Source organism: Macaca nemestrina, chromosome 20 (genome assembly GCF_043159975.1).
Source record: "Macaca nemestrina isolate mMacNem1 chromosome 20, mMacNem.hap1, whole genome shotgun sequence".
NCBI lineage: Eukaryota > Metazoa > Chordata > Mammalia > Primates > Cercopithecidae > Macaca > Macaca nemestrina.
In genome coordinates this window covers 8,108,966-8,230,997 of record NC_092144.1, presented here as the reverse complement: position 1 = coordinate 8,230,997, position 122,032 = coordinate 8,108,966, and the positions used below count along the sequence as shown (strand labels likewise).

The 122,032-nt window shown below is 52.5% G+C and overlaps 2 protein-coding genes across 4 annotated transcripts; both read left to right on the top strand.

Moving 5' to 3' along the window:
• The first annotated feature begins 22,983 nt into the window (after positions 1 to 22,983).
• Positions 22,984 to 54,739, top strand: LOC105481955 (ADAM metallopeptidase with thrombospondin type 1 motif 10). Of its 3 annotated transcripts, XM_011741773.2 has the most exons (26): positions 22,984 to 23,055; positions 25,444 to 25,554; positions 27,866 to 28,052; positions 28,317 to 28,663; positions 29,835 to 29,991; positions 33,119 to 33,336; positions 36,967 to 37,050; positions 37,164 to 37,309; positions 37,692 to 37,735; positions 37,865 to 37,970; positions 38,058 to 38,204; positions 38,374 to 38,515; positions 41,973 to 42,080; positions 42,751 to 42,896; positions 42,991 to 43,054; positions 45,041 to 45,143; positions 45,447 to 45,580; positions 45,663 to 45,786; positions 48,120 to 48,200; positions 48,295 to 48,458; positions 48,545 to 48,671; positions 48,761 to 48,890; positions 49,352 to 49,556; positions 49,729 to 49,905; positions 49,983 to 50,142; positions 53,989 to 54,739. In XM_011741773.2, the coding sequence occupies exons 3-26, from the start codon at positions 27,965 to 27,967 to the stop codon at positions 54,096 to 54,098; spliced, it is 3,312 nt and encodes a 1,103-aa protein (XP_011740075.1). In that variant the 5' UTR covers positions 22,984 to 23,055; positions 25,444 to 25,554; positions 27,866 to 27,964; the 3' UTR covers positions 54,099 to 54,739. The 3 variants fall into 3 exon arrangements, with proteins under 3 accessions (XP_011740075.1, XP_011740145.1, XP_070944119.1); XM_011741843.2 differs by lacking the exon at positions 25,444 to 25,554 and having other exon boundaries at positions 23,032 to 23,055; XM_071088018.1 differs by lacking the exons at positions 22,984 to 23,055; positions 49,729 to 49,905; positions 49,983 to 50,142; positions 53,989 to 54,739 and having other exon boundaries at positions 25,438 to 25,554; positions 48,765 to 48,890; positions 49,352 to 49,494.
• Positions 54,740 to 57,377: 2,638 nt separating this feature from the next.
• Positions 57,378 to 117,344, top strand: LOC105482094 (myosin IF). Its single transcript, XM_071088017.1, has 28 exons — positions 57,378 to 57,511; positions 80,112 to 80,249; positions 81,433 to 81,522; positions 81,629 to 81,723; positions 82,788 to 82,875; positions 82,998 to 83,087; positions 84,055 to 84,186; positions 84,346 to 84,480; positions 85,524 to 85,656; positions 85,858 to 86,054; positions 87,966 to 88,046; positions 88,161 to 88,247; positions 90,573 to 90,659; positions 91,869 to 92,036; positions 93,561 to 93,646; positions 96,752 to 96,833; positions 100,238 to 100,344; positions 100,696 to 100,794; positions 100,898 to 101,042; positions 107,160 to 107,274; positions 107,368 to 107,537; positions 110,061 to 110,206; positions 110,609 to 110,755; positions 110,938 to 111,086; positions 112,313 to 112,411; positions 115,364 to 115,559; positions 115,647 to 115,816; positions 116,264 to 117,344. Exons 1-28 carry the CDS (start codon positions 57,509 to 57,511, stop codon positions 116,338 to 116,340), a joined length of 3,312 nt encoding a protein of 1,103 aa, XP_070944118.1. The 5' UTR covers positions 57,378 to 57,508; the 3' UTR covers positions 116,341 to 117,344.
• Positions 117,345 to 122,032: the final 4,688 nt, after the last annotated feature.

The window sequence follows — 122,032 nt, the reverse complement described above, 5'->3', positions numbered from 1 at the left end:
AGTATGGTCTCGATCTCCTGACCTCGTGATCCGCCCGCCTCAGCCTCCCAAAGTGCTGGGATTACAGGCGTGAGCCACCACGCCTGGCCTTTATCTTTTCTTTCTTTCTTTCTTTCTTTTGTTTTTGAGACGGAGTTTTGCTCTTTTTGCCCAGGCTGGAGTGCAATGGTGTGATCTCCGCTCACTGCAACCTCCACCTCCTGGGTTCAAGCAATCCTCCTGTCTCAGTCTCCCAAGTAGCTGGGATTACAGGCATGCGCCACCACGCTTGGCTAATTTTGTATTTTTAGTAGAGACGGGGTTTTACTATGTTGGTCAGGCTGGTCTCTAACTCTTGAGCTCAGGTGATCCACCAGACTCGGCCTCCCAAAGTGCTGGGATTACAGGCATGAGCCACTGCACCAGGCCTATCCTTTCTTTCTTTTTATTTATTTTTATCTTTTCTTTCATTTTGTGTATTTTTATCTGGGTGAGAGAAAGTGTTCAACACCAGGAGATTGTAGGGATTCTGTGAGATACTGAACCCAGACCCTGGCCTGCCCTTGTGTGCTATCTTGTCCTTCCCTGGGGTCTCACGTCTCTCCTCTATCCACAGTCCTCCAGGGCTCCCACCTCCCTCAGGGTAAAAGACCAAGGCCTCCCTGCAGCCCACAAGGCCCTTCATGACCTGTCCCTGTCACCTTCCTGTCCTCACCTCTCCGCCATCAACTCACTTCCTTCCAGCTATACACACAGACCCTGTTATGATGCCAGAACAGATAACAAAACAGGCACAGCCCAACATCAGGACCTTTGTGCATGCTGTTCCCTCCATTTAGAATGCTTCTGCCCCAGATCCCCTTGACTTCAGTCAGGCCTCTGGTCATATATTGCCTCCTCCAAGAAGCCTTCCATGCTTCCATGAACTCCCTCTCTAAAAAGCCCCCGGGACTGGGTTGAATAGTCCCCTAAATTCATGCCCACCTAGAACTTGTGAATGAGGCTTTATTTGGAAATACAGTCTTTGCAGATGAAATCAACTTAAGATGAGGTCCTCCTGCATTAGGGTGGGTCCTAATCCAGTGTGACTCGTGTCCTTATAAGAAGAGGGAAATGGCCAGGCACAGTGGCTCATACCTGTAATTCCAGCACTTTGGGAAGCCAAGGTGGGCAGATAACCTGAGATCAGGAGTTCAAGACCAGCCTAACCAACATGGAGAAACCCCGTCTCTACTAAAAAGACAAAATTAGCCTGGCGTGGTGGTGGATGCCTGTAATCCCAGTTACTTGGGAGTGCTGTGATTACACAGACATGAGCCACCAAGCCTGCCATTTCCCTCTTTTTTTTTTTTTTTTTTTTGAGACCGAGTTTGGCTTTTGTTGCCCAGGCTGGAGTGCAGTGGCGCGATCTCGGCTCACTGCAACCACCGCCTCCCGGGTTCAAGTGATTCTCCTGCCTCAGCCTCCCAAGTAGCTGGGATTACAGGTGTGCGCCATCACGCCTGGCTAATTTTTGTATTTTTAGTAGAAACAGGGTTTTGCCATATTGACCAGGCTGGTTTCCAACTCCTGACCTCAGGTGATCCGCCAGCCTCGGCCTCCCAAAGTGCTGGGATTACAGGCATGAGCCACCGCATCCAGCCTGTTTTTATCTTTTTAGAGACAGGGTCTTACTCTGTCACCCAGGCTGGAGTGCAGTGATGCAATCATAGCTCACTGCAGCCTCAAACTCCTGGACTCAAGCGATTCTCCTGCTTCAGCCTCTCAAGTAGATGGGATTACAGTCACATGCCACCACACCCAGCTATTTTTCTAAGAGCATTATTTTGGCAGAGACAGGGTCTTGCTATGTTGCCTAGGCTGGTCTCAAACCCCTAGCCTCAAACTATCCTCCCCCTCAGCCTCCCAAAGCAACGGGATTAAAGGCGTGTCTGTTTTCAACCCAGCCTTTTATTTCCCGCACAACACTCATTTCCACCTGTAAAATGATACAGTTGATGCTCATTATCCATGGATTCTGGCATCACAAATTGACCTGCTTGGCTGGGTGTGGTGGCTCATGCTTGTAATGCCAACAATTTGGAAGGCCGAGGCGGGCAGGTCGCCCGAGGTCAGAGTTCAAGACCAGCCTGGCCAACATGGTGAAACCCCATCTCTACTAAAAATACAAAAATTAGCTGGACATGGTGGCAGGTGCCTGTAATCCCAGCTGCTTGGGAGGCTGAGACAGGAGAATCGCTTGAACTCGGGAGGTGGAGGTTGCAGTGAGCCGAGATCACACCATTGCACTCCAACCCGGGCAACAGAGCATCTCAAAAAAAAAAAACAATTGGCCTGCTCACTAAAATGTATTTAACCCCAAAATCAGTACTGGTGGAGCTCTCAAAGCCATTCTCAGTCATGTGCAGACACAGCAGCAAAAACTTTGAGTGGCGCTACACACCCGTCCCCAGCTGAGGTCACACAAGGCGACACTCTGCCTTCCTGTCTCAGCTCTCATCATATAAACAAGTGCTCTTTTGGAGTCCATTGAGTTGTGCTGGGGTTTTTTGGGTTTTTGTGGGGTTTTTTTTTTTTCTCATTTTTGTGCTTTTTGTTGGTGATTTTGCTGTTGACATTGGCCCCAAGCACAATGCTGGTGTGGAGTCCTGTGTTCCTGCACACAATGTCTTATTTCATTTTGTGCTGCCATCACAGAATTCCATAGACTGGGTAGTTTATGAAGAACAGAGATTTATTTCTTACAGTTGGAGGCTGGGATGTCCAAGGTCAAGAGGCCTGTACCTGGCAAGGGCCTTCTTGTCCCATCATCCCATGGCTAAGTTTCTTAGAAAAATTACTTTTCCAAACCAGGCACAGTGGCTCATGCCTGCAATCCCAGCACTTTGGGAGGCCGAGGTGGGTGGATCACCTGAGGTCAAGAGTTCGAGACCAGCCTGGCCAACATGGTAAAACCTTGTCTCTACTAAAAATACAAAAATTAGCCAGGCATGATGGTGGATGCTTGTAATCCCAGCTACTCAAGAGGCTGAGGCAGGAGAATCTCTTGAACCCAGGAGGCAGGGTTTGCAGTGAGCTGAGATCGCACCATTGTACCCCAGCTGGGGCAATAGAACAAAAACTCTGTCTCAAAAAAATAAAAAAGAAAAGAAACAAAAAGAAAAATCACACTTTTCCATTTTGTTTTATTGTGTTTTGTTTCAGAGACAGGGTCTCCCTCTGTCATCCAGGCTGGAGTGCAGTGGCGAAATCATGGCTCACTGCAGCCTCGACCTCCCTGGCTCCAGTGATCCTCCCACCTCAGCCTCCCAAGTAGCTGGGACTACAGGCATGTGCCACCCTGCCTGGCTAATTTTTCTGGTTTTTTGTAGAGACGGGGCCTCGCTATGTTGCCCAGGCTAATCTCAAACTCCTGGCCCCAAACAACCCTCCTGCCTCAGCCTCCCAAAGCACTGGGATTACAAGCATGAGCCACCTCGCCTGGCCAGAATTATGTATTTAATCTAGTCCTTACCACAACTCCATTAGATGGTGCCATGGTTTGAATGTGTCCCCCAAAATTCATGTGTTGGAAGAGCAAAGAGAGAGTGTGAGAGAACAAGAAAAATCAGACTCACAGCCTCAATCCTCCCCTTTTTTCTTTGAGACGGAGTTTTGCTCTTGTTGCCCAGGCTGGAGTACAATGGTGCAATCTCGACTCACTGCAACTTCCACCTCCCAGCAATTCTCCTGCCTCAGCCTCCCGAGTAGCTGGGATTACAGGCATGCGTCACCACGCCCAGCTAATTTTGTATTTTTTTAGTAGAAATGGGATTTCCCCATATTGGTCAGGCTGGTCTCGAACTCCCGACCTCAGGTGATCCGCCAGCCTCGGCCACCCAAAATGCTGGGATTACAGGCGTGAGCCACCGCGCCCGGCCTAATCCTCCCCTTTATTGGAGATGGAGTCTTCCTCTGTTGCCCAGGCTGGAATGCAGTGATGTAATAACAGCTCCCGCAGCCTCAACCTCCCTGGGCTCAGGTGATCCTCCTGCCTCAGCCTCCCAAATAGCTGGGACTACAGACTCATGCCTACCACACCCAGTTAATTTTTTTTTTTTTGGTAGAGACAGGGTCTTGCTATGTTGCCCAGACCAGTCTCAAACCCCTGGCCTCAAAGGATCCTCCTGCCTCAGCCTCCCAAAGTGCTGGGGTTACAGGCATTAACCACTGCACCCAGCCCGCAACCCCTTTTCAAACTGGTCCTAATCTATTCAGGAGGGTGGAACCTTCATGACCTAAACACCTCCCTTTATGCCCCACTTCCCAACACTGTCACATTGGGGACTGAGTTTCCAACACACGTCTTCTGTGGGGACACATTCAAACCACAGTACACAGAAGACTGTGATGAGTCTCATAGAGAAAATCTGTGTGTTAGAGAAGCTTCATCCAGGCGCGAGTGGTCTTGCTGTTAGCCATGAGTTCAATGTGAATGAAGCAACTATATATATTTAATAAGGTGTCTTTAAAAATAAACACATATAGGCCGGATGCTGTGGCTCATGCCTGTAATCCCAGCACTTTGGGAGGCCAAGGCAAGGCAGATTATGAGGTCAGGAGTTCGAGACCAGCCTGACCAACATGGAGAAACCCCGTCTCTACTAAAAATACAAAATTAGCTGGGCGCGGTGGCAGGCGCCTGTAATCCCAGCTACTCGGGAGGCTGAGGCAGGAGAATCACTTGAACCCAGGAGGCAGAGGTTGCGGTGAGCTGAGATTGCACCATTGCACTTCAGCCTGGGTAACAAGAGCGAAACTCTGTCTCAAAAACTAAAAAATAAATAAACACATATAAGGCCGGGTGCAATGGCTTACACGCCTGTAATCCCAGCACTTTGGGAGGCCAAGGTGGGCAGATCACTTGAGGCCAGGAGTGCAAGACTAGCCTGGCCAACATGGCAAAATGCCATCTCTACTAAAAAAACAAAAATTAGCCAGACATGGTGGTGTGCACCTGTGGCCCCAGCTATTGTGGTGGCTGAGGCATGAGAATCACTTGAGCCTGGGAGACAGAGGTTGCAGTGAGCCAAGACTCCACCACTGCACTCTAGCCTGGGCAACAGAGCGAGACTCTGTCTCAATAAAATAAAATAAAATAACACATATAAAGCAAGGTTATGTATTGATCAGTTGATTAAAATGCTGTGACCGGAGGCTCATAGGAACCTAACCTTGTATTTCCCCAGGAACAACAGTTTAGTGTTCCCTAATTCAGTGTCCATGGCGACATTAAAGAACAGAACTACCACAAATAAAGAGAATCGACTCTGTGTGTATTCATTTATTGGTTCTTTTGTCTTTTTCTCCTGCTATAAGAGTGCAGATGTTGTTCTCTTCTTCTGCCTGAACAAGGCACACAGTAGGTGCCCAATAAATGTTTGTTGAATCAATCAACTAATGAATAATATCAGAGTGGCTGGGCACCATGGCTTACGCCTGTAATCCCAACACTCTGGGAGGCGAAGGCAGGTGAATCACCTGAGGTCAAGAGTTTAAGACCAGCCTGGCCAACATGATGAAACCCCATCTCTACTAAAAATGCAAAAATTAGCTGGGCATGGTGGCGGGGACCTGTAATCTCAGCTACTTGGGAGGCTGAGGTTGGAGGACCCCTTGAGCCTAGGAGTGTGAGGTTGCAGTGAGTTATGATGGCACCACTGCACTCTAGCCTCTGGGTGGCAGAGTGGGACCCTGTCTCAAAAAATAATAGTAAATAAAAGGCTAGGCATGGTGGCTTATGCCTGTAATCCCAGCACTTTGAGAGACTGAGGCAGGTGGATCACCTGAGGTCAGCAGTTCAAAACCAGGCTGGCCAAAATGGTGAAACCCGGTCTCTACTAAAAATACAAAAATGAGCTGGACGTGGTGGCAGGCACCCGTGATTCCAGCTGCATGAGAGGCTGAGGCAGGAGAATTGCTTGAATCTGGGAGACAGAGGTTGCAGTGAGTCAAGATCATATAACTGCACTCCAGCCTGGGAGACAGAGAGACTCTGTCTCACACACACACACACACACACAAAAATAATAATAATAGCTTCTGTGCCAGGCACCATTCTAAGTCTCTTATAAGAACTACATATTTAATCTAACTCTCACCACAAGGAGCTTCCAATCTGGGTCTCGGATTCTGTGGCTGAAAAGTGGAGATAGGAAAAGGCGGCCGGGCGCGGTGGCTCACGCCTGTAATCCCAGCACTTTGGGAGGCCGAGGTGGGCGGATCACAAGGTCAGGAGATCGAGACCACGGTGAAACCCCGTCTCTACTAAAAATACAAAAAATTAGCCGGGCGCGGTGGCGGGCGCCTGTAGTCCCAGCTACTCAGGAGGCTGAGGCAAGAGAATGGTAAACCCAGGAGGCGGAGCTTGCAGTGAGCCGAGATCGCGCCACTGCACTCCAGCCTGGGCGACAGAGCGAGACTCCGTCTCAAAAAACAAAAAAAAAAAAAAGAAAGGAAAAGGCTTAGGGGCTGAGGAAGGGGGGATGGGTCTGGAGGTCAGAGCCTTTTGGAGACGGGGGTTCCGGGGAGACAGTTGCAGCTAAGCCCAGGTCCCAACCCAGCCCAGACACAGCAGGAGACAGGAGGGAGACGGCTCCAGGGGACACTGGCGTGGAAGCAAGAGGAGGCAGATCATGGTCTATATGTACAACTGAATATCATTCAAACTTAAAACATTTATGAGCAGCCGGGCACGGTGGCTCGTGCCTGTAATCCCCAGCATTTTGGGAGGCCGAGGCAGGTGGATCACCTGAGGTCAGGAGTTCGAGACCAGCCTGACCAATATGGTGAAACTCCGTCTCCACTAAAATACAAAAATTAGCCAGGCGTCATGTCAGGTATCTGTAATCTCAGCTACTCAGGAGGCTGAGGCAGGAGAATTGCTTGAACCCAGGAGGTGGAGGTTGCAGTGAGCGGAGATCACAACATTGCACTCCAGCCTGGGCAATAAGAGCAAAACTCCGTTTAAAAAAAAAAAAAAAAAAGTATATGAGCTTGCTAGGGCTGCCAAAAAAATGCACCACAGACCTAGCTAAAACAACAGAAATTCGTTATCTCACAGTTCTGGAGGCTGGAGGTCCAAGTTCAAGGTGTCAGCAGGGTTGGTTTCCTCTGAGGCCTCTCTCCTTGACTTGTAGATGGCCACCTTCTCTCTGTGTCTTCACATGGTCATTGTCGGAGGGTTGGTGGGGCAGAGCTTTAAATGCTCACAGAGGCCAGACTTAGTGGCTCACGTCTGTAATCCCAGCACTTTTGGGAGGCTGAGGCAAGATGATTGCTTAAGGTCAGGGGCTTGAGACCAGCCCTGGCAACATAGTGAGACCCCATCTCTATAAAAAATTTTTAAATTAGCTCAGCCTATAGTCCCAGCTATTCAGGAGGTTGAGGTGAGACGTGGGAGAGGATCACTTGAACCCAGGAATTCAAGGTTGCAGTGAGCTATGATTGTGCCACTGCACTCCAGTCTGGGTGACAGAACAAGACCCTTCCTCTTAAATAAAACTAATTATTTTTTAAAAAGTTCACTGAGAGGCCGGGCGTGGTGGCTCACGCCTGTATTCTCAGTACTTTGGGAGGCCGAGGCGGGTGGATCACGAGGTCAGGAGATCGAGACCATCCTGGCTAACATGGTGAAACCCCGTCTTTACTAAAAATACAAAAAAAAAAAAAAAAAAACTAGCCGGGCGTGGTGGCAGGCGCCTGTAGTCCCAGCTACTCGGAGGCTGAGGCGGGAGAATGGCGTGAACCCGGGAGGCAGAGCTTGCAGTGAGCCGAGATCATGCCACTGCACTCCAGCCTGGGTGACACAGCCAGACTCCGTCTCAAAAAAAAAAAAAAAAAAAAAAATAAGTTCACTGAGAGGCCGGGCATAGTGGCTCACTCCTGTAATCTCAGTACTTTGGGAGGCCAAGGCGGGTGGATCATGAGGTCAGGAGTACAAGACCAGCCTGGCCAAGATGGTGAAACTCCATCTCTACTAAAAACACAAAAAATTAGCAGGGTGCAGTGGCAGAAGCCTGTAATCCCAGCTACTTGGGAGGCCGAGGCGGGTGGATCATGAGGTCAGGAGTTCAAGACCAGCCTGGCCAAGATGGTGAAACTCCATCTCTACTAAAAACACAAAAAATTAGCTGGGTGCAGTGGCAGAAGCCTGTAATCCCAGCTACTTGGGAGGCCAAGGTGGGTGGATCATGAGGTCAGGAGTTCAAGACCAGCCTGGCCAAGATGATGAAACCCCCATCTCTACTAAAAACACAAAATATTAGCTGGGCGTGGTGGCAGAGGCCTGTAATCCCAGCTACTTGGGAGGCTGAGGCAGGAGAATCTCTTGAACTCGGAGGGCAGAGGTTGCAGTGAGCCGAGATCGTGCCACTGCGCTCCAGTCTGGCGACAGAGTAAGACTCTGTCTCAAAAAAAAAAAAAAAAAAAACCTCACTGAGTCTTGTCTCATCCTGGGTCCCATTCCTTCATCTGAGTAACAGCCAATGGTTAGCTTCTACTCTCTTAGAGAGAGACTGCCTTAGCAAGACAAAAAGCAACAACAAAATGTCTTGTGAATGTTAAAGTAGGGATACTGGCCGGCCACGGTGGCTCATGCCTGTAATTCCAGCATTTTGGGAGGCTGAGGCAGTTGGATCACTTGAGGTCAGGAGTTCGAGACCAGCCTGGTCAACATGGTGAAACCCCACCTCTACTAAAAATACAAAAATAAAAAATTAGCCAGGCGTGGTGGTGGGTGTCTGTAATCCCAGCTACTCAGGAGGCTGTGGCAACAGATTCACTGGAAAGCAGAAGTTGCAGTCAGCTGAGATCATGCTACTACACTCCAGCCTGGGCAATACAGCAAGACTCCATCTCAAAAAATAAAATAATAAAATAAAATAGGGATACTGAAATAATTAACAACCCTGGGCTGAGAGGAAATCTACTCTTCCTAGTGGATGGCAGCATAGGCAGAAGATGACCCAGGATCAGAGTGGTTGTTCTCACTCCCACTCCCACACCTGCAGGGAACATTGGACAGTGTTTGGAAATGTTTTTCATTGTCACATTTGCAGGTGCTACTGGCATCTGGTAGGTAGAGACCAGGGATGCTGCTGAACACCATACAATGCATAGGACAGCCCTCCACAGCCAGGAACTATCTGGCCCAAAACATCAGCAGTGCTAAGGGTGAGAAACCACATGCTGGAAATCGCGTGGCCCACCACAGGCATAAACATCATCACCATCATCATCATTATCATTATCACCAACATCATTATCATCATCACCATCATCACCATCATTATTATTATGATCACCATCATCACCGTCACTGTCATCATCAGCATCATCACCATTGTCACCATCTTCATCACAGCCACCATCACCATCATTATCCCCACCATCATCACAATCATCACCATCCTCCTCACTATGATCACCATCATTATCATAATGATCATCACTGTCATCATCAGCACCATCAACACCATCATCACCATTACCATCATCATCACCATTACTATCATCGTCATCATCACCACCATCACCCTCACCATCGCCATCACCATTATGATCATCACCATCATCATCATCGCCATCACCATCATCACCATTATCATCACCATCATCGTTATCATCACCACCAGCAGCAGCAGCACCATTAACACCATGATCATCATCATCACTGCCATCACCATCATCATCAGCACCATCATCATCATCATCGTCGTCACCACCACCACCATCACCATCACATCATCATAATTACCATCACCATCATCATTATAATGATCACCATCATCACCATCAGCAGCAGCACCATCAACACCATCATCACCATCATCACCATTATCACCATTACCATCATCAGCATCATCCTCACCATCATCACTATGATCACCATCATCATCATAATGATTACCATCATCACTGTCATCACCAGCACCATCAACACCATCATCATCACCATTACCATCATCATCACCATCACTACCATCACCGTCTTCATTACAACCATCACCATCATAATCACCATCACCATCATCATCACCATCATCATCCCCACCATCATCATCACCATCATCACTGCCATCACCATCTTCATCACAACCATCACCATCATAATCACCATCACCATCATCATCACCATCATCACCATCATCATTCCCACCATCATCACCATCATCACTATCATCACCGTCATCACCATCATCAGCACCATCATCATCAGCACCACCATCATCAGCACCACCATCACCATCACCATCACATCATCACTATCACCATTATCATTATAATAATCACCATCATCACCATCAGCAGAAGCACCATTAACACCATCATCATCACCATCATCACCATCATCATGACCATTACCATCATCAGTATCATCAACATCATCACGGCCATGACCATTATCACCATCAGTAGCAGCAGCACCACCATCATCAGCACCATCAGCACCACCATCATCATCACCATCATCATCATCATCATCATCATCACCATCACCATCATCATTATATTGATGAGATTTACTGTGCACTTACTGGATATCAAGTCCAGTTCTAAGTGCTTTACATACATTGACCCTTTTACCCTCATAACAACACTATAAGGTGGGTACTATTACAGTCCTCATTTTCAGAGAGGATAAGTAACTGGCTGCAATGGACTGAATGTTTATGTACTCCCAAAATTTGTATGTTGATATCCTAACCCCCAAGGTGATATTACTGGGAAGCAGGGCCTTTGAGAGGTAATTACGTCATGAGGGTGGAGCCCTCATGAATGGGATTAGTGCTCTTATAAAAGATACCTCAGAGAGATCACTCACCCCTTTCACCACGCGGGGCTACAAGAAGAAGATGGTGCTGACCTATGAACCAGGAAGTGGGCCCTAACCAGATATGAAGTTTCTGGCACCTTGATCTTGGGCTTCTCATCCTCCAGAACAATGAGAAATAAATCTCTGTTGTTTATAAGCCACCCAGTTTATGGTAGTTTGTTACAGTAAGCAAAAGTCACTCAACTGGTAAATAGCAAAGACAGATTCCAACTCAGATGCCTGGCCACCCCCAGGTAGGGATGGGAGAATACCCCAAAACAATTCGATCAATTGGACTTACATTTTTTTCTCCTGTAGCTGAACGAGGACCTGGAACAGGAGTTAAGAGGGATTATAAAATATTCATTCTGCCAGACGCAGTAGCTCACACCTGTAACCCCTACATTTTGAGAGGCCAAGGCAGGAAGATTGCTTCAGCCCAGGAGTTCGAGAACAGCCTGGGCAACATAATGAGACCCCCATCTCTACAAAAAATTAAAAATTAGCCAAGAGTGGTGACACATGCCTGTAGTCCCAGCTACTTAGGAGGCCGAGGTAGGAGGATCTCATGAACCCAGGAGGTTGAGGCTACAGTGAGCCACGTTTGCACCACTGCACTCCAGCCTGGGTGACAGAACAAGACCCTGTCTCAAAAGCATAAAATAGCAGGGCTGGGTGCAATGGTTCATGCCTTTGGGACGCCAAGGTGGGCATTTGGGGAAGCCAAGGTGGGTGGATCACCTGAGGTTAGGAGTTCGAGACCAGCCTGGCTAACACAGTGAAACCTCATTTCTACTAAAAATACAAATATTAGCTGGGCGTGGTGGTGGGCGCCTGTAATCCCAGCTACTCAGGAGGCTGAGGCAGGAGAATCGCTTGAACCCGGGAGGCGGAGCTTGCAGTGAGCCAAGAGCGCGCCACTGCACTCCAGCCTGGGTGACAGAGCAAGACTTCATCTCAAAAAAAATTAATAATACTTGGCCTCTTCTACCAGACCCAGGCCACCCCAGAAAAGGTGGCTGAGACGGGGAAGCCAGGGATGCCCAGAGGAGACCAGATGCAGCCAGGAGGGTGTCTAGGAAGGATCAGGGTAAATCAACATTGAGTGAAGTCACAGAGACAGGGCGTCCCCCCCAGTGCCCAGCACTCGGACCTCCTCAACACAGCTGCGCCCAATCAAACACCCCCTCCTGCCTCATCCTCATCCTCCTGCTATCCCATGCAGCCCGGACACCTGGGCAGTTTGGGGCACCCCCGCCCCCAAACTGTGACAACATCCACCCCACACTTGGGCCAGGCACACAAACCTCACATCCGCTCACAACCTGTTTCCACCCTTTCTATCCACTTCACCCCTACTGCTCCCTCCATGTGGCCTCAGGGACCTGCACAGAGCTGTCCAGCCCACCTATTGTGACCTGGTCCTCAGCCTGCCTGAGCTTTTCTCCACACCCCTACTCCGGCCTCCCATCCAGAGATCTCCTCTCCAAGTCTCTATTCTTCTCCTATCCCCAGTTCACCTCTCCCCACCCAGAAAATCTCTTTCCTAGGCTCCAGGCTGGGATACTTGTTTCTTTTCTTTATTTTATTTTATTATTTTTTTTAATTTTTTATGTTTTGAGACGGAGCCTGGCTCTATTGTCTAGGCTGGAGTGCAGTGGCACGATCTCGGCTCGCCACAACCTCCACCTCCCGAGTTCAAGTGATTCTCCTGCCTCAGCCTCCTAAGTAAGCTGGGACTACAGGCGCGCCACTATACCCAGCTAATTTTTTATTTTTAGTAGAGACAGGGTGTCACCATGTTAGCCAGGCTGGTCTCGAACTCCTGACCTAGTGATCCGCCCACCTTGGCCTCCCAGTGTTGGGATTACAGGCATGAGCCAGCACACTCGGCCTACTTGTTTCCTATACAAGATTCTCTCTGGCTCACGTCTATAATCCCAGCAATTTGGGAGGCCAACGCAGGCAGATCACCTGAGGTCAGCAGTTCGAGACCAGCCCAGCCAAGATGGTGAACCCCTGTCTCTACTAAAAATACAAAAATTAGCCAGGCACGGTGATGCATGCCTGTAATTCCAGCTACTCAGAAGGCTGAGGCGTGAGAATCGCTTGAACCTGGGTGGTGGAGCTTGCAGCAAGCCGAGATTACACCACTGCACTCCAGCCTGGGCGACAGAGGGAGACTCCATCCCCAAAAAAATAAAAATAAAAATATTCTCTCAAAGCTGTTTTTGCTGGAAGCCTTCCCTATCCCCGTAGGCATTGTGGAACTCCGGGTCCAGAAAATGCCTCTTTTTTTCCAAGGTGGACACTCCTTTCTTGGGGATATGAGACCAGCGCCCTTGCTCAGGGAAAGAACAGAGGAGAATAATAATAACCACAAAGATTTAAAAACAAACCAAAAAAAAAAAATTAAACAGATTAAAACAAAAAAAGAAAGATTAATAAACAGAAACATTTCTAAAAATCAAAAGCAAATGTTAATAAGGCATTTTAAAAATCAAAACAAAAAAAAGTAAGGTTAATAAACAAAAAAATCAAAACAAAAACAGATTGGGTGTGGTGGCTCATGCCGGCTATCCCAGCACTTTGGGAAGCTGAGGTGGGAGGATCACTTGAGGCCAGGAGTTTGAGACCAGCCTGGGTAGGTGAGATCTTGTCACTACAAAAAAATTTTTTTAATTAGACAGTTGTGGTGGTGAATGCCTGTAATCCCAGCTACCCAAGAGGCTGAGGCAGGAGGATTAATTGTACCCAGGAGTTGGAGTCTGCCGTGAACTGTGATGGTGCCACTGCACTCCAGCCTGAGTGACAGCAAAAGACCTTGTCTCTTCAAAAACAAAACAAAAACAAAAACAAAAACAAAAGGCCAGGTGCGGTGGCTCATGCCAGTAATCCTAGCACTTTGGGAGCCTGAGGCAGGCAGATCATGAGGTCAGGAGATCGAGACCATCCTGGCTAACATGGTGAAACCCTGTCTCTACTAAAAATACAAAAAAAAAAAAAAAATTAGCCGGGCATGGTTGGGGGCACCTGTAGTCCCAACCAGCTACTTGGGAGGCTGAGGCAGGAGAATGGCATGAACCGAGAGGCGGAGCTTGCAGTGAACCGAGATCACGTCACAGCACTCCAGCCTGGGTGACAGAGCGAGACTGTCTCAAAACAAAAAAACAAAACAAAAAAAGGCCTGTAATCCTAGTACTTTGGGAGACCAAGGCTGGTGGATCACCTGAGGTCAGGAGTCCAAGACCAGCCTGGCCCCAATATGGTAAAACCCCTTCTCTACTAAAAATACAAAAATTAGCCTGACGTGGTGGCGGGTGCCTATAATCCCAGCTACCCGGGAGGCTGAGGCAGGAGAATCTACTTGAACCCGGCAGGCAGAGCTTGCAGTGAGCCGAGATCGTGCCTCTGCACTCCAGCCTGGGCGACAGAGCGAAACTCCATCTCAAAAAAAAAAAGAAAAAGAAAAAGAAAAAAATTGTTTTAACTTTAAAAAATTAAAAATCCAAACAAAATAATAAATAGTAACAACAACAAAAACAGAAATAATCATAATAGCTACCACTTACTTTGTGCCCGGCACTATGGTAATAAGCACTCTCCCATCGATAGTGTTGAATCTTCACAGCCACCTGATTAAGCCCATTTTCCAGATGAGAAAACTGAGACGTGGAGAAGTTTAAATAATGGGCAAAGATCGGCAAGGTGGGATTTGAACTCCCAGCCCCCGGTATTAAAAGATGAAGGAGGATGAAACATTAGTTGTGAAATATCACCCTACACAGAGACCAGCCTTACACAGCTGTAAAGGTTTAGGTCTAGAGGGGCTTGAGCCCAGCATGTTGCACGTGGAGCATTTAGGGGTTGTATGGGTTGAGAAACCTCCAGATAGCTGGGGGCTTTCAGCCATGGGGACTTTCAACTGTTGTAGGACACTGACCGGGCAACCACCGAACCCTTTTGGGCCCCAAAACTGCACGAGGCAGGGGTGAAGCGGGTGCACCCAGCCCTCAGATCATTCTGGGCTCAACTTGCAAGATAAGATTATCTGTGATATCCAAGTGAAGGCAGATGAATGTGTGTTTTGTTTTGGTTTGGTTTGGTTTGGTTTTTTTGAGATGAAGTCTCGCTCTTGTCCCCCAGGCTTGAGTGCCATGGCGCAGTCTCGGCTTGGTGCAACCTCTGCCTCCCGGGTTCAAGCGATTCTCCTGCCTCGGCCCCGCAGATTAGCTGGGATTACAGGCGCACACCACCACACCCGGCTAATTTTTGTATTTTTAGTAGAGACAGGACTTCACCATATTGGCCACGCTGGTCTAGAACTCCTGACCTCAGGTGATCCGCCCGCCTGGGCCTCCCAAAGTGCTGGGATTACAGGCGTGAGCCACCGCACCTGGCCAAATGTGTGTGTTGAATTTCAAGAGGAAGCGGGGTGGGGGTGGGAGAGTTGCGTTTCCTCTGCCAGGAGGGGTTTGAGTAAATATTCACTCCAAAAGAATCCTGTAGGAAGCTGACACCTGCCCTTCCCTGTCTCCCACGTCCAGGATTTTGGGCAGGACGTGGCCCCAGCTTGAAACTCCCTCCCTCCCCGTCTTTAACTGCCTAAGCCTTCCCTGCCCCTGAAACTTGGAGGTGAATTTTGATTTCAACTGACCTAGAGAAGGCGTGATTTATCTCCACATTTAAGGGGATATCAAGCCACAAAGCTGGGGAAAAACGCCCAGCAGATGGACTAAGGGTTAGGCGCTCCATTGTCAGGTGTAGTGACTTATGCCTGTGATCCCAGGACTTTGGGAGACCAAGGCGGGAGGATCACTTGAGCCTAGGAGTTCAAGACAAGCCTGGGCAACACAGCAAGACCCCATCTCTACAAAAAAATTAAAAAATTAAGCGAGCATGGTGGCGCGTGCTGTAGTCCCAGCTACTTGGGAGACTGAGGTGGGGGGATTGCATGAGCCCAGGGGTTTGAGACCAGCCTAGGCAACATAGCAAGACCCCATCTCTACAAGAAAAAAATTTTTAAATAGCCAGACAAAATAGTGCATGCCTGGCCGGGCGCGGTGGCTCAAGCCTGTAATCCCAGCACTTTGGGAGGCCGAGACGGGCGGATCACGAGGTCAGGAGATCGAGACCATCCTGGCTGACACGGTGAAACCCTGTCTCTACTAAAAAAAAATACAAAAACTTAGCCGGGCGAGGTGGCGGGCGCCTGTAGTCCCAGCTACTCGGGAGGCTGAGGCAGGAGAATGGCGTAAACCCGGGAGGCGGAGCTTGCAGTGAGCTGAGATCCGGCCAGTGCACTCCAGCCTGGGCGACACAGCGAGACTCCGTCTCAAAAAAAAAAAAAAAAAAAAAAAAAATTAGTGCATGCCTGTAGTCCCCGTTTCTTGGGAGGCTGAGGTAGGAGAATTGCTTGAGCCTGGGAAATTGAGGCTGCAGTGAGTCATGAGTGCGCCACTGCACCTGGGCCATAGAGCAACACCCTGTCTCAAAAAAAAAAAAAAAAAAAGAGAGAGAGAGAGATGGGAGCTCTACCCACTGGGAAAAAGGTCAGCCCTCAGCACAATGATCCCAGGGCACCCCCAGGACTCCCTCCTCCCCCCATCCCAGGGGAAGGTCTTCAACCTCAAAGTTCACCTGCCTTCCCCTTAAGTGATCAAATTATGGGTGACTTTTACCTTGGTTGTTCTATTCTGGTTCTACCACTGCTAGCTGAGAGACCTTGAGCAAGTTACTCAACCTCTCTGGGCTTGTTTCCTCAGTTGCAAAATGGGCACCTACCTCGTAAGGCTGTCGTGAAGTTAAGACAGACCTCACGGCCCATGCTCCATCACCATCACCATCATTATCACGATTATCATTGCTACTTCTTTTTTTTTTTTTTTTTTTTTTTTTTTTTTTTTTTTTTGAGACGGAGTCTTGCTCTGTCGCCCAGGCTGGGGTGCAGTGGCCGGATCTCAGCTCACTGCAAGCTCCATCTCCCGGGTTTACGCCATTCTCCTGCCTCAGCCTCCTGAGTAGCTGGGACTACAGGCGCCCGCCACCTCGCCCGGCTAGTTTTTTGTATTTTTTAGTAGAGATGGGGTTTCACCGTGTTAGCCAGGATGGTCTCGATCTCCTGACCTCGTGATCCACCCGTCTCGGCCTCCCAAAGTGCTGGGATTACAGGCTTGAGCCACCGCGCCCGGCCTTTTTTTTTTTTTTTTTTTTTTTTTTTTTTTTTGAGATGGAATCTCAATCTATCACCCAGACTGCAGTGCAGGGGCGCGATCTTGGCTTACTGCAACCTCCGCCTCCCGGGTTCAAGCGATTCTTTCGCCTCAGCCTCCTGAGTAGCTGGGATTACCCAACAGCTGGGATTACAGGTGTGCACCACCGCACCCGGCTAATTTTTGTCCTTTTGGTAGACACGTGGTTTCACCATGTTGGGCAGGCTGGCCTCAAACTCCTGACCTCGTGATTCGCTCGCCTCGGCCTTCCAAAGTGCTGGGATCACAGATTACAGGCGTGAGCCACCGCGCCCCGCCGATTATCATTACTTCTATTTTCCTAGTTCCTACCGTCCAAGGGCAACAATGGCGTTCCATTCCGCCCTCCTGTGGCAGAGCGGCAGTACTGCATCCCTAGGCACACCATCACTCAGGGTTCTAAATGTTGCAAAGAATCCAAGAAACAATTTTTTTTTTTAAAGTCAGTCCAGACTGGCTTACATAAAAAGAGAATGGGCACAGGAACCTTGCAGTTACTATGCACTCCTCCTAGAACGCCTTCACACTCACACTGCTTTTTTTTTTTTTTTTTTTTTTTGAGACAGGGTCTCACTCTGTCGCCCAGGCTGGAGTACAATGGCACGTTCACAGCTCACTGCAACCTCGAATTCCCTGGCTCAAGTGATCCTCCCGCCTCAGCCTCCCAAGTAGCTGGGACTACAGGTACGCACCACCATGCCCAGCTAATATTTTTTTTTTTCCAGTAACAGGCTTTCTTAACATTCAAACGACAACGTCATTGTCACCTCTTCTGAGAGCCCTTTTATTTGCAGTGAGCCTATTTATTCAACAGTGGCCACTAACTGTGGGTGAGACCCTGCTAGGCACCAAGGATACTGCTGTGGACCACACAGACAAAAACCCCCTTCCCTCACGGAGCTGGCATTCCAGTGGGAAACACAAGAAGTCAGCAGATGTAAGTATTTCATAGAGTACGCCCAGTAGTGACTCATGTTAAGAGTAAAAGACATTGGGGAGTGCGAAAGGAAGCCCATTGGGGCGTCATGTTGAAGTGAGGGGATCAGTGCAGGCCTCCGTAAGGAAATGATGTTTGAGTCAAAACTTGAAAGATGGCCAGGTGCAGTGGCTCACGCCTATAATCCCAGCACATTGGGAGGCCGAGGCAGGCAGATCACTTGAGGTCAGAAGTTCGAGACCAGCCTGGCCAACGTGGCAAAATCCCATCTCTACTAAAAATACAAAAATTAGCCAGTCGTGGTGGCACGTGCCTGTAATCCCAGCTACTTGAGAGGGCTGAGGCAGGAGAATCGCTTGAACCCAGAAGGCAAAGGTTGCAGTGAGCTGAGATCGTGCCACTGCACTCCAGCTTGGGTGACATCGAGACTCTGTTTCAAAGAGGAAAAAAAAAAAAATCAAAGACAAAACAGACCTGGCCATGGAATATGGGGGGTGGGGAGGCAAGGTGTTCCAGGCAGAGGGAACAGCAAGTGCGAAGGCCTTGAGGCAAGACGGTGACCTTTGTGGGATGGAGATTGTTGTTTCTGGCCATGTCCCCAGTACCTGGATCAGCACCTGACACAATATAGTGTTCAATAAAGAGTGTGACTGGATTAAAGCCCATCTATGGGCTTCAGGAACAGCTTGCTCAGGGCTCAAATAATGATGGCCCCAGGGCCATTACTCTCCTCCATCTGGTGACTTCATTCATTTTTTATTTTTATTATTATTATTTTTTTTTTTTTTTTTTTTGAGACGGAGTCTTGCTCTGTAGCCCGGGCTGGAGTGCAGTGGCCGGATCTCAGCTCACTGCAAGCTCCGCCTCCCGGGTTTAGGCCATTCTCCTGCCTCAGCCTCCGGAGTAGCTGGGACTACAGGCGCCCGCCACCTCGCCCGGCTAGTTTTTTGTATTTTTAGTAGAGACGGGGTTTCACGGTGTTAGCCAGGATGGTCTCGATCTCCTGACCTCGTGATCCGCCCGTCTCGGCCTCCCAAAGTGCTGGGATTACAGGCTTGAGCCACCGTGCCCGGCCCATTTTTTATTTTTATTTATTTACTTAACTTTTTTTTTTTTTTTTTTTTTATAGACAGTCTCACTCCGTCGCCCAGGCTGAAGTGCAGTGGCCCAATCTCAGCTCACTGCAACCTCCACCTCCGTGACTCAAGCCATCCTTCCACCTCAGCCTCCCAAGTAGCTGGGACCACAGGCATACACCACCACGCCCTGGCTATTTCTCTGTATTTGTTAACAGTGATGGGGTCTTGTCATGTTGTCCAGACTGGTCTCGAACTCCTGAGCTCAAGTGATCCACCCAAGTGATCCACCCGCCTTGGCCTCCCAAAGTGCTGGGATTACAGGCATGATCCCACATTTCCAGCTGGCTTCATTCTTATAAGAGGCCTCCCCCTGTTGTCTAAGATAGGGATTCAGCTTCAAATCCATCCCACTCAAGACACAAAAGTCAGGCCAGACTTGGCTCACAGCTGTAAATCCCAGCACTTTGGGAAGCTGGGGCAGGGAGACTGCTTGAGGTCAGGAGTTCAAGACCAACCTGGGCAACGGAGAGAGACCCTGTCTCTACAATTTGAGGCCAGGCACAGTGACTTACACCTGTAATCCCAACATTTTAGGAGGCTGAGGTGGGAGGACTACTTAAGGCCAGGAGTTCAAGACCAACCTGGCCAACAGGGCAAAGCCCCATCTCTACTAAAAGTACAAAAATTAGCCGGGCGTGGTGGCTTGTGCCTGTAATCCCAGCTACTTGGGAGGCTGAGGCAGGAGAATCACTTAAATCCGGGAGGTGGAAGTTGTAGTGAACCGAGATCACACCACTGCACTCCAGCCTGGGTGACAGAGAGAGACTCCGTCTCAAAAAAAAAAAGAATTTAATTGGGCATGGTGGCTCACATGTGTGGTCCCAGATACTCAGGAAGCTGAGGCAGAAGGATCACCTGAGCTCAGGGGTTCGAGGCTGCAGTGTGCTGTCATCACACCACCTCACTCTAGCCAGGGCAACAGAGCCAAGATCTTGTCTCAGAAGAAAAAGACACAAAAGGGCTGGGCGTGGTGGCTCACGCCTGTAATCCCAACACTTTGGGAGGCCGAGGCAGGCAGATCACCAGGTCAGGAGTTTGACACCAGCCTGGCCAAGGATAGTGAAATACAAAAATTAGCCAGGCGTGGTGGCATGTGCCTGTAGTCCCAGCTACTCGGGAGGCTGAGGCAGGAGAATTGCTTAAACCCAGGAGGCAGAGGTTGTGGTCAGCCGAGATCGCGCCATTGCACTCCAGCCTGGGCAACAGAGCGAGACTGCATCTCAAAAAAAAAGAAAAGAAAAAAAGAAAAGAAAAGAAAAAGGAAAAGACATAAGTCTGTTTCCCAAGACTCACCGCAAAAGCCCCAACACAGCCCCCTGGGGCTTCAGGTGGGGACCCCAACACAGCTCCCTGGGGATTCAGGTGGGGACAGTGCTTCCCCTAAACAATCTGCCAGGCCCTAGAGGGCCACACGCCCTCGAGAAAAAAAAGAGACACCCCCCCCGCCCCGCAGGGAGGTCTGGGGCTGTGGTGGGAAGTAGTGAGTGTAGAACTGTCAAAGTTTCACAGAGTAATTATAATGAGAGGTTTCACAGCCAGGAGTGCCAGAACCTGGGAGCGCCTGGCTCAAAGCAGCCCTGAAATTCCCAGTGCGGTCTGGAAGCCACCCATCCTTAAGAGGAGGGACAGGTGGGCTGGGCGCAGTGGCTCACGCCTGTAATCCAAGCACTTTGGGAGGTAGAGGCGGTTGGATCACTTAAGGTCAGGAGTTCGAGACTGGCCTGGCCAACATGGTAAAACCCCATCTCTACTAAAAATATAATTAGCCGGGCATGGTGGTGGGCGCCTGTAATCCCAGCTACTCGGGAGGCTGGGGCAGGAGAATTGCTCGAACCCAGGAGGCGGAGGTTGCAGTGAGCTGGGATCACGCCACCGCACTCCAGCCTTGGCAACACAGCAAGACTCCATCTCAAAAAAAAAAAAAAAAGTAGGGACAGGTGGCTGGACCAGTCACTAGGCTAACAGTAGAAGCCTTTAGCAGTACGGCAAAGAAAGGAAGCCACCACCCCTCTTTCATGGAGAAAGAGGGCCCATAGGTAGCAGAAGAACAGCTAACAGAGGCCAGAAATGGCTGACTTAGACTCGTTCCTCAAATGGGGGCCCCAGAGGCCCTGGTGGGAAGGAGTGAGTGTGGGGAGCAAACAGGAGGATGGGGGCTGTCCCTCTGGTCTAGCCTGGAGTCCCAGGAGGTTGGGGTAAGGTAGTGTGGTAGGAACTCCAGGAGTCTGGTATTTATGCAGCGCCTGCTGTATGCGTGAGTAATGACATGTCATTCCAGGTTCAAAAGGAAAAATTCCGAGTTGGGAAGCTGCCCTCCTGGTCTCAGCTGTGTCCCTGGAACCCAGCACGTAACAACAAATCTTTGCTGCAGAATGAAACCCCTCCTCCACCCCCTCCTCCACCCCCTCCTCCACCCCCTACTCCAGCCCTGGAAAGGCTGTTATTACCCCCACTGTGTGGATGAGTAAACCCAGACTCAGAGAAAGCCAAGGCCAAGGCTCTGCCCAGCTCCCCGGGGGGCGTTCCTGGGAAATGCCTGGAATTGTGAGGCCTGGGGGTCACCACCCTTCCCTGGAACCAGGCAGTGTACCAGGCGCCTGGGGTTCAAATCCCAGCCCTGCCCCAACCATCCAGGTCCTCCTCATTCACACATTCGTTCATTTTATGGAGCCAGACCCAGAGTGACGAAGACCCAGAGGGCTCCGGTTCCAACAGAATTTTCACTCTCCCCCTCTCTGTGGCCTCAGTTTCCTCATCTGTGAAATGGGACCAGCTGGGCCTACATCACCACGGAGTTAAGGTACAGAGACCAAGGCCAGGCCCCTGACCGATCAGACCCCCTGAGAACTCAGAGAGGGCGGGGCCGAGCTGGGACTTATTTCCCGCCCCGGGCACCGTGCCTGGCACACGGGAGGCGCCCAATAAATGCTTGTTTGAGCCAGGCCCAGCCCTCAATAAATAACAGCTGTTGTTGATGCCGCAGAGGCTGGCGAGGAAGTGGGCTCTCCCCTCCCCGACCCCACCATATCATGCTCCCATCCCCCCTCCCGCCCCATTCCTTACCCCCCTCCACTCCTTCCCGTTGCCCCCAACCCAACTCAGCCCGTTCCTCCAGGGCCCTACCTCCTCCCACCCCACTCAGCCCCTTCCTCCAGGCCCCCACCTCCCCCCACTCCACCCAGCGCCTCCGCCAGGCCCCCACCTCCCCCCACCCCACTCAGCCCCTTCCTACAGGCCCCCAACTCCCCCCACCCCACTCAGCCCCTCCTCCAGGCCCTCACCTCCCCCCACCCCACTCAGCCTCTCCTCCAGGCCCCCACCTCCCCCCACCCCACTCAGCCCCTCCTCCAGGCCTCCACCTCCCCGCACCCCACTCAGCCCCTTCCTTCAGGTCTCCATCTCCCCCTGCCCCTTTCATTCAAACTCCCCCCTCCCCCAACCTCTCCCTTCTCTTCCTCCCTTTCCCCGAACCCCCACCCACCCAGTTCTACCTCCATCCCCATCCCCCACCTGATTCTTTCTCCCCTCTCCCGTCCATTCTCCCCGCCGCCACTCGATTTCCCCCGCTTCGTCCCCTCCCCACCCCCCGCGGTTCCCCAGCCCCCTCCCCCGCAGCGGGGGCGCTGGTCCCGGGCGGGGCGGCCCGAGTTCCCGGGTCCCTGGCTGGGGTCCAGCCCGCGGCCGAGGCCGGGCGGCGGCGGGCGGGCGGGCGGGGTTTCTGGCCGCGCGCGGTTTGGGGGTTTTTTTATAACCCTGGCAGGCGGCTCAGGAAGTGCCTTCCCCGCGCCCCCTCCCCCGGCCACGCCGCCGCGCTCGCTCGCTCCCTCCCTTCCTGCGCGCGCGGGGCGGCGAGACGGCGGCGGCGACGGCGCGGAGGCCCCGGGCGCGGCGCAGGTAGCGGCGCGGGCGGGGGACCCGGGGTGCGTGACTCGGTGGGACTTTGTGTGTCCTCATCGAGCGGTGAGGGCGTGGGGCTGTGGTGCCCTGGATGGGGGAGGGCGTCCCGCTGTGCGACTCGCGTCTGTGCCTGAGTTCTTCAAGTGCGCGCGCCACTGATCGCGCCCGGGATTGCCGTGGGTTTGTTTGCTGTGTGTGTGTGTGTGTGTCCGTCCACGTAGGGGCGGAGTGGTTGTGCTTTACATGTGTGTGTCAGTGCCTGGGGATGAGTCTCTTGTGTGTCTGCCTGTGTGTGTGGACAGTGTGTGCGCATAGGGGTTTGCTGTGTGCGTGCAGATTTGGAGATGAGTGTATGTGTGTCTGGGTTTGTGTGTGTGTCCCCAAGCATGTGTGCGTTTGTCTCTGAGTGTGATGAGTGTGTAAATGCCTGTGTATGTGTGTCTGGTGGGGGGGTGTCTAGGTCTGTGGGACTTGTGAGTTTGTCTGTGGTTTGGTGTGAGCATGCAAATAAGTGTGTATGTGTCAGCGTGTAGGCCTGTGTGTCTGTCTCCTTGGGTTGTCTGTGTATGTGTGTGAGTGTGTCTGTGTGTGTAGGCCCCAGGTGCCTGTATTTGTGTGGCAGCGTGTTTCTCTGGCTTGTCCCGTGTGTGCGCGTGTAAATGAGTGTGTGTTTACACATGTCTGGGAGTGTGTGGTTGTGTGTTTCCATGTGTTTATCTCTGGGTGTGTTGAGTGTGCACTGAGCCTGTCGGCGCGTATGTCTGCGGTGGAGGCGTCCTGGCGTCTTTTGTGGGTCTGCAGTGCCCGAGCGCCTGTCTCTGGTTGCGCGGGATATGTGTCGCTGCCAGTGTGTGTTTGTGTGTCTGGGTGTGGGAGTGGCGCCGCCCACTTCCCCTGAGTTGGTCACTGAGGCCACAGCCGTCTGTCTCAGGGTGTCTCCAGCGGTCGGGCTCAGGGCCTTTAATTAGCGGCCGGTTGTGGGGGACCAGCCCGGGCGCCGGCCCCCTCCTCCCGCAGGCCCCGGCTGGGCCTTTGTCTGCTCTCCGGCAGGGGCTGCGTCCTGCCGGCCCGGCCAGATGTGCAGCCGGGAGGAGGCCGGCAAACTGGGGCCTCTGCCTGGGCAGACGCGGCCTTGGCCTCCACGTGGGACCGTCCCTGGGCCCTGTCCCCGCAGCCTGGCCGGAGAGGTCTGGGTGTGGAGCTGAGGGTCCCTTCAGGATCCCCGGGATGGGATGGGATGGGACAGAGCCTCTGTTTCTAAGCCACTTCCATTTCCCGGAGGCATTTCCTTCTCCAGGCCTGGCACCCTCCCCCACGCTGGCCACCTCCCTCCTGCCTTGGGGGAGGAGGGGCTGGAGGAATGGCCAGGCCTGGGTATACACACACACACACACACACACACACACACACACAGGGTCACACACACATACCATAATGCACATGGAGTCACACGCTCATAGTCACGTACAGGATCACACACTCACATACATGCTATAACGTACATGCAGTCACACACATGCGCCACAGTGCACATGCCTCACTGACATCCTGTTGTCCACCACCATCTCTGTCCCTGAGCCTCTTTCAAGCTTCATCTTCTGCCCCAGACCCACTGCCTTGTTAATGTCCCCCCACCACCCGCTGCCCTGGGCTGTGTCACACCTCTCCACCACCCTGTGGGCTGGACCCAGCTCAGACACCTGTGAGCCTTCTGCAGATCCCCTTCCTCCCCCCACCCCACACACTGTGCGTAGGTGAGTCCCCTTCCCCTGTCCTCACCCCCCATGCTGGGTCCTTCCATGATGTCCCAAGCCTTGTCCCTCACACCCCACCTGAGCCCAAAGCACAGAATGCGGGATGAGGGTTTTGGGAGGAGCACCTCACTTCAGAGGACAGTGATGAGGACTGTGAGGGTCTTAGGGGGACCGGGACAGACCCAAAGACACTCTAGACCAGACCAGAGAGAGCCCCTGAAGGAGGAGGACGAGGCACCAGGCCTGGCAGTGCAAGAACAGGAGAGGAGGGAGGGAGCCAATGGGAGAAAGGGGTGAGGTCCCTGCTTTACTTGCAATGAGAATGTTGCTACCTTTCCGGGGTGGCTTAGAGCAGGAGCAGGGGTCAGAGGTGCCCAACCAGGAAGGGCTTTGATCTGGGAGTTGGTTGACACCTCCAAAAAAGAATAGGAGAGAAGAAGAAGAAGAGAGGGAGAGGAAGTGGGTTTTTGTTGGAGGGGGTTCATTAGGAACAGAAGAAAGAAAAAGTCTAAGAGGAGGTTCTCCAGGGGCAGAGAGAGGGTCCAGATTTCCTCAGCGATCCCTCAACTACAGACTCAGCTCAGTGCTGAAGACCAGCCCAGCTCCTCCTCTTTGACCCCTCCCTGCCCAGGCTCCAAAGAAGAAGAAACAAAGGCCCAGAGAGGTCCAGGTGCAGGGAGCAGGCGAGGGAAGGATCCGTACAGGGGCCCAACACCACTCCACCAACTGAAGCCCCCAAAAGGTAAAAAAAAAAGAGAGAAAAGAGAAAAAGAGAGAGGCCGGGTGCTGTGGCTCACGCCTGTAATCCCATCACTTTGGGAGGCCAAGGCGGGCAGATCATGAGGTCAAGAGATCGAGACCATCCTGGCCAACACGGTGAAACCTCGTCTCTCCTAAAAATACAAAAATTAGCTTGTCATGGTGGCGCACACCTGTAGTCCCAGCTACTCAGGAGGTTGAAGCAGGAGAATCGCTTGAACCCAGGAGACAGAGGTTACAGTGAGCGGGGATCGCACCGCTGCACTCCAGCCTGATGCCAGAGCGAGATTCTGTCTAAAAAAAAAAAAAAAAGAGAACAACAACAAAAGGAATGGACATTAGCCCAGCTGAAGAGTGCAGTGGGGTCACAGAATATCTGTGAGTGAGCTCCCCGTCACTAGAGGGATCCAAGCAGAAGTGGGGAATGTGGGCTTCTCGGTCCATCAGCAACTTGGCAAAAACCTGGCTCCCTCCCTCGGGGCTGAACTGCCCTGTTTGGGGATTGACTGTCAGACTTGGCTGGGCTGCAAAGAAAACAAGACTCTGTGATTAAGGGATTTTGCACAGAGGAGGAGGAGGGTGGAGACAGGAGGGTGGGGGAAGAGGGTTTGGCACAGGTTGGTGGCCCAAAGTGTTGTCTGCGGCAGGCTGGCCTGGGGCAGATGCTGGAGAGACTGAGACCTGCGGGGCAGGTTGGCTTGGAGCCTTGAGAAGGAAGAATCTGAAAAGAGGACGGAAACATAGGGTGGAGGAGAGGCTTGGGAGGGTGAGGGTGCTACCCGGTGTGGAGAATCCAAAGACAGGGCCCAAGACAGTGGGTACGTGGGTGGGCATATGAAAGGCTGGAGGCTAGCTTTAATCTGGCTTGAATGGTGCTACCCCTTTTGGAGAATCCAAAGACAGGGCCCGGGACAGTGGGTGCGTGGGTGGGAATATGAGAGGTTGGGGGAATGGAGTACTAGCCTTAGCTTTCATCTGGCTTGAAAATTCAAACTGACCACCCCAGCCTTCAAGTGCCTCTGATGCCAGCCTCCCCTTGCTCTCCTGCACCCACCCTGCCTGGGTGCATGCCAGGCTCTACCCCACCTCCAGGCCTTTGACCTTGCTGTTTCCTCTCCTGGTGCACTTTCTCCTGTCTCTTCACACCATTGATTTCTTATGCTTTGAACCTCTGCTTCCCAGTCTCCCTATGGATACTTTCTAGAGAACATGTCACAATCTGAACCCTTCTCCATTCACTTGACTGTCATCTGTCACTCCTAAGAGATGGAACCCCACAGGGCTAGGGCAAGTAAGGGTTGCTATCCTCAGCATGCATGGCTGTTATGCCCCCATCCACCCTCCACCAGACGCTATAACCCAATGAATGAACCCAGGTTCCACCTCTTTCTAGCAGTGTGACCCAGGGCAAACTTTATCACTCCTGAGTCTGTTTTCTCATCTATAAAAAGATGAGCGATTGCGAGTATGATGCGAGTTCAGGAGTTCAAGACCAGCCTGGCCAACATGGTAAAACCCCATCTCTACTAAAAATACAAAAAAATTATCCGGTGTGTTGGCGCGTGCCTGTAATGCCGGCTACTCAGGAGGCTGAGGCGGGAGAATCACATGAACCCAGGAGGCAGAGGTTGCAGTGAGCCAAGATTGCGCCATTGCACTCCAGCCTGGGCCACAGAGTGAGACTCCATCTCAAAAAAAAAAGATGATCGTGACTTCTCAAGTTATTTTGGAAATGAAATGCAATGGTAGGCTAGGTGCAGTGGCTCATGCCTGTAATCCCAGTGCTTTGGGAGGCTGAGGTGGAAGGATCGCTTGAGGCCAGGAGTTCAAGATCAGCCTGGGCAACAAAGTGAGACCCCCATCTCTCCAAAAAAACAAAAACATTAAGCAGAGGTGGTGGCATGCACCTGCAATCTCAGCTACTTGGGAGGCTGAGGCAGGAGGATTGTTTGAGCCCAGGAGGTGGAAGCTGCAGTGAGCTATGATCACACCACTGCACTCCATCCTAGGTGACAGAGTAATGCCCCGTCTCAAAAAAACAGAAATGCAGTGGTGTGGAAACTAGGGCCAGTAGCTGGTACATAGGAGGTACTCCCAGCATCCCAGTCCCTGCCTGTCCTCTTGTAAGAGTGTAGGAAGGATTGGAAGGGGAGGTGGGGAGAGGGGAGCGACTGAGTGAGAAAATGCATTCAGAATCTTCAGTCAGGTGAAAAGCTTTGGCCATGGTTGGCCTTGGCATTGGTTGTGCTGGACAGCGGGACCAGGCGCCCCCTTACCTGGCTCCCCCCTCCCAGGAGCCCGGTGATGCTGCGCAGGCTGTGAACAGGGGAGGCGGCACTGTGGGGGCTGCCGGCAGCCGGGGCTGGGGAGAGACATGTGGACACGTGGCCTCTATGGCTCCCGCCTGCCAGATCCTCCGCTGGGCCCTCGCCCTGGGGCTGGGCCTCATGTTCGAGGTCACGCACGCCTTCCGGTCTCAAGGTAGGGGAAGTCTGGTGGTGGCGGTGGGGAGGGAGCGAAAAATTTAAGAGACCAGTTGGGCTCCAACAGAAAGAGGTATCAGGGGGCTGGGATGGGGGTCAATGGGGGAAGGCCCTGGGGTCAATAGGCGGGAGCCTTGCAGCCAACTCCCTGGATTTCGGGGGTCAGTGAGGCCAGCATCACTTGCTCCAGCAGCCTAACAACTAGGACACAGGGGTCCACTAAAACCAGGGCCCACCCCAGGCCTCTGACCCTCACCCACAGATGAGTTCCTGTCCAGTCTGGAGAGCTATGAGATCGCCTTCCCCACCCGCGTGGACCACAACGGGGCACTGCTGGCCTTCTCGCCACCTCCTCCCCGGAGGCAGCGCCGGGGCACCGGGGCCACAGCCGAGTCCCGCCTCTTCTACAAGGTGGCCTCACCCAGCACCCACTTCCTGCTGAACCTGACCCGCAGCTCCCGTCTACTGGCAGGGCACGTCTCTGTGGAGTACTGGACACGGGAGGGCCTGGCCTGGCAGAGGGCCGCCCGGCCCCACTGCCTCTATGCTGGTCACCTGCAGGGCCAGGCCAGCAGCTCCCATGTGGCCATCAGCACCTGTGGAGGCCTGGTGAGCAGAGGATTCTGGAAAGTGGCAGGGGGCGGGGAATGCCTACTAGTTTGGAAGTTAAGAAAAACACTTCTACATAAAGGTCAGAGAAGGAATGATAGCGGGACATTTTTAAAGTGTTTTGAGTGAATCAGTACTTTGGGGATGCAGCTAAAGCAGTACTTAGAGGAAAATGTATAGCCTTAGGTAAGGCCGAAAATTAATGAGCTGAACATCTATCTCAAAAAATTAGAGGCTGGGCACGGTGGCTTATGCCTGTAGTTCTAGCATTTTGGGAGGCTGAGGTGGGTGCATCCCTTGAGGTCAGGAGTTCAAGTTCAGCCTGGCCAACATGGTGAAACCCCATCTCTACTAAAACTACAAATAAAAATTAGCCAGGCATGGTGGTGTGCATATGTAATCCTAGCTACTCAGGAGGCTAAGGTGGGAGAATCGGTTGAACTCAGGAGGGGGAGGTCACAGTGATCTGAGATCACACCACTGCACTGCAGCCTGGGGGCCTGTCTCTGTAAATATATAGTGTCTCTTTAAATATATATATATCTCTTACATATATTTATATATATTATATATGCTTAAATACATATTTATATTTTATATATATAATTATGTGTATGTGTATCTATACACATACATTCATAATATACACATACACATATATATAATTAAAAAAACAAATTACAGGCTGAGCATAGTGGCTCATGCTTGTAATCTTAGCACTTTCGGAGGCCAAGGCAGGAGGATCATTTGAGGCCAGGAATTCAAGACCAGCCTGGGCAATATATGAAAAAATAAATCTCTATGAAAAATAAATTAAAAATTTAAAAAGTTAGCCAAACATGTTGGTGTGCTCCTATAGTCCCAGCTCCTTGGGAGGCTGAGGCAGGAGGATCACTTGAGCCCAGGAAGTTGAGGATGCAGTGATCTACGATTGCACCACTGCACTCCAGTCTGGATGACAAATTGAGACCTTGTCTCCAAAAAAAGAAAAAAGAAAAAGAAAGAAATAGCATGGATACTAATTACCTATGCTAAAAAAAAAAAAAAAAAAAAAAGCAAAATAAACCTGATGAGATAAGAACGAAATCATAAAGACAGAGAGAAGGTCCCAGGGGTCCTAAGCTCCAGAGCCTGATCCTGAGAACTTTCTGTCCCACTTCTCAAAACCCAGCACGGCCTGATTGTGGCAGACGAGGAAGAGTACCTGATTGAGCCCCTACACGGTGGGCCCAAGGGTTCTCGGGGCCCAGAGGAAAGTGGACCACATGTGGTGTACAAGCGTTCCTCTCTGCGTCACCCCCACCTGGACACGGCCTGTGGAGTGAGAGGTACATCGGTCTTTCTGGGGATGGGGAGAGGGCTACACGGTATCTTTCCCTTGAGGCAGCAGTGTCTTTTTATCCAGAAAGTCAGCAGGCAGTTATGTGAGGGGAAGAATGGAGCTGCTGAGAAGGGGACACAGTGATATAATTACAGAATTCCGGCCGGGTGCAGTGGCTCACGCCTATAATCCCAGCACTTTGGGAGGCCGAGGTGGGTGGATCACCTTGAGGTCAGGAGTTCGAGACCAGCTTGGCCAACATGAAGAAACCCCGTCTCTACTAAAAATACAAAAATTAGCCCGCCATGGTGGTAAGCACCTGTAGTCCCAGCTACTCGGAGGCTGAGGCTGGAGAATCGCTTGAACCCGGGAAGCGGACGTTGTAGTGAGCCAAGATCATACCACTGCACTCCAAGCTGGGTGACAGCAAGACTCCCGTCTCAAAAAAAAATCAGGCCAGGCATGGTGGCTCACACCTGTAATCACAGCACTTTGGGAGGCCAAGGCGGGCAGATCACCTGAGGTCAGGAGTTCGAGACCAGCCTGACCAACATGGCGAAACCCCATCTCTACTAAAAATACAAAATTAGCCAGGCATGGTGGCGCATGCCTGTCATCCCAGCTACTCGGGAGACTGAGGCAGGAAAATCACTTGAACCCGGGAGGCAGAGGTTGCAGCGAGTGGAGATCGTGCCGTTGCACCCCAGCCTGGGCATCAGAGCAAGACTCCATCTCAAAAAAAAAAAAAAACTAGGCAGTTCTATCCAGGGGACAGCAGAGACATATCCTCACACAGTGAACCAGTGGAGCTATGGAATAATCTTATCCCTGCTGTAGTCACCTGGCCCAGCAGTGAGTAAAACAGCCAGACAGGTGTTCAGGTATAAAACCATTCCTTCTCTAGGATTATCATCTGATCAGACAGTTAGACAGTGTGGTGATTATATCAGATACTCCAGCAGTTATACAGCCAAAAGGCCAGATTTATGATCAGACTGGTAGGAGGATGGTTGTACAATCAGGCATTTAGGAAATGAGAGAGAAGGAAAGCTATATACCAACAAAATATTTACCAGCACAGTCATACTGCCAGAAAATCAGGTCCGATCGGGCATGGTGGCTCACACCTGTAATTCTAGCACTTTGGGAGGCTGAGGTGGGGGGATCGCTTGAGCCCAGGAGTTTGACAACAGCGTGGGCAACAGAGGGAGACACCATCTCGACCAAAGATAGAAAAAGTAAGCCAGGTGTGGTGGTGGGCTCCTGTAGTCCCAGCTACTTGGCAGGCTGAGGCAGGAGAGTCCCTTGAGCCAGGTAGGTTGAGGCTCCAATGAGCCTTGAGCACACCACTGCCCTCCAGCATGGGCAACAGAGCAAGATCCTGTTTCAAAATATACATATAGAAAATCAGGGTCAGGCATGGTGGCTCACGCCTGTAATCCCAGCATTTTGAGAGGACGAGACGGGCAGATCACTTGAGGTCAGGAGATCGAGATCAGCCTGGCCAACATGGTGAAACCCCGTCTCTACTAAAAATACAAAAAAGTTAGCCAGGCATGGTGGCACATTTCCAGCTACTTGGCAGGCTGAGGCAGGAGAATCGCTTGAACCCAGGAGGTGGAGGCTGCGGTGAGTTGAGAATGCACCAATTGCACTTCAGCCTGGGCGACAAAGTGAGACTCCGTCTCAAAAAAAGAAAATCCGATGAATGTTAGATGGAAAAGCAGAACAGTGTGATATTGAATGAAGTGTATAATCAGATAGTCTTGTGAGTAGGATGCTGTGGTAGACATACAGCCACAGTCAGCTGTACAGACAGAAAAGGTGGATGGCATACGATGTCACAGTTGCGTGGTCCATGAGACCATCTGGTTAGAACTCACTGATCTAATCGGGCAGTGCATTGATTGGAAAAGTTGCTCACCTAGAAGACAACATGTTGTCCAAGCACACAGTTCAGACAGCAAAATAGTCTGGTTCACACCATTCCATTCGGGCAGTGGAATTGTCAATGGATTGTACAATCATGCTGGTCATCATGGGACAGTGGTTCAACCAACCAGCTTAGCTCTGGGACAGTCATGCAAGTGTTCGGTTGGACATTTGGGCAGTGGGGCAGGCTGGTAGCTGAACAGCTCGGCATACAGGCAGTGGAACAGCATACAGCCAACAGTGGGAGAAGTCAGGCTGTTATTCAACTCAACGGTTTGGCAGTGGGACAGTGACATCATGGTAGACTACAATATTCTCAGGTAGTAGGACATTGACAAAAAAATAGAGATGGTACTGCCAAGATGCCCTGTAGACAAACAATGAGGCAGCCAGGCACAGGGGCTCATACCTGTAATCCCAGCACTTTGGGAGGCTGAGATGGGTGGATCACTTGAGGTCAGAAGTTCAAGACCAGCCTGGCCAACATGGTGAAACGCAGTCTCAATTAAAAATACAAAAATTGGCCGGGCGCGGTGGCTCAAGCCTGTAATCCCAGCACTTTGGGAGGCCGAGACGGGCGGATCACAAGGTCAGGAGATCGAGACCATCCTGGCTAACACGGTGAAACCCCATCTCTACTAAAAAATACAAAAAACTAGCCGGGCGATGTGGCAGGCGCCTGTAGTCTCAGCTACTCGGGAGGCTGAGGCAGGAGAATGGCGTAAACCCGGGAGGTGGAGTTTGCAGTGAGCTGAGATCCAGCCACTGCACTTCAGCCTGGGAGACAGAGCGAGACTCCGTCTCAAAAAATAATAATAATAATAATAATAATAAAAATACAAAAATTAGCCGGGCATAGTGGCACGTGCCTGTGATCCCAGCTACTCAGGAGACTGAGGCAGGAGAATTGCTTGAACCTGGGAGGCGGAGGTTGCAGTGAGCCGAGATCGTACCACTGCACTCCAGCCTGGGTGAAAGAATGAGACTCTGTCTCAAAAAAAAAAAAAAAAGAATAAAAACAATGAGGTATTGGGCAGACAGACCATCACACAGGTCTTGGACAACAAGAGAAGGCAGCAGAATGACCAGAAATTGTCTGTCGGGTAGAGAGGTAGCCAGATAGAGGTTGGACAAGACAGTTATCGGGCAGCTTTGCATCCCACCAGCAGGGCAGGGCTTAATTGCTCTACTGGGTCCCCCAGATGAGAAACCGTGGAAAGGGCGGCCATGGTGGCTGCGGACCTTGAAGCCGCCACCTGCCAGGCCCCTGGGGAATGAAACAGAGCGTGGCCAGCCAGGCTTGAAGCGATCCGTCAGCCGAGAGCGCTACGTGGAGACCCTGGTGGTGGCTGACAAGATGATGGTGGCCTATCACGGGCGCCGGGATGTGGAGCAGTACGTGCTGGCCATCATGAACATTGTAAGTGCCTTCCCCTCCCTGGGCACGCAGCCCTGAGGACCTGGAGCCAGCCTCCTGTGTTAGGCAAGGGGGTGGCTACCATCTCACCCCAATCCCTGATATGGGGACAGGCTAGAAAGGAAGGTTGCATATGGCAATGAACGAGGAGAAAGAGCATAAGCACAGTGACTACATGCAGAGGTACCCTGGGGCAGAGGGAACCTGCCTGGGCTTAAATTTCTGCTCTGCCACTTTTTAACTATCTGCCTTTGAGCAAGTGACTTCACCTCTCTGCCTTGGCTTACCTATCTGTAAAATGGGCATAATTGTGGTACCTACTTTATAAAGCTAAGGTAGATCCAGTGCATTGATAAAGTGTGTAGAACAGTTCTTGGCATGCAGTAGGTGGCATATAAGTGTTTGCTGTGTGTAAAAATACACATAGGCTGGGCACAGTGGCTCACGCCCAAGGTGAACAGATCACTTGAAGGCAGGAATTCAAGACCAGCCTGGCTAACATGGTAAAACCCTGTCTCTACTAAAAAATACAAAAAATTAGCCGGGTGTGGTGGCAGGCACCAGTAATCCCAGCTACTCAGGAGGCTGAGGCAGGAGAATCGCTTGGACCCAGGAAGTGGAGGTTGTAGTGAGCCAAGATCATGCCACTGCACTCCAGCCTGGGTGACAGAGCAAGACTCCATCTCAAAAAAATAAAAAAGTAAACACACACCAGCCTGGGAAACATAGTGAAACCCCATCTCTACAAAACACTTAAAAATTAGTGGAGTAGGCCGGGCGCGGTGGCTCAAGCCTGTAATCCCAGCACTTTGGGAGGCCGAGACGGGCGGATCACGAGGTCAGGAGATCGAGACCATCCTGGCTAACACAGTGAAACCCCGTCTCTACTAAAAATACAAAAACTTAGCCGGGCGAGGTGGCAGGCACCTGTAGTCCCAGCTACTCGGGAGGCTGAGGCAAGAGAATGGCGTGAACCCGGGAGGCGGAGCTTGCAGTGAGCTGAGATCCGGCCACTGCACTCCAGCCTGTGTGACAGAGCGAGACTCCATCTCAAAAAAACAAAAAAACAAAACAAAAAAAAAAAATTAGTGGAGCGTGGTGGCACACACCTGTAGTCCCAGCTACTCAGGAAGCTGAGGCAGGAGGATCACTTGAGCCCAGGAGTTTGAGGCTGCAGTGGGTTATGATCCCTGTCATTCATAAATAAATAAATAAATCTCAGTAGGCTAGGCACGGTGGCTCACGCCTGTAATCTCAGCACTTTGGGAGGCCAAGGTGGGTGGATCACATGAGGTCAGGAGTTCGAGACCAGCCTGGCTAACATGGTGAAACCCCGTCTCTACTAAAAATACAAAAATTAGCTGAGCGTGGTGGTGGGCGCCTGTCATCTCAGCTACTTGGGAGGCTGAGGCAGGAGAATCGCTTGAACCTGGGAGGCGGAGGTTGCAGTGAGCCAAGATCACACCATTGCGCTCCAGCCTGGGCAACAAGAGGGAAACTCCATCTCAAGATAGGTAGGTAGGTAGGTAGGTAGGTAGGTAGATAGACAGACAGACGCACAGACAGACAGATAGATAGATGATTGATTGATAGATAGATAGATAGATAGATAGATAGATAGATAGATCAACCACAGCTCGCAGGTACTCATTGAGGTTAGCAGTACACACACAGGCACACATCTGTATTCATGCAGCATTCTTGCACAAGCACCTACTTATAAATTCCTACAGGGTGACCTCCCCGACTCACATTCAGATATAGTTCATTTCCATCCTAGATCTTGGGCAAGATTCTTGACTTCTCTAAGCCTCAGCGTACTACTGTATCAAATGGAAATATAATGGTAGCTACCATGGAGAGTAAGGATTGGTGGGAGGGAAGCCAGGTAGGCTACTCGGCACATAGTAAGGGCTTGATGAATGGTGCTCTCGTTTCACTGAAGCAAAAGGGGAAACAAAAAGTTTAGCAGACAGGCAGAGGATCCAAAATGTTGTGTAGCGTCATCACTGATGGCACTCTCTTGTGCCTGAGCCTGACCTCTCTCCCTAGGGCTTTCAGAATTTCCTAGGGGTTTCCTGCCAGGCACAGTGACTCACGCCTGTAATCCCAGCACTTTGGGAGGCGGAGGCAGGCAAATCACCTGAGGTCAGGAGTTCGAGACCAGCCTGGCCAACACAGTGAAACCCCATCGCTACTAAAAATACAAAAATTAGCTGGGCGTGATGGTGGGCACCTGTAGTCCCACCTACTCTGGAGGCTGAGGCAGGAGAATTGCTTGAACCCAAGAGGTGGAGGTTTCAGTGAGCCAAGATTGTGCCACTGCACTCCAGCCCGGGTGATAGAGTGAGACTCTGTCTCAAAAAAAAAAAAAAAAAAAAAAAATTCCTGGGGATTTCCAGACAGGAAAATGATTGCCCCAGGGCTCCAATATCCCTGCAGCCCGGCCTCTGTCTTCTGTGCCCACTCATCCCTGGGGCTGCTTCCTCCTTTCCTCTGACCACTGTCTCCAGAGCCTCCTGCCTTCACAGTTTACTTTCCTGCGGTGATGGGCAAATTGGTACCTTCAGATAGCTGTGGGATGAACCCAGACATGTATATCCCTCAGGTCGCCTCTGGGGAAAGATGCTTGAGGCAGTCAGCGGGGTAAGCAGAGGTTGGGGTCAAGTAGACAAGCTGAGCTTGGAGGAGTCTGAGAAATGTCCTGGTAAGCAATCCAGACTTGAGTCTCACTTCTGACACCTATCACCTGTGTCCTAACCTCTCTTTGCATGTCTCCTCATCTATAAATTGGGGATGATCATAGCACCTATTCATGAAAAGACTGATGCATGGCTAGGCACGGCTCACACCTGTAATCCCAGCACTGTGCCAGGCCAAGATAGGAGGCTCACTTCAGGTCAGGAGTTCGAGACCAGCCTGGCCAACATGGTGAAACCCAGTCTCTACTAAACATACAAAAATTAGATGGGCATGGCTGAGCGTGGTGGCTCACACCTGTAATCCCAGCTATTCAGGAGGCTGAGGCAAGAGAATCACTTGAACCCGGGAGGCAGAGGTTGCAGTGAGCTGAGATCACGCCATTGCATTCCACCCTGGACAAAAAGAGCAAAACTCTGTCTCAAAAAAAAAAATAAATAAAGTGGGCATAGTGGTGTGCCCCTGTAGTCCCAGCTACTTGGGAGGCTGAAGCAGTAGAATTATTTGAACCTGGGAGGCGGACGTTACAGTGAGCTGAGATGGCGCCACAGCACTGCAGCCTGGGCAACAGAGCGAGACTCCATCCCAAAAAACAACAGCAACGACAACAAATAGTAACAACAACAAATAGTACCTATTCATGAAAAGACTGATGCATGGCCAGGCGTGGTGGCTCACCCCTATAATCCTGGCCCTATGGGAGGCCAGGCAGAGGATCACTTGAGGTCAGGAGTTCAAGACCAGCCTGAGCAACATACAAAGACCCCCCCCATCTGTAACAATAACAACAAAAAAACCCAATAGCAGGTTTAGCCTAAGACCTGACGCACAGTCAGTACCTGATGAAAGCAAGCTGTTATCATTGTTTTTGCTTTTCATTTTCTACCCTGGGCTCCTCTTAAGACTCGGTCTCTCTTGTTTCTTGGAGGTCAGGTTGCCAAACTTTTCCAGGACTCGAGTCTGGGAAGCACCGTTAACATCCTCGTAACTCGCCTCATCCTGCTCACGGAGGACCAGGTGCGGGGGGCTCCCTCCCCTTCCCCTTCCCCTTCCCCTTCCCCTTCACGCCAGCAGGTCTTGCCGTCCCCTGGGTGGTGGGCGCCCATGTACTTCCCTCTTTCCATCCCCAGCCCACTCTGGAGATCACCCACCATGCCGGGAAGTCCCTGGACAGCTTTTGTAAGTGGCAGAAATCCATCGTGAACCACAGCGGCCATGGTAATGCCATTCCAGAGAACGGTGTGGCTAACCATGACACAGCAGTGCTCATCACACGGTGAGGGGACAGGAGAGGTCTAGGACTGGGGCTGAGAAAACAGGTGGTCCAGGGAACTGTGAGAGTCCAGAGATCACTTCTGCTGGGGTCAGGAGGAGGAGGGAAGCTTGGGCCGCCCATGAGGGAGTCGGGGATGGGGAGGGGCTGCTTAAGAATAATGGGTAAGGGAGGTTTGGGGCTGTTTGGGCACTGATGCCCTCATTCGCTCATTCTCTCACCCATGCACGCGTGCATTCATGGTCAGTCACTCCTGTGACTGAGGCAGGTGGGAGGCAAATGGCGCCTCCAAGGCAGGACTCAACCCCTAGAGTTGGGCATGGTGGCATCAGCAGGGCTTAGGGAGACAGCCCAGCCCCTTCACTGCCCCCTTCTCCTTTTACAGCTATGACATCTGCATCTACAAGAACAAACCCTGCGGCACACTAGGTATCTGAGCCCCGTAGGTTTCAGGCGTCTATGAAGGCAGTGGGCTGGGGTGAGACCTGGCAGGTGGATGGGGCCAGCCAGCACCGTCCTGAGACTCCCAGTCCCATCCCCACATGCCCATCTTCCTAGGCCTGGCCCCAGTGGGTGGAATGTGTGAGCGCGAGAGAAGTTGCAGCGTCAATGAGGACATTGGCCTGGCCACGGCGTTCACCATTGCCCACGAGATCGGGCACACGTGAGGCCGGGGCACACAGGAGGGGGAGGACGGGAGGAGCTGGGCGGGTCCCTCGGCGCCCGGCAGAGCCGACACCCCTTTCCCTAGATTCGGCATGAACCATGACGGCGTGGGAAACAGCTGTGGGGCCCGTGGTCAGGACCCAGCCAAGCTCATGGCTGCCCACATTACCATGAAGACCAACCCATTCGTGTGGTCATCCTGCAGCCGTGACTACATCACCAGCTTTCTAGAGTGAGGATGCACCTGCGTGTCCCTCAGAGCGGGTCACACCCATGGTGGGGCAGGGTGCATGGGAGATGATAGAAATCAGGGCTGCTCCTTGGGACCCCCATCCAGCCGGGGCTCCTGAGCTCTTGACTTGTAGCCACCTAGCATGACAGTTGCTTTTCTCTCGAGGCAGCTCGGGCCTGGGGCTCTGCCTGAACAACCGGCCCCCGAGACAGGACTTTGTGTACCCGACAGTGGCACCGGGCCAAGCCTACGATGCAGATGAGCAATGCCGCTTCCAGCATGGAGTCAAATCGCGTCAGTGTAAATACGGGGTAGAGAGAGCCTTCCTGCTTTCCTTCCTGGGAGGGGAGGGGGCCGCTGGGGGCGGGGGAAGGAACTCTACCAGGGCACCCACCTGGGAAGTGGGGGGGTGGGAGAGCCGGGAAGGGGGATGGGGTGAGCCCCCATGGGGATCTGGGAGGACAGAGGTGCATGGAGTGTGCAAAATGTCCTAAGCAATCAGACAGTGCTTGGGAACAAAAATGGGATCCCCTGCTTCTCCAGACCCCTGATTTGAGGGGAGGGCTGGGCTGGGGGGCCACCTTCTCTGTCTGGTACATCAGACCACCTGTGGGCTACAGCAGGATCAAAGTCTCAAGACCTCTCATGGGGCAGTTTTTAACTAAACATCCAGTCCTGATGGAAATAATTTCCCTGGGGATGAGCTATCTTCCCTACTTGGCAAAGAACTAGACAGAACCTTCCAGGGACTCCCTGTCTGGAGGAGCTCTGAGCCTCCTGACCTCTCCCCACTCTTTCCCGAGGTTTAGACTCCCAAAGCCCTATTTGTGCATAGAGAAAGGAGTTGGGGGTAGGGGGTTCCACTCCCAGCTCCTCCCAGGAAGCTGGAGACCTACTGGCTTCCTGCTTCAGCCACCAGCATTCAGCCGCGGTCTGCTCCTCCTCTGCCCACCTGCCTCGATTCCCTAAATGCACCCCTAAGCTCCTCAAAGTCTCAGCCCTAGGGGCCCAGGCCCAGCCCTAGTTCTTCACACCCTCACAACTCAAAGGATCAGAGTTTTTGTGATGCCGTGTTCATGCAAAGCAGAGGGCAAGCAGCTGCCAAATTGCCCTCCCTCCATTCCACTGCAAGACAGAGACAAACCCTGGAAAAATTTCTTTTTTTTTTTCTTTTTTTTTTCTTTTTTTGAGATGGAGTCTCGCTCTGTTGCCCAGGCTGGAGTGCAGTGGCCGGATCTCAGCTCACTGCAAGCTCCGCCTCCCAGGTTTACACCATTCTCCTGCCTCAGCCTCCCGAGTAGCTGGGACTACAGGCGCCCACCACCTCGCCTGGCTAGTTTTTTGTATTTTTTAGTAGAGACGGGGTTTCACCGTATTAGCCAGGATGGGCTCGATCTCCTGACCTCGTGATCCACCCATCTCGGCCTCCCAAAGTGCTGGGATTACAGGCTTGAGCCACCGCGCCCGGCCAAAATTTCTATTTCATTGACATCCCACCCTTGAGCCCCTGCACCCTAACTTAGCTGGCAACTACAGCACCCTCTAAGGAATTCCTAAAGAATTCCGAAGCTAATCCTCACCATCTGCTGTGACCCAGGTATCCTAACAACGATCGTGGTATCTGACGTTTACTGAGCTCTCACTATGTGCTAAGCATGTGCTGGGTATCATCATCTAAACTCCTGACAATCCTATTAGCCCCCAAGTTACAGAGAAAGGGACTGGGGCATAGCATAGGGAGGGTGACTTGTCCAAGGCCACAGTTCAAGACTATGACACAGCTGGGATATAAATAGATCTCTCATGACTCTCCAAATTTTACAAAGGGGCAGGGGAGGGGAGGAGCTGTCAAAACATCAAGCTTGGGCTGGCACTGGCTATATGTTGAATTGAGCCTTCCTTTTAGTTTTTGAAGGAACATCTTTCAGGCCCTCTTGACAAAGGGGGATTTATTTACTTCATGTGACCTGGTTAATATATGTAAAGGTTCAGCCTAGTGCCTAGTCCAGAGATAGCAGTGGTCATTGTTACCCCATAATGGCATTGGTGCAAGTCCTTTCTTATCCTGTCACATGCCTCATAGCCATTTATATAGGCAAGGCAGGCATTAGGCTGCCCATCTTGTAGATGAGTAAACTGAGGCCCAGAGAGGGGAAATATGTTGCAGGTCAATAGCAGAGTTGAGGTCTCTGCACAACTCAATATGCCACAGTGCCTCCTTGTGGAGAGGAGGCCAAAAGCAGGACTGAAATCGTTCTCTTGAGGTGTCAGAAGTGGGATTGCGACCCGGCTGATGTAATATTTTTAGATATGGCCAGGAGGACACAGGCTAAGTTTATAGCTGAGAAGTGTCCTCTAAAACGCAGAAGGCAGAGACTCTAGAGGACCTTTGAGTTAGAATGTGTCTGAGAGTAACTCTTCCAACTTCTCACGTATGTACAGGTATCTCTAAGGGGCTGACCTAGGAAGGGTCCTTTCCAATGGCCATTGATTGATCCAGTCCCACAACTGGAAAGCTTACAAGAATTGGGTTCAAAGAGGGGATTACACTTGATAATTACAGAAGGACCACCTACTTCTTTTTTTTTTTTTTTTGAGATGGAGTCTCACTGGCGCCCAGGCTGGAGTGCAGTGGCATGATCTCGGCTCACTGCAAGCTCTGCCTCCCAGGTTCATGCCATTCTCCTGCCTCAGCCTCCCAAGTAGCTGGGACTACAGTTGCCCACCACCACGCCTGGCTAATTTTTTGTATTTTTAGTAGAGACAGGGTTTCATCAAGTTAGCCAGGATGGTCTCGATCTCCTGACCTTGTGATCTGCCCACCTCGGCCTCCCAAAGTGCTGGGATTACAGGCGTGAGCCACTGCACCCGGCCAGGACCACCTACTTCTTAGAGGAAAGATGGTGGGAGGTTGCTTAGGATGTGGGCCAAGAGGGTCAGAGATTTTGCTTCACCTGAACTCAGTGGGGCTTCTCCAGGGATATTAACCTGGACTTTAAGGGTCAGAGTGAGTCCCTGGGACTGGTCCAGCCTGTGTAGGATTCAGACGGGAAGAAGGTGCGGATTTTTCACCTGGAGAAAGACAGGAATGTCCCACACAAACCTAATTTGGCATTGTCCCCTCCCAAACTTCCACCCCTCCCCATAGCTTAAAAGTGTTGGGGGCTTCTCCAGTTTAGATGGGGGAACAAAGAGAACCAACAAGCTGGAAAAAACTAGAGTTGAGGCCTTTGGCCTAGTCATCATCCAGGCCGATTTCTCAGAACCACTACTTTCTCTTCAGCTACTTTGCCCACCCCATAATAGAACCCCAAATCCTTCCTGTTCATTCCTCAGTAGGTCCCAAGTTTCCTTCCAGAAACTCAGAAGGCACCAGAAGCTGAATTGCAAAGTTTATTAGAGCACAGACTCTGAATTAAAGAGCTGAGTTAAACTCCAGGCTACTCCCTTAGTAGTTGTGTGACCTCTAGCAAGTGACCTTACCTGTCTAAAGCTTGGTTTTCTCCCAGTAAGATGGGGTAGTACTGCCTAAAGGGGTATATGGCATGTATAAGGTGTTCCATAAATGGAGCTTATTGGCAGAGGATAAGTCACAGGCCATGCCCCGCAAGGGGATGCACGAAGACCCACTGAGAGCCAGGAAGGGAGTACGGTGCTCTCTGCTCCGGGGCCGGCAGTGAGCCGGACATCTGGGTCCTCCCAAGCCGGGCGGGCTGCCCCAGGGAGGAATAGAGGGGGGCGAGCCTGAGCGGGCGCCTCGGCCCGCAGGAGGTCTGCAGCGAGCTGTGGTGTCTGAGCAAGAGCAACCGGTGCATCACCAACAGCATCCCGGCCGCCGAGGGCACGCTGTGCCAGACGCACACCATCGACAAGGGGGTGAGCGCCGGCCAGGGCCCCCAACCGGGCCACGCCCCGGATCCACCTCCCGAGTTGGCCACGCCCACTTGTCTGTCCTTTGGCCTATTGTCTGCTCCCTCCCGTATTGGACACGCCCGCCATCTATACTCCCTCGGCTGCGGCCACGCCTACTGCATGCTCCTTCCCTCGGCCACGCCCACCACCTATGCGTCTCTCGGTTCTGGCCACGCCTACTGTTTGCTCACTCAGGCGTTTTCCACGCCCACCGTCTAATAATTTCCTTGGCTCTGGCCACGCCTACTATTTGCTCTCTCCCTTATTGGCCACGCCCATCCCCTGTGCGGCCCTTGGCTCTGGCCACGCCTACTGCCTGTAGGTCCCTCCCCCGGCCTGAAGCCACGCCCCACCTCGTCTCGAAGCTTATCGTGGTCCTGTCTACACCCCTCCCCGTTCAGCTCGCTGTGCTCAGGCCACGCCTCTCGCTTGTAGCTTGTCTGTCTCCCAGACCACTCTCCTACGTAACCTAAACCTGTCCCTATCTTCAGACCCCGCCTCTGCCCATCCCCTTCCTGCCCCATCCTGAAGAGGCTGAGATTTCTTTGGCTGGGGCCTGGAGTGGGGAACGGTGCAAGGGGCCCGCAAGTGTTCTCCGGGCTGGACTCACTCCTTCCTGTCTCCCCCAACCCAGTGGTGCTACAAACGGGTCTGTGTCCCCTTCGGGTCGCGCCCGGAAGGCGTGGACGGAGCCTGGGGGCCGTGGACTCCTTGGGGCGACTGCAGCCGGACGTGTGGCGGCGGCGTGTCCTCTTCCAGCCGTCACTGCGACAGCCCCAGGTCAGCCCTCAGGACCCCCACCCGGAAGGGCAGCGCGACCCCCGCCCCCATCTCCCCCTGCCTCATCTCTCTTCTATCCCACCACCCCTTCCAGGCCAACCATCGGGGGCAAGTACTGTCTGGGTGAGAGAAGGCGGCACCGCTCCTGCAACACGGATGTGAGTTCCCCCAAACCTCTTGAGGAGTAGGGGGAGGAAGCATTAAAAAAAGCTATCAGAGGCCTGGCACAGTGGCTCATGCCTGTAATTCCAACATTGTGCGAGGCCAAGGCGGGCGGATCACCTGAGGTCAGGAGTTTGAGACTAGCCTGGCCAACATGGCGAACTCTGTCTCTACTAAAAATGCAAAAATTAGCCGGGCGTGGTGGTGGACTCCTGTAATCCCAGCTACTCGGGAGACTGAGGCAGGAGAATCGCTTGAACCCGGGAGGCGGAGGATGCAGTGAGCCGAGATCGCACCACTGCAATCCAGCCTGGGTGACAGAGCAAAACTCCATCTCAAAAGAAAAAAAAAAAAAAGCTATCAGAGTGTTTCATTCGGGCACCTGCTGCCTCCTAGGGAACCTGCAGCTGCCACCCCTCTCTTCCCTCCTCTCCCTAACCCCCACCACCTTCCCATCCGCAACGCCTCTTCCTTAAAGACCTGGCCCCTTCCAGCTCTCTTCCTCCTGCATTTAGACTACGAGACCCCACCTTGAAATCACTGCTTGGCCCTCACAACCCCCTACCATCCAGTCTGTCCCTTCCCTTTACAGCCCAACTTCCCCCGAAGAGTCCCACCCCTGCCTTCTGTCATCCCCCAAAGTTGTAGCTGAAGCTTCCTCTCACCAAACCCAGTGACTGGTGTCTGTCCTCTGCTTGTGCCCTCAGCTGACCTAGGACCACCGGTGAGCAGCAAGAAGTTTGCTGGGGAGGGGGTGTTTCAGAGGGCAGTGAGAGCTTTGGACTTCTCAGCCTCCTATGTGGGGGGACCCAGGTCTTCAGAGAATCCACATGCTGGCACCTTCTATAAACCCTGATCCCTTCCAGACTTTCTCTCTCAAGAAAGACTCCATGTGGCCAGGCGCAGTAGCTCACGCCTGTAATCCCAGCACTTTGGGAGGCTGAGGCAGGTGGATCACCTGAGGTCAAGAGTTCAAGACCAGCCTGACCAACATGACAAAACCCCGTCTCTATTAAAAATACAAAAATTAGGCTGGGCGCAGTGGCTCACACCTGCAATCCCAGCCTTTTGGGAGGCCAAGGCAGGTGTATCACCTGAGGTCAGAAATTCAAGACCAGCCTGGCTAACATGGTAAAACACCGCTTCTACTAAAAATACAAAAAAGTACCTAGACGTGGTGGCGGGCGCCTGTAATCTCAGCTACTCAGGAGGCTGAGGCAGGAGAATCACTTGAACCTGGGAAGTGGAGGTTGCAGTGAGCCAAGATTGCGTCATTGCATTCCAGCTTGGGCAACAAAAGCGAAACTCTGTCTAAAAGGAGAAAAAAAAAAAGGCCGGGCGCGGTGGCTCACACCTGTAGTCCCAGCTGCTTGGGAGGCTGAGGCAGGAAAATGGTGTGAACCCACGAGGCTGAGCTTGCAGTGAGCCAAGATGGCACCACTGCACTCTAGCCTGGGTGACAGAGTGAGACTCCGTCTCAAAAAAAAAAAAAAAAAAAAAAACAAATACAACAATTAGCCAGGCACAGTGGCACGCACCTGTAATCCCAGCTACTCCGGAGGCTGAGGCAGGAGAATCACTTGAACCCAGGAGATGGGGGTTGCAGTGAGCCGAGATCGTGCCACTGTACTCCAACCTGAGCGACAGAGTGAGATTTTGCCTCAAAAAAAAAAAAAAGGAAAGAAAAAACACGCAAGCAAGCAAGAAAGATTCCATTGTCTGAAACGAGAAATCCAAGTGTGTCCTGCCCAGCTCACCCCCAAACCTCTAATGCGGGATCCAGTCCTATCTCAGATGTGTCTAAATGCCCAGCCCAGGCTACCTTCCAGGCCTAGTCTCACCCAGACCATCACACCATCCTCCCTGGCCTCCCTGCCTCTTGCCTCCCTCCTCCAGCCCATCCTTCTCTGAGCACCCCTTTTCTGCTCTGACTCCATCCCCGCAAACCTGGTCTCCCTCCATCTCTCCTCTCCTGCCCCCAGGACTGCCCGCCTGGCTCCCAGGACTTCAGAGAAATGCAGTGTTCTGAATTTGACAGCATCCCCTTCCGTGGGAAATTCTACACGTGGAAAACGTACCGGGGAGGTGAGTGTGGGACTCCGAAGGCCGTGGGGCTGTGAAGGGCAGCTGTGGGAGTGTCCATCAGCCGGTGGATGAATGCAGCATCCCGGGGTCTGCCCTGAGCCCTGTCCCCACCCAGGGAGCCAGAGTACCCAGGATACGGTACCATGGGGGTTCAACTGGACGCTGGGAGCCCCCACTCCCTCTGCCCAAGCTGCCCATCCTCTTGGGTCTGGGGTCTGTCCCGCTTGGCCTCACTCCCCTAGGGAGCGAGGAAGGAGTTCCAGGGTGGCCTGGCCCGTGGGGTGACGGGGCCGTGCCCCCCAGGGGGCGTGAAGGCCTGCTCGCTTACGTGCCTAGCGGAAGGCTTCAACTTCTACACGGAGAGGGCGGCAGCCGTGGTGGACGGGACACCCTGCCGTCCAGACACGGTGGACATTTGCGTCAGCGGCGAATGCAAGGTGGAGGGGACTCCCAGGGAGGTGGAGAGGGGATAGCGGAGGTGGGTTAGGGGGTCGCCTTGCTCACCCCTTCTCCACGCAGCACGTGGGCTGCGACCGAGTCCTGGGCTCCGACGTGCGGGAGGACAAGTGCCGAGTGTGTGGCGGTGACGGCAGTGCCTGCGAGACCATTGAGGGCGTCTTCAGCCCAGCCTCACCTGGGGCCGGTGAGAGCCTCCAGCTTCCCTCCCATGCTCCTTGCATGGGCCAGCTGGCTGGGGGTGGAGCTAATCCCACTGCAGTAGCTGAGAACACTAACTCCTCAGACCCCAGGGGCCCCGTGGAGTGTCAGGAGTCCCCAAAAGTCCTGGGGACTCAGCCAGGTGAAGTGGCTCAAGCCTGTAATCCCATCGCTTTGGGAGGCTGAGGCAGGAGGATCACTTGAGACCAGGAGTTGAGACCAGCCTGGCCAACGTGGTGAAACCCCATTTCTACTAAAAATACAAAAATTAGCCGGACATGGTGGTGAGCACCTGTAATCACAGCTACTCGGGAGGCGGAGGCACGAGAATTGCTTGAACCTGCGAGGTGGAGATTGCAGTGAGCCGAGATCACACCACTGCACTCCAGCCAGAGCGAGACTCTATCTCAAAAAAAAAAAAGAGTGTCTCAGGAGATGGGACCCTGAATCTCTCTCCTCTGCCTCCTGGAGGAGCTCCTGCCACGTCTGGGTGGAAGCGAGTGTCACTTTCCATCCTCCGTGAGCCAGAGGAGCTGGGGGAATGTTCTATGCCAGCAAGGAAAGGCTTCCTATGGGAGGGGATATTCAGAAAGTGTTGAAAGCACCTTTTCCAGCTTGGGCTTTGGGCGAGTGAGAGAGAGCCCAGGGAGTGGGCAAGAGGGGAGGAGGCTCAGGAAATATCTGGAAGGCTGCACAAGCCGAGTGTGTCCAGGTGAGGCAGGAGTAGGTGGCAGAGTGTGAGTTTCCTTCCCCAGGTGGCGTCCCATTGGGGTTTTACAATAAGCAGCCTGGTCACTGGCATCAAAAGTGAGACAGGCATGGTGGCTCACGCCTGTAATCCCAGTGCTTTGGGAGGCTGAAGTGGGAGAATCCCTTGAGCCCAGAAGTTTGAGACCAGCCTGGGCAACTCAGGGAGACCCCAACTCTACAAAAAGAAAAAAAAAATTTTTTTTTTTGAGACGGAATCTCACTCTGTCACCCAGGCTAGAGTGCAGTGGCTTGATCTTGGCTCACTGCATCCTCTGCCTCCCAGGTTCAAGAAATTCTCCTGCCTCACCCTCCCAAGTAGCCGGGACTACAGACGTGCACTATACACCCGGTTAATTTTTGTATCTTTAGAAGAGATGGGGTTTCACCATATTGGCCAGGCTGGTCTGGAACTCCTGACCTCAAGTGATCCGCCCGCCTAGGCCTCCCAAAGTGCTAGAATTACAGGTGTGAGCCACCACACCCGGCCAAACGCTACAAAATTCTTTTTTGGGGGGTCTCGCTCTGTCACCCAGGCTAGAGTGCAGTGGCGCCATCTTGGCTCACTACAAGCTCCGCCTCCTGAGTTCACGCCATTCTCTTGCCTCAGCCTCCTGAGCAGCTGGGACTACAGGTGCCCACAACCACACCTGGCTAATTTTTTGTATTTTTAGTAGAGACGGGGTTTCACCGTGTTAGCCAGGACGGTCTCAATCTCCTGACGTCATGATCCACCCACTTCAGCCTCCCAAGGTGCTGGGATTACAGGCATGAGCCACCGCACCCGGCTACAAAATTATTTTAATTAGGTGGGTGTGGTGGCATACACCTGTAGTTCCAGGTACTTGGGAGGCTGAGAGGCAGGAGGATCCCTTGAGCCCAGGAGGTCAAGGCTGCCGTAAGCTATGATCGCACCACTGCACTCCAGCCTGGGTGACAAAGTGAGATCCTGTATTTAAAAAAAAAAAAAAAAAAAAACTGGGAGGCTCATACCGGCATACCGGTAGTCCCAGCACTTTGGGAGGCTGAGGCAAGAGGATCACTTGAGCCCAGGAGTTTTGAGACCAGCCTGAGCAACTTAAGGAGACCCCAACTCTACAAAAAAAAAAAAAAAAAAAGAAAAGAAAAAGAAAAAGAAAGGTTTTTTTTAGTTAGCCAGGTGTGGTGGCTCATGCCTGTAGTCCCAGCTACTCGAGAAGCTGAGGTGGGAGGATCACTTGAGCCTAGGAGTCTGAGGCTACAGTGAGCCAAGATCACTCCACTGCACTCCAGCCTGGGCAACATAGAGATCCTGTCTCCAAAAAAGAAAGAAAGAGAAAAAAAAAAATCCCAACCCAGCCATTTCCTAGCAGTCAAATCTGGTCAAGTTCCTTAACTTCTCTGAGCCTCAGTTTTGTCATCCCTAAAATGGGGATAATGAAATACCTGGTTCACAAGGGTGGGGCAGAGGTGCAGTCAGATGTGCATTTAGTGCAGTAACAGTTAGCTGTTATCCTCATGGGCCAGGGACAGGGGAGGCAGACAGGTGTTGGGGACATGCCAAGTGGGTGACATCTGAGCTCTGCTGTTCAGGGTACGAGGATGTCGTCTGGATTCCCAAAGGCTCCGTCCACATCTTCATCCAGGATCTGAACCTCTCTCTCAGTCACTTGGGTGAGCAGACGGTGGGGAGGGGATGAGGATTAGGGGTCAGTGGGGAGGGAGGTTTCAACATGTCTGGAATTCTGAACCCTGCACTGTCCCCCAGCCCTGAAAGGAGACCAGGAGTCCCTGCTGCTGGAGGGGCTGCCCGGGACCCCCCAGCCCCACCGCCTGCCCCTGGCTGGGACCACCTTTCAGCTGCGACAGGGGCCAGACCAGTTCCAGAGTCTGGAAGCCCTGGGACCGATTAATGCCTCTCTCATCGTCATGGTAACAGGGAGACTGGGGGCAAGGTGCAGCCTTTGGTATTAGAGACTCCGTGCCATCCTTACACTGACTGCCGCCCCTTCTTCCAGGTGCTGGCCCGGACCGAGCTGCCTGCCCTCCGCTACCGCTTCAATGCCCCCATCACCCGTGACTCCCTGCCCCCGTACTCCTGGCACTATGCGCCCTGGACCAAGTGCTCGGCCCAGTGTGCAGGCGGTGAGGCCGGGGATGGGGGCAGCACAAGATACCTGGGCTGAGGTTCTCTGGGCCGGGAGGGGCTGAGCAGGCCTCTCACCCTCCCCCAGGTAGCCAGGTGCAGGCGGTTGAGTGCCGCAACCAGTTGGACAGCTCCGCGGTCGCCCCCCACTACTGCAGTGCCCACAGCAAGCTGCCCAAGAGGCAGCGCGCCTGCAACACGGAGCCTTGCCCGCCAGAGTGAGTGCCGCCAGGGGGCAGTGTTGCTCAGGGTGGGAGGAGCGTGCTCCCTGGAGTCAAGAGCGAGTGCTCCAGGGGGGTGGGGGCCAGGTTAGTGCAGGATCGGAGTGACAGTGGGCTGAGTGCTGCAGTGATGGTTCTATAGGACTTATGGGGGAGTCCAAGGTAATAGTGCCCCCAAGGTGGCGGTCAAGGTTGCATGGCCCTGGAGTCAGAATGATGGCGCTGCCTGATCACCCGCATTGTCCAAAGATTTATTTCTCCTTAGGGTAATGCACCTCGCTGCCCCCAGTTTGGGTGCAGGCTAACAATGCCCCAAGTGTGGAATGTGGAGGTGCTTGGTGCCGGTATCCATATGAGGCTGGGTGGTTGGAAGGGGAGGGGAGGCTATACTGCCCCCTGCTCTCGTATTGGGACCCCCCTGCCCTGCTTACTTGCTCAGACCCCTTTATCTCCTACAGCTGGGTTGTAGGGAACTGGTCGCGCTGCAGCCGCAGCTGCGATGCGGGCGTGCGCAGCCGCTCGGTCGTGTGCCAGCGCCGCGTCTCGGCCGCGGAGGAGAAGGCGCTGGACGACAGCGCATGCCCGCAGCCGCGCCCACCTGTGCTGGAGGCCTGCCACGGCCCCACTTGCCCTCCGGAGTGGGCGGCCCTCGACTGGTCTGAGGTCAGCCGCCCCCTTCCTTCGCGCCCACTCCCTATGCAGAGAGGGACAGGGACTGGGATGCCCAGGTGGGGTGTCCACGGAGAAGCCTCTGCGCGGTCTCCAGGTTAGCTGTCCCATCCTCACTTCGCACTGGGGCAGCACCCTGAGCACGAAACGCCCCTTCCAACTGCAGTGCACCCCCAGCTGCGGGCCGGGCCTCCGCCACCGCGTGGTCCTTTGCAAGAGCGCAGACCACCGTGCCACGCTGCCCCCGGCACACTGCTCACCCGCCGCCAAGCCGCCGGCCACCATGCGCTGCAACTTGCGCCGCTGTCCCCCGGCCCGCTGGGTGGCTGGCGAGTGGGGTGAGGTAGGAGGGTGCGCCTCAGAGGGGTGGGTGCCAGGGCAGGGGCTGCGGGGCAGCAACTGAGTGGTGCCCCCTCGCAGTGCTCTGCACAGTGCGGCTTAGGGCAGCAGCAGCGCTCCGTGCGCTGCACCAGCCACACGGGCCAGGCGTCACACGAGTGCACGGAAGCCCTGCGGCCGCCCACCACGCAGCAGTGTGAAGCCAAGTGCGACAGCCCGACCCCCGGGGACAGCCCTGAAGGTATGTGGGTGACCCGCCAGGGCGCGCCAGGAGGGTCCTGGCCAGAGCCAGCCACAGAGGGCATTGGGGGTCCTGACTATTCATCCTAGAACTTCTGGAACCTCTGAAATGCGTTGCTCTGTCTCTGCCAGGCCGTCCTTCACCATCTTCTCCCTGCAAGCATTTATTAAGTGCCACTGTATGCTGAGTGTTCCAGGCACCCGACCCTCTGTGCACTAAAACTTGTGTCATTTCCCCAGTCACTTTCATAACCTGTACCTATTCATCTCCACCTGTAGCACAATTTACTGAATATTTTTCCTTTAAATCGGTTTTTCAACCTCAGGCACTAGTGACATTTTGAGCTAGATGATTGTCATGGGGAGCTGTCCAGCGCATTGTAGGGTTTTTGTTTGTTTTTGTTTTTTGGAGAGATGGGATCTTGCTGTGTTACTCTGGTCTCCAACTCCTGGTCTCAAGCAATCCTCCCACCTCGGCCTCCCAAAGCACTGGGATTACAGGCATGAGCCACTGTGCCAGCCTGTAAGATGTTTAGTAGCATCCCTGGCTTCTACCCACTGGGTACCAGTAGCAACCCTCTCCCAAGTTATGACAACTAAAAATGTCTCCAGACATTGCCCAGTGTCCCCTGGGGGGTCAAAATCGATCACTTCCCTTGAGAACCACTGCTTGGAAGTATACACATTTTTTTCTGCCTAGGTAAAATTTTTTATTTTTTCATTTACTTTTTTTTTTTTTTTTTTTTTTTTTGAGGTGGAGTCTTGCTTTATCACCCAGGCTGGAGTGCTGTGACGTGATCTCGGCTCACTGCAAGCTCCGCCTCCTGGGTTCAATCAATTCTCCTGCCTCAGCCCACTGGGTAGCTGGGAGTATAGGTGCCCGCCACCACGCTCAGCTAATTTTTGTATTTTTCGTAGAGACGGGATTTCACCATGTTGGTCAGGCTGGTCTCAAACTCCTGACCTCATGATCCGCTGGCCTTAGCCTCCCAAAGTGCTGGGATTAAAGGCGTGAGCCGCCACACCCGGCCATATTTACTTATTTATTTTTGAGACCAGGACTCACTTTGTCACCCAGGTTGGAGTGCAGCAGAACAATCTCGACTCACTGCACCTCCACCTCCCAGGCTCGAGCGATCCTCCTATCTCAGCCCCTACAAGTCTCCACAAGGACTACAGGCAAAAGCCACAGTGTCCAGTTAATTTTTGTATTCTTTGATAGAGATGGGGTTTCACCATGTTGCCCAGGCTGGTCTTGAACTCCTGGTCTCAAGCAACCCACCCGCCTCAGCCTCCCAGAGTGCTGGGATTACAGGCGTGAGCCACTGCACCTGGCCGCAATTTTTTTTTTTTTCTTTTTTTGAAACAGAGTCTCACTCTGTTGCCCAGGCTATAGTGCAGTGGCACAATCTCAGCTCACTGCAATCTCCACTTCCTGGATACAAGTGATTCTCCTGTCTCAGCCGCCTGAGTAGCTGGGATTACAGGCGCGTGCCACCACGCCCAGCTAATTTTTGTATTTTTAGTAGAGACAGTGTTTCACCATATTGGCCAGGCTGGTCTCAAACTCCTGACCTCAGGTGATCTGCCCACCTTGGCGTCCTGAAGTGCAGGGATTACAGGCATGAGCCACCGCACTGGGCCTGTAAATTTATTTTTGATAGAGAACAATTAATTTATTAGTCTGGGCACTGCAACCAAACTACCTGGGTTCATCTTCCACCTCTGTGTTTTTGTTTCTTTATCTGTCAAGGGATGTAAATGATATATTCACTTGAGGGGTGCCCCAGAATGGAGTTGGAATAAAATGATCCACCCAGGCCGGGTGAGGTGACTCACGGCTGTAATCCCAGCACTTTGGGAGGCTGAACTGGAAAGATTGCCTGAGCCCAGGAGTTGGAGACCAGCCTGAGAAACATAGTAACACAAAAGATAAAATTAGGCTGGGTGTGGTGGCTCACACCTGTACTCCCAACACTTTGGGAGGCCAAGGCGGGCAGATCACCTGAGGTCGGGAGTTTGAGACCAACCTGGCCAAAATGGTGAAACCCTAGATCTACTAAAAATACAAAATTAGCCAGGGGTGGTGGCGTGCGCCTGTAATCCCAGCTGAGTGAGGGAGGCTGAGGCAGGAGAATCTCTTGAACCCGGGAGGTGGAGGTTGCAGTGAGCCAAGATTGCGCCACTGCACTCCAGCCTGGGCAACCAAAAAAAAAAAAATCCATCTGTAGCTTTTAATTTGCCCCAGGTCCTGCCATAAATCACTGGCCGCTAGATGGAAGCCGGTTTCCATCCATAGTCATCAACAGACATCATGATCACACAAAATACGTCAATGCCCGGCAAAATACCCCGACTCCCCCACTCAGCTGGGGCTCAAGATCTTCAGTTTTGTTGTTGTTTTGTTTTGTTTTTGTTTTTGTGACAGAATCTTGCTCTGTCGCCCAGGCTGGAGTGCAGTGGCCCGATCTCGGCTCACCGCAAGCTCTGCCTCCCGGATTCACACCATTCTCCTGCCTCAGCCTCCCGAGTAGCTGGGACTACAGGCGCCCGCCACCACGCCTGGCTAATTTTTTGTATTTTTAGTAGAGACGGGATTTCACCGTGTTAGCCAGGATGGTCTCGATCTCCTGACCTCATGATCCGCCTGTCTCAGCCTCCCAAAGTGCTGGGATTACAGGTGTGAGCTACCGCGCCCAGCCTATCTTCAGTTTATTAAAAAGGAAAACAAGTGAGGATTACAGCCCCAATTGGACATTTTTTCCTGGGTGCTATGAAAAGGAACAATGGAAAGGAAAGGGAATATTTGTCTTCTTTTGTTTTATTGGGTGGTGTGTGTTTGTTTGACAGAGACTCGCTCTGTCGCCCAGGCTACAGTGCAGTGACGCCATCATAGGTCCCTGCAGCCTCCACCTCCTGGGCTGAAGCGATCCTCCAGCCTCAGCCTCTTGAGTAGCTGGGACTACAGGCACCTGCCACAACGCCTGGCTAATTTTTCCTTTTTTGTTTGTTTGTTTTCTGTTTTGTTTTGAGACAGAGTCTCGCTCTGTCTCCCAGGCTGGAGTGCAATGGCGCAATCTCAGCTCACTGCGACCTCCACCTCCCAGGTTCAGGCAATTCTCCTGCCTCAGCCTCTTGAGTAGCTGGGATTACAGGCACCTGCCACCACGCCCGGCTAATTTTTGTATTTTTAGTAGAGATGGGGTTTCATCACGTCAGCCAGGCTGGTCTCAAACTCACGACCTGAAGTGATCCACCTGCTTCGGCCTCCCAAAGTGCTGGGATTACAGGCATGAGCCACCGCACCTGGCCTAAGTTTTTCTTTTAATTAGTTTTTCTAGATGCAGGGGTCTCACTATGTTGCCCAGGCTGGTCTCGAACTCTTGGGCTCAAGCAATCCTCCCGCTTTGGCCTCCCAAAGTGCTGGGATTACAGGCATGATACACTGTACCCGGCCCTTTTCTTGTGCCTGTGTTGGCCCCCAATCCTGCACTCTCTCTCTTAAATCCTCAAAACAGCCTAGTGACATCGGTGCTATTATAAGCCCCCTTTGATAGTTGAGGAAACTGAGGCACAGAAGCCAGGCGTGGTTTGCTCACACCTGCAGTCCCAACTACTCAGGAGGCTGAGGTGGGAGGATCGCTTGAGCTCAAGAGTTGGAGACCAGCCTGGGCAATATAGCAAGATACCGTCTGTGAAAAAAAAAAAAAAAAGGTAAATTTAAAAAGAAAGAAACTAAGGCACAGAAAGGCAAAGTCACTGGCCAGGAAGCACTGCAGGTCGTGTGTGCAGCCCTGCGGGGAGGGAGGCTGAGACCTGATTTTCCTTCCTTCTCCCGCCCCCGCAGAGTGCAAGGATGTGAACAAGGTCGCCTACTGCCCCCTGGTGCTCAAATTTCAGTTCTGCAGCCGAGCCTACTTCCGCCAGATGTGCTGCAAAACCTGCCAGGGCCACTAAGGAGCGCGCGGCACCCGGAGCCACAGCTGGCGGGGTCTCTGCCTCCAGCCCTGCAGTGGGCCGGCCAGAGGGGGCCCCAGGGGGGCGGGAACTGGGAGGGAAGGGTGAGACGGAGCCGGAAGTTATTTATTGGGAACCCCTGCAGGGCCCCTGGCTAGGGGATGGAGAGGGGCTGGCTGCCCCCCCGAGGGCCCCTCTTCAGCATCCCCCGCTTCCAGTTCACGTAGAGAGACCCCCTCCAGGGTGGGTCTGGGGAGGGGACAGCTGTTCACCCCAGCACCCTTTGCACCCACCCTTAGGGAGTCCCCAACACTCCCCCACTCCTTTGATGGGAATATGTACTGTGAAGAGTAGGGGTGGGGAGGGGGTCTGCTGGTGCCCTGCCCCCCAGCACTGCCCTACCCCTCCACTCCGAGCTGGGGGGAGTCTCTGTCTGCTATGGGAGACGGGGGGGTAGCACCACCTCCCTGACACCTTCCCCTGACCTGACCAGGGGGAGGATCCACCCCAACCTCTGCCCTGCCTGCCCCAGGGGCACCCCAACATCCAGGCCACCCCCTCATGGTGCTACAGACCCTGCCCTGGGGCCCACACACTCCTGCCAGGAAGCCCTACATCAGTAAAGTTCTGTCTTGTGTAGATTTCTACGAGTTGCGGCGTGTGTGTGTCACTGCATGCAGTAGCGCCCACCCAGGTCTGGAAAGGACCACCCGTTCTCCCAGGTCTCCCCAGCAGCCAAAATGGGACTTTTTTTTTTTTTTTTTTTTTTTTGTGAGACAGGATCCCTGTCGCCCAGCTATGCCTATCATAGCTCACTGCAGCCTTGATCTCCTGGGCTCAAACAATCCTCCCACCTCCACCTCCTGAATAGCTGGAGCTACAGGCGTGCACCACCACACCCAGCTGATTTTTAAATTTTTGTAGAGACAAGGTCTCGCTATGTTGCCCAAGCTGGTCTGGAACTCCTGGGCTCAAGCAATCCTCCCACCTCAACCTCCCAAATCCCCTCCTGGGATTACAGGCATGAGCCACCATGCCCAGCCAGAAGGGGAGCTTTAACAATGCAAACAGGAACCCGGGGATTATAGGAGAAAAGTACAACAGCTTCTCATGGAAGCTTTTCTTTTTTCTTTTTTCTTTTCTTTTTTTTTTTTTTTTTTTTTTTTTTTCTTTTTTGACAGGATCTCACTCTGTAGCCCAGGCTGGAGTTCAGTGTCATGATCTCAGCTCACTGCAGCCTTGAACTCCTGGGCTTAAACGATTCTTCTGCCTCACCCTGCCAAGTAACTGAGATTATAGGTGCACCACCACACCCAGCTGATGTTTTAATTTTTTGTAGAGACGAGGTCTCGCTACGTTGCCCAGGCTGGTCTGGAACTCCTAGGCTCAAGCGATCCTCCCACCTCAGCCTCCCAAAGTGCTGGGATTACAGGCATCAGCCACCATGCCTGGCCCTCACAGAGGCTCTTAAAACCACACAGCCTAGCATCTGCCACCCTGGCCATCACACTCCCCGTCACTCCGCATGCTCCAGCCACACAGCCTCCCTGAAGTTCCTAAGTTGTCCTATGGTTTTCTCATCTCTGGGCCTTTGCTTGAGCGGTTAGCATGGCCAGGTGCACGCTCTTGCCCCTCTTCACCTCCAGCTTATTCATCGGTGTCAGCACAAACGTTGCCTCTTCCTAGAAGCCTCCCCTGATGGCCCCCAACAAAGTGGGGTCCTCCTACCCATTCATATTCACTCCTGAGTGCCTGGAGACATTGCTGAGAATTGCATGCACCAAGCCCATCAATTCTGCAAACTTGCTCAGGAGATTCCAGCAGAGACGGGCTCCTTCCCAGCTGTGGCCACTAGGGGCGCTGCATCTTAACATCTTCAAGGAGGATGCGGGTTTATCGCCCTGGACCAAAGATGGATCTGAACATGGATCCCCCCCCGAGGGCCTCCCAGGGTTGGGTCCTGCCTCGGCCACCTCCCTGCTGGGTGGTGTGGGGAAGTAACAGCCTCTTAGAACTGCCATTTCCTCACATGTCAAGAGGAGCCTCAGGCTGGTGTCCCAAAGACCAGCTCATGGGCTGACACGTACATGGGCCAGGCTCTGCTGTGGGGAACCCACGTTCCCATTTTACAATGAGAAAAGGGAGTGACTAAGTCACCCAGGAAGTGGGCAAGCAGGAGGCTATTAAATCTAGATGTGCCGTCCAAAGTCAGAGGCCTTCCAGATGCAGCTGCTTCCTAGTACCTCCACTTCTGTACATAAACACGTGTGACTTCTGAGGGTCATCTAAAGAGGGAGGTTGGGCTGTGTGCGGTGGCTCACGCCTGTAATCCCAGCACTTTGGGAAGGTGAGTTGGGAGGATCACCTGTGAGGTCAGTTCAAGACCAACCTGGCCAACATGGCAGAACCCCCTCTCTACTGAAAATACAAAAATTAGCCTGGCGTGGTGGTGGGTGCCTGTAACACCAGCTACTCGGGAGGCTGAAGCAGGAGAATCGCTTGAACCCAGGAAGCGGAGATTGATGTGAGCTGAGATTGTACCACTGCAATCTAGCCTGGGCGACAGAGCTAGACTCCATCTCAAAATAATAATAATAATGAGGGAGGTTGCCCAGGGATGCCCAGAGCAGACACAGCTGAAGTAGGCACCCTTCCGTGTTTTTGTTTTTTTGTGTTTTCTGGTTGTTTTTAGAGACAAGGTCTCACTCTTTTGCCCAGGCTGGAGTGCAGTGGTGCAATCACGGCTCATTGAGGCCTCTACCTACCAGGTTCAAGCGATCCTCCCACCTCGGCCTCCCGAGTAACTGGGACTGCAGGCTCATGCCACCATGCCCAACTAATTTTTTTTTCATTTCATTTTTTGTAGAGATGGGGTCTTGCTATATTGCCCAGGCTGCTCTCGAACTCCTGGACTCAGGCGGTCCTCCAGCCTTGGCCTCCCAAAGTACTGGGATTACAGGCGTGAGTCACCACCCCTGGGCCCCTTCCTTGGTTTTAAAAAGAGACCCAGGAAGCTCAAATTCTTCCTGAATTACCCTGAAAAGAGGTGGTCAGTCCTGCAGCCAGCTGACCCAAATGTTCCTGCAGCAGCCTTGTCCCCAAGGAGTTGGAAAAGGGACCTCTGAGGTCCAGTAGTGGCTGCCATCAAGCTCTGACCCCTCCCTTCAGGCTCAGGGCCCCAAACAGCCAGCTCCCCGCCCCCCTCCACACCCAGCTTCCCTCCCCCATGGCCTCGGCCCCTCCCGCCAAAGGAAGTGAGAAGGGGCTGTTGTAAGAGGAACTAAAGCCAGGAGTCCGGTGAAGGGGTAGAAGCAGGGCCATGCCCAAGCCACCCCCAAGAGCCCCCTGAACCTGCACCTCCATCACGACCCATTCAGGTGCCTCCAGGAGCCCAGACACCAGCCCCCACCATGGTAAGTCCTTCAAGAGTGGGATCTGGAAGTGCAAAAGATGAGGGACACCAGCCAGGTGTCAGGTGGAGGTGTCCTGAAAATGACCATCAGAAATTGGGGTGAGGGGAGGGGCATGGTGGACTTTTGTGGCGGTGGGGGTGTCTCTCAGTGCAGCTCAGCTGCCTCCAGCATCCTTTACCAGGGAGCAAGCTCCCTTCTGTAGGTGGTGGGGATGCCAGTGTGGTAGACGGAGATCCAAGGATAGGGCAGGACCTGGAAGACAGCAGGTGGCCCAGGGAGAATCACAGTCTGCAGGGACAAGGACATACCCTCCTTTGCTTGCAAATTAAGGTAGCCCTTTCCCAGTCCAGCTCAGTCCCTCATCTCCCTGTGTAGCCTTGGGCCAGTCACTTCCCCTCTCTTGGCCCCGGTTCCCACAGATGTCATATTTGGAAGTCCGTCTAGATGGGGAAGTTCCTCTTCAGGGGTCTTTTAGTTGTAACATCCTCAGGGTCTGTGGGTTCTGCCACGGAGTCCTCAGCTGAGATGAGAAGCGGTGTCTAACAGACGATGGGGTGAATTGACGCCCTCCCTGTGCCGGTGACGGGTGATGTGGCTGCAGCAGAGGCAGGAGAGGCTGAATACGTCCATGCCACCCTTTGGTGGCCATCCCTCATCCCAAGACGAGGATGGCAGCCTGACGTGTTGCTGCCTGTCAAGCCTGAGGTCTGTTGATGGCGGCAATGGGGAGACTGTCGTGATCACGGGGCTGTTACTAGCAGCATCGCAGCACCATAAGACACAAAGTAAGAGGTGGCCAGGGCTGGCTGTAAACCCCACCCCACAGCTCTCGGCTGTGCAGACCACTTCAGCTTTCATTTCTCGTCATTCTGTCAATGAGAATGAGAGCATGTGGCTGGGACAGCGGCCACTGCAGGATTCTTGGCAGGTGTAGCTTACCAGGGTGGAGTCAGGAACAGAGGGCAAGAGGCAGAGGTGGTATTAGTCTGAGAGACGACACCTTCTTTCAGGAAGCCAGAGAGGGCCAGGCATGGTGGCTCATGCCTGTAATCCCAGCATTTTAGGAGGCTGAGGCGGGTAGATCACTTGAGGTCAGGTGTTCAAGACCAGCCTGGCCAACATGGCGAAACCTCGTCTCTACTAAAAAATACAAAAAAATTAACCGGGCGCGGTGGCACACTCCTGTAATCCCAGCTACTTAGGAGGCTGAGGCAAGAGGATAACTTGAACCCAGGAGGCGGAGGGTGCAGTGAGCCAAGATCCCGCCGCTGCACTCCAGCCTGGGTAACAGAGCAGACTCCGTCTCAAAAAAAAAAAAAAAAAAAAAGAAAGGAAAGCCCATGAGAAATTGGGCATCCCGGAATTCACACCCAAACCATCAGCTGGAGCCCTGAGATTGTTGGGGTGAGAATTCTTCCCGGACAAGAAGCAAGCCAGGGAGGCTCAGGTCCTGGGATGGGCAGGGCTTTCACCAAAAGAACACAGGAAGTGATTTGCTACTTGAAAGCAACCCCACCCCTCCTCAAGGAAGCCCTCTGAAAATGCTTAGTCAACAATTGGCTTGGCAGACAAGGTCTGGGAGGGGCCAACCATATCGCAGAGGATGATAGAAGAGAAAAAAAATGACACCCAGCTCTGTCTGGGGATGCTGAGATCTTCCTGGAGGAGTGGTGACTGCCAGGAAGATCGCTGAAGGATTCAATGAAACCATATTTCTGAAGTCCTTTACAACAGCGGTTCTCAACCCCCGGGCTGTGGATCGCTATCGGTCCACGGTCTGTTAGCAACCGGGGCCGCAGAGCAGGAGATGAGTGGCAGGTGAACGAGCCTGAGCTCCACCTCCTCTCAGATTCTCAGGGGCTCCATTAGAATCTCATAGGATCACAAACCCTATTGTGAACTGCACACATGAGGGATCCAGGTTGCAGGCTCCTTATGAAAATCTAATACCCATCCGGGCGCAGTGGCTCATGCCTGTAATCCTAGCACTTTGGGAGGCTGAGGTGGGCGGATCACGAGGTCAAGAGATCGAAACCATCGTGGCCAGAATGGTGAGACCCCATCTCTACTAAAAGTACAAAAATTGGCCAGGCGCGGTGGTTCACGCCTGTAATCCCAGCGCTTTGGGAGGCCGAGGTGGGTGGATCGCGAGGTCAAAAGACCGAGACCATCCTGGCTAACACGGTGAAACCCCGTCTCTATTAAAAAAAAAAATACAAAAAAAAAAAATTATCCTGGCGTGGTGGCTGGCGCCTGTAGTCCCAGCTACTCCGGAGGCTGAGGCAGGAGAATGGCGTGAACCCAGGAGCTGGAGCTTACATGGCGCCACTGCACTCCAGCCTGGGCAACAGAGCGACAGTCTGTCTCAAAACAAAACAAAACAAAACAAAAACAAAAAGTAGCTGGGTGTGGTGGCACATGCCTGCAATCCCAGCTACTCAGGAGGCTGAGGCAGGAGAATCGCTTGAACCCTGGAGGCGGAGGTTGTAGCGAGCCTAGATCGTGCCATTGCACTCCAGCCTGGGCGACACAGCGAGACTCCCTCTCAAAAAAAAAAAAAAAAGAAAGAAAGAAAGAAAAGAAAATCTAATGCCCTTGGCAGGGCGCGGTGGCTCACGCCTGTAATCTCAACACTTTGGGAGGTCAAGGCGGGCGGATCACCTGAGGTGAGGAGTTCAAAACCAACCTGGCCAACATGGCAAAACCCCGTCTCTACTAAAAATACAAAAATTAGCCAGTTGTAGTGGCGCGTGCCTGTAACCCCAGCTACCCAGGAAGCTGAGACAGGAGAATCACTTGAACCCAGGAGGCGAGGTTGCAATGAGGTGAGATCGTACCACTGCACTCCAGCCTGGGCCACAGAGCAAGGCTCCATTGCAAAAAAAAGAAAGAAGAAAGAAAGGAAAGAGAGAGAGGGAGGGAGGGAGGGAGGGAAGGAAGGAAGGAGGGAAGGAAGGAAGGAAGGAAGGAAGGAAGGAAGGAAGGAAGGAAGGAAGGAAGGAAGGAAGGAGGGAGGGAGGGAGGGAGGGAGGGAGGGAGGGAGGGAGGGAGGGAGGGAGGGAAGGAAGGAAAGAAAGAAAGAAAGGGAAGGAAAGAAAGAGAGAAAGAAAAGAAAATCTAACGCCCCACTCCACCGTCCACAGAAAATTGTCTTCCATTAAACCGGTCTCTGGTGCCAAAAATGTTGGGGACCGTTGCTTTACAGAGCACATAACAGGCACTTGATCCATGGTAGCTGCCATTAGCTGGGATGTCATTCTTTTCTGGATTTAGCAATGGGGATGGATGGAGGTGACCATCGTGGTAATTGGGGAGGAGTTGCTGTTGCTGTGAGTGGTCATTGCTGGGTTGTTGGTATCATTGGTTGTGGTGGTGGTTGTGGCAGTTTCTTGTTGCAGGTTCGTGGTGATAATGGCTCTTATGGGTGGGCTGGTGGTGGTGGCGGTTGGTGTTTAATGTTCGTTGGTGGTGGATTGTTTTCAGCTGGAAGTGCCGGAGATGCTTGGTGACCAGTGGAACGATGGCCATCGGTGGTTGCTGTTATTTGTAGAGGAGGGGTGTTGGTAGTAGCGTTCATTTGCTGCTGGTAGTTTATTGTTGGTTTCTGGTAAGATGATGAGCAATAGTGGTGCTGGTTCAATGTTGGTTTTTGAACAGGATAGGACTGGTGACTGCTGTTTTCTGGGGTTGCTAATGGTAGTTGGTTATGTGTGGTTGCTGATGGCTAGTATTTTTGTTTGTTTTGTTTCTGAGACAGAGTCTCGCTCTATCAACCCAGCTGGAGTGCAGTGGTGCAATCTCAGTTCACAGTAACCTCCGCCTCCTGGGTTCAAGCAATTCTTATGCCTCAGCCTCCTGAGTAGCTGGGATTACAAACACCTTCCACCACCACACCTGGCTAATTTTTGTGCTTTTAGTGGAGACGCGGTTTCGCCATGTTGGCCAGGCTGGTCCCCAACTCCTAACCTCAAGTGATCCACCTGCCTTGGCCTCCCAAAGTGTGAGATTACAGGTGTGAGCCACCGTGCCGATGACTAGACAGTGGTTGGTTTGGTTTTTTTTTTTTTTTTTTTTTTTTTTTCTGAGACAGAGTTTTGCTCTTGTTGCCCAGGCTGGAGTGCAGTGGCGCGATCTCGGCTCACCGCAACCTCCGCCTCCCAGGTTCAAGTAATTCTCTTGCCTCAGCTTCCCTAGTAGCTAGGATTACAGGCATGTGCCACCATGCCTGGCTAATTTTGTATTTTTAGTAGAGACGGGGTTTCTCCATGTTGGTCAGGCTGGTCTCAAACTCCCGACCTCAGGCGATCCACCCTCCTCGGCCTCCCAAAGTGCTGGAATTACAGGCATGAGCCACCGCATCTGGCTGGTGGTTGGTTATTACAGCTTGGTGTTGGTGGTGGTGATTGTGGGAGATTATAAGGAAGGCAGATGGTGGAATTACTCATGGTCCCTGTCTGACATTGGCTAGTCATGGTGGTATTGGAGTTATCCGCAGTTTCTGTTTGTCTTTGAGAAGGGTAGGAGAGAGAGTGGAGACGTCCACTGATTGCCTTTGGTTGGTGATGGTGGCGATGTGAGGGTAATAGTGGTTGTTTTTAAGGTACAGTCACCAGGCCAGGAACAATGGCTCATGCCTGTAATCCCAGCAGTTTGGAAGATGGAGGTGGGAGGATCACTTGAGGCCAGGAGTTTGAGACCAGCCTGGTAGACATAGCAAGACCCCGTCTGTACAAAGCATTTAAAAATTAGCCAGACATGGTGGCATGGACTTGTAGTACCAGCTACTTCGGAAGCTGAGGTGGGAGGATCACTTGAGCCCAGGAGTTCCAGACTGCAGCAAGCTGTGATGGCACCACTGCACTCCAGCCTGAGCAACAAAGACAGACTTGTTATTTCTAAACAAATAAATAAGATACAGTCACAAAACAGGGAGACCAGTGAAGTGGCTGCTGGGTCCAGAATCAGCGGCCATGAGGATGGACAGGAAAGGCTGGGAGTCAAAAGGAATTTAGGAGGAAGAATCAGTAAGACCTCTAATTGGGCACGGTCACAGTGGCTCACACCTGTAATCCCAGCACTTTGGGAGGCCGAGGCAGGTGGATCACTTGAGGCCAAGAGTTCGAGACCAGTCTGGCCAACATGGTGAAACCCCATCTCTACTAAAAACACAAAAACTAGCCAGGCGGGGTGGCATGTGCCTGTAATCCCAGCTACTCAGGAGGCTGAGGCAGCAGAATTGCTTGAACCCAAGAGGCAGAGGTTGCAGTGAGCTGAGATCACACCACTACACTCCAGCATGGGCACCAGAGCGAGACTCTGTCTCAGAGGGAATTTTAAAAAATGCCTGTAATTGATTAGACGCAAAGAGTGAACATAGCAATGAATCAGACACAGGCAGGTTTCTGTCTTGGGGGCTGGGGACCACATCCCAGAGGATCTTCCCCAAAAAGCAGTAGGGGCAAGACCAGGGTACCCCAGCTCCAGCTAATGCGTGGAGATGTTTGAGGCGGTAGCCACCGACTGTCAGCAATCTCCAGCGATGAGACAAAGAGCCCAGCTCCAGAAAGACAAGGGTCCCCACATACAGAGGCCGGCCACAGTGGCTCATGCCTGTAATCCCAACACTTTGGGAGGCCGAGGTGTGTGGATCATGAGGTCCGGAGATCAAAACCATCGTGGCTAACACATTAAAACCCCGTCTCTACTAAAAATACAAAAAAAAAAAAAAAATTAGCCGGGCATGATTGCGGGCTCCTGTAGTCCCAGCTACTCAGGAGGCTGAGGCAGGAGAATCGCTTGAACCCGGGAGGTGGAAGTTACCAAGATCATGCCACTGCACGCCAGCCTGGGCAATAGAGTGAGAGTCCATCAAAGAAAGAAAGAAAGAGAGAAAGAGAGAAAGAGAGAAAGAGAGAAAGAAGAGAGAAAGAGAGAAAGAGAGAAAGAGAGAAAGAGAGAGAGAAAGAGAGAGAGAGAGAAAGAGAGAGAGAGAAAGAGAGAGAGAGAAAGAGAGAGAGAGAGAAAGAGAGAAGGAAAGAGAGAGAGAGAGGGAGGGAGGAAGGAAGGAAGGGAAAGGAAGGAAGAAAGGAAGAAAGAAAGGAAGAAAGAAGAAAGAAAGAAAAGAAAAGAAAGAAAAGAAAAGAAAAGAAAGAAAAAGAAAAGAAAAGAAACATAACGAAACAGAGTCCAGCCCCCCGGCTTCCCCAAGGGATGGAGACTTTGGAGGTGAGAATGTTGTTTGCACAGTGCATGGATGCAGGGTGTGGCCCCAGAGCTCCACTGAGCTGGGGGCAAGGCTCCAAGGCCATACCCAGGCACCAGGGCAGGGTCTGGGAGCTGAGAGCTGGCTCCAGAAGCAGCTACGGAGGCTTCGCTCTCCTCCCAGCAACCACAGCTCGCAGGACCTGGGCGAGGAAGGAAGTGGCTGTTTGGTTGCTGTCTTCGATCTAGAGCTCTTGCTCATCACGCCCAGAAAGCAGACAGCCTGGAGCCCACGGGGTGAATTGCAAAAGCTCCCTCCTCCAGCCCTTCCTCCTGGCCAGCTCAAGGCCACCGTTGATGGGGACAGTGAGGAAGGCTAGCATTTACACTGGACAACCTTTGCTTCGTTGAATCTGCAGAGCAGCCCATGAGATCTGCATCCCTCGATGTTCCCATTTTCCAAATGAGGAAACTGAGGCAGAGAGGTTAGGCAAGCTGCCCGTACAACCTAAAGTGAAAGAGGATTTTGACTCGGTGACTCCCAAGGCCACACTATTAATAGCCATCTTGGCCAGGCACAGCGGCTTGCACCTGTAATTCCAGCACTTTGGGAGGCCAAGGCAAGAGGATCAGGAGTCAGGAGTTTGAGACCACCCTAAGAAACACAGTGAGACTTTGTCTCTATTTAAAAAAAAAAAAAAAAAAAGGGGGCTGTGTGCGGTGGCTCATCCCAGTGCCTGTCATCCCAGCACTTTGGGAGGCCGAGACAGGTGGATCATGAGGTCAGGAGTTCAAGACCAGCCTGGCCAACATGGTGAAACCCCGTCTCTACTAAAAACACAAAAATTTAGTCAGGTGTGGTGGCACGCACCCATAATCCCAGCTACTCAGGAGGCTAAGGCAGGAGAATTGCTTGAACCCAGGAGGCAGAGGTTGCAGTGAGCCAAGATCACGCCACTGCACTCACAGCCTGAGCAACAAGAGCGAGACTCCATCTCAAAGAAAAAAAAAATGTGGCTGGGTGCAGTGGCTCACGCCTATAATCCCAGCACTTTGGGAGGCCGAGACGGGTGGATCACCTGAGGTCAGGAGTTCGAGACCAGCCTGGCCAACATGATGAAACCCGGTCTCTACTAAAAATACAAAAATTAGCCAGGCATGGTGGCGCATGCCTGTAATCCCAGCTACTTGGGAGGCTGAGGCAGGAGAATCACTTGAACCCGGGAGGCAGAGGTTGCAGCAAGCCTAGATCATGCCGCTGCACTCCAGCCTGAGCAACAGAGTGAGACTCCATCTCAAAAAAAAAAAAAAAAAATTATTAGCCAGGCATGGTGGTGCACACCTGTGGTCCCAGCTATTCAGGAGGCTGAGGCAGGAGAATCACTTGAGTCTGGGAGGTCGAGGCTGCAGTGATATGAGACCACTGCATTCCAGCCTGGGCAACAGAACAAGACCCTGTCCAAAAAATACAGTCACCTTGACCACAACCTCCTGTCCTCCTAAGAGATGTGCTGACCCCACATGGCCTGGGCTGCCCATCCTTCCAGGACCACGACCCTCCATTCCAAATGGACTAGAATCCTGGCGTCTGCCACACACCCACGGCCTCTCTGGCTGATGTCTCTTGCAGCCGCCACTGATGCTGCCTGGAAAGTTCATGTTGCAAGACCTGCCGCCTACAGGAAGCCCTCCCGCCTCTCCATAGTCTTACCATAGTCTTAGCATAGTCCACCTAAGCTGGTCTCCACCTACCTCCACGCACAGTAGGGGCCCAGGAAGTGTGTTCACTCCATAGCACGCATCCTCCAGCCCCATAGGCGCCATCACCTTCACCACAAACAGCCCCTCCCTTCTGTGACACCAGGAAAGTTGCCCCCACCTGCCCCAGTTCTGCCTTCTGCCTTGGGTAGAGAGACCTCTCTGAAGAGCTGAAGGAAGAAGCTACCCGTCCTTTCTACCCCAACCACCTCAAGCCCCTGACTGCCTTTCACAAGAGCTCCAGCAGGTTGAGTCATATTCAGCTTGTGGTCAACTGTGACCACAAGCTCTTCGTTGCAACCCCACCCCCAAGGAAGAGACTTATAAACAAACAGTTTTGACTTGACCCACGGAGACTTGGAGGCCACAGAATGAGAGAGATACGTGGGAGACAGGGCAGGGGGCAGTCTCATCCCAATGGGACTTCATTCATTCATTCATTCATTCAACAAGTATGTATTGACCAGGCTTTCTGTCCAACACTGATGCCTTAAATCCTCTCAAGGTCACAGATGACATTTCCTGAGGCATCTCGGTGCATTTTTTCTCTTTGTTCGCTCCTGTACTCCTCTCAGAGACCCCACACAAGGGTCATTATGGAATCCATTTCGTTATTTGTCGTTGTGGTGGTTGTTGTTGAGATGGAGTCTCACTCTGTTGCCCAGGCTGGAATGCAGTGACGCAAACTCAGCTCACTGCAACCTCCACCTCCTGGGTTCAAGCAATTCCCCTGCCTCAGCCTCCCGGGTAGCTAAGACTACAGACACCCGCCACCATGCCGGGCTAATTTTTGTATTTTTAGTAGAGACGGGGTTTCACCATGTTGGCCAGGCTGGTCTTGAACTCCTGACCTCAAGTGATCTGCCTGCCTCAGCCTCCCAAAGTGCTGGGATTGCAGGCGTGAGCTACCATGTGCGGCCGAATTCATTTGCAAAGAGGGGAAACTGAGGCTTGGAGAAGAGAAGTGACCTCCCTACCTCACACAGTCAGTCAACTGTCAAGCCAGGCCTTGACCCCAATCTCTCACATGCCAAAATTCTCGACTGCCCTCCCCATACCGTATTCACTCGAGCAAAACCCTCTCTCCCTTTGATGCAAGCAGCCTCTGATTTTTATGGTTGGTTGGAGCATGGAGTGTCTGGAGGCCTCGAGTGCCTGGGGCAGGAAAGAGAGGGAGAGAATGGGAAGAGAAGAGGGCCACTCTGCCAGATGAGGGAAGAGGGGAAGGGCAGGAAGAGGAAGCAAGTCGTCAGAGCCGGGAGAGCCAAGCAGGCTGACCGGCCTAGCCAGACACAGCTGACCCCAGTGAGGGGAAGTGGCCTCGGGTCTTAGCTCAGCCTGAGTGGCCTGGCAGGCTGAAGGCTCGACTGGCCCCCAAAGGGGATATTGTGGACATGACCCATCTTCTTCCACCCCATCCTCATCTGACCGCAGCACCAACCCCGGTGATCTCTGATGCAGACCAGGCTGGGGACGGACAGCTCCGTGGGTCCTCCCCAAGGTCCTGTCTGCACTGCTATGTTCCTGCTGTGTGTCCTTGAAGAGGACGCTTAACCTCTCTCTGTTCTGTAGTTTTCTCTTCTTTAAAATGGACCCAGAACGGGCGCGGTGGCTCACGCCTATAATCCCAGCACTTTGGGAGGCCGAGGTGGGCGGATCACGAGGTCAGGAGATCGAGACCATCCTGGCTAACACAGCGAAACCCTGTCTCTACTAAAAATACAAAAAATTACCCGGGCGTGGTGGCGGACGCCTGTAGTCCCAACTACTTGGGAGGCTGAGGCAGGAGAATGCTGTGAACTCAGGAGGCGGAGCTTGCAGTGAACTGAGATCGCACCACTGCACTCCAGCCTGGGCGACAGAGCGAGATTCCGTCTCAGAAAAAAAAAAAAAAAAGCATAGGCTGGAGCCTGGCACACAGAATAAGTGCTAGTTTGGTGTTTGGGTTTTTTGGGTCTTCACCTGTCACCCAGGATGGAGTGCTGCCACCATCACAGCTCACTGTAACCCCGAACTCCTGGGCTCAAGTGATCCTCCTGCCTCAGCCTCCTGAGTGGCTGGGACCACAGGTGCACACCACCATGCCTGGCTAATTTTTTTTTCTTTTTTTTTTTTGGCAGAGATGGGGGTCTCACTCTGTTGCCCAGGCTGGTCTCAAACACCTGGCCTCAAGTGATCCTTCCACCTTGGCGTCCCAAACTGCTGGGATGGCAGGTGTGAGCCATCCACGCCTCGCCAGGTGTTCACTGTTGTTGTCACTGTTTTCTATGTTATTATTTCCATCCAATCTGCACCCATAAGCTCTTCAGAGACAAAATGCACTTCCTGTGTCCCCACCCACTTACACAACTGTGCCTGTCCCCAGCCTCTCCCCAAGTACCTGCTTAGATAAAGAACAGACCCCGTAATTCACAACCCTGTTCCTGCCCCACTAGGCCCATGAATGATGCCACTTTGCCCACAATTATTTATTTTTAAATTTTTATTATTATTTTTGAGATGGAGTTTTGCTCTTGTTGCCCAGGCTGGAGTGCAATGGCGCGATCTCGGCTCACTGCAACCTCCGCCTCCCGGGTTCAAGTGATTCTCCTGTCTCAGCCTCCCGAGTAGCTGGGATTACAGGCACCCGACACCACGCCCAGTTAATTTTTGTAGTTTTAGTAGAGACAGAGTTTTGCCATGTTGGTCAGGCTGCTCTCGAACTCCCAACCTCAGGTGATCCTCCCGTGTCAACCTCCCAAAGTGCTGGGATTACAGGTGTGAGCTACTGCACCCAACCTGCCCACAATTGTATTGTCTCTTCTCATCAACCATCTGGTCTCCCTGTCTTGAAAATGAAACGGGCCGGGCATGGTGGCTCATGCCTGTACTCCAGCACTTTGGGAGGCTGAGGTGGGTGGATCACTTGAACTTGATGTCAGGAGTTAGAGACCAGCCTGGCCAACATGGTGAAATCCTTGTCTCTGGCTGGGTGCGGTGGCTCATGCCTGTAATCCCAGCACTGTGGGAGGCTGAGGTGGGCGGATCACCTGAGGTTGGGAATTCGAGATGAGCGTGTCCAACACGGTGAAATCCCGTCTCTACTAAAAAACACAAAAATCAGCCAGGCGTGGTGGCGGGCACCTGTAATCCTAGCTACTCCAGAGCTGAGGTAGGAGAATCACTTGAACCCGGAAGGCGGAGGCTGCAGTGAGCCAAAATCACACCACTGCACTGCAGCCCGGGTGTCAGAGCAAGACTCTGTCTCAAAAACAATACCACCACCACCAAAAAAAAAAAAAAAAAAAACCAGCAAACACAGGCTCCCCTGACCCCACTTCTCCACCCCACAGCCTCTCTCCCTCTTTCCCTCTTCCCCTTCTCAGCCAGATCCTCATTGCTGTCTATACCTCCTAGCCTCCCAATCCCGCTTCTGACCCTAGGGCCCCTCTCAGTCTCCAGTGAGCTCAGATCCTCTTCAGGCTTGAGTTGATGGCTCCTAACCCACCCTCGTCCCATCTGGGCCTCCCCCGACTGGTCCCGGTTTTGCCTCTGACTTCCCTGGCAGTTCTCAGTCAGCCAGTCTGTGGTGGGTGTCAGCTTCAAACCTTCCACGCCACTGCTCCCTGGGATTCTGTCCTCTCCCAACGCACCCCAGGGGCTCTCAGTGCATCCCAGTCAGCACCCCCTTCTTTTTTTGTTGTTTTCTTTTTTTTTTTTTTTTTTGAGACGGAGTCTCGCTCTGTCGCCCAGGCTGGAGTGCAGTGGCCGGATCTCAGCTCACTGCAAGCTCCGCCTCCCGGGTTCACACCATTCTCCTGCCTCAGCCTCCCGAGTAGCTGGGACTACAGGCGCCCGCCACCTCGCCCGGCTAGTTTTTTGTATTTTTTAGTAGAGACGGAGTTTCACCGGGTTAGCCAGGATGGTCTCAATCTCCTGACCTCATGATCCGCCCGTCTCGGCCTCCCAAAGTGCTGGGATTACAGGCTTGAGCCACCGCGCCCGGCCCGTTGTTTTCAAGACAGGGTTTCACTCCTGTCACCCAGGCTGAAGTGCAGTGATGCGATCTCGGCTCACTGCCACCTCTGCCTCCCGGGTTCAAGCGATTCTCCTGCCTCAGCCTCCCGAATAGATGGGATTACAGGCGCCTGACACCACGCCTGGCTAATTTTTGTATTTTTAGTAGAGACGGGGTTTCACCATGTTGGCCAGGCTGGTCTGGAACTCCTGACCTCAAATGATCCATCCGCCTCAGCTTCCCAAAGTGCTGGGATTACAGGCATGAGCCACCATGCCCAGCCAGCACCCACTTCTTATAAAAACACCTAATTAGGCCTCCTTTAAATCCCAACATTAACCTCAGACAATGGATACACTCGACTCACATAGTTTCAAAAATAATCAGTGTGATTGCCTGCAGTGAAGACCTTACAATAAAGTGTGTGTCCAAATATGAGAGTGCTAGGGTCAGGCCAAGGCGTGGTGGCTCACGCCTATAATCCCAGCACTTTGGGAGGCTGAGGCAGGTGGATCTCCTGAGGTCAGGAGTTCAAGACCAGCCTAACCAACATAGTGAAACGCCATCTCTACTAAAAATACAAAAAAAAAAAAAAAATAGCTGGGCGTGGTGGCGGGCTCCTGTAATCCCAGCTACTAGGGAGGCTGAGGCAGGAAAATCGCTTGAACCTGGAAGGCGAAGGTTGCAGTGAGCTGAGATCGCGTCATTGCACTCCAGCCTGGACAACAAGAAACTCCGTTTCAAAAAAAAAAAAAGAAAGAAAGAAAAAGAAAAATCCTGTCTCTACTAAAATTACAAAACATTAGCTGGGCATGGTGGTGCATGCCTATACTCCCAGGTACTCAGGAGGCTGAGGCACGAGAATCACTTGAATCCAGGAATCAGAGGTTGCAGTGAGCTGAGATCTCACCACTGCACTCCAGCTTGGGCGATAGAGCAAGACTGTGTCTCAAAAAACAAACAAAAAAAAAACTGGCCAGGCACAGTGGCTCACGCCTGTAATCTCAGCACTTTGGGAGGCCAAGGCGGGTGGCTTACCTGAGGTCAGGAGTTCGAGACCAGCCTGACCAACATGGTGAAACCCCATCCCTACTAAAAATACAAAAAAATTAGCCAGGCATGGTGGCAGGCGCCTGTAGTCCCAGCTACTTGGGAGGCTGAGGCAGGAGAATCACTTGAACCCAGGAGGCAGAGGTTGCAGTGAGCTGCGATTGCACCACTGCACACCAGCCTGGGCGACAGAGTGAGACTTAGTATCAAAACAAAAAAAGGGGCCGGGCGCGGTGGCTCAAGCCTGTAATCCCAGCACTTTGGGAGGCCGAGACAGGCGGATCACAAGGTCAGGAGATCGAGACCATCCTGGCTAACCCGGTGAAACCCCGTCTCTACTAAAAAATACAAAAAACTAGCCGGGCGAGGTGGCGGGCGCCTGTAGTCCCAGCTACTCGGGAGGCTGAGGCAGGAGAACGGCGTAAACCCGGGAGGCGGAGCTTGCAGTGAGCTGAGATCCGGCCACTGCACTCCAGCCTGGGGGACAGAGCAAGACTCCGTCTCAAAAAAAAAAAAAAAAAAAAAGGAAAGAAGGAAAGAAGGTGCTAAGGTCAGCGGTCCAAGAAGGCCCAGGAGAGCCACCAGGTGCTCCCACCTGTACACAAGTATGACAGTCCCACCTACAGGTCACTTTTAACGCGACCACCGGCAGGACTTTCAACAAAGTGAGCTTCCAAAATGTTGAACTTGGCCAGGCACCGTGGGTCATCCCTGTAATCCTTGCCCTCTGGGAGACTGAGGCAGGAGGATTGCTTGAATCCAGGAGTTAGAGACCAGCCTGGGCAACATAGGGAGATCCCATCTGTAAAAAAAAAAAAAAAATTTTAAGTAGCTGGGCACAGTGGTACTTGTCTATGGTCCCAGCTACTCAGGAGGCTGGGGTGGGAGGATCACTTAAGCCTGGATGTCAAGGCTATAGTTAGCTATGATTGCACCAGTGCACTCCAGCCTGGGCAACAGAGCAAGACCCTGTCTCAAAAAAATAAATTAAATAAGTTTTTAAAATAAAGTGTTGAGCTCTTAGCACACTGAACAAAACTAAAATCTCCCAGCTGGGCCCAGTGGCTTCCACCCATATGCCCAGCTACTCAGGAGGTCAAGGCAGGAGGATTGCTTGGGCCCAGGAGTTCAAGGCTGCAATGATGCATGATTGCACCAGTGCACTCCAGCCTGGGTGACAGAGTGAGACCTTGTCTCAACAAAGACAAGAAAAAGAAAGGAAGGGCTGGGTGCGGTGGCTCACGCCTGTAATCCCAGCACTTTGGGAGGCTGAGGCAGGCGGATCACGAGGTCAGGAGATCGAGACCATCCTGGCTAACATGGTGAAACCCCATCTCTACTAAAAATACAAAAAATTAGCCAGGTGTGGTTGTGGGCACCTGTAGTCCAGCTGCTCAGGAGGCTGAGGCAAAAGAATGGCATGAACCCGGAAGGCGGGGCTTGCAGTGAGCCGAGATTGCGCCACTGCACTCCAGCCTGGGTGACAGAGCGAGACTTCGTCTCAAAAAACAAAAAAAAAAAAAAAGAAGAAGAAGAAAGGAAAAAAAAGAAAAGGGAAGGAAGGGCCGGGTACAGTGGCTCACGCCTGTAATCCCAGCACTTTGATAGGCTAAGGTGGGTGGATCACGAGGTCAGGAGTTCAAGACCAGCCTGGCTAATATGGTGAAACCCCGTCTCTACTAAAAATACAAAAATTAGCTGGGTGAGGTGGCATGCATCTGTAGTCCCAGCTGCTCAGGAGGCTGAGGCAGAAGAATCGCTAGAACCCGGGAGGTGGATGTTGCAGTGGGCCAAGATTGCACCACTGCACTCCAGCCTGAGCGACAGAGTGAGACTCCATCTCAAACAAAAAAAAAAAAAAAAGAAAGAAAAAGGAAGGAAGGAAGGGAGGGAGGGATGGACGGACGGACGGAAAGGGAAGGGAAGAAAAGAAAGAAGGAAAGAAAACAGTGGAAGGAAATAAGGAAAGGAAGGAAGGAAGGAAGGAAGGAAGGAAGGAAGGAAGGAAGGAAGGAAGGAAGGAAGGAGAAAAAAGAAGCCAGGCATGGTGGCTCACTCCTGTAATCCCAGCACTTTGGGAGGCAGAGACGGGCAGATCACTTGAGGTCAGGGGTTCGAGACCAGCCTAGCCAACATGGTGAAACCCCGTCTCTACTAAAAATAGAAAAATTAGCTGGGCATGGTGACAGGCACCTGTAATCCCAGCTATTTGGTAGGCTGAGACAGAAGAATCGTTTGAACCCAGGAGGTGGAGGTTGCACCACTGCATGAGGTCATGCCACTGCACTCCAGCCTGAGCAATAGAGTGACACTCTGAAAAAAAAAAAAAATGCCAGGCACTGTGGCTCACACCTGTAATCCCAGCTCTCAGGGAGGCAGAGGTGGGAGGATAGCTTGAGCCCAGGAGTTTGAGACCTGCCTGGGCGATATAGCGAGACCCCGTTCTCTTAAAAGGAAAAGAAAGAAGAGAGAGAGAGAAAGACAGAAAGAAAAAGAAAGAGAGAGAGAGAGAGAGAGAGAGAGAGAGAGAGAGAGAGAGAGAAAGAAAGAAAGAAAGAAAGAAAGAAAGAAAGAAAGAAAGAAAGAAAGAAAGAAAGAAAGAGAGGAAGGAAGGCAGGGAGGAAGAAGGAAGGAAGGAAGAAAGGAAGGAAGGAAAAGGAAGGAGGGAGGGAAAGAGAGAAAGAGAAAGAAAGAAAGGAAGGAGAAAAAGAAAGACAGACAAGAAAGAAAAGAAAGAAAGAAAGATGGAGGGAGAGAGAAAGGAAGGCAGGCAGGGAGGGAGGAAGAAGGAAGGAAGGAAGGAAAAGGAAGGAGGGAAGGAAAAAGAGAGAGAGAAAGAAAGAGAAAGAAAGAAAGGAGAAAAAGAAAGAAAGGGAGAGGGAGGGAGGGAGAAGGACGGAAGGGAGGAAGGGAGGGAAAGGAAGGAGGGAGGGAAAGAGAGAAAGAGAAAGAAAGAGAAAGAAAGAAAGATGGAGGGAGAGATGGAGAAAGGAAGAGAGAGATGGAGGGAGAAAGGGAGAAAGGAAGGAAGGGAGGGACAGAGTGAGAAAGGAAGGGAGGAAGGGAGGGAGGGAGGGAGAGAGGAAAGAAGGAAGGGAGAGAGGGAGGGAGAGAATTCATGCCGACTACTCTGGCCAGGAGCAGTGTGAGGGGTTGAAGCCCTGACTACCCCTGCATTCCATTCTCTGTCTCTGCTGCAGCCACACCTCCTTACCTTTCTCCCAGACAGTTAACCCCGCCTGGTGCACCCTTTCTCCCAGCTATTTATCAAAACCCTTTTCAGGCCAGGCACAGTGGCTCACACCTGTAATCCCAGCATATTGGAAGGCCAAGGTGGGAGGATCACTTGAGCCCAGGAGTTAGACATCAGCCTGAGCAACAGAGCAAGACCCTGTCTCTATGAAATATTTAAAACTTAGCCAGGCGTGGCTGAGCGCGGTGGCTCACGCCTGTAATCCCAGCACTTTGGGAGGCCGAGGTGGGCGGATCACGAGGTAAGGAGATCAAGACCATCCTGGCTAATACGGTGAAACCCTGTCTCTACTAAAAATACAAAAAATTGGCTGCTGTGGTGGCAGGCGCCTGTAGTCCCAGCTCCTCAGGAGGCTGAGGCAGGAGAATGGCGTGAACCTGGAAGCTTGCAGTGAGCTGAGACCGCACCACTGTGCTCCAGCCTGGGCGACAGAGCAAGACTTCGTCTCAAAAAAAAAAAAAAAAAAGAAATTAGCCAGGCACGGTGGCATGTGCCTGTAGTCTCAGCTACGCCGGAGGCTGAGACAGGAGGATCACTTGAGCCCAGCTCAAGGCTGCAGTGAGCCATGACTTTGCCACTGCACTCCAGCTTGGGAGACAGAGTGAGACCCTCTCTCAAAAACCAAACCAAACCAAACCAAAAAATTCCTTCTCAGCACCAGCCCAGCCTCCTGTGTGTGTGTTTTTTTTTTTTTTTTTTTTTTTTTTTGAGACCAAGTCTTGCTCTGTTTGCCCAGGTTGGAGTGCAGTGGTGCAATCTCAGCTCACTGCAACCTCTGCCTCGAGGGATCAAGCGAGTCCTCCTGCCTCAGCCTCCTGAGTAGCTGGGATTACAGGCGTGCACCACCACACTTGGCTAATTTTTTGTATTTTTATTATGTTAGCCAGGCTGGCCTCGAATTCCTGACCTCAGGTGATCCACCTGCCTCAGCCTCCCAAAGTGCTGGGATTCCAGGCGTGAGCCACCGCGCCCGGCCAAGAACCTGTCCTTTGCTGTTGAATAGACCCAGGTTCAAATCCCACACCCTTGGAAACAATACCTGCATCTTTAGTCCAGTGTCCTTAGGGAAGCTGCTATACTTCTCCAGCCTCCATTTCCCTCCGAGCCTGCCCCACACTGAGATGATGTGATGATGGCTGGTAATATCGATGATCTGCATCCCCCAAACCAGCGTAGGTGCTCTGTGAGTGTTCATTCTTTCTTTCTTTCTTTCTCTTTCTTTCCTTCCTTCCTTCTTCCTTTCCTTTCCTCTCCTCTCCTCTCTCCTCCCCTCCCCTCCCCTCCCCTCTCCCTTCCTTCCTCCCTCCCTCCCTCCCTCCCTCCCTTCCTTCCTCTTTCTTTCTTTCTTTCTCTCTCTTTCTTTCAGATGGAGTTTCAGGCATGATCTGGGCTCGCCGCAACCTCTGCCACCCTAGCGATTTGTTCTGCTTCAGCCTCCTGAGTCACTGGGATTACAGGCGTGCACCACCACGCCAGGCTAATTTTTGTATTTTTAGTAGAGACAGGGTTTCACCGTGTTGGTCAGGCTGGTCTCAAACTCCCGACCTTAGATGATCTGCCCGCCTCGGCCTCCCAAAGCGCTGGGATTACAGGTGTGAACCATCACGCCCGGCCGTGTTAATTCTTTCAAACACCCTTCAGCCTGGGTCTATCCTCATAACCACTCAGGCTTGGAGAGGGGCACCAGCCTCCCATCCCACCTTGTTCCCCCAAAGCAGTTCATCCTCTCATCAACCCTGGGAAGTGGAGCTGCCTCTCCTGTTTACAGATGAGATAGAGACTCACAGCAGCAGCTGTTCGCCCAGGCAGGATCAGAACCCAGATCTATCCCCATGCCAAAGGCTGGGCTTATTTAATGCCCATGGGCATCCCTCAACAACCCCCACCTCTAGCTGTCAGCGTGTCCAGAATCTGACCATGCACCTCCACCTCCCCCTGACCCCGCTCAAGAACATTCCGTGTCTCCCCAGTACCCCCAGGAGAGACTGGCTCCACTTCTGCCTTACAGTGGCCCATGTGGACGCTTCTGCTTGAGCCCTGCCTGTATCCCTGGAATCCACTGGCAAACACAGTCCACTTTAAAGACTTCAATCCTGGCCAGGCGTGGTGGCGCACGCCTGTAATCCCAGCACTTTGGGAGGCCGAGGCGGGCGGATCACGAGGTCAGGAGAACGAGACCATCCTGGCTAACACGGTGAAACCCCATCTCTACTGAAAATACAAAAAATTAGCCGGGCGCAGTGGCAGGCAGGGCGCCTGTAGTCCCAGCTACTCAGGAGGCTGAGGCAGGAGAATGGCATGAACCCGGGAGGCGGAGCTTGCAGTGAGCCAAGATTGTGCCACTGCACTCCAGCCTGGGCGACAGAGCAAGACTCCATCTCAGAAAAAAAAAGACTTCAATCCCGGACTGGGAGCTGTGGCTCATGCCTGTAATCCCAGCAGTTAGGAAGGTCGCTTGAGGTCAGGAGTTCAAGACCAGCCTGAGCCACATGGTGAAACCCCATCTCTACCAAAACTACAAAAAATTAGCTGGGCTTGGTGGTTTGTGCCTGTAGTCCCAGCTACTCAGGAGACTGAGGTGGGGGGATCGCTTGAGCCCTGGAGGCAGAGGTAGCAGCGAGCCATTGTCTCACCACGGCATTCCATCCAGCAACATAGTAAGACCCCATCTCAATAAAACAAAAATACTTCATTCCCAGCTTCATTTGCCCTGGGAGGGGGGGGTTTGCTCTCAATCTGGGTTTCTTTCTTTACCTTTGTCCCTTGTTCATTTGACAGAGAAAAGCCTCAGCCCCAGTCTCTGCCTCCAGCAGTTCCTGGCCTGGGGATGGGGGAGCTTTCAAGAGGAGAAACATCTTATCGGACCATGAGTTCACCAAATGGGATAGTTCCAAGTTGCCATCACTCCTATCTGTCAGACGACTCCTTTGCAGAGATGTACTGAATAGAGACAGAGTGAGCCTGAGAAAGCCACGATGTTTAAGGCACCAGATAAATTCAGTGGGGCTAAAAGGAGAGCAACCAGGGCAGGCTTCCTGGAAGAGGAGTTTTTTGGAGAGCATGTGCCTCAGTCTCCTCCATGGGGCCTAAAGAAAGTGTCGTAGGCTGGGCGCGGTGGCTCAAGCCTGTAATCCCAGCACTTTGGGAGGCCGAGACGGGCGGATCACAAGGTCAGGAGATCGAGACCATCCTGGCGAACACGGTGAAACCCCGTCTCTACTAAAAAATACAAAAACCTAGCCGGGCGAGGTGGCGGGCGCCTGTAGTCCCAGCTACTCAGGAGGCTGAGGCAGGAGAATGGCGTGAACCCGGGCGGCGGAGCTTGCAGTGAGCTGAGATCCGGCCACTGCACTCCAGTCTGGGCGACAAAGCGAGACTCTGTCTCAACAAAAAAAAAAAATAAAGAAAGTGTCGTCTGGGTCAGGCGAGGTGACTCATGCCTGAAATTCCAGCACTTTGGGAGATTGAGGTGGGAGGATCACTTGAGGCCAGAAGTTAAAGACCAGCCTGAGCAACATAACAAGACTCCATCAATACAAAAAAATTTAAATATTAGTTGGGCATGGTGACACACACCTGTGGTCCCAGCTACTCAGGAGGCTGAGGTGGGAGGATCTCTTGAGCCCAGGAGGTCAGGGCTACAGTGAGCTATGATCCCGCCACTGCACTCCAGCCTGGGTGACAGAACAAGACTGACTCAAAAAAAAAAAAAAAGAAAGAAAGAAAAAAGAAAAAGAAAAGAAAAAGAAAAACAGAGAGGAAGTGAAATGAGAAAGTGGGAATCTGGGAAGGTGCTGGCACTACTGAGGGGCAAGGTGAAGGGACACAGAGGAGAAGGCCGTGGCAGGGGCAGCAGGGAGGCAGGGCTGGGAGTAGAGGGTGGAGCTGAGGAACAAAGTCACACACAGGCACAGAGGGCAGAGGTCACAGGACATGGTGGCCTGGAGGAGCTCAAAGGGACCAGCTGGGATGTGTGACCACAAGAGAAGAGGAGAGGTGGGAGGGGGAGAAGGAAGGAGGCCACATAGCAGCAGTGGGTCAAATGCCACAGAGAAGTCAGGGACTGGCCTGGGCCTGGGGAGGGGATGGGGGATGTGAAAGGGAGAGGCTGGGAGGCTGGCAGGAAGTGAGAACCATGATGTGCCCACTTCCCACCAAGTTGCCCGGGTCTCCCTGCTCTGCTCCTGCAGTCTGCCCTGCTCCTGCTCCTGTGCCCTGCCCGCCAAGCCTGGCATCCTTCATGGGAAGTGAGGGGCACTAGGTGGGGTGACGAATGGGCAAAGAGACCAAAGGAGAGGGCTGAGGGCCTGGGTGTGGTAGCTCACGCCTATAATCCCACCACTTTGGGAGACTGAGACAGATAATCCATTGAGTCCCGGAGTTCAAGACCAGCCGGGGCAACATAGCAAGACCCCATCTCTACAAAAAATACAAAAATTATCCAGGCATGGTGGTGCACATCTGTAGTCCCAGCTACCCGGGAGCCTGTGGTGCGATGGGAGAATTGCTTGAGCCCAGGAGGTAGAGGCTGCACAGAGCTATGGTCGAACCACTGCACTCCAGCCTGGGCGACAGAGTGAGACCCTGTCTCAAAACTTTTTTTGTGGCCGGGCGCGGTGGCTCAAGCCTGTAATCCCAGCACTTTGGGAGGCCGAGACGGGTGGATCACGAGGTCAGGAGATCGAGACCATCCTGGCTAACACGGTGAAACCCCGTCTCTACTAAGAAATACAAAAAACTAGCCGGGCGAGGTGGCGGGCGCCTGTAGTCCCAGCTACTTGGGAGGCTGAGGCCGGAGAATGGCGTGAACCTGGGAGGTGGAGCTTGCAGTGAGCTGAGATCCGGCCACTGCACTCCAGCCTGGGCTACAGAGTGAGACTCCGTCTCAAAAAAAAAAAAAAAACTTTTTTTGTTTGTTTGGTTTTTTGTTTGTTTTTTTGTTTTGTTTGTTTCTTTTTTGAGACAAGAGTTATCCAGGCTGGAGTGTAGTGGCAAAATATCAGCTCACTGCAACCTCCGCATCCTGGGCTCAAGTGATCCTCCCACCTCAGCCTCCAGAGTAGCCAGGACCACAGACACATGTCACCACTCTTGTCTAATTTTTCTATTTTTTGTAGAGATGGGGGTCTCGCTGTGTTGCCCAGGCTGGTCTTGAACTCCTGGCCTCAAGCAGTCCTCCCATCTCGGCCTCCCAAAGTACTGGGATTACAGGTTGAGCCATTGCGTCTGGCCCCACTGATCTTTTACTGTCCTCATAGTTTTGCCTTTTCCAGAATATCCTATAGTTGGAATCAGACAGTATATAGCCTTTTCAGATTGCCTTTTTTTTTTTTTTTTGAGACAGAGTTTAGCTCTTGTTGCCCAGGCTAGAGTGAAATGGCGTGATCTCGGTTCACTACAACCTCCGTCTCCCAGGTTCAAGCGATTCTCCTGCCTCAGCCTCCCGGGTAGCTGGTATTACAGGCATGCACCACCACACCTGGCTAATTTTGTATTTTTAGTAGAGACGGGGTTTCACCATGTTAGCCAGGGTGGTCTCAAACTCCTGACCTCGGATTCACCCGGCTTGGCCTCCCAAAGTGCTGAGATTACAGACGTGAGCCACCACGTCCGGCCTTTTCTTTTAATAGAGACAGGGCCTTGCTATGTTGCCCAGGCTGGTCTCGAACTACTGGCCTCAAGTGATCCTCCTGCCTCAACCTCCCAAAGTGCTGGGATTATAGGCAAGAGCCATTGCACCTGGCGAAAAAAAATTAATTAAAAAAAAAAAGAGAGAGAGAGAGAGAGAAAGAAAGAGGCCGGGTGCGGTGGCTCACGCCTGTAATCCCAGCACTTTGGGAGCCCGAGGTGGGTGGATCACTTGAGGTCAGGAGTTCCAGACCAGCCTGGCCAACATAGTGAAACCCCGTCTCTATCAAAAATATTAAAAATTAGCTGGGTGTGGTGGTGGGCACCTGTAATCCCAGCTACTCGGGAGGCTGAGGCAGGACAATCGCTTGAACCCGAGAGGTGGAGATTGCAATGAGCCGAGATTGCGCCACTGCACTCCAGCCTGAACGACAGAGTAAGACTCTGTCTCAAAATAAATAAATAAATAAAAATTAAAAATAAAAAAAATAAAGAGGGCTGAGGGCTGGATCTGAGGCGGTGCAACTTCTGTCTGGGGCAGGGGACCTGGCTTGGTTCCTGCCAGCCTCTCCTGGAGATGGGGAAGGAGGAATGGAGGTGGAGCTGGGGAGGTGGAGCTGAGGAGGTGGGACAGAACCCAGTTGATGGCATCGGTGAGCCAGGTGCCGCATCCCCGTGCAAGGGCTCACCCCGAACCCCTTCTCACCCCCTAGGGCAGCAAGGAGCGCTTCCACTGGCAGAGCCACAACGTGAAGCAGAGCGGCGTGGACGACATGGTGCTCCTTCCCCAGATCACCGAAGACGCCATTGCCGCCAACCTGCGGAAGCGCTTCATGGACGACTACATCTTCGTACCCTGGGCCAAGGATGGAGGCGGGCAGGCAGGGAAGGAATGAATGGCTGGGCCATGGACGGAGAGGAGGGTGATGGAGCAGAGGGAGGGATGGGCCGGGAGAGCACCAGGCGGTGAGACAGAGGACAGAGTGACAGCAGGGCTCTGGTTGGGGGCAGCTGTGGCTGCCACTGCTCCCTCTGTCCTGGAGAAGCTCAGCCCCAGTGTGTTCCGTTTCCCCCATTCCACATCCAACCCTGTTTTTTTTCTTTTCTTTCTTTTTTTTTTTTTTTTTTTGAGACGGAGTCTCACGCTGTTGCCCAGGCTGGAGTGCAGTGGCGCGATCTCGGCTCACTGCAAGCTCCGCCTCCCGGGTTCTCGCCATTCTCCTGCCTCAGCCTCCTGAGTAGCTGGGACTACAGGCGCCCGCCACCGCGCCCAGCTAATTTTTTGTATTTTTAGTAGAGACGGGGTTTCACTGTGGTCTCGATCTCCTGACCTTGTGATCCGCCCGCCTCGGCCTCCCAAAGTGCTGGGATTACAGGCTTGAGCCACCGCGCCCGGCCTTTTTTTTTTTTTTTTTTTTTTGAGATGGAGTCTTGCTCTGTCGCCCAGGCTGGAGTGCAGTGGCACAATCTCGGCTCACTGCAACCTCTGCCTCCCTGATTCAAACGATTCTCCTGCCTCAGCCTCCCAAGTAGCTGGATTACAGGCATGAGCCACCATGCCTGGCTAATTTTTTTGTTTTTGTGTTTTGTTTTTGAGACTGAGTGGCTCTTGTTGCCCAGGCTAGCATGCAATGGCACGATCTCAGCTCACTGCAACCTCTGCCTCCCAGGTTCAAGTGATTCTCCTCTCTCAGCCTCCCAAGTAGCCGGGATCACAGGCACGCATCACCATGCTCGGCTAATTTTTTGTATTTTTAGTGGAGACAAGGTTTCACCACGTTGGCCAAGTTCGTCTTGAACTCCTGACCTCAAGTGATCTGCCTGCCTCGGCCTCCCTAAGTGCTGGGATTACAGGCATGAGCCACCGCACCCGGCCAGCCCTGTTTTTTCCAAGAGACTCGAGGTGCATCCAACATCTCCATCTCTTCCACCTCCAAGCAATGCAGTTCTGGGAAGCCCTGGGTGGGGACAGGATGAGGGGACAGGGAGGACAAAACCTACCAGTACACTGCACGACCCTTAACCATCCCTCAGACCTACATCGGCTCTGTGCTTATCTCCGTAAACCCCTTCAAGCAGATGCCCTACTTCACCGACCGTGAGATCGACCTCTACCAGGGCGCGGTGAGGCTGGGGCTGGGTGGGAGGCAGAGGCTGGCGCTGGGTGGGAGGCACAGCCCCGAGACCTCTAGCCCCCAGCCCTGGGCTGAGACCTGACCTCCCCCACCAGGCCCAGTACGAGAATCCCCCGCACATCTACGCCCTCACGGACAACATGTACCGGAACATGCTTATCGACTGTGAGAACCAATGTGTCATCATTAGGTATGGACGGGGTTGGGGCGCCACAGACCCTGCTGCCCAGGCCCCCACTGAAACATCATCACTGCCCCCAGGGAGGTTTGCCTGAAACTCCCAATCTGAACACAGCCCTGCTGTCCCTCTCTGCCCTCACCCTGTTTTATTTTCCTTGTCACCATCTGACTCACAATGTATTTTATTGATTCATTCTGCTATTGTCTGTCTGTCCCCTCTAAATGTCACCTCAGGCCAGGTGTGGTGGCTTATGCTTGTAATCCCGGCACTTTGGGAGGCCAAGGCAAGAGGATCTCTTGAGGCCAGGAGTTCAAGACCAGCCTGGGCAACATGGCAACACCCTGTCTCTATAAAAATAAAATAATTAGCCGCGCACTGTGGTGCATGCCTGTAGTCCACAGCTACTCAGGAGGCTGAGGAGGGAGGATTGCTTGAGCCCAGGAGTTCCAGGCAGGAACAGGGGGCTATGATCACACCACTGCACTCCAGCCTGGGCAACAGAATGAGACCCCATCTCAGTCAATCCATCTATACCAGCTCTATGAGAGCAGAGAGAGAGAGAGAGAGAGAGAGAGAGAGAGAGAGAGTGAGTGTGTGTGTGTGTGTGTGTGTGTGTGTGTGTGTGTGTCAGAGTCTCAGTCTGTCACCTAGGCCGGAGTGCATGGTGCAACCTCAGCTCACTGCAACGTCCGCCTCCCAGGTTCAAGCAATTCTCCTACCTCAGCCTCCTGAGTGGCTGGCTGGGATTACAGGCGCCTACCACCATGTCCGGCTAATTTTTGTATTTTAACAGAGTCTGGGTTTCACCATGTTGGCCAGGCTGGTCTCAAACTTTTGACCTCAAGTGATTCTCCCTCCTCAGGCCCCCAAAGTGCTGGGGTTATAGGATTATATGAGCCACCATGCCCGGCTGAAAGCAGAGATTTTATCTGTCTTGTTCATTATGGCATCCCCAGTACCCAGAATACTGGCAGGCACACAGTAGGTGCTTAATGAATAAATAGTCAGGCACTAAAAAGGGCTCTTCCCCCCAACCCCATCCACTGATCATTTATTCCTCCATTCATCCCCAGTGGAGAGAGTGGAGCTGGGAAGACAGTGGCAGCTAAATACATCATGGGCTACATCTCCAAGGTGTCTGGCGGAGGCGACAAGGTCCAGGTGAGACGAGAAAAACAGAAGGATGAGCTGGGTCGCCCTCACCTGCATGGTAGTGCAGCCCCACTCATCTGCACTCCTGCCCCCGTCTGACTTCTTCCCACCCGACCTGCCTCTGCCCCCAGCATGTCAAAGATATCATCCTGCAGTCCAACCCGCTGCTCGAGGCTTTCGGCAACGCCAAGACTGTGCGCAACAATAATTCCAGCCGCTTTGTGAGTCTCTGCAGCTCTGCTTGGAGAAGCTGCTCCATCCGTGCTGACCTTTCTACACACACAACCACACATACACACATCTGCATTGCCAGGACAAGAGCCCATTGGAAACCCAGCAGGAAATACCTGCTCCTGAATGGGAGACTCACTTCCTGCTCATGGTCCATTTCAAAAGGGAGTCCCCCATTGGCAGAAGTGTGGAGGCCATGACACCCCTGTGTAACATTCTTAAATGCTCCCTGGCTGCAGCCATGCTACATTGTTCCCATTCACATTTCAGGTCCAATTTAGTCCCTCATTTATTCCTTCTTTCGACAATAGTTCTGGGACTCGTTCTTTGTGTGGGTGCTGTGCTGGGCCCAGTGGAAGACAGGATAGGTAAACAGATCTGAATTCAGGGTCTGATTCTGTCATTGTGAGCTGTGTAGCCTGGGGGAAAAAAATCGATGTAACTTCCTGAGTTTCCTTTGTTTGCTCATCCATAAAATGGGGATGATGTTAATATCCATCTCATAGACTTTAGTATTACACCTGCACATGCACATGGTTTACTAAATTCCATACCCTTGGACTGGGTACGGGGGGGCTCACGCCTGAAATCCCCGCACTTTGGGAGGCTGGGACAGGTGGATCACTTGAGGTCTGGAGTTCAAGACCAGCCTGGCCAACATGATGAAACCCCGTCTCTACCAAAACTACAAAAATTAGCTGGGCGTGGTGGCGGGCACCTGTAGTCCCAGCTACTCAGGAGGCTGAGGCAGGAGAATCACTTGAACCCAGGAAGTGGATGTTGCAGTGAGCCGAGATAGCGCCACTGCACCCCAGCCTGGGCAACAGAGTGAGACTCTGTCCAAAAAAAAAAAAAGGAAGAAGGGAAGAGAGGCAAGGCTCATAAGACCCATCCCTAATCCTTCCCCAACCTGCACCCCAGGATGCTGGGGTGCTGACATGGTTCTCTCAAATTCAGGGCAAGTACTTTGAGATCCAGTTCAGCCGAGGTGGGGAGCCGGATGGGGGCAAGATCTCCAACTTCTTGCTGGAGAAGTCCCGCGTGGTCATGCAGAATGAAAATGAGAGGAACTTCCACATCTACTACCAGGTGCAGGGAAGAGGCTGGGGGAGAGTGAGCCCCACCTGGAGCCCAGCAGGGTGGACAACGGAAAAGTACATGCTTGGGAGGGCATGGCAGGGCAGATGGGGGGATCACAGGGGCTAAGCCAGGCAAGCACCAGATGCATGAACATTGTACACACTCCAGCTGCTGGAAGGGGCCTCCCAGGAGCAAAGGCAGAACCTGGGCCTCATGACACCAGACTACTATTACTACCTCAACCAATCGGACACCTACCAGGTGGACGGCACCGACGACAGAAGTGACTTTGGTGAGACTCTGGTGAGCACCGGCCTCCACCCCAGTCCCCAGCCAGGCAGACCTCAGCCCCAGAAACTCCCCTGAGTTACAAATTAGGAAAACGAAGCCCAGCCCAGGCACAGTGGCTCACGCCTGTAATCCCAGCACTTTGGGAGGCCGAGGCAGGCAGATGACTTAAAGTCAGGAGTTTGAGACCGGCCTGGCCAACGTGGTTAAACCCCGTCTCTACTTAAAATACAAAAATTAGCCGGGCATGATGGTGCGTGACTGTAATCCCAGCTACTGGGGAGGCAGAGGCAGGAGAATTGCTGGAAACCAGGAGGCAGAAGTTGCAGTGAGCCAACATCACAACACTGCACTCCAGCCTGAGCAACAGAGTGAGACTCCATCTCAAAAACCAAAAAAAGACCAGGCGCGGTGGCTCATGCCTGTAATCCCAGCACTTTGGGAGGCCGAGGCAGGTGGATTACCTGAGGTCAGGAGTTCGAGACCAGCCTGGCCAACATAGTGAAACCCCGTCTCTACTAAGAATACAAAAATTAGCCAGGCGTGATGGCATGTGCCTGTAGTCCCAGCTACTCAGGCGGCTGAGGCAGAAGAATCGCTTAAACCCAGGAGGTGGAGGTTGCAGTGAGCCAAGATAGCGCCACTGCACTCCTACCTGGGTGAAAGAGTGAGACTCTTTAAAAAATAAAATAGGAAACCAAAGCCTAGGCCAGACATGGTGCTCACACCTGTAATCCCAGGTATTCGGGAGGCTGAGGCAGGAAAATTGCTTGAATCCGGGATGAGGAGGTTGTAGTGAGCCAAGATCACGCCACTGCACTCCAGCCTGGGCAACAGAGGGAGACTCTGTCTCAAAAATAAAAAATATAATAAAAAACAAAGACCAGAGAGGTGCAGGCACTTGCCCAAGGTCACGCAGCAAGTGATTGAAAGGGGCAGGACGGGGACCCAAGGGTGCTCACTCCCTGAGTCCGTGCTGTGGCCCCTCAAGCCTGCCCCTGGAGGCAGGTTGGAGGCCGGGATTCGCGGCACAGTTTCTGCTCCCGTTGCACCCACAGAGCGCCATGCAGGTCATTGGGATCCCGCCCAGCATCCAGCAGCTGGTCCTGCAGCTGGTGGCGGGGATCTTGCACCTAGGGAACATCAGTTTCTGTGAAGACGGGAATTACGCCCGAGTGGAGAGTGTGGACCGTGAGTGTGGGTGTCAGGGAGGGCAGGATGGAGGCCTGTGGGTGTGTGAACTGCGTCCTCCCAGCTCTGCCCCCAGGAAGCTGAGAGCCCACGGGGACAACGTCGGTGTCACTGGCAAGATGGGGATAATAGGAGGCCCATGCAGGAGGCACAAGAGCCCAACCAACTGTCCCGTTTTTGCCCTGACCTTTGCCCCGGTAGTCCTGGCCTTTCCCGCCTACCTGCTGGGCATTGACAGTGGGCGACTGCAGGAGAAGCTGACCAGCCGCAAGATGGACAGCCGCTGGGGCGGGCGCAGTGAGTCCATCGATGTGACCCTCAACGTGGAGCAGGCAGCCTACACCCGCGACGCCCTGGCCAAGGGGCTCTATGCCCGCCTCTTCGACTTCCTCGTGGAGGCGAGTGGAGCTGGGGCTGGAGGGCAGAGTGGGCGCTCTGGGGTCACAAACATTTATGGAGGCCAAGTGCAGTGGCTCACGCCTGCGATCCCAATGCTTTGGGTGGCCGAGGTGGGAGCATCGTTTGAGGCCAGAAGTTCAAGACTAGCCTGGGTGGCTGGGCTCGGTGGCTCACGCCTGTAATCCCAGCACTTTGGGAGGCTGAGGTGGGCGGATCTCCTGAGGTCGGGAGTTCGAGACCAGCCTGACCAACATGGAGAAACCCCGTCTCTACTAAAAATACAAAATTAGCCGGGCGTGGTGGCACATGCCTGTAATCCCAGCTACTCCGGAGGCTGAGGCAGGAGAATTGCTTGAACCCGGGAGGTAGAGGTTGCCGTGAGCCGAGACCGTGCCATTGCACTCCAGCCTAGGCAACAAGAGCAAAACTCTGTCTAAAAAAAAAAAAAAGAGAGAGAGAGAAAAAAAGACTAGCCTGGGCAACATAGCAAGACCCCATCTCTACAGAAATTTCCAGTTAGTTGGGTGTGGTGGTGTGCACTTGTGGTTCCATCTACTCAGGAGGCTGAAGTTGGGGGATCGTTTGAACCCAGAAGGTCAGGGCTGCAGTGAGCTATGATTGCACTGTTGCACTCCAGGCTAGGTGACAGAGCAAGACTCTGTCTCTAAAAAAAAAACACCTTGGCCAGATGTAGTGGCTCATGCCTGTAATCCCAGCACTTTGGGAGGCTGAGGCAGGTGGATCACTTGAGGTCTGGAGTTCAAGACCAGCCTGGCCAACATGGTGAAACCCCGTCTCTACTAAAAATTACCCAGGAGTCGTGGCACATGCCTTACATGCCTTTAATCCCAGCTACTTGGGAGGCTGAGGCAGGAGAATCACTTGAACCCGGGAGGTGGAAGTTGCAGTGAGCTGAGATCATGCCATTGCACTCCAGCCTGGGCAACGGAGCGAGACTCTGTCTCAAAATAAATAAATAAATAAAATAAAATAAAATAAAATAAAATAAAATAAAATAAAATAAAATAAAAACTTTTTAAATGTATGGAGTCAGCCTGGGCAACAGGGCGAAACCCTTTCTCTACAAAAATACAAAAATTAGCCGGGCACGGTGGCTGGTGCCTGTAATGCCGGCTATTCAGGAGGCTGAGGTGGAAGAATCCCTGACCCCGGGAAGTTGAGGCTGTAGTGAGCCATGATCAAGCCACTGCACTCCAGTCTGGGCAACAGACTGAGACATTATCTCAAAATAAAAAATAAAAATAAATAAAGTATAAAATGTATGGCCAGGCACAGTGGTTCATGCCTGTAATCCCAGCACTTTGGGAGGTCAAGGTGGGCAGATCACCCGAGGTCAAGAGTTTGAGATCAGCCCTGGCCAACATGGCAAAACCCCGTCTCTACTAAAAATATGAGAATTAGCCAGGTATGGTGACACATGCCTGTAATCCCAGCTACTTGGGAGGCTGAGGCAGAAGAATCTCTTGAATCCTGGAGGCGGAGGTTGCAGTGAGGCGAGATTGCGCCACTGGCTTTCCAGCCTGGGCAACAGAGTGAGACTCCACCTCAAAAAAAAAAAAAGAAAAGAAAAAGCCCCATAAAGTAGTTGCTATTATCAACCCGTTTTAAAGATAAGAAAATAGAGGTGCAGAGAGGTTCAGGGGCAGAGTGAGCTCCGGAGCCACAGACCCTGATGCACTGACACTTGGGTTTCTCCTCTGAGTGACTGACTGGGGAGTGGGGAGACCATACACAGAGCCAGGAAGGGCAGAGCTAAAGAGGGCTGGAGGGAAATTGGCATGAGGGGACATCACCCATGAAGCTGGCTAGGCGTGTGTCTAAGGAGTGGTGGGCGGGGGCTTCAGATCTGACCGATGCCCACTGACCTCCTGTCTCCACCCACACCGCAGGCCATCAACCGTGCTATGCAAAAACCCCAGGAAGAGTACAGCATCGGTGTGCTGGACATTTATGGCTTCGAGATCTTCCAGGTAAGGCCCCCTGCCTCCAGCCCACATCCTGTCCTCCCTGGGGCAGCTCGGGGTGGCCACAAGAACTTCTAGCACCAGGACATTGAGGGAAGGACCCTTTTCCTCCTTCTGCAGAAAAATGGCTTCGAGCAGTTTTGCATCAACTTCGTCAACGAGAAGCTGCAGCAAATCTTTATCGAACTCACCCTGAAGGCCGAGCAGGTGGGCAGCCAAGCGGCCAGGGATGGAGGATCGTGGGGTGGGGGTGGGGTGGAAGGACCATGAGGATCCCTTAGCAACTAGGGGACACCTCAGCCCTCCCCACCACATTCTCACCTCTCTGTGCCAACCTGCCCAGGCTCCATAGTGACACTTCCTTCTACCTCTAAAGCTTTGGGAAGGACCGTGCCTCTTAGTTCATTCATTCAGCAATTATTTATTGAGCACCTGTTGTGTGCCAGGTACTGTTTAGGGTGCTTGGAGACACAGCCATGAACAATAAGGCAATAGTCCCTGCTGTCTGCATTTAGCCCCTCCCCCAGAAGCAGAGCCTGAGGCAAGGATTCAGGGACAAATGGTTTTTCTGGGAGGCAATCCCAGGAAGCTCCAAGAGGAGACAGAGGAAGAGAGTCAGGGATTTTTTTTTTTTTTTTTTTTTTTTTTTTTTTTTTTGAGACAGAGTCTCGTTCTGTCGCCCAGGCTGGAGTGCAGTGGCATGATCTCAGCTCACTGCAACCTCTGCCTCCAGGGTGCAAGTGATTCTCCTGCCTCAGCCTCCCAAGCTGGGACTACAGGCACCCGCCACCATGCCCAGCTAATTTTTGTATTTTTAGTAGAGACAGGGTTTCACCATATTGGCCAGGCTGGTCTCAAACTCCTGATCTCATGATCCACCCACCTCAGCCTCCCAAAGTGCTGGGATTACAGGTATCAGCCACCATGCCCGGCCTTTTTTTTTTTTTTTTTTGAGACAGGATCTCGCTCTGTTGTCCAGGCTGGAGTGCAGTGGTGTGATCACAGGTCACTGCAGTCTACACCTCCTGGGCTCAAACAATCCTCCCATTTCAGCCTCTCAAGTAGCTGGGACCACAGGCACACACCATCATGCCTGGCTAATATTTTAAAACTTCTTTGTAGAGTCAATGTTTCACTTTGTTGCCCAGATTGGTCTTGATCTCCTGGCCTCAAGCAATCCTCCTGCCTTGGCCTGCCAAAGTGCTGGGACTACAGGCATGAGTTAACATGCCCAGCTCTGAGACAGGGATTTTTTTAAAAGAGAGAGAGAGGCCGGGCGCAGTGGCTCACGCCTGTAATCCCAGCACTTTGGGAGGCTGGGGCAGGTGGATCACCTGAGGTCAGGAGTTTGAGAACAGCCTGGCCAACATGGTGAAACCCCGTCTCTGCTAAAAATATAAGACTTAGCCGGGCGTGGTGGCGGGGACCTGTAATCCCAGCTACTCAGGAGGCTGAGGCAGAAGAATCACTTGAACCCAGGAGGCAGAGGTTGCAGTGAGCTGAGACTGCGCCACTGCACTCCAGCCTAGGCAACAGAATGAGACCCTGTCTCAAAATAAATAAATAAATAAATAAATATAAATAAAAATAAAAATAAAAAAAAGAAAAGAAAAGAAAAAAAAGAGAGACAGACCGAGCCAGACACAATCACTCACACCTATAGTCCCAGCTATCTAGGAGGCTGAGGTAAGAGGATCGCTTGAGCCTGGGGGTTCAAAGCCAGCCTGGACAACATAGTGAGACCCCATCTCTACAAAAAACATAAAAATTAGCCAGGTGTGGTGGTGTGCTCCCGAGATCCCAGCTACTCAGAAGGCTAAGATGAGAGGATCACTTGAGCCCTGGAGGTCAAAGTTGCAGTGAGCTAGAATCGCATCACTGAGCTCTAGCCTGGGTAACAGCAAAACCTGGTCTCAAAAAAAAAAAAAAAAGCAAGCTGCGTGCAGTGGCTCATGCCTGTATGCCTGTAATCCCGGCACTTTGGGAGGCCGAGGTGGGAGACCAGCCTGACCAACATGGAAAAACCCCATCTCTACTAAAAATACAAAATTAGCCAGGCGTGGCAGCACAAGCCGATAATCCCAGCTTCTCAGAAGGCTGAGGCAGGAGAATCCCTTCAGGCAGAGGCAGAGGTTGCGATGAGGCAAGATCGTGCCATTGCACTCCAGCCTGGGCAACAAGAGCGAAACTCCATCTCAAAAAAAAAGAGTCCAAATAGGACATTAATGAGCAAGTTATGCTGTGGACAACCAGTGTGCAACTGCACTGGGACTCGAGGAGGCTTCATGGAGCACACAGAGAAGCGAGGGAGCTGGGGTATTTATCTACCCGCTCCTGTTGATTATAGGTCAAGGACTCCCAGAACCAAATATAATTCCCTGGCACTTCCAGCCTTGCTCACACAGGAGTGATGGGCTTTGTTACCAGAGACAGTCCTAAGTGATAAGATGGAGAAGAGGAGAGGACATGGGGAGAAGGGTGGCCACACATTTCTCACTGCCCCCCCCCGCCCACCCTCTTTTCCATCCCCAGGAGGAGTACGTACAGGAAGGCATCCGCTGGACTCCAATCCAGTACTTCAACAACAAGGTCGTCTGTGACCTCATCGAAAACAAGCTGGTGAGGGCTGGGTCAACTTTCGCGGGGGCATCTCACTGGGCCCCTAAGCTGAGTCTGGAAGATGGGGGGAGGGACAAGGACGTTATGGCATCCTCAGGCCCTTCTCCACGTTACACTCAGGCCTTCCAGCAGACAGAACACAACCAAAATGTCCCTTCCGCCCCTCATCCATTCATTCCGCCTACTTGTCCACCTGTCGCTTAATCATTCAATAAACACTGCCCCGGAAACCCCAGCTCAGAGTCAGAGTCAAATTTGCAGATTCCATGCCGGGCACGGTGGCTCACACCTGTAATCCCAGCACTTTGGGAGGCCGAGGCGGGCGGATCACCTAAGGTCGGGAGTTGGAGACCAGCCTGACCAACATGGTGAAAACCCGTCTCTACTAAAAATACAAAAAATTATCCAGGCATGGTGGTGGGCGCCTGTAATCCCAGCTACCCAGGAGGCTGAGGTGGATCACTTGAGCCCAGGAAGTCGAGGGTGCAGTGAGCTATGATTGCGCCACCACACTCCAGTCTGAGGAACAGAACAAGACCCTGTCTCAAAAAAATTAAATTTAAAAAGTATTTAGGCCGGGCGCAGTGGCTCATGCCTGTAATCCCAGCACTTTGGGAGGCCAAGGCAGGTGGATCACCTGAGGCCAGGAGATCGAAACTAGCCTGGCCAAAATGGTGAAACGCCATCTCTACTAAAAAATACAAAAGTTAGCCTGGCATGGTGGCAGCACGCCTGTAATCCCAGCTACTCCGGAGGCTGAAGCAGGAGAATCACGAACCTGGGAGATGGAGGCTGCAGTGAGCTGAGATCATACCACTGCACTCCAGCCTGGGCAACAGAACAAGACTCCGTCTCTAAATAAATAAATAAGTAAATAAATAAACAAACAAACAAATAAATAAGGCAGGTCCCCCTACCAAGGGATTCTAGTCTGAGACCTGAATCTCTTGAGGGGCCCCCAGCCACTTCTGCACCCCAGCGAGCTTCCACAGCAGCCCCACACACCCCTGCCCCCCTATCCCTTCCATCCCCGACCCCTGCAATGCCTTTTGTGCTTGTATTTGGAAGCCCCTGGTGCCCTCCCCGCCTCCAAAGCTCTAGCTCCCTCTACTCCTCCACCCCCGCCCTCCCCTAATCTCCACACTGATGAGCCATGGGGAGGCAAGGCAGACCAAACTGAACTGCTGCTGGCTCCCCCTCGCCCCACAGAGCCCCCCAGGCATCATGAGCGTCTTGGACGACGTGTGTGCCACCATGCACGCCACGGGCGGGGGAGCAGACCAGACACTGCTGCAGAAGTTGCAGGCGGCCGTGGGCACCCACGAGCATTTCAACAGCTGGAGCGCCGGCTTCGTCATCCACCACTACGCTGGCAAGGTGTGCCCCTGGCCCCTACCCCACCCTGTGCCACCTCGCAGAACCCCAGGGCTCCGGGCTGTAGCCCCCACCCTCCAGCACGCAGGCTGGAGCGAGCCTGCTAGGACCCTCATCCAGAGCTGTAGAATTCCACCGTCCCCCTGCCTCAATCCACCCCCTACTAACCAGAACTACAGACCCTTCCAGCTGACCCCCCAGGAACTCTCTAAGCCCCAAACTTGCCTGGACCCCACCAGCACCACGACCACCACTACCACCGTGTTCCCTGGGCCAGGGCTGCAGAAACCCAATGGCCTCTGATCCAGGCAACAGCTTCCCTTACACATCAACTCCCTAACAGAGGGAACAGAAATCCCCCCCGATTAACACCAGCTTGAGTACCAGACCGCCTGTGCTCCCAGATAAGCCCCAATGTAAATCATAACCCCCTGACTAGGATACAGCCCCCCACTTCCTGATCCCAATTTGGAGAGGAAATCCCCAAAGCCCCCAGGTCCCTTCTGTGAGCCACCAGCCTTCAAAATGTGCTGACGCCCTCCTACAGACCCCTATCCCAGGCTACAGAAATCCACTGGCCTCCAGCCATGCCTGCAGCCCTGCTCCCCAGCGGACAGGACTGTAGACTCTCGGGCAGTGATCTGAGGATCTCACAACATGAGAGCAGAAGTTCCTAGGATTGCCCCTAAAATGGGCTGGAGAGGCTGGGAGTGGCAGCTCACACCTGTAATCCCAGCACTTTGCGAGGCCAAGACGGGTGAATCACCTGAGGTCAGGAGTTCAAGACCAGCCTGGCCAATATGGTGAAACCCCATCTCTACTAAAAATACAAAAATCAGCTGGGCGTGGTGGTGGGTGCCTGTAATCCCAGCTACTTGGGAGGCTGAGGCAGGGGAATCACTTGAACCCAGGAGGCTGAGGTTGTAGTGAACCAAGATTGTGCCACAGCACGCCAGCCTGGTTACAAAAGCCCTGCTCGGAACTACAGAGAGCCCCAACCAACCTTTGGTAGCAGCTCCAACCCCCAATCCTGGCTGAAGTCCCCTTGCAGGGATCCCTGAGGTAGGGCTGTTATCCTGACACAGGCCCCCCACACTGGCCCCTGACTGACCAGGTCACAGATACCTAATCTAACCTCTGACTCCCAGGGGCCCCCCACCCAGGCTGCAACCCCTCACCTACCAATCTGAGCTATAACTTTCACTGCCACGTGGCCTCTGATGCAAACTGCAGCTCTCTCCCGGCTCATTTAGGTTGTAACCCCCACCTCCCCTTACCTCTGACCTGGGATACAGCTACGATCCTCTAACCTCAACTTGAATATCAGCCCTCCAGGGAGCCCCCCCCATCCCCTATTCTGAACTGTAGATACCCCCCAACCAGCGCTGTAGACACTCCTCGATCCCCTCACCCCACAGCAGGCCCCAGGAAACCCCTGACCACCTGGGCTGTAAGCACTCTGCGCCCACCCTCCCAGCCAGGTCTCTCAGTCCCTCACTGTCCTCAGCGCTGTCCTGTCCCCTCCAGGTCTCCTACGACGTCAGCGGCTTCTGCGAGAGGAACCGAGACGTTCTCTTCTCTGACCTCATAGAGCTGATGCAGACCAGTGAGCAGTGAGTGGTCACAGGCATGGGGACCTCTGGCTACAACCCCCCAAGGGGATGGAGGGAGGACCAGGCACCACCCCATCTTCCCAAGAGCTGCCATCTCGCCACAAACTCAAGGGGAGTGGCTGTGCGGCCAGGATGCTGTTTCTATGGACTAGTTCTGATGTAAAAAGTAATTCCAGAGGCCGGGCGCGGTGGCTCACGCCTATAATCCCAGCCCTCTGGGAGGCCGAGGTGGTCAAATCACGTCAGGCCAAGAGTTTGAGACCAGCCTGGGCAACATGGCGAAACCTTGTCTCCACCAAAATTATAAAAATTACCTAGGTGTGGTGGCGCGCACCTGTAATTCCAGCTACTCAGAAGGCAGAGGCATGAAAATCACTTGAACCCAGGAGGCAGAGGTTATAGTGAGCCAAGATCGTGTCATTGCACTCCAGCCTGGGCAACAGAGGGAGATTCTGTCTCAAAACAAAAAAAAGGCCGGGCGCAGTGGCTCACGCCTGTAATCCCAGCACTTTGGGAGGCCGAGGCGGGCGGATCACAAGGTCAGGAGATTGAGACCATCCTGGTTAACACGGTGAAACCCCGTCTCTACTAAAAATACAAAAAATTAGCCGGGCGAGGTGGCAGGCGCCTGTAGTCCCAGCTCCTTAGGGGGCTGAGGCAGGAGAATGGCGTGAACCTGGGAGGCGGAGCTTGCAGTGAGCCAAGATTGCGCCACTGCACTCTAGCCTGCAGCCTGGACAACAGCTGCATCTCAAAAAACAAAAACAAAAAACCCACGAAGGGCCGGGCGCGGTGGCTCAAGCCTGTAATCCCAGCACTTTGGGAGGCTGAGACGGGCGGATCACGAGGTCAGGAGATCGAGACCATCCTGGCTAACACGGTGAAACCCCGTCTCTACTAAAAATACAAAAAACTAGCCGGGTGAGGTGGCAGGCGCCTGTAGTCCCAGCTACTCCGGAGGCTGAGGCAGGAGAATGGCGTAAACCCGGGAGGCGGAGCTTGCAGTGAGCTGAGATCTGGCCACTGCACTCCAGCCCGGGCTACAGAGCAAGACTCCGTCTCAAAAAAAACAAAACAAAACAAAACAAAACAAAACAAAACAAAACAAAAAACCCACGAAGAATGTAGTATCAGGCGTAAAGTAATATGACAGGGATCCTTCAAGTTTTGACATGTGGTTCCCAGACCAGCAACCTGGGCATCCTTGGGCCTTGTTTCCAATGTGGAATTTCCTTAGGCAGAAGGATCACTTGAGGTCCCAAGTTCAAGACCAGCCTGGGCAACATAGCAAGACCCCTGTCTCTACAAAAAAAAAAATCGTTTTTTTACTTGTGTACTCTGCCAGTAAAAAATAATAATAATAATAAATTAGCTGGGTGTGGTGGCACATGCCTATAGTCCCAGCTACTCAGGAGGCTGAGATGGAAGGATCACTTGAGCCTAGGAGGTGGAGGCTGCAGTGAGCCGTGACTGTGCCACTGCACTCCAGCCTTGGCAACAGACCTTATCTCTGAGGGAGAAAAAAAGGCAGAATCTCAAACTCCACCCCAGACCTGGAGAATCAGAATCTGCATCTGATTCTGAACTATCAGCATCTGAACAAACAGATTTAGAACTATTTGAATCTAACCTGACCTTTAAACCAGAATGCACCCACATTTCCCAGGAGCGGACTTACCATTAAATCCACCCACATTAAGCAATGTCTAAATCAATGACGTTTAGCAAATTCCCAGAATTGTGCAACCATCACCACAGTCCTTTTTTTTTTTTTTTTTTTTTTTTTTGAGACAGTGTCTCTTGCCCTATCGCCCAGGCTGGAGTACAGTAGCACTATCTCGGCTCACTGCAACCTCCGCCTCCTGGGTTCAAGCGATTCTCCTGCCTCAGCCTCCCGAGTAGCTGGGATTATAGGCGTCCCACCATCACACCCGGCTAATTTTTGTATTTTTAGTAGAGATGGGGTTTTACCATGTTGGTTAGGCTGGTCTCGAACTCCTGACTGCAGGTGATCCTCCTGCCTCAGCCTCCCAAAGTGCTGGGATTACAGGCGTGAGCCACCGTGCCCAGACTTATTAACCATTTTAAAATGTACAATTTATCCATGTTGTTCCCTTTTTGTGGCAAAGAAAAATAAAGGAAATAAATAAATAAAATAAAATAAAATATAAAATAAAATAAAATAAAATGAAATGTACAATTCAGTGGCATTCAATACATTCACACATTGGCTTGAGCCCAGGAGTTCCAGGCTGCAGTGACTATGATGACACCAATGCCCCCCAACCTGGAGGACAAGGCGAAGCCCTGTCTCAAAAAACAAATTAAAAAAACAACCGCAGGCCGGGTGCGGTGGCTCAAGCCTGTAATCCCAGCACTTTGGGAGGCCGAGATGGGCGGATCACGAGGTCAGGAGATCGAGACCATCCTGGCTAACACGGTGAAACCCCGTCTCTACTAAGAAATACAAAAAATAGCCGGGCGAGGTGGCAGCGCCTGTAGTCCCAGCTACTCGGGAGGCTGAGGCCGGAGAATGGCGTGAACCCGGGAGGCGGAGCTTGCAGTGAGCTGAGATCCGGCCACTGCACTCCAGCCTGGGCTACAGAGCGAGACTCCGTCTCAAAAAAAAAAAAAAAAAAGAAAGAAAGAAAAAACAACCGCCAGGCGTGGTGGCTCACACTTATAATCCCAGCACTTTGGGAGGCCGAGGCGGGTGGGTCACGAGGTCAGGAAATCAAGACCATCCTGGCGAACACGGTGAAACCCCGTCTCTACTAAAAATACAAAAAATTAGCCGGGCGAGGTGGCGGCGCCTGTAGTCCCAGCTACTCGGGAGGCTGAGGCAGGAGAATGGTGTGAACTCGGGAGGCGGAGCTTGCAGTGAGCTGAGATCGCGCCACTGCACTCCAGCCTGGGCGACAGAGCAAGACTCCGTCTCAAAAAAAACAGAAAAAACCAACCTTCTGCATCTCACCCATTACAACTCCCCTCTACATTGAGAGAACCATATTTTGCATTGTGGCATTGAGGCTGCCCCACCTCTGGAGGAGGGCACCCCAAGGTCCAGCCATACCTCCAACTCCTCCTCTCCCCTCTCCTACCCAGGGCCTTCCTCCGGATGCTCTTCCCCGAGAAGCTGGATGGAGACAAGAAGGGGCGCCCCAGCACTGCCGGCTCCAAGATCAAGGTGGGCCTGGGGTGTACAACGGGGAGCGGGCCGGCGGAGGACTGAGTTCTACCCTGCCTGGGGTCCAGACCCTGTTTCTCTCATTCCAATGTCTGTCTCTCCACCAATCCTGGGGCTTCTGCCTCTGTCTGTGACGTCATCTATTCAGCAGGGTCTTCCTCCAGGTCTGGGTTTAGGGGGCTTGAACCAGCTTCTTGGAGGTCTCCATCAACTCCTTCACTGCAGAAGTGGACCATTATCCTAATACATTTTTGTTTGGTCTTTAGTCATTTACCATTTTTTAAATTTGTGGTAAAATATACATGACATAAAATTTACCATCTTAATAATATCCAATAATTTATTTATTTATTTATTTTTGGAGACAGAGTCTTGCTCTGTTGCCCAGGCTGGAGTGCAGTGGCACGATCTGGGCCCCCTGCAACCTCCACCTCCTGGGTTCAAGCGATTCTTCTGCCTCAGCCTCCCAAGTAGCTGGGATTATAGGCATGTGCCATCACACCCAGCTAATTTGATTTTTTGGTGTTTTGTTTTTTTTTTTTTTGAGATGGAGTTTCACTCTTGTTGCCTAGGCTGGAGTGCAATGGCATGATCTCAGCTCACCACAACCTCTGCCTCCCGGGTTCAAGTGATTCTCCTGCCTCAGCCTCCCGAGTAGCTGGGATTACAGGCATGCACCACCATGCCCAGCTACTTTTGTATTTTTAGTAGAGACGGGGTTTCACCATGTTGGCCAGGCTGTTCTTGAACTCCCGACCTCAGGTGATCCACCTTCCTCGGCCTCTCAAAGTGCTGGGATTACAGGCGTGAGCCACTGTGTCCAGCCTATCTAATATTTTAACCAGTTTTAAGGTCACAGTTAGTGGTATTAAGTGCATGCACATGGTCGTGCAACCATCACCACTACCCATCTCCAGAACTTTCTCATCTTCCCAAACTGAAACTGTGTCCCCATGAAACACTCCCTACCTGTTTTCCAAGTCCCTGGCACCCACCATTCTGTCACTATGAATGTAACAAGTCTAGTCTGGGCAACAAAACAAGACCCCATCTCTACAAAAAATAAATTAAAAATTGGCCAAGCATGGTAGGGCACACCTGTGGTCCCAGCTACTCGGGAGGCTGAGGCAGGAGGATCATTTGAGCCCAGGAGGTCAAGGCTGCAGTGAGCCATGATTGCGCCCCTGCACTCCAGCCTGGGAACAGAGTGAGACCCTGTCTCTTTTTTTTGTTTTTTTTTTTTGAGACGGAGTCTCGCTCTGTTGCCCAGGCTGCAGCACAGTGGCGCGATCTCGGCTCACTGCAAGCTCCGCCTCCCGGGTTCACGCCATTCTCCTGTCTCAGCCTCCCGAGTAGCTTGGACTACAAACACCCGCCACCACGCCCGGCTAATTTTTTTGTATTTTTTAGTAGAGACAGGGTTTCACCATATTAGCCAGGATGGTCTCGATCTCCTGACCTCGTGATTCGCCCACCTTGGACTCCCAAAGTGCTGGGATTACAAGCGTGAGCTACAGCGCCCGGCTGAGACTCTGTCTCTTTAAAAAAAAAAAAAAAAATCAGACTGTGAGTGGTGGCTCACGCCTGTAATCCCAGCACTTTCAGAGGCCGAGTCAGACAGATCACTTGAAGTCAGGAGTTCAAGACCAGCCTGGGCAACATGGTGAAACCCCATCTCTACTAAAAATACAAAAATTAGCCGGTATGTGCCTGTAATCCCAGCTACTCAGGAGACTGAAGCAGGAGAATTGCTTGAACCTAGGAGGTTGCAGTGAGCGAGATCATGCCACTGCACTCCAGCCTGGGTGACAGAGCGAGACTCTGTCTCAAATAAACAAAATAAATAAATAAAATAAAATAAAATAAAATAAAATAAACGCCAGGCACAGTGGCTCAAGCCTGTAATCCCAGGACTTTGGGAGGTTGAGGCAGGTGGATCACCTGATGTCAGGAGTTCAAGACCAGCCTGGCCAACATGGTGAAACCCCGTCTCTACTAAAAATACAAAAAAAAAAAAAAAAAAAAAAAGGAGCTGGGTGTGGTGGCACTTATCTGTAGTCCCATCTACTCGGAAGGCTGAGGTGGGAGAATCACCTGAACCTGGGAGACGGAGGTTGCAGTAAGCCGAGATCACGCTACTGCACTCCAGCCTGGGCAACAGAGCGAGACTTTGTCTCCAAATAAAAATAAAAATAAAACAAAATGCAAAACTCAAGGCAAACCTCTCAGGTATACACACAGTTCCCTAACTCCAAAGTACCTGTCTCAGCCAGGCACAGTGGCTCAGACCTGTAATCCCAGCTACTCTGGAGGCTGAGGCAGTGGATCGCTTAAGCACAGGAGGCTGAGGCTTCAGTGAACTATGACAGCACCTCTATGCTCCAGCATGAGTGACGGAGCAACACTCTGTCTCAAAAAAAATCACCCAGTCCGGCATGGTGGCTCATGCCTGTAATCCCAACACTTTGGAAGCCCGAGGCGGATGGATTACCTGAGGTCAGGAGTTCATGACCAGCCTGACCAACATGGCAAAACCCCATCTCTATTAAAAATTACCCAGGTGTGGTGGCACATGTCTGTAATTCCAGCTCCTTGGGAGGCTGAGGCAGAAGAATCTCTTGGATCCGGGTGGTGGAGGTTGCAGTGAGCTAAGATGGCTCAATTGCACTGCAGCATGGGTGACAGAGGAAAACTCCAACTCAAAAAAAAAAAAAAAAGGCCGGGCGCGGTGGCTCAAGCCTGTAATCCCAGCACTTTGGGAGGCCGAGACGGGTAGATCACGAGGTCAGGCGATCGAGACCATCCTGGCTAACACAGTGAAACCCCGTCTCTACTAAGAAATATAAAAAAACTAGCCGGGCGAGGTGGCGGGCGCCTGTAGTCCCAGCTACTCGGGAGGCTGAGGCCGGAGAATGGCGGGAACCCGGAAGGCAGAGCTTGCAGTGAGCTGAGATCCGGCCACTGCACTCCAGCCTGGGCTACAGAGCGAGACTCCGTCTCAAAAAAAAAAAAAAAAAAAAAAAAAAAAAAAAAAACACCCAATGTACCTATCTCCTCAAAGGACAAAAAGAAATGCTCTTAAGGGCTCTGTTACTCAGTCAACAAACATTTACTGAGCACTTACTATATGCCAAGCTAAGTGGTGAGTGCGGTAGATGTGAGAGCTCCTCGTCTTGGATTCGAGGGTCAGGCAGACACCCCGCATCAGTCCCACTAATGCGGTGCGCACTAGTGGAGGTGCACACAGACCAGGGACATCTGGCCCCTGTGGCTTCTCTATTACCAGCCCTCACCCACCTCCAGTCTCTGTCTCTTGGGACTATATCCAGGGTGGAGAAAAGAGAGGGGTCAGAGGGTCCCATCTCTGTGCTCTCCACCCACCCCTGCCTTCGCTTCTGCCTCAGAAACAAGCCAATGACCTGGTGGCCACGCTGATGAGGTGCACACCCCACTACATCCGCTGCATCAAACCCAACGAGACCAAGAGGCCCCGAGACTGGGAGGAGAACAGGTGACACCCCCCAACCAATCCAAGATTCATCCCCTCCAGGCCCTGTGGTTACCCCTAGAACTGACCTACACACCTCCCTGACCTCCTGTAGGATGACCCAGGGACTAGCACAACCCCTCCCGCCATCCCCCACCTGTGGAACTGACCCCAGAAGGGACCGTCAGGACAAGATCCCTCCCCCCAGTCCCCAGGCTGAGCCCTGAAGCACCCCCAGACCACAGAACTCACCCCCAAACTTCCCTCAGCATGAATCCAGATCCCCCTCAGACTCCCCAACTCCAGCACCTCCCACCCACCCCCAGGACTGGTGACTCCCCACCCCGAGGGGACTCAGCCTACCCTCCCCACCAGGGTCAAGCACCAGGTAGAATACCTGGGCCTGAAGGAGAACATCAGGGTGCGCAGAGCCGGCTTCGCCTACCGCCGCCAGTTTGCCAAGTTCCTGCAGAGGTGAGGAGCCCCCCCACTCCCGCCCTCACCATCGCCCCCATCAGAATGCCCGGCCGGGCCTGTCTGTTACGAGCACTTCCACACCCCAGCCCTCCGCCCCCAGGTATGCCATTCTGACCCCTGAGACGTGGCCGCGGTGGCGTGGGGACGAACGCCAGGGCGTCCAGCATCTGCTTCGGGCGGTCAACATGGAGCCCGACCAGTACCAGATGGGGAGCACTAAGGTCTTTGTCAAGAACCCAGAGTCGGTGAGTGTTTGAGGGACAGGCAGAGAAGGAGGGAGAGCGGAACAGAGAGAAAGGTATAGAGAGGGACTGAGAGAGACAGGGAGAGAGAGTTGGAGGGAGACAGAGATTGAGAGAAAGATTGAGAGATTGAGAAACAGATTGAGAGAGAGAGATTGACAGAGAAATTGAGAGAAAGATTGAGAGAGAAATTGAGAAAGCAATGGGAGATTAACAGACTGAAAGTAAGAGACCAAGCAAGAGATTAAGAAAGACTGCGATCACCAGGCACGGTGGCTCACGCCTGTAATCCCGGCACTTTGGGAGGCCAAGGCAGGCGGATCACGAGGTCAGGAAATCGAGACCATCCTGGCTAACACGGTGAAACTCCGTCTCTACTAAAAAGACAAAAAAATATTTAGCTGGGCGTGGTGGTAGGCACCTGTGGTCCCAGCTACTCGGGAGGCTGAGGCAGGAGAATGGCGTGAACCCAGGAGGTGGAGCTTGCAGTGAGCTGAGATTGCGCCACTGCACTCCAGCCTGGGCGAAAGAGCGAGACTCCGTCTCAAAAAAAAAAAAAAGAAAGACTGCGATTGAGAGATTGAGATAAAGAGACCAAAAGAGACACTCTGGAAGAAACAGACCAAAAAATTTGACATAGAACAGAAAAAAGGCAACAAAAAAAAAAAACTAGCACCAGGTCAGGTGTGGTAGTTCATGCCTATAATATCAGTGCTTTGGGAGGCTGAGGCAGGAGGATGGTTTGAAGTCAGGAGTTCACGATCAGCCTGGGAAACACAGTGAGACCTTGGCTCTACAAAAGACAAAAAGAAAAAGGAAAAAAGAAAAATAACTATCACCAGCAAAGACTATATAAAGTAAAATTTAATTTAGACAAAAATTTCAGTCTATAGATTTAGATTTGGAGAAGACGGACAGGGTAGAAATAAGGAAATTCACAACGGCAGATGTTTAGTGGTAAAATCTTATAAGATCATCAGCAACAAAGACAGACTGAATATTTATAAAAGAAAGAAAATGATCCTGATGAAAATAATTTTACTGGCCAGGCGCAGTGGCTCACACCTGTAATCCCAGCTATTTGGGAGGCTGAGGCGGGTGGATCATTTGAGGTCAGGAGTTCGAGACCAGCCTGGCCAACATGGTGAAACCCCTTCTCTATTAAAATTACAAAAATTAGCCAGGTGTGGTGGTGCACACCTGTAATCCCAGCTACTCAGGAGGCTGAGCAGAAGAATCACTTTAACCCAGGAAGCGGAAGTTGCAGCGAGCCAAGATCATGCCACTGCACTCTAGCCTGGTCAACAGTAGTTTAATTTTAGTAAAATAAGCCAGGCGCGGTGGCTCACACCTGTAATCTCAACACTTTGGGAAGCCAAGGCAGGTGGATCACAAGGTCAGGAGTTCAAGACCAGCCTGATCAACATGGCGAAACCCCGTCTCTACTACAAATACAAAAAATTAGCCGAGTGTGGTGGTGCGCACCTGTAATCCCAGCAACTCAGGAGCCTGAGGCAGGAGAATCACTTGAACCCAGGAGGCACAGGTTGCAGTGAGCCGAGATCACACCACTACACTCTAGTCTGGGCAACAGAGTGAGACTCCTATATCAAAAAAAGTAAACAATTTAGTAAAATGAAAATAGAAGAAAAGGCCAGGTACGGTGGCTCACAACTGTAATCCCAGCACTTTGGGAGGCCAAGGTGGTGGATCACCTGAGGTTAGGAGTTTGAGACCAGCCTGCTCAACATGCGGAAACACCGTCTCTACTAAAAATACAAAATAAGCCGGGCATGGTAACATGCCTGTAATCCCAGCTACCTGGGAGGCTAAGGCAGAATTGCTCAAACCTGGGAGGCAGAGGTTGCAGTGAGCTAACATCACGCCACTGCACTCCAGCCTGGGGGACAAAGTGAGACTCCGAGAAAAAAAAGAAAGAAAAGAAAGGGAAAATAGAAGAAAAATAGCCAACAGTTTAACTGTGCTACATTTAAAAAGTAATCAAGAAATTAAATTAGTTTCATGGAGTTGGAGCCTTTCTCAACCAAAAACGTATTTTATGTTGGGATCTTTTTTTTTTTTTTTTTTTAGACAGTCTCACTCTGCCACCCAGGCTAAAGTGGAATGGTGCGATCTTGGCTCACTGCAACCTCCACCTTCCTGGTTCAAGCAATTCTCCTGCCTCAGCCCCCCAAGTAGCTGGGATTACAGGCGCCTGCCATCATACCCGGCTAATTTTTGTGTTTTTAGTAGAGATGGGTTTTCACCGTGTTGGCCAGGCTGCTCTCCTGACCTCAAGTGATCCACCCACCTCAGCCTACCAAAGTGCTGAGATTATAGGCATGAGCCACTGCGTCCGGCCCCTATTTTTATTTTCTTATGAACATGATTTGGGCCATCCTCAAACATTTTATCTGGCTGTTGGCCTTTGTGGCCCAGCATCCTAAGTATATTACAATAGTTTGCTGGGACGGCTGAAACAAAGTACCACAAACTCCATGGCTTAACACAACAGCAATTTATTCTCTCACAGTTCTGCAGGTCAGAAGTCCAAAATCAAGGTGCTGGGATGGCCATACTCTCTAAAGGCTTTAAAGAAGAATCTGAGGCTGGGCATGCTGGCTCATGCCTGTAATCCCAGCACTTTGGGAGGCCAAGGTGGGCAGATCATGAGGTCAGGAGATTGAGACCATCCTGGCTAACACGATGAAACCCATCTCTACTAAAAAAAATACAAAAAAATTAGCCAGGCGTGGTGGCGGGCGCCTGTAGTCCCAGTTACTCGGGAGGCTGAGGCAGGAGAATGGCGTGAACCCAGGAGACGGAACTTGCAGTGAGCCAAGATCACGCCACTGCACTCCAGTCTGGGCAACAGAGCAAGACTCCATCTCAAAAAAAAAAAAAAAAAAAAAAGAAGGAGAAGGAGGAGGAGGAGGAGGGGGAAGCGGAGGAGGTGGAGAAGGAGACAAGAATCTGAAGCTGGGCACGCTGGCTCACGCCTGTAATCCCAGCACTTCGGGAGGTCAAGGCTGGTGCACTGCTTGAGCCCAGGAGTTCCAGACCAGCCTGGGCAACGTGGCAAAACCCCATCTCTACCAAAATAAATAAATAAATAAAAATACAAGAATTAGCCAGGCATGGTGGCGTGTGCCTTTTAGTCCCAGCTACTTGAGCCGCTGAGGTGGGAGGTTCCCTAGAGGCCGAGAGCCGAGATCACACCACTGCACTCCAGCCTGGGCAACAGAGACCCTGTCTCTAAAAAATGAAAACGACTTTGGTCAGCAGAGCGGGCAGCAAGGCTCTTAGCAGCAATGTGCTATCTATGGACTTGTGAAAGCACTCTGGGTGAAGTGCTAATTTTCCTAAAGCCCAATTGTGTGTGTGTGTGTGTATGTGTGTGTATATATGTGTGTATAGATATAGATATATAGATTTTTTGTTTCTTTCCTGAGACAGGGTCTCACTCTGTCTCTCAGGCTGAAGTGCAGTGGCACCATCACAGCTCCCAGCAGCCTCAACCTCCTGGGCTCAAACAATCCTCCCACCTCAGCCTCCGGAGTAGCTGGGACTACATATGCATGCCACCACCCTTGGCTAATTTTTGTTTATTTTTTGTACACACGGGTTCTTTCTATGTTGCCCAGGCTGGTCTTGAACTCCTGGGCTCAACGACGCTCCCATCTTAGCCTCCAAAAGTGTTGGGATTACAGGCATGAGCCTTCACACCCGGCCTATATTTGCATTATTTCCCATCTTCACTAATTGGCAATATTGTCCCTTTGATCACAGTTTCTCTTTGAATTAGGATGTTTCTCAAGCATCTGCCCTATTCCAGTTAATCGTTCTATTCTCTGACAGGCATGCTACTGTTTTTATTACTATAGATTTACAGCATTTTAATATCCAGTGGGTTCCTCACCTTGCTCACCTGCTATTATTCCAAATGAGTAGACATTCCTCTCAGAGTTTGCACTTTCACTTGCTGTAATGTAACTCATTCTCTAAGTCCCCTCTGGGCCTAGACTCTTTTTTTTTTTTTTTTTTTTTTTTTTTTTCTGGAGACGGAGTCTCGCTCTGTCGCCCAGGCTGGAGTGCAGTGGCCGGATCTCGGCTCACTGCAAGCTCCGTCTCCCGGGTTCACGCCATTCTCCTGCCTCAGCCTTCCCGAGTAGCTGGGACTACAGGCGCCCGCCACCTCGCCCGGCTAGTTTTTTGTATTTTTTAGTAGAGATGGGGTTTCACTGTGTTAGCCAGGATGGTCTCGATCTCCTGACCTCGTGATCCACCCGTCTCGGCCTCCCAAAGTGCAGGGATTACAGGCTTGAGCCACCGCGCCCGGCCTGGGCCTAGACTCTTACAACACAAAACCTTTTCTCTGCTTTCTGCAAAAGCTTCCTTTCTGGGCCTGCCACAGATGGTTGTGCAGGTTGTACACTGCCCAACCACACAGTTGCCAGTCACATCACAGTCCTACAAATCAGATTTTCCTTTTTTTTTTTTTTTTTTTTTTCCAGATGGAGTTTCATTCTTTCCTTTTACTGGGGCGTGGAGGAGCGGGGGACTGAGTCTCGCTCTGTTGCCCAGGCTGGAATGCAGTGGCACAATCTCCGCTCACTGTAACCGCCACCTCCCAGGTTCAAGTGATTCTTCTGCCTCAGCCTCCCAAGTAGCTGGGATGACAGGCATGTGCCAGCACAGCTGGCTCATTTTTACATTACTAGTAGAGATGGGGTTTCACCATGTTGGCCAGGCTGGTCTCAAACTCTTGACCTCAGGTGATCCGCCCACCTCGGCCTCCCAAAGTGCTGGGATTACAGGCGTGAGCCACTGCGCCTGGCCAGATTTTCATATTTACTGTATTTTATTGGTTTTCCAAGATGCACACTGGTTCCTATTTTTACCATCTCTGACACGGGGGTGTACCTCAAAGATGGTGTACACTATCTATAGTAACAGTGTGAGAAACCATGATGTTATACTGTTTCTGGCAAGAGCACACAGGTAGTAAATGGCACAGCTGTGATCTGAAGCTAGTGACTCACTGTTATCATGTAATGCAGAAGTGTGTACCCCACATGGGGAGAGACCCGCGGAGAGGTCCAGTCATTTGGAGGAAGATAAAAAATTTTGCCAGCCTGGGCAACGTGGCAAGACCACATCACTACAAAATTAGCTGGGCATGGTGGCTCACAGCTGTAGTCCCAGCTACTCAGGAGGCAGAGGTGGAAGGATCACTTGAACCCAAGAGGTTGAAGCTGCAGTGAGCTGTGACTGCCCCACTACACTCCAGTCTGGACGACAGAGCGAGACCCTGTCTTTTATTTTCTTTTTTTGAGATGAAGTTTTGCTCTTGTTGCCCAGGCTGGAGTGCAATGGCACGATCTCAGCTCACTGCAACCTCCACCTCCCGGGTTCAAGTGATTCTCCTGCCTCAGCCTCCTGAGTAGCTGGGTTTACAGGCATGCGCCACCATGCCCGGCTAATTTAGTATTTTTAGTAGAGATGGGGTTTCTCCATGTTTATCAGGCTGATCTCAAACTCCTGACCTCAGGTGATCCTCTCACCTCAGCCTCCCAAAGTGCTGGGATTATAGGCGTGAGTCACCAGTTTGTTTTTGCTTTGGTTTTTTGTTTCGTTTTTTTTGAGATGGAGTTTCGCTCTTGGTGCCCAGGCTGGGGTGCAATGGCGTGATTTCAGCTCACTGCAACCTCCGCCTCCCGGGTTGAAGTGATTCTCCTGCCTCAGGCTTCCGAGTAGCTGGGATTACAGGCGTCTACCACCACGCCCAGTTAATTTCTTTTTGCATTTTTAGTAGAGATGGGGTTTCACCATGTTGGTCAGACTCCTCTCCAACTCCTGACCTCAGGTGATCCACCCGCCTTGGCCTCCCGAAGTGCTAGGACTACAGGCATGATGAGCCACTGCACCCGGCCCCTTTTTCTTCTTTTCTTTTTCATTAAGTGCCACTACAAAGATCCCCCCTCTTAAAAAAAAAAATTAGCACGTGTGTGGGGGTGGGTGAGCAAAAGTGTGTGAGTAGGGCAAACCCAGGGAAAACCCGGAACTGCAGGCCCTGGGGAGACACCAGGATTCACCCTTGCCCCCCCGACGCCCGCCCAGCTTTTCCTCCTGGAGGAGGTGCGAGAGCGAAAGTTCGACGGCTTTGCCCGAACCATCCAGAAGGCCTGGCGGCGCCACGTGGCTGTCCGGAAGTATGAGGAGATGCGGGAGGAAGGTGAGAGGCTTTGGGTACACAGCGCAGAGTGGGGGCGCAAGGACCTGGAGGAGCCGCGTCAGGAGCTCTGCCCTCCACCCTCTGTCCCCGCAGCTTCCAACATCCTGCTGAACAAGAAGGAGCGGAGGCGCAACAGCATCAATCGGAACTTCGTCGGGGACTACCTGGGGCTGGAGGAGCGGCCCGAGCTGCGTCAGTTCCTGGGCAAGAGGGAGCGGGTGGACTTCGCCGACTCAGTCACCAAGTACGACCGCCGCTTCAAGGTGAGGCACTAGTGGGTCGGACGGCAAGACCCTGGCTACAGCCTGGCACCCTCACCTGGCCCAGATGCACCTGCCCACAGGCTTAGATCCCACAGACTAGATCCATCTGTTCCATCACAAGTATACCCTCATCTGGCATAGACACACCTGCCCACAGGTATCTGTTCCCCAGCCTAGATCCACCTGTTCCATCACAGGAACATCCTCACCTAGCCCAGGCACACCTGCCCACAGGTATACACTCAAGTACGGCAGACACAGCTGTCCACCAAACATGCACTTGTAGCCCAGACACACCTATCAGATACACCCCTGGCCAGATGCATCTCTCCACAATCTCACAATCATTCACCTTGTCCAGAAACCCCAACCACGGGGCCACCCTTGCCTATCCTAGACACGCCCATCCACTAGGTACACTCTCCCTTCAACCTAGAAATTAGATATACCTTCACCTGGCCCAGATACACCTGTCCACAGGTGCACTCTCGCCTGGCCCAGGGAGCCTAGTCCATAGGTACGTGCTGTCTACAGAGATACACCACCTGACCGGTGCACTCATGCTTGGCATAGACAGCTGGGCACCTCCACCAACAGACACATCCTCTTCTGCCCCAGACAGCCCTAAACCTAGGTGTACTCTAATCACCTAGCCTGGACTCTCTTGTCCAGAAGTACACCCAGACTTGGCCTGTTTACTCTCACCTGTACCTGGGCAGGCCAGGTACACACTCACTTCACCCACATCTCATGTTCCAGAGAGTCACCTAGCCCAGTAACTCACCCTACCCACCTTAGACAGGCTATGTGTGGCAGGTACACACTGAGATAACCTATATACCATCTTTACCTGGATGGATATTCTCATATGGCCTGGACACCCTCACCTACCTTGGACAAGTTTTATGTGGCAGACGCCTCCTCACATGATCTGTACAACCTCACATACCATACATACAGTGTTGGGTGTCTTACCTGATCCACACACCTGCTTTGGACAGGTCTATGTGGCAGGTATGCCCTCTCAGGTGACCTGTATACCATCACCTGAAATGTTTTCACCGAGACAGGTATCCCCACTAGACCCAGAGAACTCTGAGCGCAGGCCAGCTCAACCGGCTTGCACATTCACCTGCCTTCCTGTACAAACTCATAAGAGTTCAGATACGCACCTGCTCACTTCCTCTCATGATCCAGATACTCCTATTTACCTGACCTGTACACCCTCACCTGAACCATAATACCTTCACCTGAGCTGGCTACAGTCACATGGCCCAAGCACTTTCGCCTGGTCTAAGCGCTGTCATCTGGGCTGGGCATCCATGTCCAGCAGCTGCCTTACCTACCCAGCACCTGTTCACTGACCCAAACACCCTTTTCTAGCCAACCAACCAACCAACACATTCCCACCTGACCTCCTTCTGTTTTTGTTGTTGTTTGGTTGGTTTTTTGTTTGAGACGCAGTTTTGCTCTTTTGTGTGTATGAGTCAGAATCTTGTTCTGTCACCCAGGCTGGAGTGCAGTGGCACAACCTCGGGTCACTGCAACTTCTGCCTCCCGGGCTCAAGCGATTCTCCTGCCTCAGCCTCCCAAGTAGCTGGGACTACAGGCGCGTGCCACCACACCCGGCTAATTTTTTGTGTTTTTAGTAGAGATGGGGTTTCATGGTGTTAGCCAGGATGGTCACGATCTCCTGAACTCGTGATCCGCCCGCCTCAGCCTCCCAAAGTGCTGGGATTACAGGTGTGTGTCACCGCGCCCAATCTGTTTTATTTGTTTTTGAGATGGAGTCTTGCTCTGTCACCCAGGCTGGAGTGCAGTGGTGGGATCGCAGCTCATTGCAATCTCCACCTCCTGGGTTCAAGCGATTCTCTTGCCTCAGCCTCCTGCGTAGCTGGGACTACAGGTGCCCGCCACCACGCCCAGTTAATTTTTGTATTTTTAGTAGCAACAGGGTTTCACCATGTTGGTCAGCCTGGTTTCGAACTCCTGACCTCGTAATCCGCCCACCTTGGCCTCCCAAAGTGCTGGGATTATAGGCGTGAGCCACGGCGCCTGGTCCTCCTTCTGTTTCTTATATAACAACTCATGGCCAGGTGTGGTGGCGCACACCTGTAATCTCAAACCTTTGGGAGGCTAAGGAGGACAGTTTGCTTGAGCTCAGGAGTTCAAGACCAGCCTGGGCAACAGGGCAAAACCCTGATTCTACAAAAAATACCAAAATTAGCTGGGCATGGTGGTGTGTACCTGTGGTCCCAGCTACTCAGGAGGCTGAGGCTGGTGGATCACTCAAGCCCGGAAGGGGGAGGTTGCAGTGAGTTATGATGGCACTACTGCACTCCAGCCTGGGCTACAGAGTGAGACCCTGTCTACAAAACAAACAGACGACTCATACACTTTCACCTGGAGGGATCCCACCCTCCTCACCTGACCTGCCAGCACCACTCCTCTGCCTGGGGTGGGCCCTCTGTGGCCAGGCTGGCCAGGCTGCAGACACCGGCCTCTAATCCTGCATCCCCGCAGCCCATCAAGCGGGACTTGATCCTGACGCCCAAGTGTGTGTATGTGATTGGGCGAGAGAAGGTGAAGAAGGGACCCGAGAAAGGCCAAGTGCGTGAAGTCTTGAAGAAGAAGCTGGACATCCAGGCTCTGCGGGGAGTCTCCCTCAGGTGAAGCCAGGTCCCTACCTGCCGCACAGTCACTCGCACCTGTCCCCTGGCTGCCCTCATTCTAGTGACCCCGTCTGTTACCCTGACAATCTTACCTGGTGCCATGCCTGTAGCCCTCTCATGACCCCACCTGTCATGTTCACCTGCCCCCTACGCTCACGATCCTTGGGTGCCAAAAGCTGCTGTCCTGCACCTTACCCTCTTACTAGACCTCACCTGGCCCTCTTTTGTAACCACCTCTCCCACTCCTTGCCACATCCCTCTTTTTCTCCTACCTGGTCACCCCTGACTTGGCCCTTAACTGACCCTTCCCTAAATCCACCTTCAGCCACCTTCACCTGTCACTCTCACCTGTCGCCCTCACCTGTGTCCCACCTGACCCTCTCACCCGCCCCTCCCCAGCACGCGACAGGACGACTTCTTCATCCTCCAAGAGGACGCCGTCGACAGCTTCCTGGAGAGCGTCTTCAAGACCGAGTTCGTCAGCCTTCTGTGCAAGCGCTTCGAGGAGGCAACTCGGAGGCCCCTGCCCCTCACCTTCAGCGACACGTACGGCCCCGCCAACCCCAGCACCATTTCGGGGTGGTCTCGGCGCGGAGCACCCTCTCCCGCTCCACCTACCCGGCCGAACTCCGCCTCGGCCCCGGCCCCGCCCCTGCCCCGGAACAGCGAGGGTGGGATGGGGCGGGGGACCCCGGCCCGCGCCCCCAAGCTTTCTTCTCTCCCCACAGACTACAGTTCCGGGTGAAGAAGGAGGGCTGGGGCGGTGGCGGCACCCGCAGCGTCACCTTCTCCCGCGGGTCCGGCGACTTGGCGGTGCTCAAGGTTGGCGGTCGGACCCTCACCGTCAGCGTTGGCGATGGGCTGCCCAAGAGCTCCAGTGAGTCTGCGCGGCAGAGGAGGCGGGGCAAGAGAGCGGACCAATGAAGGCTTCAGAGACGGGGAGAGGGCGGGGCCAGCGAGGCTGGTTAAGAGTGGACAAAGGCCAGGAAGGGGAGGGTCGAGAGAGAGAGAGAAAGAGAGACTTTTTTGAGGTTTTTGAGGGTTTTTTTTTTGAGATGGGAGTCTCGCTCTGTCGCCCAGGCTGGAGTGCAGTGGCGCGATCTCGGCTCACTGCAAGCTCCGCTTCCCGGGTTCACGCCATTCTCCTGCCTCAGCCTCCCGAGTAGCTGGGACTACAAGTGCCCGCCACCACGCCCAGCTAGGTTTTTGTATTTTTTAGTAGAGACGGGGTTTCACCATGTTCGCCAGGATGGTCTCGGCCTCCCAAAGTGCTGGGATTACAGGCCTGAGCCACCGCGCGCGGCCCGGCCTGTTTTTTTTGTTTTTGTTTTTGTTTTTTGAGGCGGAGTCTCATTCTGTTCTGTCGCCCAGGCTGGAGTGCAGTGGCACGATCTTGGCTCACCACAACCTCCGCCACCTGGGTTCAAGCGATTCTCTTGCCTCAGCCTCCCGAGTAGCCGGGATTACAAGCGCCTGCCACCGCGCCCAGCTAATTTCTGTGGTTTTAGTAGAGACGGGGTTTCACCATCTTGGCCAGGATGGTCTTGAACTCCTGACCTCATGATCCACCCGCCTCGGCTTCCCAAAGTGCTGGGATTACAGGCGTGAGCCACCGCTCCCGGCCAGAGAGAGAGACTTTTAAAGAAAGGTTGCAACCAATGAGTGGGCGTGAAATGTGGAGGCGGGACGTGACCATGGAGGAAACCAATCAAAACAGTGGGGCAGAGCCGGCAGGATGGACCAGAGTGGGCAACAGCAAGGAAGGGGCGGGTCTAGAGAGAGAGAAAGGCTGTTAAGGGGAAGACATGACCAATGGGGGGGAGAGAAATGTAGAGGGGTGTGGCCAGAGCGGCAACCCTGGAACCTGGTAGCGATGAAGGAATGTCCTGAAGTGGGCGGGCCCAAAAAGCAAGGCCAGTGAGGTGTGGGGCACTTGGGGGCGAGGCCAATTAGTGGGCGGAGCCAATGTACCTGTACCTAAGGGGCGGTGCTAATGGGAGAGTCTGAGGGGGTGGGGTGCGAAGTAACCTCAGAATGGACTAGACTTGTGGGCGGGGCAAAGAGCGTTGTCTATCACTCAAATCCCTGACACTCTTCTTTCAGAGCCTACGCGGAAGGGAATGGCCAAGGGAAGACCTCGAAGGTCGTCCCAGGCCCCTACCCGGGCGGCCCCTACCCGGGCGGCCCCTGGGCCCCCGAGAGGTGAGGAGCTGCGTCCCTTGCTGTCTTCCCTTGTGTTTTGTGGGTCCCATGGCTTAAACCAGACCTTAAGCAAACGAAATCTAACAAATACAGTTTACCACTTACTTCTCTGTCCAAAACTCTCCATAGCTCCATGTCTCCCATAGAATAAAGGCTAAACTTAGTTTGGCATTCAGAGCCCTTCAAAACCCAAACCCAGCTAACCACTGACATCTTCTCTCCTCCTACCCTACACTCCTGCCCTGCAAACTACATCTGTTTGTTTGTTTGTTTGTTTGTTTTTTGAGATGGAGTCTCCCTCTGACGCCCAGGCTGGAGTGCAGTGGCACTATCTCGACTCACTGCAAGCTCCGCCTCCCGGGTTCGTGCCATTCTCCTGCCTCAGCCTCCCGAATAGCTGGGACTACAGGTGCCCACCACCATGCCCAGCTAGTTTTTTGTATTTTTAGTAGAGACAGGGTTTCACCATGTTAGCCAGGATGGTCTCGATCTCCTGACCTCGTGAGCCTCCCGCCTTGGCCTCCCAAAGTGCTGGGATTACAGGCATGAGCCACAGTGCCCAGCCTCTTTTTTTGTTTTTTGTTTGTTTGTTTTTTTGAGACGCAGTCCAACTCTTGTCTCCCGGGCTGGAGTGCAGTGGCAAAATCTTCAGCTCACTGCAACCTCCGCCTCCTGGATTCAAGCGATTCTCCTGCCTCAGCCTCCTGAATAGCTGAGTTACAGGCAAACACCACCACGCCTGGCTAATTTTTGTATCGTTTTAGTAGAGGCAGGGTTTCACCACACTGGCCAGGCTTGTCTCGAACTCCTGACCTCAGGTGATCCACCCGTCTCGGCCTCCCATAGTGCTGGGATTAACAGGTGTGAGCCACAGTGCCTGGCCTCAAACTACATCTTCTTTTCCCAACCCACCAAATTTATTCTTACCTCCAGGCCTTTGGACCATTTCTCTGCTACTCTCTCAAATTCCCATTCCATTTGTTGAGCTCTTATGTATCCACCAAGACTTACCCACAGAAGCCCTTCTACAGAGGAGAGGAGGAGGGAAACTTGCCCCTGCAAAGCTGCTCCTGGCCCGGCCAGGTGGCTCACACCTGTAATCCCAGGACTCTTGGAGGCTCAAGGCAGGAGGATCACTTGAGTTCAAGATCAGCCTGGGCAACATAGCCAGATCCCGTCTCTACTAAAAATTCTTTTTTTTTTTTTTTCAAGACAGAGCCTCGCTCTATCACCCAGTCTGGAGTGCAGTGGCACGATCTTGGCTCACTGCAACATCCACCTCCCGGGTTCAAGCAATTCTGCCTCAGCCTCCTGAGTAGCTGGGACGACAGGCATGTGCCACCATGCCCAGCCCTTTTTTTTTTTTTTTTTTGAGACAGAGTCTAGCACTGTCACCCAGGCTGGAGTGCAATGGTGCAGTCTCAGCGCACTGCAACCTCTGCCTTCCGTGTTCAAGAGATTCTCCTGCCTCAGCCTCCCGAGTAGCTGGGATTACAGGCATGCATCACCATGCCCAACTAATTTTTTTTTTATCTTTAGTAGGGACAGGGTTTCACCATGTTGGCCAGGCTGGTCTTGAACTCCTGACCTCGTGATCCACCCACCTAGGCCTCCCAAAGTGCTGGGATTACAGGCGTGAGCCACCGCACCTGGCCTTTTCTTTTCTCTTTTGAGACTGAGTCTCGCTCTGTTGCCCAGGCTGGAGTGCAGTGGCATGATCTCGGCTCACTGTAACCTCCACCTCCCGGGTTGAAGCAGTTATCCTCCTCAGCCTCCCGAGTAGCTGGGACTACAGGCGTGCACCACCATGCCTGGCTAATTTTTGTATTTTTAGTAGAGATGGAGTTTCGCTATGTTGGCCAGACTTGTCATGAACTCCTGACCTCATGATCTGCCCACCTTGACCTCCCAAAGTGCTAGGATCACAGACTTGAGCCACCGTGCCTGACCTAAAAATTCTTTTTAAATTAGCTGGGCAAGGTGGTGTGTGCCTGTAGTCCCAGCTATTTAGGAGGCTGAGAGGGGAGGATAGCATGTGAGCCTTGGAGTTGGAGGCTGCAGTGAGCTATGATCTCACCACTGCACTCCATCCTGGGCCACAGAACAAAACCTGTCTCTAAACTAATAAAAAATAAATAAAGCCAAGTGCAGTGGCGCATGCCTATAAAACCAGCATGTTGGGAGGCTGAAGTGGGAGGATTGCCTGAGGCCAGGAGTTTGAGACCAGCCTGGTCAACATAGTGAGACCCCATCTCTACTTTAAAAATTATAAAAATCAACTGGGCATAGTGGAGCATACCTGTAGTCCCAGCTGCCCCTAAGAGGAGGCTAAGGAGGGAGGATTGATTGAGCCCAGGACATCAGAGTTGCAGTGAGCTATGATTGTACCACTGCACTCCAGCCTGGGCAAGAGTGAGACCATGTCTCAAACAAATAAAAGTAAAAAATAATTTTAAAATTCTTAAAAAAGCATCTGTTGGCCAGGTGCGGTGGCTCACACCTGTAATCCCAGCACTTTGGGAGGCCGAGGTGGGCCGATCATGAGGTCAGGAGATCAAGACCATCCTGGCAAACACGGTGAAACCCCATCTCTACTAAAAATACAAAAAAATTAGCTGGGCGTGGTGGCAGGTGCCTGTAGTCCCAGCTATTCGGGAGGCTGAGGCAGGAGAATGGCACAAACTCGGGAGGCGGAGCTTGCAGTGAGCCGAGATTGTGCCACTGCACTCCAGCCTGGGTGACAGAGCAAGACTCCATCTCAAAAAAAAAAAAAAAAAAAGCCTCTGTCTAGGCCCTCCTAGCCCCAGAGCCCCTCTGTCTGGCCCAATCCTTACCACACTGGGTTGAGAGCATGGCAATCTCCTCCCTCAGACTGGGAACTTGGAGCCAAGTCCTCCTCAAATCCTCCTAGCATCACCCTAATACATGTCTTCATCCTTGCTCCTGCCACAGGCATGGATCGCAATGGGGTGCCCCCCTCTGCCAGAGGGGGTCCCCTGCCCCTGGAGATCATGTCTGGAGGGAGCTCCCACCGGCCTCCCCGGGGCCCTCCGTCCACATCCCTGGGAGCCAGCAGACGACCCCGGGCACATCTGCCCTCAGAGCACAACACGGAATTCCTCAACGTGCCTGACCAGGGCATGGCCGGGTAGGTGGGGTGGGAGGGCAGCCCCAGGAAGTGGGCAGGGGGTAGGGGAGTGTCTGGGGCTGTGACTCAAACCCCCTGTGCTCACAGCATGCAGAGGAAGCGCAGTGTGGGGCAACGGCCAGTGCCTGGTGTGGGCCGACCCAAGCCCCAGCCTCGGACACATGGCCCCAGGTGCCGGGCGCTGTACCAGTATGTGGGCCAAGATGTGGACGAGCTGAGCTTCAATGTGAACGAGGTCATCGAGATCCTCATGGAAGGTGTGTGTACCAGGGCAGAAGCTGGGGTCAGGGGAGCGGTAAGAACCCTGACATCACCAGGCAGACCCCACCACTGTACACCCTCCCCACGGGAGAACAGAGATAACAGACGGGTGAGGTGGCTCATGCCTATAATCCCAGCACTTTGGGTGGCTGAGGCAGAAGGATCACTTGAGGTCAGGAGTTTGAGACAAGCCTGGGCAACCTAGCAAGACCCCATCTCTACAAAAGATTTACCAAAAAAAAAAAATTCTAAGAGTGGAAATGGCCGGATGCAGTGGCTCCCAGCATTTTGGGAGGCTGAGGCAGGAGGATGGCTTAAGCCCAGGAGTTCAAGACCAGCCTGGATAACATTAGGGAGACCTCATGAACAAGACAGACGGAGCAGGCATGAGAACTTTCTCCAGGGCCAGCTAGGGGCACCTCAAGCTTTCCTCTCTCCCACAGATTCCTCGGGCTGGTGGAAGGGCCGGCTTCACGGCCAGGAGGGCCTTTTCCCAGGAAACTACGTGGAGAAGATCTGAGCTGGGCCCTGGGATTCCGCCTTCTCTTTTGCCCGCCTGTCTGCCTGCCTGCCTGGTGGGGAGCCAGGCCCTGCCAATGAGAGCCTCATTTACCTGGGCTGCAATGGCCTAAAAGTCCAGTCCTCTGGCCTCCAGTCCTGCCCAGGCCCTGAGTCTGTGAGTCACTGCTGCAGCCCCCACCCCTGGGCCCTGATCTTCCCCCAACATCACACCCGCTCCGCTGCCCATTCTCCACTTCTGCGTGTGTCAAACGGGACTAACAGCAGAATCTACCTCCCAACTGCCATGTGATTCAGAAATGAGTCTTGAGTCCTGTGCTGTTGGCAAAGTGCCAGGCACAGTTGGGGGGAGGGGTCGTTGACAAGCGTGACTTTGCTCATTCTGTCATCACTAAGGCAATAAATGTTTGCCAGGTGAAAGCATGAGTTAACTTACTACGTGCCCAAAAAGAACAGTGTTTTCACAACCCTGTGAGGTAGAAGGACCCCATCTTACAGGTGGAACGATGGAGGTTCAAAGAGGTTCACTGACCCAACACTGCACAGAGCCATGCCTTGTATTCATATGTGGCCACAAAGCTTGAATTTGTCCCAGTTTGGGCCGGGTGCAGTGGCTCACACCTGTAATCCCAGTGCTTTGGGAGGTGGAGGCAGATGGATCACTTGAGATCAGGAGTTCAAGACCAGCTTGGGGCCGGGCGCGGTGGCTCACGCCTGTAATCCCAGCACTTTGGGAGGCCGAGGCGGGCGGATCACGGGGTCAGGAGATTGAGACCATCCTGGCTAACACGGTGAAACACCGTCTCTACTAAAAAAATACAAAAAAAAACTAGCCGGGCGAGGTGGCGGGCGCCTGTAGTCCCAGCTATTCGGGAGGCTGAGGCAGGAGAATGGCGTAAACCCGGGAGGCGGAGCTTGCAGTGAGCTGAGATCCGGCCACTGCACTCCAGCCCGGGCGACGAGACTCCGTCTCAAAAAAAAAAAAAAAAAGACCAGCTTGGATAACATGACAAAACCCTGTTTCTACTAAAAATTTAAAAAAAAAAAAAAAAAAAAAAAAAAAAAAAAAATTAGCTGGGTGTGGTGGTGCCTGCCTGTAATCCCAGCTACTGAGGAGGCTGAAGCAGGAGAATCACTTGAACCCGGGAGGCAGAGGTTGCCATGAGCCAAGATCACACCACTGCACTCCAGCCTGGCAACAGAGCCAGACTCCATCTCGGAAAAAAAAAAAGAAATTGTCATGGCCAGGCACAGTGGCTCACGCCTATAATCCCGGCACTTTGGGAAGCCAAGGCAGGTGGATCATGAGGTCAGGAGTTCGAGACCAGCCTGGCCAACATGATGAAACCCCGTCTCTACTAACAATACAAAAATTATCCGAGTGTGGTGGTGGGCACCTGTAATCACAGCTACTCAGGAGGCTGAGGCAGGAGAATTGCTTGAACTCGGGAGTGAAGGTTGCAGTAAGCCAAGATTATGCCATTGTACTCCAGCCTAGATGACAGAGTGAGACTCCATCTCACAAAAAAAAAAAAAAAAAGCCAGGTGTGGCGGTGGGCGCCTGTGATTCCAGCTACTCAGAAGGCAGAGGCAGGAGAATCGCTTGAACCCGGGAGGCAGAGGTTGCAGTGAGCCGAGATTGCACCACTGCATTCCGGCCTGGGCGACAGAGCAAGACTCCATCTCAGAAAAGAAAGAAAAGAAAAGAAAGAATTTGTCTCAGTTTCCCTTCCAGAAACTGTATCCCAAATGGTCCAGCAGGTCCTGTTAGTCTTGAAGCTACAGCCACCAAACCCATCCGGGACCTGTGGAGAGAGGCAGGTCCCACATGCTCCCACCCTCAATGCACTCTGGGTCACTCCTGCCCCCTGCCCACCAATCCTATGTCTGTGCCCTCTTAGTCTTCACCCAACTGGGGTCAAGACTAGTTCTGACGTTTAAGAGCCCTCATTTCCTGCTGGAGTCTCAGCATTCTAGGGCTCCCTGCAAGGGCAGTTGGAACCTACTGGGAGTCCTGCTATGGTCTGAGCCTAAACATCCTGAAATTTGGGCTGGGTGCAGTGGCTGATGCCTGTAATCCCAGCACTTTGGGAGGCTCATGCCTGTAATCCCAGCACTTTGGGAGGCCAAGGCGGGCGGATCATCCGAGCTCAGGAGTTCAAGACCAGCCTGGCCAACATGGTGAAACCCTGTCTCTACTGAACATACTAAAATTAGCTGGGCGTGATGGAACGCGCCTGTAGTTCCAGATACTTGAGAGGCTGAGGCAGGAGGTGGAGGTTGCAGTGAGCCAAGATTGCACCATGGAACTCCAGCCTGAGCAATAGAGTAAGACTCTGTCTTAAAAAAAAAAAAAAAAAAATCCTGAATTTTGGGAGTGGTTGTGCATGCCTGTAGTCCCAGCACTTTGTGAGGCCAAGGCTGGAGGATCACCTGATCTCAGGAGTTCAAGGCTGAAGTTAGCTATAATCATGTCACTGCGCTGCAGCCTGGGCAACCCAGCAAGACCATCTCTAATACTAAAATAAATCAAATCCTGGCCAAGCATGGTACCTCACAGCTGTGTAATCCCACAGCACTTTGGGAGGCCAAGGCAGGAGGATCACTTAAGGTTTGACCACCCTAGGCAACCTACTAATACCCTGTCACTACAAAAAAATTTTAAAATTGGCTGGGCGCAGTGACTCATGCCTGTAATCCCAGCACTTTGGGAGGCCAAGGTAGGCAGATCACGAGGTCAGGAGTTCGAGACCATCCTGGCTAACAAGGTGAAACCCCATCTCTGCTAAAACTACAAAAAAATTAGCTGGGCATGGTGGTGCACACCTGTGGTCCCAGCTACTTAGGAGGCTGAGGCAGGATAATTGCTTGAACCTGGGAGGCGGAGGTTGCAGCAGTGAGCTGAGATCACGCCACTGCACTCCAGCCTGGGTGACAGAGTGAGACTCCATCTCAAAAAAAAAAAAAAGCTAGTGTCGTGGTGCATGCCTGTATTCCCAGATACTCAGGAGGCTGAGGTGGGAGGATCACTTGAGTCCAGCAGGTCCAGGCTGCAGTGAGCTGTAATTGCAACATTGTACTCCAGCCTGGGCAACACAGCTAAACCCTGTCTCTCTAATAAATAATAATAATAATAATAATAATAATTCTAGCTTTCTAGATTCTAGCTTTCTAAATTATTATTAAATATATGGACACCCACTCCGCACTCAGCCCCTCAAAGAGAAGCCAGTCCCATAGAGATGGGGCCGACTGGTGAGGTCAGGACTGGCCCACAGAAGAGGGGAATTCAGAGGTGGAATGGGCATTGCAGCAGGAGTCAGGAAGGTGGGAGAGGGTCGGTCTCAGCGGATTTGGTTGACAAGCACTGCACAGAGTGATTTAAGCTGTGATGAGCAAACTTCAGGCACAGAAGACCCAACTGGAGAATGGGGCATCGGGAATCCCCAGTACAGCCAGGAATCAAAGCAAGACTAGCGGCCGGGCACAGTGGCTCACGCCTGTAATCCCAGGGCTTTGGGAGGCTGAGGCGGGCAGATCACTTGAAATAAGGAGTTCGAGACCAGCCTGACCCACATGGTGAAACCCCACCTCTACTAAAAATACAAAAATTAGCTGGGCGTGATGCGCACGACTATAGTCCCAGCTACTCTGGAGGCTGAGGCAGGAGAATCGTTTGAGCCCAGGAGGTGGAAGTTGCAGTGAGCCGAAGTTGTGCCACTGCACTCGTCTGGGTGACAGGACAAGACACACACACACACACACACACACACACACACACACACACACACAGCAAGACTGGCCAGGAGAGCCTTCTGCAGAATCTATTCTCCCTTCTGTGCCTGTCTTGGGAAGCTGAGCACGGCTGGAAAAAATCCTCAAGGCTGCAACTGGGTCTCAAGGGCCATTTTATTGCTCAATGATGACACAAAAGTATTTAGCAATCCCTCGAATGACCCTGGTGCTCTCCATCTCTGAATTTCCTTTTTTTTTTTTTTTTTTAATTTGAAGATTTTGAAGATGGGGTCTCACTGTGTTGCTCAGGCTGGTCTCGACCACCTGGGCTCCTGCAATCCTCCCACTTCAGCCCTCCCCCAGTATCTGAGATTACAGGCACGCACCACTGCACTCCAGCATCTGATTCTTGTTGCTGTTGTTTTGAGACAGGGTTTCACTCTGTTGCCCCAGACTGGAATGCAGTGGTAGGATCATAGCTCCCTGCAGCCTTGGATTCCTGGACTCAAATCATGATCCCGCATCACCCTCCCAAAGTGCTGTGATTACAGGTGTGAGCCACTGTGCACGGCCTCATGGGCCATTATCTTAAAGGTTTAGCATATGCATAACAGATATCATCTCCTATCTAGGTTACAGGGCATCTTCAGACTGCAGACCTCAGTCATGTCTGCCCTGCCTGCTGCTCACCCCACATCCTGTTGACTCTTTTACAAAATTTCTTAAGTCCGGTCCCTCCTCTCCCTTCCTTCCTTGGGTCCCTGTGTCTTCTGCTGCCTCACCCCATCCTTCGCCAGATTGCACTACCCTCCCCTGCACACACACACACACACACACACTTCCTCACCCTACATTAAAATGATCTTTGTTTTTTAAAGCAAATGAGTTTTTAACTGAATAATTAAAAGAAAAAATTTTAATTTGTTTATTTTTGTTTTACTCTTATATGTATGTATGTATTTATTTTTGAGATGGAGTCTCGCTCTGTCACCCAGGCTGGAGTGCAGTGGCGCAATCTTGGCTCACCACAACCTCTGCCTCCCAGGTTCAAGCGATTCTCCTGCCTCAACCTCCCGAGTAGCTAGGATTACACGAAGGCGCCACCATGCCCGGCTAATTTTTGTATTTTTAGTAGATATGGGGTTTCACCATGTTGGTCAGGCTGTTCTCGAACTCCTGACCTCGTAATCCACCCGCCTAAGACTCCCAAAGTGCTGGGATTACAGGCGTAAGCCACCATGCCTGGCCTTTTGTTTTATTTTCTTAGAGACACGGTCTTGCTCTGTTGCCCAGGAAGGAGTGCAGTGGCATGAACACAGCTCACTGCAGCCTCTAAATTCTGGTCTCAAGCGATCCTCCCACCTCAGCCTCCCAAAGTGCTGGGATTGCAGGCTTGAGACACCACACCTGAACAGAAAATTTTTTTTTTTTTTTTTGAGACGGAGTCTCGCTCTTTGGCCCAGGCTGGAGTGCTGTGGCCGGATCTCAGCTCACTGCAAGCTCCACCTTCCGGGTTCACACCATTCTCCTGCCTCAGCCTCCCGAGTAGCTGGGACTACAGGCGCCCACCACCTCGCCCGGCTAGTTTTTTGTATTTTTTAGTAGAGACGGGGTTTCACCATGTTAGCCAGGATGGTCTCGATCTCCTGACCTTGTGATCCACCCGTTTCGGCCTCCCAAAGTGCTGCGATTACAGGCTTGAGCCACCGCGCCCGGCCCAAAAAAAACTTTTTTAATTAAAAATCACAAAAGTGAAAACTCAATCTCTCTCCCACTCAAACATCCCTGTTCCTCTCCCTAGTTTTTAAATATCTCCTAAAGGTATTCTCTGCATATAAAAGCCCATAGGGGGCTGGATACAGTAGCTCATACCTGAAATCCCAACACTTTGGGAGGCTGACGCGGGTAGATCACTTGAGCCCAGAAGTTCTAGACCATCCTGGGCAACGTGACAAAAC

What these genes read in the sequence shown, in the direction of transcription:
- LOC105482094 (XM_071088017.1), top strand. An exon ending in TTTGCCAAGTTCCTGCAGAG is followed by an intron (nt 100,795 to 100,897) that starts GTGAGGAGCCCC and finishes CTCCGCCCCCAG; the next exon opens with GTATGCCATTCTGACCCCTG. An exon ending in CCTGACCAGGGCATGGCCGG is followed by an intron (nt 115,560 to 115,646) that starts GTAGGTGGGGTG and finishes CTGTGCTCACAG; the next exon opens with CATGCAGAGGAAGCGCAGTG.
- LOC105481955 (XM_011741773.2), top strand. Translation starts at nt 27,965, where the DNA reads ATGGCTCCCGCCTGCCAGATCCTCCGCTGGGCCCTCGCCCTGGGGCTG. An exon ending in CAAACCCTGCGGCACACTAG is followed by an intron (nt 37,736 to 37,864) that starts GTATCTGAGCCC and finishes CCATCTTCCTAG; the next exon opens with GCCTGGCCCCAGTGGGTGGA. An exon ending in CGTCACTGCGACAGCCCCAG is followed by an intron (nt 42,897 to 42,990) that starts GTCAGCCCTCAG and finishes CACCCCTTCCAG; the next exon opens with GCCAACCATCGGGGGCAAGT.